Raw genomic sequence first — 121,012 nt, forward strand, 5'->3', positions numbered from 1 at the left:
ACAAGATGCTTATTGAGACACTGGCTATAAAACTCCTGATTTTTGCAGCCCTTATAAACTCTGGGGACTGCTACTATTAGTAAATGCAACTCTACGTGAGCAAAGGCCGCAGAATTAGCCTCTACAATCCCACACTTATAGAGGGGAAGGAATGCAGTGTTGTGGTTAGACAGGAGATATCCATCTGAGCCACCAACTCACTGTGTGAACTTGGGGAAGTCCTAGAACCTTTTTGAGCCTCAGTTTACTCCTCCCCTGCACTGCAGGATTACAAAGGAATTATGATCCTAAAGTATCTTACATGCAATTTCCAGCAGTTTATCAAACAGCCCTGTGCTGGGCAGCATTAGCCCATCATACAGCTCCACAGGTAAATCCCATACCAGACTCTCCAGTGTGTTCTGGCCTCTTTGCACTGGTGGTGGAAGCAGCCCAAAATGGCCAGCCTGGGCAGACTGGGTGTACTCCACTCCTGCACCACCCCACACCCTAGATCCAGATCAAGCTTCACGACAACTATCCCCAGCTGGCATAGCATCCCTTGGCATCACAGGCAGCTGGTGTAGATTAGAACAGCTCCCAAGCTGTCCTAGCCTGGAGGCAGATCCCCCACCCCCACCCGAGGACCAGGGCGCTGTAACAGTTTCATGATGTGCCCCTCCCCACCACTTCTGGCCCAAGTGGAAACTTGGCACCACGGAGAATCTGCGCCCCAGGGACCAACTCTCCTCTTGCTGACACTTGTGTAACTCCATTGACTTCTGCGGAGATGGCCTGATTCAGAGCAGTGCCAGCAGGCCCTGTTTCCTCTGCACAGATCTCTTGTGAGGGGTGGAGTCTCCTTCATCCTGCCCCCTCCTTCTGCAGCACCTCCATCCAACCTGTTACTTCCCTGGTCTGCATATGGGTTGACCCTGAGCAGCGCCGGATGGTGTGGTGACATCTCCCTTCAGTTGCGTGGAGCAAGGGGGGTAATAACCATGGTGCCTCATACGTGTCAGAACAGCTCAGGCATTGTGCGTTATAAATACACACGGTGGACGTCGCTTCCTCTCCTGCTGAGCCTCAGGGAAGAGGGGCAGGGGCAGTGAGACAATATCGAACGAGGAGCTAAGAATAGCACATGGAAATACGTCCCTCCGCAGAACGCTGTCAGAATGCGCCTCTCCTCGTGGCTGAATGAGCAGAGAGGATAAACATGCCCTCCCGCGGACCAGCAGGTGAAAACACGCTGCAGGCCCTAGGGGCTCCTGCCCGTTTGCCAGCCTTTGATTCTCTACCTCAGAACACACCCTTGTCTATGGCCGAGCTTGGAAGAACCAAAGGATGGCAAAGAGAGACTCACAGGCAGAGAATGCCCTCTGGCGAAGCGCTCGATTGGGCCGCTCCCCTGTTGGAGCAGAACAGCCCAGTGCTTTCTGGCTGGGATGCCTTCCTACCAGCCTTCATGGCCATCTTTGATGACCCGCATCGCATTTGCTCTACAGAGGCTCCCTCCGGAGGCTTTGCCAGCACAAGGGCCGGGCCAGCCACCTCCTACAGCACCCACCTCTGACGGCTTGTAGATGATGTTGAGTGGAATGAGGCAGCCCAACTGAACCAATTCCACTGGGTCTCCATGATGAGGTAAAAGACGAGCTAGCCCGCATCAAAAACCTCACCCACCTAGGCACCTTCACCTTGACTATCGGCTGCATGAATGAAAGGAGAAAAGAGGCATGCCCCAAAATCTCCATGCTTGCCCGCCATGCCAAGGCCTGTAGAACCAAGCTCTGAACCCACGCAGGTCAACCTGGGCCGCCAATGTCTGACCCCGGAGGAGACAGAGCGTTGATGACAGTTGAACTACGAGGGACCAGGAAACGCCCTTGTCTCCTGCCCAGCTTGGAAGAACTCAGGAAACAGACCTGACCAGGCCCAGCAGGGGCCCTACCAGAGCTCCATGCTCTGGAACTGCCCCCCCTGCACTGCAGTAGACCCTGACCTGGGAACCATGGTACCTCCCAACATTTCCAGTTGCTTCTGCAGTTGCAGGTCTTGGGGCAGGCACAGCAGATCCTCCCCGCCCAACTAGCAATGATAGACTCTGGGGCTGCTGCCAGCCTTATAGATGCTAAGGCAGCCAAAACCCTGCAGATCCCCCTCAGGCTGAAACCTGCACTGGACCTGTTGGAGACGATTGATGGGTCACCCCTATCATTGGGACTGGTGAATCAGGAGAGCATCCCCTTAGAGGCTGTAGTGAAGGGCACCAAGAAGCAATGTGCTTCCATGTGATCTGCTCCCCGTTCTTCCCAATAATTCTCAGCATTCCTTGGCTGGAACATATCTCCTGGTGACAGAGGAACAGTAGCTTCTCCTCCGAACACTGTCAGAAAGTCTGCCGCCAACAAAGAAACCAACCCCCAAGTGACCCGCATCAGGGGCCCCAGGATGGGAGGACAGAAGCAGAACCCTGGACAGGAGGGACTAGCCAGGTAGGAGCAGCTCCAGGCCAGAATCTCAGTCACCCAGCAAGTATCGCAACTGCCTGGATGTGTTCAAGAAGAAGAATTCAGATTCACTATCCCCACACCGAGACTATGACTTCCCGACAGACCTACAGCCTGGGGCAAAGGTGCCCTATGGATGGATATATTCCATGTCTCAAACAGAACTGGAGGTGCTACATGGATATATCCAGGAAAACCTCACCAAGGGCTTCATTTGGTGATCTACTTTTTCAGTGGGGGCACCAGTCTTCTTTGTGAAGAAGGAAGACAGGTCACTAAGGCTCTGCATAGGTTATTGTGCATTGAAGTAAGTGACTCTATGTAACTGGTACTCCCTCATTCTGGAATTGCTGGACCTCCTGAGGACAGCCAGGATCTTCATGAAATTAGATCTTTCGGGGCATACAATTTAGTACGCATACGGCCTGGGGATGAGGAAGACTGCTTTTTGTACACAATGTGGGCACTCTGAACACCTGGTGATGCCATGTGGCTTGACCAACAACCCTGCAACTTTTCAACATTTTGTAAATGATGCATTCAGAGATATCCTGGATCAATACACGATTATCTACCTTGACAATATACTGATATTTTCTGAGAACCTGGAGCAGCACTACCACCATGTCTGGTACATCCTGGGGAGACTATGGAAGCATGGAAAAATGCACCTTCAACCAGGCCACCATTGAATTTTTGGGGTACATCATCTCCATGGAGGGAATCCAGATGGAGCAGCAGAAGGCAGAAGCCAGCCGTAACTAGACAGCACAACAGACCCTATGGGATCTTCAGTGCTTTGTGAATTGTTATAGGAGATTCATCACTGACTTCTCTCAATTAATAACCCCCCTGACTTCTCTCCTTGGTAAAGCTGTGTGATTGGCTTGGTTGCCCAAAGCACAGCTTGCTTTTGACCAGCTAAAGGCTGCCTTCACCACAGCCCCAATCCTGGCACACCCTGACCTGACTCGTCTTTTTATAGTGGATGCAGATACATCCAATGTGGCCCTAGGGGCGGTACTCTCGCAGCCAGAGCTGACTGGTACCTGTTGATAGTGTGTGTGGGGGGATAATTTAAAGGTTCCCCCCCCCAACAGCTTCAGTCATGCCCATGGGTGGCATGTGAACTGCTTGCTGGGGGAGGCTAGCCCCCTGCCCTGCCCCTTCTGCCCAAGGCCCCACCCCTTCTGCACTCCCCGCTGGAGCCCAGAGCCCCCCTTGCCTCAACTACCACTGCAGTCACCAGCCCCGGACCCACACTAGTGTTCCCAGCCCTGAAGCGCTCTCAACCACTCGCCCAGCCCCAGAGTGACGTGAGGGTGGGTGCAGCCCCCCCAGCCCCGGAGCGCCAGGTGGGTGGGTGGCACTGCCCAAGCTGGGACCACCCCACAGGGAGACTGAAGCCTCAGTGAGCAGGAAGCAGGAGGGGGGGCTGGGGGCGGAGAATGGGCGGGGCCATGCCTGACTGGGGAGGCACAGCCTCCCCCAGCCTATGATACCTGCCACCCATTGTCACGCTCCCCCTCTTACCCTCACTGGCCCTTCCCTGCAGCTCTCAGATGTTTGCTGCTGCCTCTCCCCATGGCTGCAGCTTGCAGTTCACCAGCTCCAGGAGCTGCCGTAAAGGGAGGGGGCCTGGCTGGCAAACCCTGGCAAAAACCTGGTGTGGGGGGCATGCATGCCCCCATGTGTCACCTCTGTTCACAGTGACTAATGCCCCAGTCGGTTCTGCACTCTTGCGCATTCTATTTCCAGAAGCCCATGAAGCTCATGGGCAACCCAAAACCACATGCGCACAAATCATGGCAGATGCAGATACAAATGGAAAACTAAAGACTCTCCATTGTGTGACTGTGATCAGCCAGAACAGACCATGGAACATAACACAACTCACTCCCCGATTCACAGATAGGAAGGAGGCGTGACAGCAATACACTCTGCAATTATCCAGCTTACCCATCTGAATGTAAAATTATAGTAGTTTATATAGACATTTCCATCAGCCACGGGAAGAAGACCCCCCCCCGAAATAAACCACAAAACAGTGGACAAGAAGCTGCTCACCATAAAAATGGCATTTGAAGTACGGAATCAGAACCCTGCAGGGCTCGGCACCCATTAAAGGTCTTCACTGCTCACAAGAACCTTGAGGACCTCGGCAAGGCCTGAGCACTGAACCAGAGGCAGCTAAAGTGCGCCTTGTTCTTTTCTCAATTTGAGTTCACAATTACCTTTCTCCCAGGAAGGTGAAATGGGAAAGCTGATGCTCTATTGTGGAAGAGGGAATACTACCAGGGAAGCAAAGAACTGACATCTGAGCCCCCCTTCTTCTTCAAGCCTGGGAACTTTGTCAATGCCACAATCCAGTGAGACCTGCTTTCCCTCAGCTGGTCCATCTTGAAAGGAGACGCACTAGCCCAAGGGATACAGCCCCTGCCACTGGGGGCTAAGATGTACCGTTCCATGCAGGATGGGGTAATGTACTTTGATGAGCACGTAGCTGTTCCCCCAGGGTGCCCCTGACTGCAGGTGCTACGGCTGTGCCATGCTGCGCCATTGATGGGGCACTTTGGCCACTGGAAGACCTCCTGCATGGTTTTCTGCTTTTTCTGGTGACCCACATGCGGGCTGAGGTCCTAGCATTCCTGTGAGTGCTGTACCAAGATGTACCAAGATGCCCCAAATCAAACCCCTTGGCACCTTAGTACCCCTGGAGACTCTGGCTATGCCTTCGTCCTCCATCATTCTAGACTTTGTCATGGAGCTCCCATCATCAGATGGCCATACTGTAGTCTTGATGGTTGTGGACCGCCTGACCTAAATGGCCCATTTCATCCCCTGCAACCAGCTGTCGTCTGCCAAGAATACTGCCCAACTCCTACTGCACACTGTGGCCCCGCTCCATGGACTCCCAGACCACATAGTTTCTGATTGAAGCCCCAATTCACCTCTCCCTTCTGATGTGAAACATTCAGGCTACTGGACATCTGGATATCCACCTCCATCACATACCACCTGCCAAACGGACAAACAGAACGGGTGAACCAAGTACTGAAACAGCACTTGAGCTGCTTTGTAAATTATCATCAAGACAGCTGGTCCATGCTCCTGCCATGTGCAGTTTTCCTACAATAACACCGACCATGCCTCTACAGATAGGAGCCCCTCCTTCGCTAATTATAGGTTCCACCCCCATTTCCATAGAATCATAGAATCATAGAATATCAGGGTTGGAAGGGACCTCAGGAGGTCATCTAGTCCAACCCCCTGCTCAAAGCAGGACTGATCCCCGACTAAATCATCCCAGCCAGGGCTTTGTCAAGCCTGACCTTAAAAACTTCTAAGGAAGGAGATTCCACCACCTCCCTAGGTAACGCATTCCAGTGTTTCACCACCCTCCTAGTGAAATTTTTTTTCCTAATATCCAACCTAAACCTCCCCCACTGCAACTTGAGACCATTACTCCTTGTTCTGTCATCTGCTACCACTGAGAACAGTCTAGAGCCATCCTCTTTGGAACCCCCTTTCAGGTAGTTGAAAGCAGCTATCAAATCCCCCCTCATTCTTCTCTTCCGTAGACTAAACAATCCCAGTTCCCTCAGCCTCTCCTCATAAGTCATGTGTTCCAGTCCCCTAATAATTTTTGTTGCCCTCCGCTGGACTCTTTCCAATTTTTCCACATCCTTCTTGTAGTGTGGGGCCCAAAACTGGACACAGTACTCCAGATGAGGCCTCACCAATGTCGAACAGAGGGGGACGATCACGTCCCTCAATCTGCTGGCAGTGCCCCTACTTATACATCCCAAAATGCCATTGGCCTTCTTGGTGTTACCAGCAGCCTCCCCAAACCTTGCCACCACCGACTGGGTCCAACAGATGCACCTTACTCAGGAAGAACTCAGGAACCACCTACTAGAGGCAAAGACGCCCTACAATAGGCGACATCGGCGACAAGAAGATCTGCCATTTATGGTAGGCCAGAAAGCATAGCTCCCTGCCAAACACCTCCACACCAAGCAACCTTCCTGCAACTCGGGCCACCAGTTCCTGGGACCTTTTCTGCTATGCTAGCAGATTAACCCAGTTACATTCAAACTTCAGCTTCCTCTGTCTCTCAAAATACACCCATTTCCCCCCCTGTTTCCCTTCTGAAGCCCTACATGGAGAACTCTTTCCCTGACCACACCACACCACTGCCTCCACCAGCTGAAATCCAGGGCCACAAGGAATATGAAATGCATGCCATCCTCCCTTCTGGACATCTGTGCTACCTGGTGGATTGGGAAGGTTATGGCCCTGAAGAGGCCTCCCATGTTCACACCCCTCACGGGGTGGAGGAATTCCACAAGGGTCACCCAGACGGGCACCACCCCAAAGGGGGGCCTGCAGTAAGAGCCTGCAGGGCTAGAACCTGGGACCATAGGGGTTCTGATGACTCCACATCACCACAGAGGCTTAGGTTGGCCTTCTGCTGGAGGACCCTGTGAGGCTGGGTCCAGCAGGACGTACTGCCCAGCAGGACCCGAGTGGCAGCTCCTCGCAGCCTGGCAGTGGTACTTAAGCCAGAAAGCCATGACAGGGAGCCGACTGAGCAACAATACAGACTGCCTGCCTGCATGTGAGAGATCCCAGACTGGCTTCTGACCCTGCCTCCCTCCTGATGCCTGACTCTTGGTTTGCCCTCTGGCCTGTCTTGGACTCTGACCCTCTGGTACCCGACTCCCACTCTGACCACTAGGTCTGACTGCCCATGACATGCTTGTGATAATGAGCGTCAAGAAGGGTTCAATGCTCTGCTGAGCCACAACCTCCTTAGGTGAGTCATGTAAGGTTTGTCTACACTGCGAAGAGAGGCCCACGGCAGCAAGTCTTAGAGCGCAGGTCAGCTGATGAGGGCTAAAAATAGCATGGTATACCTGTTGTCTTATCTATGTGGAGTGCAAGCTCTTGGAGGCAAGGGTTGTTTGTGCCGAGCTGCGCCTGATCTCAGGTGGGTGCTACCTTCATGCAACTAACATCATGCTTCATGGCATAAACTGATCACTGCAAGGCCCAGGAAGGAATTCCGCACCTCTAGGTGCAACACTGTTCTTCCATCTCCACTGACTGGGAACCTAAGCCCACATCTCTTCCTCAGGAGAGTCACCTTTACCCATACAATGGTCCCACTGAAGTCAATGGGCCGATTCTCGCACACAAGGGTTTTCAGGATCTGTGCTTAGATCCTTTGATGTCACTTACATGCATCTGTCCTCTTCATTAGAAGCCTTGTGACATCAGACAGTCCTAGTATGTAGAGGGGCCTCTTCTAGTTTGTGCTCAGCCAACGTAGGACGGTCCCATAAAAAAACCTTTGTATCTCCAGCAATCGGGCTGCCGTTGCATTTTCCTTGGTGGGCTAATCAAAAGCCAATCCACATTATTGTTTGCAAAGATTCCCTGATTGAAAGGCTACATTTTGCTTTGCCCAATTCCCCTCTGGTCACCCTTACATCAGCCACTGTGTGGAGAAACCGTTTAGTGTGACGGGGCAGAGACTCCACTTCATCCCCAGCACATCAGGGGTTAACACCAATTTCCTTCCCCCTCTGCTCGCCTAGGTGTCCAGAGGAAGCAGGGCTGGTGAGACAGAGGGTGGAGAATACCAGGGCTCTCTCGCCTGCCTGGCCCCTGAGTCCAAGCTCGGTGGCTATAACGTCCACACTGCTATTCTCAGCACTCTGGCTCAAGCTGAGCTACTGCAAGTCTATCTCTCCAGGCTGGGACTCACGCCCACCAGCGGCAGTGTAGATTTAACTTTACAGGCTTAGAATGTAAGACTCAGCCCAGGAGTAGACGGCTTAGTGGGCAGAGTGCAGGGGAAACAAAACTTTTCTGGATTGAATCCTGATTCCTGAACAGGCTGTTTGTTCCTTACACACCAAACCAGCCCAGGCCGTGAATGAAGCAGGCTTCCTTAGAAACACAGCTCTGTTCAGTGACCCAAAGAAAGAGACCAGAGCCCGTGATTGCCTGGTGTACCAGGAGTAGGGTGACCACCTTTTCAAAAGGCAGAAGCAGGACACATGCAGGAGCCCCACCCCCCTCCATGGCTCTGCCCCTGCTCCTCTTCTCCTCAAGGCCCTGCCCTCTGGCCAGGCCAGAAGTCAGAGCCGGGCTGTGGCAAGAGCTGCCAGGGAGTCCAGGCTGCAGTGGGGAGTCCGGACCCTCCACCTACCCTGGGTGGGGTGCCTAAGAGCAGCCCCAGCCCATGTCCAGAGCATGCCACCCAAGGCAGGGGGAGTGTCCTGGAGTCTAGGGCTCCCCCAGGGACCCGGGCTCCTTGGGTAGCTCTTAACATGACCCAGCCTGGTTTGGCTAAAGCCCCCCACCAGGAAAAGACTGACGCTACCCCTGAGCCTCGGGCAGGCACGGAGTGGTGCCACTGGGAATCCGGGGCAAATACTGTCCTGGGACTGGCACTTGAACTCTGCATTTCGGGACTGTCCCACCCAGTTTGGGACGGGTGGTCACCCTCAGGAGGAAGGAAGAATTTCCGGTCCAAGGCACAATGCAGAAGAAGCAATTAGCCCAACAGCAACTGCTAACTTCTTCCAGCAGAAAACAGGAATTAGCAGGAAAATTGGTTCTGCATTTTCACCAGTAGGTGGCACTAGCAAGTTCTACACTGCATTAAACTGGAAAGACTGTTGAACAATAAGCAGGGCCTTGTGCCCCAAGCGATGGGTGCGGCGGCTTGTCATGTCCCGCAGCCTCGGGGATAAGGCTGGACCAGCTCAGGCAGCTTCATTTGTGTTTATCATTCATTTCACTTCCTGCATCTCCCCCACTCGCAGCCCCGAAGAGGAAGGTTTCAGATCAATCAGAAGATTGCTGAGATTGGCCTTTTGTAGCCACCTGTCCTGGAGCCCTCTCTACGCATAACACTAGGCGAGGAGACTGGGGCTTGAACCAGGCATCTCCACTCCAAAGAGCAGGAGCTGTTACCACTTGAGCTAAAGGAATAGCTTCTCTAGCTAGTAGCAGTGGTAGACTTGTATGTGGGACAGCCACTAGCAGGGACCACAAAATACACACAGTTGGCTCTTAGGTTTTGTACAATCTTGTTTGGATGAACTGGCGATGTTGGGCGTAGCTGGAGCTAACTTCATGTTCCTTGGGGGGAGTGCCAGGATAAACAATAATTTTAATAAACAACACAGAGACAAGTTCCTCACCCGTGTCACTAATAACCCCATTTGACATTAGAGCTGAATGGTAAAGCTCTCTCACACACACACACACACACACAGCACCAGTTCTCATTTACACCACACACGGCCTGTTCTGCTGGCAAAGTTGAAACAAACTGAAATCTCACAAGTTTAAGAACAATCCTTCCCCTCCTGCACTGGGTGTTCCCTGTCCAGCTTCCAAGCTGGAGGGTCCTGGCTCTCCCTACACAGCTAGCACCATGAAGTAAAAACAGATCAGCAGCATTCTCCCTGCAGCGAGGAAATACCCCCCACTTCCACCCACATTTGTCATGGAAGAGACCATTGTACCCCATCCCTTTCCCAACATACCCGGAGGTGCAGGCCTGCAGAGCCAGGTGGAACCTTAGGACTCCATTTCTCAGGATTCCTTCTGAGAGGCAAAAAAGGGGAGGCTTGTCTTGCCTGAGCTTTGCCCACCCCACTCTGCCTTGCCTCCAGCCTGGGCCCTGGCTGTCGACAGAGTCGGTGGCCTGGGTTCTTCCAGTTCAGTACAATGAGCCGTTATTGGTGTGATAAGAGGATGGACTTCAGGTGAAGGCACTGGACTGGGACTCAGGAGACTTGGATTCAATTGGCTCTGCCACAGCCTCCCTGTGTGACCTTGGGGAAGGCCCTTAAGCTTCCCATGCTCAGCTCACCATCTGTGAGAAGGGATAACAATGCTGCCTGCCACCCTTTCTCTGTCTTGTCTGCTTAGGCCCCAGTTCAACAGACTCTTACACATGTGTGCTTAAATTTCCTCCTGTGAGTCGGTGCAGGATTGGGGCCGTAGACTGTAAATTTCTGGCGGGGCAGGGACTGTCCCGTATGATGTTTGTAAAGTATCTGGTTCAACAAGGCCTTGGTTTCTTTTGGGCCCTCGACATGCAGTTGTGACACAAATCACACATAATAATCGATGTCTAAACAGGAGTTTCATAGATTCATACTGGCCAGAAAGGACCGCTACATTATCTAGCCTGCCCTCCTGTATAACCCAGGCCAGAGAATTTCACCCGCTTACTCCTGTAATGAGCCCAGTAATTGTGTCTGGATAAAGTGTATCTCCCAGAAAGGTGTCCGGTCTTGATGGGGAGATTTCAAGAGCTGGAGAATCCAAGGCTCAGTCGCTCTCCCTGTTAAACAAGTAGGAACCCACTTCTGAACATTTTGGCTTAGTTTTTAATTTTTTTAATTTATTGACGACATCTAAAGTGTGGGCCCAAATGCGCTGCTTTTCAGTCCCGGGAATGTGAATTTCCTGGCTTCCACGGGCTTCAGCCAACAATTTTATTTTCCTGTCACCCCTGCACGCGGGTCACTACCCCTGGAGCCTCGGAATGTCATGGATGCTCGGTGGAATTTCCGTTCCTTTGAGAACCGTTTGGATGGCGGGGGCCCGGGGGCGGGGGGAAATCCCCAGGCTGTAGCAGCAGCAGAAATGGGCGTCTCAATAGAAATGTCAAACAAACAAAAAATTATTTGTTGATGGGGGAAAAAATAAACCCAACAACCCACCACCCAGAGAAAGGCGGCGGCTCCCGTTGCATGCACAGCACTGCCAGAAATGCTAATCCACATCTTTGGCACTGCTCAGCAGCACTGACTGAGGAGGCAGCCAAGGGGGGACTTGGGGGGATTCCTAAGGGGGGCTCAGGGGCTTCTTTACAGGGGACTTGTCTGGAAATAGCGGCCCTGATCTCTGACCCTCAGACAGGCTGGGACAGAGAAGAGGTGCCCCTGTGTTTGGCACAGGGATGGAGAGCAAGGTTAATTGCAGGGACTCTCCCCCTGCAGAATGAATGGTATGTCTCTCAGGCAGGCAGCTGGTACCCCAATGCATTGTGAGTGCAGTTCAGTTAGACAAGGGGATGTCTTAGTGGCTGTGCTGGTCCAGGGACTTTACTTGGGTTTCCTGCAGCTCCCGGCTCCTTGGGCAGTAGCTGGATTCTGCATTTCACCCCCTTATGGTTCAGCAGCAGGATCAGCCCCTCCATTTCTCCCTACTGCATTTGGTAAGTGTTGGGGCTCTGGCTTGCTCTGGCTGGGGAGCTGCTGGGATTAAGGGAGAATGAGGAAGGGGAGGAGTATTGAGGGGTGGGATAGGCATTGTTCCAGGCTGTCATAGGGTGCCCTGGTCAATTTCACACACAGGGGAGGGAGGTCTTTGCCCCATAAAGGGGCTTGTAGGCAGCATGCTGCCTGCTTGGGGGAATAAAGGGCAAAGGAGGATGAAGAAGCAGAGGGAGAGAGATGTCAGGACATGGCTGACTCCAGATGGATGGGGGGTGGGGATGGTAGGACATGAGTTTGAAATGCAGGGAAATCAAACTTTCCAGTAGGTTAAAATCACAGAGTGCTGATGATGCTTCCATCTTTGTGAGTATGTAGGACTGATGCCCAGACACTACGTTCACCCAGGGGTTACAAATACGCTGGACCCAGGGAGAGGTAATTAACAATCGTCAGGGAGTAAGGGGTCGCAAATGCAAAACTTCTCCAGGGACATGGCTGGTATTTCTTGTAATCTCTAATCTAAGTGGTGCCAGCAGCAGTGGTGGGTGTTGGACAGAACCAGGGCATGCCAGCGTCATGACCGGGAGTGTTCTGTTCAGTAGCTGAATAATCCCTGGTGTCTGTGCTGCTGTTTTTGTGATTATTACACCTGGCTTGGAAGGCGGCTCCAGAAGTGTGGTCCCAGCTTGCAGGTCAGGATGTGAGGATGAGTTAAGCTGGGGGATCTGGTGTCATGGAGCTGAGAACAGGCTGAGTTATTCCTTTTGACACACAAATATACTGTGTATGATTAAAAAGTATTACAAATGAGCAACTAAGCCCCCAAACACTAAACATTCACTCCAGATCCCTATCACTCCAACCCCCCATCTCTATCTTCCAAGGTACTTGTAACCCCCACCCATGATCCCTATACTCCAGCTCCCCCCCTGGTCCTAGTTTCTCATTACCCCAGAAATCACACCCTATCTCCCAAGGCCTGCTATTTCCTGCCCATGGACCTCATATCCATCCTATTCTAGTTCCCCATCACCCCTACAACTACACCCCTATCACCCAAGGCCCGATGATTCCCAATCCTGGTCCCCATCAACCCCAAACCCACACCCCTATCACCCAGGCTCCATCCCAAATTCCCATACTCACCCCATCACCTTACCCCCACTGCAGGTCACCATGCCCACCCCCTCCTATCTCCCCATCACCCCCAAACCCATATCTCTATTGCCCTCATGGCCCTCACCCTCAGAGTCTTCACCCCAGGTCCACCCTAGCCTTTCTGTCCCAGGCTTCCAGAAGGAAATCAGATTTCAACAGCTGTGGGAACAGAAATGGCTCCAGCAGTGCTGAGCTGTGTGTTGAGATGAGAGCTTGAATTCAGGGGGCTTGCCGGTCACGCCCAGACCTCCTAGCTAAAAAGCAGCCCAGGGGTCTGTGGTTCCTGAAGCTAAGCCCTGCCTGTTGGTAAATAGCACAAGCATTCCTGGCTTCTTGCCTTTCTTCACAGGCGCTCTGGGAGCTAGGTGTGGAGGATGAGGCTACACAGAAATGATCGTTCCCTTTCCAGACACTCATGGTTTCACCAGGGCAACGGCCCCTGTGCTGCCCTTGCCACTTGATTGCAGCAGGTTTCCCTGGGAATACCCCGTCTCCAAGCCCCTGGCACACAGGCCCAGCCCGTGCCCTCTGGCCACATGGAAATCTTCCAGACAGGAAGGCAAAGCAAAGAGGTCCAGTGTGTGGGGTTCCCCTTCCATCACCCCCTTGGGGGAGGTGGGTGCCTTGCCCTCTCTCATCCCCCCCCCGGAGTGGGCAGGGGGTGTGACCGTGTGAACCTAGTGTGGCTCTTGGGGCACTGAGCTGGGATATTCACGCAGCTGCCCAGAGCCCCTGCATTGCTTTCCAGGAGCTGCTGTTCTCTGCTCGCGCTGCTCCCACGGGCTGCCCCGAACCCTCCAGCGCAGCGGGGGAAGCGCTTGGTGTAATACTGATGGGTCCAGCCTGACCTTACATGTGGACATCCCCGGAGGTTTCCGGGGGTTCGTGTGATCCTAGATGGAGAATGGCGACGCCCCACGGCTCTGCCCCGCACCACCTCCCCCAGCCCCTGAGCTCCAGATGTAAGGAAGGGCCTTTCAGAGAGCTGGGGGTGGGGTGAGAATTGCGCTCAGGCTCAGCCCCTCCCTTCCCTGCCAATCAAAAAGTTCCGTGATTTCCCCATCCCCTGCTGGATTTTCTAAAGGCCACGGTCTGGCCCACGGCTTGGAGCTGAAGGACACAATGATATGCAGGAATCGTTTCCACCAGCTGCTGAAATGCAGCTGTCGCTGGGGTGGAGTGCGGCAGCTGTTGAACAGCAGTTTAGGTCAGGCAGGGGCGATGAAACCCAGCAGGGCTTGATATAAATGGCGGGAGTGATGCAGCAGAGGAAGAGATGGGCTCATCGCCCCACCCAGCAGGAAGACTCACGCATGGCTGGTGCTATTTCTGCCGCCATAAAAGCCCTGTTTCCCGCCCCCGCCACCCGCAACCTCCACCCAGCAAGTCCGTCTGAGAAACCGGGACCCGAAGCTGCCCTTAAATGCAAGTGGCCCAGGCAGACCTACGGTCTTGCTCGGCTGCTAACCGCGCTCTGAGGTCTCGCACTTGCCGATGTCCCTGGAGGCGGATGGCGAAAGGTGGCATGCGGCAGAGGGATAAGGAAGGTGTGGAGAAACCTTGTGCCTGGGACTCTGGGGGCAGGAGCAGGAGATGGGAGGCTGAGGAGGATGTGAGGTGGCAACAGCAGACTGAGCTGTTTTCCTCAAGCCCCTGCCTTTTACTTCACAGCCTCCTGCTATGTGCCAGGGCAGTCACTTAATAAGGGGTGGGCCTCGATGTGCTCTCGTCGCGGTGCTCAGGACTGTTCCTAACTAAGACCCGTCTACTGGGGATGGAATTCAAAGCTCAGCCGTTCAGAGGCACATTTCCTCCTTGGCTGGTAGCTTTCACGAGCCCCGATGGGCCGGATGCTGTTGTTAGTTATTCTGGCTCTATGCCAGCATCACACGGCAGTTTGGCCCTTAATTTCAGGTCTCCCACGAGCATGCAAAACGCTGCTAACTTGGACCCACTTACACTGTCTTGGAATTGGGCCCTGTGACTCTGTCTGGGCTGAGGCTGGGATATTAGCTGGAGGGGGACAGATGGGGTGCCCTGGAAAAGGGCAGCAATGTAATGTATGTGGGAGGGCGGGGTCTCTGATTGCTCCAGGAGAGGAACCCAGAATCTGGACCCACTGTGTGATCAGAGCCAGTATCCCCAGGAAGAGCCATTCGGAACTGAAGAGTTACCTAGTGCCCGGGTCCCACCAGTAAACAGCATGGGCGGGCGTGGGGGAGTGTGGAATAATAGAGAAGAGGATGGGAGGCCATGACGGGACGCACCCAGTTCACTGCCGTACGCTTGACATCCAATTGCTGCTGAAATTCTCCTGCCAGGATTAAACTCGTAAAAAATACTAGCTGCTTCTGAGGAGCCCCAAGCTAGGATCCAAGCGTCCTGATTCCCCTGCTCTGCCCTCTAAAGCTCAGCGCCTCCTGGAGCACCTTGATCTAGTCTGCCTTGCTCCCCTGACAGGTGCTGTGGGCTCCTTCTTTGGGTCCTGGCTTTGTTTAATCAGTGGCTTGGGTCCCAAAATGCTCAAGTGCTGCCTCTGAGCCAGGAAGCTGCAATCATGGGCCCAATCCCATACACACGCCAGGCTTTATTCTCTTCTCTGGGGGGTCTGTTGGGTCGGTGGAGCCTTGTGGAATAGCAGGGAAGGCCCTGTAATATCTGTCTGGAGTGGATGGCTCATGTGTCAGGGAATCCCAGAGATGCTCACAGCCTTTAAGGGGGAGGAAACAGCTGGCGGCTCAGACAGGCCTGGGCAGGCGGGTCATTCCCTCCCGTGGGGAGCGAGACACACGTGTAAGACCTTGGAAAATTTCCACCCTCCTTCCTGGAAGGGAAGCGGTCACATCGGTAACATCGCACAGGAGAAAATCTGCTGAGTGCAAAGGGCCCCAGAGGGGGAGGGATGACAAACAGCAGCACGCTCCACTTCTGATGAGAGACTCCCAGGGGAGTCCCTGAGACACCAGCTGTAGGCATGTGGCCCAGGAAGCCATCCACTGGCTCCGGTCCCCAAAGGAATTAGCTGGGAGTTTGCATATGTTCAGCCACGGCGGCAAATTGAGTCACTTCCCCCCTGACGTCTGGGTTTTTATTTCCTGGAGGGTGTTTGTGACTCTGAACAAAGGCTCTGAGGGGGCCGGCACCAGGCGAGATAGGGGATTGGTTACTGGGTGGGGAGTAGCAGAGGTGGAAGAGGAAGGGATTGGCTGTGAGGGGAGGCCTGGGAAGGAAGTGGTTGCTTATTGGATGGGAAGCAGTTGGTTCTATGTTGGAGGAACAGAGAGTCTGGTTCGTTGGGGGGTGGGGCTGGAGAGGAGTGGGTATTGGGAGGAGGCGTGTCACTGGGAGGTGGAGCCAGAGGTGACAGGTTAAGTGACTTGCCCAAGGTCCCACAGGGAGTCTGTGGTTGAGTCAGGAGCAGACCCTGGTGCCCAGGTCTGTGCACTAACTGCACCTCTCCTGGTGCACCCTGGTCCCGCCTCCCTTGTCTCAGATCACCAGACTCAAGTGCAGGAGACACACGGCTGAGACGAATTCATCAGTGGTGCCTCTCTGCGTCACCCTCACTGCTGCGGCGCAGTAACTGTCCTAGCCAAGGACAGCCAGCCAGAGCCCTCTCCAGAACTCATGGTGCTGCTCCTGAGCCAGCCAGAAGGTGCTCCCGTGAGCTTCCCTGGGCAGCCTGTCTCTTGCAGATGGGTGAGGGGCCTGCTACCTTTGTAAGCAGCGCTCTGCATTTATTGCAAAATCCGTGCACTCAAAGCGGGTCACCGCCTGCCTGAGTTGCAGCCCAAAAGCCAGCTCCCTGCCCTGTAGATCAGTGTTTCTCAACCAGGGGTCCAGGGCCCCCTCGGGGGCAGCGAGCAGGTTTCAGAGGGGCCGCCAAGCAGGACCAGCATTAGATATGCTGGGGCCCAGGGCAGAAAGCTGAAGCCGCACTGCATGGGGCGGAAGCCCAGAGCCTTGCCACCTGGGGCTGAAGCCAAAGCCTGAGCAATGTAGTTTCATGGGAGCCCCTGTGGCGTGGGGCCCCAGGCAACTGCCCGGCTTGCTACCCCCTGACCTAATGCTGGCCCTGGCTTTTATATGCAGAAAACCAGCTGTTGTGGCCCAGGTGGGCCGTGGAGTTTTTATGGCATGTTGGGGGGGCCTCAGAAAGGAAAAGCTTGAGAACCTCGGCTACGGATGACTCCAGCTCCACTGCGGGCCTAGGCAGGGAACCTGCCTCCTTTTGACCTTTGTTCTCTCCGGGAGCAGTGTCTTTCCTAGCCCCCAATAACAGAACACATCCAACCCCTCATCTCTGTCAGCAGCACATTTCCGGCTGATACCTCGGCATAACGGAGCCCCTGCGCAGAAGCCTGGACGGGGGAGGAAGAGTGTGGTAAACCCAGGGTGTGGCTTGTACACACCAGGGTGTGGATCATACACACAGGGCACAGCATGGCATGGGGTTTGGTAGTGTTTGCAGTAGATCAGTCTCCCCCTAATGATGATTAATTAGGACTTCTGGGCCCTGCAGAAATGTGCTAGGTGCTTTACAGGGCAGATCCACAAAGGTATTTAGGCCCCTAACTCCCCTTGGTTTCAAATCCCTAAGGACCTTTGTGGATCTGGGCCGCCCGCCCCGGCCAGCCTCGCTGTGCAGTGCGGACGTGGCAGCTAGCGCAGGGAAGCCTGTCGGTAAATCCAGGTGTTGTGCTGCGGCCTTGGCCAGTAGGAGCCTGGCTTTGAGTCCCAGCTCCCATCTCTCCCTCACAGGGCTGGGAGCCCTGGTGGAGGGGAGCAAGCCCAAATGTACAGTTGCTGCGTTCAGTTCCCGAGCTCCCCTCCTGAGGCTTGGGAGCCGGGTCAGTCCGGGCAGCAGCCCTGAGCTGAGATGGAGAGTGAGGGCCAGGCTGGCGGTGGGGACGCCAGGACATCATGAGCAGACCGCAGCCCTCTCGCAGGAGAGGAGGGCTTGGCTGGAGATGTAATTGTCGGCCGGGCTCTGTATCCGCCACACAGTGCTGTCCCTGACGGGGATGGTGAGGCAGTCGAGCCAGCGGAGTCTCAGGGAGCGGAATCTGTTGAGAATAAAATCAGGCCACAAACCCAGCTCCAAGCATCTGAGCTAAAAGGACTGTGGCAACCAGATCAAGGTTGCCTGTGGCAACCAGATCAAAGAGGCATCAAGATCAAAGCTGGGCATAGTGGCATAGTCCCAAACTGGAGGTGGGGAGTGCGGGCACTATAGCCCTGTGTGACTGGAAGGGAAGGGGGGGTCTCATGACTGAAGCCCTGGCTTCGAATCTTCTCGTGACTCTAACATAGGCTTCCTCTGCAGCCGTGGCCGAGAAGCCCTAAGGGTTGTTGCGCGTGTTAGGAGGTGCCGGCTGGAGGAGTTCGGCACCCAGACGCCATTTTCAGGATTTGTGGAGCCCTTGTGCCAGCGTGGCATTCCCCGCGCAGCACGTCAGGGTGCGCTCCTCAGCACGGAACCGTTGCCCTGCAGACGGCGGCCAGCGGGGGCCTGAACCGCGCTGAGCCTCTGACTGAGGCACCAGATTCTGGGTTTTTCCCCAAACGTTTCCTAGCTCTCCGCTGCTCAGCACAGGCTCCAGGACTGAGCCCTGCAGTCTAGAGGAAAGGGGTGGTCTCCAGCCGCGAGCCACACCCAAGGGCACTCTGCCTTCTCCAGCTGCCACACCCAAGGGCACTCAGCCTTCTCCAGCTGCTGAAGAGCCGCTTTGGCAGGAAAGGAGCCTGCAGCCAGTCAAGACTTAAGCGGATTTAGAACATGAAAATGTGGGTGACACGTGTATTACATAAAAGAATAGTTTGTGCAGTCATCAAAGCAGCTAATAAAGGCTACTATTAGATCAGCTGCCTTGCAACTGAGACACTTCATAGGAGAAGGTTCTATTTACCTTCAGGGGCTATCAGAACAAATCTAGATTTCACCTGTGTGTGTGTCCCACTCTCTGAGTGTGTGGAGGGGCTGACATCTCTGTACGTGTCTATGTGTGTCTGTCTCTCCCCCTCCCCCCACCCCCCATTATCTAGGGAAAGAATCCAAGGGCAGTAACGAAAGTTGACAGCAAACAAAAATCACCCAAGAAGCATGTAATAGTGAAGAATAACTGTGATTTTCAAACCAGACAAGGGGAAAACTCATCCCTGCTGCCAGCCATCAAGGTCAGTGGGAGGTTCAGCTGGTTGAGCCTCAGCTGACTTTGGGCCTTGGGCTTATTACTGTGATTGTGTAGATCTCTTAGGTGATCAGCAAGCAGGAGTGAGAGAGAGGAGAAGAGAGAGGGAGGGAGTGGGAGAGGTTTGGCTGTGAGGGGAGAGAGCAAAGGAGCTGAGTCTGGCATCTCATCTACCCTATGCCAGTGGGAGAACCTGGGACAGGAGTGGGGGACAATGAATCCCTCTGCTGTGTTCAGGGTCACACCCCTACATGGGGCACTGGAGATGGGCAGCCGTGGCTCCCTGGATATATTCATTCTCTACATGTAATGTTATTCTGCACTGTTAAGCAGTCCCTGAGTTCCACCTCGGAAGTGGCTACATTTCAGAGACAGAAGAAGGGATTTTCTGTATCTACTGCATACCGTTTAGAAAGTGCTTTGGGCTCCTTCAGGACTGGAAGGTGCTATAGAAATGTGAGTTTCTGTTCTACAGAAGGGAGAACTTTTATAAAGTCCTCATCTCCTCTCTAACATACATCCATCTCCATCAGCGTCTGTGGGCCAGATACTGCAGAGGCTTTCAGAGTGCATCTAAGGGATGGTGGCACGTGAACAGGACACTTGGAGTCAGCTTGCTCAGCTCTTAAAGGCTGGCCTGTGAGTGCACATCCTATGGGGGAGGGGGACAGATGCTGACGCCTGTTTGGGGACTGTGGCTTAATGGATAAATGCCACCTCTGAGGTACAAACCCTACAGCTACTTCAAAAAAGGGACCATTCTGGAAAGCCTGGACAGGTGGCAAACCTAATGAACACGACAGCTGGAGAGAACACAGGCCATGTGCAGCTATTAGGACACATGGGATTTCCTGGGGCTCCATGATCTTCCTCGGGGCAGTAGAAGGGAAGTGACAGGTGAAAGCACACGTCCCACTGGTTAACTCAGGAAAGGGTTTCTGCCTGGCAGATAGACGTGTTCCACGCCCTGAGGCAGTGCGGGGCCGGGAGGGTGGAAGTCACCCCAGAGATCACAAGTGTTGCTAGGCTGCACAAGCCTTCCGTGCCTCATTATAGCAAGAGCCAGGTTGTGGAGGAGAGATGCTGAGAGGGATTTGGCCCTGGGGGAGCAGGACGAGCTGGCTAGGAGTAGGGGGCTATCTGGGACTGCATGCAAATACAGTTGCTCTAGGTATCCCCCCCCAGCCAAAAATCTCCCAGGGGCCTCCTTTTTCTAGGAACGATGCCTCGGGCAAGGCCTATGTAGCTCAGAAAGGATGAGATTTAACATTTGCTCCCAGTCCCTAAGCCTGTTTCTCTGCGGCTTCCTGACCCAAGAGAGTCAAATCCAGATCCTCAGCTGGTGTAAATCAGTGAAGCTCCTTTGAAGTCAGTAGACCTACCGCAATTTATACCAGCAGAGGAACTGGCCCTAAGGCTGTGGCGTTCAATGATTGGCTCAGGCCCAGTTCCAGTCAGGTTGCAGTGGGGACTGAGGCAGGAACTCCACTGCCCGCCCTTGATCCTTCGTTGCTCAATGATTGCGGTAGTTGCACTGGGCTGGGATTTTTTTAAAGGGCTAAAGGAGGAACCCAACTCTGAAAAATCCCAACCTTAGTCTTTGCTCATCAGCTGAGATCTGGGGGTTAACATCCCAGCAAGAACCAAGGGAGCCATTTTCAAGCCGCGGCTGTCCAGGAAGGATGAGAAGGAGACACCAGTCACCCCGCAGGAATTATTAAACATAAAGCCCCTCCCCCAGCCCATGCACGTCTTGTCATCGGAGCACCGGGAACTATGTAATCTTTTCCGCTATGGAAGAAGAGGAGTTTGGAAAGAGGGCCTGGGTCCTCGAATGGGGAAGGTTATTAGAGATTGCAAAATTTCCTCTAAATTGACACCCCCGTCTTCCGGGTCTCCCTGCCCAACCATCCCCTCAGTGGGTGTAAATCAGCACAGTTCCATTGATTTCAGGGCCAAGACCTGCTGAGGATGTAGCCTGTTGTCTTGTAGGGTATGTCTACAGTGCACTCAGGTGTGACTGCAGCAAGGGCAGACAGACCCTCGCTAGATTTACCTACCATAGTACGGCTGAAATTAGCTGTGCAGATGCAGCAGTGCAGGCTTCAGCGTGGATTGTACAAGCCCCCGGGGACCTACGTGCATTGCTGAAGCCTGCTACTCTGCTATTCTTAGCCATGCTAGCGCGAGTGAAGCAAGCGCAGGTATGGGCTACCTGAGCTCCCATCACACCTTGGATGTAATGTAGCTCTACACGGAGTTTACAGTCTAAGAACATTTGTGCGTGCACATATGCAGTGTGGTATTCATGAGTGTCGGCATGTCCTTGTGGGAGTGCAAGCATACATGGGTGTTTGCCTGTGTGCACAAGTACATGTGTGTGTGCATACCTGTATTGGTGTGTGTGCTCGTTTGTGTGTGTGTGGAGTGCTATGTTGCATTGCGCAAACATGTGTTTGTGTGCATGTGTTTTCATGTGTGCTAGTTTAAACATTGCTTGTGTTTGTACACTTCTTTGTTTTGCATAGGTGTGCATGTGTCACTGTGCAGATACACTTTGCACGTGGACATGCTGAGGTTTGGGGTGTGTATATTTGTGTGTGTGTAAATATAGCTAAGTTTTTGTGCAGTGGGGGTGTATGTATATTAATAGATATGAACATCTGAGTTTTTTAGCTGTGTGTGTATCTTTGTGTGTGTAGGCTGTGAATGCCTCTGTGTGTGTGTGTGTGTGTGTGTGTGTGTGTGTGTGTGTGTGTGTGTATTTGCATGTGTATATGCCTGAGGGGTTAGTAGCTTGTTCTTTGCTCTAAAGACCCGTCCGATGTGTTCAGCACGGGGTGCCCTACATGGAGCGTCCAGGGGACAGCTGCCCAGGCTGCCTTCGCTCAGGAAATGCTCAGGTGTGGCCATTACCTCTCCCTCATCACCCCCATGCAGCACCCCCACGCAATCCGGCAGAGTCATTTTGCCTTGCAGGGCTTAATAATCTCTCATTTCCCCACAATAAACAGCAGTTCCCCGAACACTGCTGGTGACTTCTCTCAGTGCTCCCAGACTGTGATGGCTGTGGTGGGTCCAATTAGCATGCAGGCTGGCAGGCAGGAGTGCTGCTGGAATGGCTAACTTGGAGCAATACAAGCAGCTGGCAATTACAGAGTTGTTCGCTATGGAGCGTTTGCTGGGGCTGCGTCCAGTCCATGTTTGAACGTCCCAAGTGATGGGGCCGTGGGTCCTTTTCTTGAGATGACGTCACACCCACTAAGATCTCACTGCCAGAGTGGTTTTCCTGATATTCAGCCTAGATTGTATCATTCCGAAAAGAATCTTGTCTTCGTGGCAATCCCATCATTTCTGGAAACGCTGTACTTGGTGTGGTCACCTGTGGCACCTACAGTAACAAGAACTGAGAGATGTTAGCAGAAAATCTGTCCCCAATCTAGATTTCCAGTTTATTTCCTTTGGACATTTAGCAATGCTTTGTGGCACTGTTTCTCTAGCATAGTTAGGGCAAGAATCATAGAATCATAGAATATCCGGGTTGGAAGGGACCTCAGGAGGTCATCTAGTCCAACCCCCTGCTCAAAGCAGGACCAATCCCCAAGGGTCATGGTGGGTTCTCCATCAGTGACAATTGTTAAATCAAGACTGGATGTTTTTCTAAAAGATCCGCTCTAGGAATTATTCTGGGGCAGGTCTCTGGCCTGTCATGTACAGGAGTCAGGCTAGAGGATCACAATGGTCCTTCCTGGGCTTGGAATCCCTGAATCTTCCATAATAAGTAAAGTTTCTAGTTTCCTGATTTCCCAAAGCACTGAGCCCTCAGTAATGTCCATGGCAATTACCTGCAGCAGGACAGTTGGGACATCAGTGGGAATGGGCCAGGGCAGTACACCCAGGTTGGTGACATCCATTGACTTCAGTGGGAGTTACTCATCTCTGGAAGGAGAGTCAGGAACAGGCCCCGGACTTTGGTTGTTCCAAAGAGGAGCCTCTGCTCAGGTTTTACTCTGAGCCCAGTACACGCTGGGAGTTTTGTCAGTGCTGGGAGGTTACCCAGGCTGTGCAGACACGACCGATAACGCTCATGCTCGAACCTCCCTGTGAAGTTAGTGCTTTGGTTTGAGGAGCTCCCAATGTCAGGAAACACTGCCCTTGGGCAGCTCACATAAAGCATAGCCTTCAATTTCCCTGTCTGTAAAATTAGAGTAGCATGTATCTGTGCCCCCATTATGATGCCCTGTTTTCAGTTGCTTATAACTTGGCCAAACTTTAAGTATTCAGGCTGAAATTCCCCTCTGCCTCTGGTTGAATTTTGTTGGAAAATTCAGCAAAAATGGCTTAGCAACTTCCGAGAATGAGCGTAAGGAAAAATACGTTGTTTGGTCCATGTTAAAATTCTTCCAGTCACTTTGTTGAAAAGCTCTAGTAGGGGCTTGACATTGGGACGGGGGTGGGGTGGGGGGCAGGTGGAAAAGGTCACCTGATATCAGGGATGTGCCTTTCGCTGTTCCTGTGAAAAACTACCCAAATTTGGCCACATTATAAACCTTTTTAAAAATCAGTGTGCACATGCTCAGTAGAGACTCGTTAGAGTCTGGCTGCTAAATTCTCTGAAAATCCCAGCTGCACCGGGCCAGGGCTGCAGGGGCTACAAGGAATTTTGCTTGCAGTTGCTGCTTCTGGCTGCTCTGGGCCAGGGTGGGGACAGGCACAGAAACTGAGAGCAGGGCGACTGTCTCTCCTGGGCTCGTGATGCCCTCTGTGTTGGCACCCAGGAAGCATGGAGGAGGAAACAGCCTGACATAAACACAGATGGGACAAGAGCTAGACCTAGAGATTGGGGGAGGGAATAGATTGGGACAAGGGTGGAGAGACAGGAGCTGGAGGGGAGACTGGGGAGGGATGTCAGGGTTTCAGGGGAGACTTGGACAAGGAGCTAGGGAAGTGGGGGAGAGACAGGATGGACACAGGGACAGCTTGGAGGGAGTGGGGCAGAAGGTTTCTTGGGGTTTCAGATTGGGAGGAACAGAGGCAAAAGGGTCTGTGACCGCTAGACACATTTCTCTCTTGAGCCTGAAATGGAACCCAAGACTCCCAAGTTTCACCATTCCTCTGCTGTCAGCAAATATCTATGAAGCCCACTGACAAAGCGTGTGTATCATCGCCCTCTAGTGGCTGGTCTGCTTAGAGGATGACAAACTACTACTGGGGTCAGTTACTCCGTTAGCACGGGTGGCACAGGAATAGTTGGTGCTCATAAGGACTGCATGGGGCGAAAGGATGCTGTCATGGTTAAGGCAGTTGAATGCTGCCCTGGATTCTATCTCTGCCTCTGCCACAGAGTTCCCATGGGATGCTGGGGAAGTTACTGCTCCTCATTTTCCAGGTGCCTCACTTGTGAGCCTGGGGTCTGGTTTGCAGCAGTGCTGAGCACTCACAGCTGCAGCTAAGGTCAGTCAGAGCCATGCTTTATCAACAATTATCGAAGGCTAAGGACTGGGAAAAAAATCGGCTTAGCTATCTCAATCTGGGCAACCAAAAGCAGTGGACATTAATCTCTGGGCCTCAGCTCCCCATCTGCAAAATGGGGATAATACCCTGGCTCAGCCCCACAGAAAAGTCCCTGAGGAGCTTAATGATTCTGTATTCAGAGCAGGGTTTGAATAGTGTGCAGTTAATGAGGCCTGGGCCACACACTGACCAATTAGGATAAAACAAAATATTAACTAGCTGCCGTCCTCCCTGTGCACTGAGTGAGAAAATGAGAAAAGCTCTGTGGAAAAACTTGTATGTGCCCATGTAACTAAGGTGTGTATTATATAATGCATATGTAACACCGACAGCCTCCAGTTATTGAAGGGCAGGATTGAACCGGGGATCTCTGGGGCTTAGTGCATGAGCCTCTACCTCATGAGCTAAAAGCCAACTGGCTGCTAGCTAAGGCTGTAGAGCAGACTCATTTTATCTCTCTCTCCAAGTGGTCTCGGTGCCACTAGGTGGGCCAGAGCACCACACCCGGGAGGTGTGGGGGTTACATGTGGGCACAAGGAGGCTTAATTGACTTTGCAGCCGTCATGTTCTTTTAAAGTAGTTTTTTGTTTGTAACTGTTATGAAAATGGAGGGCAGAGCCTTTTCCTCTCAAGGTCACCATCTGATCCCACACAGCAACATGGGAAAGGTTGCCTGTTGCTAGGGTGATGAGCATGGTATCTGTACTTTGGGAGATAGAGAGATTTGCCTCATTAAAGAGCAAATCCAGACTCATTCTAGTACCTTTTCCCTTTGTCCTTGAAATTCTCAGAGAAGCTGAAAGAGTTAGAGGCCAGAGAATGTGTAAGCCAGTGTTGTTGTTACTCTAAAGCAGTGCTTGTCAATCTGTGGTCCGTGGGCCCCCGGGGCTCTGCAGACTGTCGAGGGGTCTGCGAAAGGTTGTTGTTACCATAGAACACTGGTCTTCTTCCTAAAAAGAAAAGGAGGACTTGTGGCACCTTAGAGACTAACAAATTTATTTGAGCATAAGCTTTCATGAGCTACAGCTCACTTCATCGGATGCATTCAGTGGAAAATACAGTGAGGAGATTTATATACACACAGAACATGAAACAATGGGTGTTCCCATACACACTGTAAGGAGAGTGATCACTTAAGGTGAGCTATTAGCAGGAGGAGAGCGGGGGGGGGCGGGGGGGGAGAGGACCTTTTGTAGTCATAATCAAGGTGGGCCATTTCCAGCAGTTGACAAGAACGTCTGAGGAACAGTGGGGGGTTGGAGGGGGGGAATAAACATGGGGTGTCAAATAATAAAATAAAATAAAATAATAATAATAATAATAATAATGTCAAATAAACATTGTTTCATGTTCTCTATGTCTATAAATCTCCCCACTGTATTTTCCACTGAATGCATCCGATGAAGTGAGCTGTAGCTCACAAAAGCTCATGCTCAAATAAATTGGTTAGTCTCTAAGGTGCCACAAGCCCTCCTGTTCTTTTTGTGAATACAGATTAACACGGCTGTTACTCTGAAACCTGTCATTATGCAAGGCACTGAATTTAGCTGTATGGAGTGGAAATCTATCAACTGCATGAAAAAACTCGTACAGATACAGACAGACATCATCTTCCTTTCCAAATGCAAACAGATGGACATCGTACCAAAAGGACTGAAGGTAAAAAATCCATTACAATCTACATACCACACAGACTGTGCTCACAGCTTGTGCCACACGCTCTCAAAGAAACTGCGGAACCACCTGATCAGCATCCTCTACAGCAAACAGGGAAAGATTAAGAATGAGCTCTCAAAACTGGATACTCTCATAAAAAACCAACCTTCCACACAAACTTCCTCGTGGCTGGATTTTACTAAAACGAGACAAGCCATTTACAACACACACGTTGCTTCTCTACAAAAGAAAAAGGACACTAAACTACTACATGCCACAAGGGGCCACAACAGTGGTTCCCTCAACCCACCCAGCAATATTGTTAATCTATCCAACTATACTTGTGAGCAGAGTCAGGATGAGCTCCACCCTGACATCTGGTGGTGAGGTGTGGCAAGTTGTGGAAAAGAACTTCAGGGGCTGATCTCATTTGCATAGGCACACCCACCCCACCTAGAATGAGGCCATAGCTGCCCAAATGGTCACTTTGGCTGCTGTGGGATCCCCAGTGTCTCTGTTATTGGGGCAGGAAGAATAAATTGTTATTACCCTGATTATGGGAACTGTGCTTGGAACTGTACTTGGCCTTTTGTTATGATGGAGGGACTCACCATCAACTAAGTAGCACTCGCTAAGCAAGGGTCATGGGTTCCAAAACTGTGTGAATTGAGAGAGGTTGGGGACAAGTATTAATACTTGGTGGCATGGGCCACTTGGTGAGGGCCTTACATGCTAATTGCACTTCCTCCTCTCTCCACTGTGGAATGTCAGAGCTACTTTTGATTCCATTAGCAGGCTGCTGCGCTCACTTTGGGCTAATACTGCACCAGCACTGAGGCTCCCCTACTACAAGCTGAATTCACCTAAGAGCTGAACTCACTGAGCGTTGTGTTAAGTAGAGGGGGAGCCTGAAGATATATTGTGGAGCAGTTTGTGGGACGGCTGGAGTGCCTTGTGGACAGGCTGGTGGAGCAGTTCATAGGACAGCTGGAGCTGCTCGTCGAGTGGAGCAGTTTGTGGGATGGCAGGAGCTGCTTGTGGGCCGCAGAGCCGAGCAAAGCAGTTTGTGGGGGTGGCTGGTGGAGCGGAGCAAAGGCCTATGGAGCTGTGGGGCGGTCAGCTTCAGATCATGTAAGGTGCTGCTTACCTCTCTCCCCCCCCCCCCCATCTCCACCCAGGGTGGGAGGTAAAGCTCTGCAGATAAACTTTTGAACTCTGGGGCTGCCCTGACCAGGGACAGAGACTTTTGGGTCATTGGACTTTGGGTGATTTGGGGTTGCTGGACTCAAGAACCAAAGGGAAAGAGCATACCCCAATTTGCTTGGGGTGGTTTTTTTGCTCATGGGTTGTGTTACGAATCCTGTTGGTGGTGTTTCCCCAACATAATGCCACATTGTTTCTCTCTGTTATTAAAAGACTTTTTGCTACACTCAGACTATGTGCTTGCGAGAGGGGAAGTATTGCCTCTTGGAGGCGCCCAGCGGGGGTAGTATATATTTGTCCCAGGTCGCTGGGTGGGGGCTCGAGCCGATTTGCATTGTGTTATTAGAATGAATCCCTTAGATATTGAACCCGGCCCTTGTTGCTGCCAACTCTGATGGGCAGAAGGGTTACATACTCTTAGCCCAGCAGAAGAATCTGTCCTATCTCGGGGCCTCTCCTTCTGCCCCTCCACCCCCACGAACAGGATACAGTTCTGTGGTGACCTAGAATCCTATTTTCGATGTCTCCGACTCAAGGAATATTTCCAACACACCTCTGAACAACATACTACCCCACAGAGACCTTCCTCCCAAGACTACAAAAAGAAGGATTCTGGGTGGACTCCTCCTGAAGGTCGAAACAGCAGACTGGACTTCTACATAGAGTGCTTCCACGACGTGCACAGGCTGAAATTGTGGAAAAGCAGCATCACTTGCCCCATAACCTCAGCCGTGCAGAACACAATGCCATCCACAGCCTCAGAAACAACTCTGACCTCATAATCAAAAAGGCTGACAAAGGAGGTGCTGTCGTCATCATGAATAGGTCAGAATATGAACAAGAGGCTGCTCGGCAGCTCTCCAACACCACTTTCTACAAGCCATTACCCTCTGATCCCACTGAGGGTTACCAAAAGAAACTGCAGCATTTGCTCAAGAAACTCCCTGAAAAAGCACAAGAACAAATCTGCACTGACACACCCCTGGAACTCCGACCTGGGGTATTCTATCTGCTACCCAAGATCCATAAACCTGGAAATCCTGGGCGCCCCATCATCTCAGGCATCGGCACCCTGACAGCAGGATTGTCTGGCTATGTAGACTCCCTCCTCAGGCCCTATGCTACCAGCACTCCCAGCTACCTTCAAGACACCACTGACCTCCTGAGGAAACTACAGTCCATCGGTGATCTTCCTGAAAACACCATCCTGGCCACTATGGATGTAGAAGCCCTCTACACCAACATTCCACACAAAGATGGACTACAAGCCATCAGGAACAGTATCCCCGACAATGTCACGGCAAACCTGGTGGCTGAACTTTGTGACTTTGTCCTCACCCATAACTATTTCACATTTGGGGATAATGTATACTTTCAAATCAGCGGCACTGCTATGGGTACCCGCCTGACCCCACAGTATGCCAACATTTTTATGGCTGACTTAGAACAACGCTTCCTCAGCTCTCGTCCCCTAATGCCCCTACTCTACTTGCGCTATATTGATGACATCTTCAGCATCTGGACCCATGGAAAAGAAGCCCTTGAGGAATTCCACCATGATTTCAACAATTTCCATCCCACCATCCACCTCAGCCTGGACCAGTCCACACAAGAGATCCACTTCCTTGACACTATGGTGCTAATAAGCGATGGTCACATATACACCACCCTATATCGGAAACCTACTGACCGCTATTCCTACCTACATGCCTCTAGCTTTCATCCAGACCACACCACACGATCCATTGTCTACAGCCAAGCTCTACGATACAACCGAATTTGCTCCAACCCCTCAGACAGAGACAAACACCTACAAGATCTCTATCAAGCATTCTTACAACTACAATACCCACCTGCTGAAGTGAAGAAACAGATTGACAGAGCCAGAAGAGTACCCAGAAGTCACCTACTACAGGACAGGCCCAACAAAGAAAATAACAGAACGCCACTAGCCGTCACCTTCAGCCCCCAACTAAAACCCCTCCAATGCATCATTAAGGATCTACAACCTATCCTGAAGGTCGACCCATCACTCTCACAGATCTTGGGAGACAGGCCAGTCCTTGCTTATAGACAACCCCCCAACCCGAAGCAAATACTCACCAGCAACCACACACCATACAACAGAACCACTAACCCAGGAACCTATCCTTGCAACAAAGCCCATTGCCAACTGTGCCCACATATCTATTCAGGGGACACCATCATAGGGCCTAATCACATCAGTCACACTATCAGAGGCTTGTTCACCTGCACATCCACCAATGTGATATATGCCATCATGTGCCAGCAATGCCCCTCTGCCATGTACATTGGTCAAACTGGACAGTCTCTACGTAAAAGAATAAATGGACACAAATCAGATGTCAAGAATTATAACACTCAAAAACCAGTCAGAGAACACTTCAATCTCTTTGGTCACTCGATTACAGACCTAAAAGTTGCAATTCTTCAACAAGAAAACTTCAAAAACAGACTCCAACGAGAGACTGCTGAATTGGAATTAATTTACAAACTGGGTACAATTAATTTAGGCTTGAATAGAGACTGGGAGTGGATGGGTCATTACACAAAGTAAACTATTTCCCCATGTTTGTTCCCCCCCTCTCCACCCCCCACTGTTCCTCAGATGTTCTTGTCAACTGCTGGAAATGGCCCACCTTGATTATCACTACAAAAGGTTTCCCCCCTCCCCCCGCCCCCGCTCTCCTGGTGGTAATAGCTCACCTTAAGTGATCACTCTCATTACAGTGTGTATGGTAACACCCATTGTTTCATGTTCTCTATGTATATAAATCTCCTCACTGTATTTTCCACTGAATGCATCCGATGAAGTGAGCTGTGGCTCACGAAAGCTTATGCTCAAATAAATTTGTTAGTTTCTAAGGTGCCTCAAGTACTCCTTTTCTTTACACCTTAGACTGTGTCTACACTTGGAGCTGGGCCTGTGATATGCAGCTCATGTAGATGTACCCATACAGTGTAGCCAGGGGAGCCCGGGCGGTGGCTTGGGCTAGCCGCCCTTGTACATACCCGGGGGTTGGGGCAGGTTACAGGTATGTAGTTGAGCTGTAGCCCAAGCAACCTGTGCTCCCACAGCCAGCCTGTTGTTTTTAGTGGTACATCGACACGAGCTGGGAATCAGACCCCCAGCGCCCAGCACAAACGTGGCCCGAGAGAGGCAGTGAGGAAACAGCGTCTCGCCAGCCAAGCCAGAAAGAACCACTTAGGTCCCCGCTGCGACCTTGTTACCGCAACAGTAACACGATCAGCGAGACGCCTGGTCCGCTGGCCCGGCACCTTTCATCAGGGCTGGATTTGCGGTAAGGAGGAAACACATTTACTCTGGTTGAAACGTTAAATCAAGGCCTGGGGAATGTCAGTCGCTCTGATTGAATGACAGTCAGTTCCCATCAAGTGTTCAAGCCAGTTCTAATGTAAACGAAGCAGACAACTGGAGCAACAGGCTCCGCAGCTGCCCGTCCAGTGCCAGGCTAGAGCCACCCGTGGTGTTTTTTAACACAGCTTTTGTCAAAACCGTGATTGCTCACCAATGGTGTCTCTCTTGGTCACTCTCTCACACCCACGTGCATGCACTGCCCACAGAGTGCAGACCTACAGAGACGTGTACACACACAGGTACACACATGCTGTTCGGACACATGCATTTAGTCCAGGTACTGTGCACATGGAGTACAGGCACGCACATCTGCACAGCTGCATATGTACACCAACAGACCCCAGTCGTTGGCGGGCAGGATTGAGCCAGGGACCTTTGGAGCTTAGTGCATGAGCCTCTACCACATGAGCTAAAAGATAGCTGGCTGTTAGCTAAGGCTATAGAGCAGACTCCTCTCGCTCTGTGTGGTCTTGGTGCCACTGAATGGGACAGAACACCACACCCAGAAGGTGTGTGGGTTACACATACAGTATAGAAGCCTACAGCTCTACCGTCCCCACACATGCTTACAGATCAGACACATGCAAAGTCTGGCACACAGCTATGCACACAGAGCTCACAACTGCATGCACACACCACCACTTATCACATGCAAAACCAGCCTCACAAGCATCTACGGGCGTGCACAAACACATTCACATACACTGAGCCAGCTCCTCAATGGAGCTGTGCTGATTTACACCCGCTGAGGATCTTCCTGCCCAGCCAGACATGGCCACACTCACAGCCGTGTTCCATGCGTGAGGGGGAAGCTCATGCAGGAATTGCTGTAGGGAGTCAAGGGGAGAAGAAACCATTTTGTCCTTGCAGCGCCTGCAGGGGCTTGGAGAAAGGGGCGTTTCTCCCGCACCCCAGGCAGTAAGCCACCCATGCTGGTCACAGCTTCACTGCCGTTGTTACTCTAGCTAGGTTAAAGCTGGCTCTGGATGTCTATGCGTGCTGCCGTCTCACTTCTCAATTGCAGGGTAAACAGACCTTCAGAGAGTTCCTAGCCAGTGGAAGGGGCTGGATTGACAACCCGAGTCAGTGACTCCCTTTAGCTATTCGCAGAACAAGGATGCTCTGGGTAGCTCTAGGATGCACTTCCTACATCCGCACCGCTTGACCTTGGTCAGGAGAGACTGTGCTCAGGGTGGGAGTCACCGTGGCCCTTCCACCCCATGTCCTCTCTGCTCAGATTGACACGTAAGGTGCTGCTAACACTTGTGACCTCCACCAGCTCCTCTCTCACAAGCCACCACGCCTCAGAGAGCAACAGCTTCCAACATCTACTGTTTGGGGCTGGCTTTGAACCAATGACCTACTGGCAACAGCTTCCACAGCATAAGGCCAGTTCCCTAAACTGTGCTGTCCTGTTCCTGGGCTAACGTTCCTTTCAGGGACGATGGACAGGTCTGGTAGGAAGGAACAGGATAGGCCTCCAGGAAACAGTGGGTTTCCCACTATTTCCTCCCTGGTTCCCCCAAAGCTCTCAGGGCTCTAGCATCTCATTGCAGGGTACCAGTGAGTCCTATTGAGGTCAGTAAATGTTGCTTGTACCCTTTGGTGGGAGGATTGGGCCACAGTGGGTATCCAGGATCTGGATCAGGCCCTTCGCTCCTGCTTCACTTAGGGTGAGATTCAGAGAGGCAACACGAGCCCTGCACCAAAACCCGGTGGGCTGAAGTGGGTCTTAGGTGGTGTCTAGGCCTGGTAAATTTCACCCCCAGGGAGTGGTTCCTTTGTATTACTTGTTCAGGTAATGGTAGTACTTTCCAGTCACACTGTTCCCTGAGCCATCCTGCGTCTTCTTTGCATGCACTGTGTTGGTCACTTGTGCACGCATGTGGTGAATTAAATGTATCTGTAGCTGTGCGTGCAAATTAAGTGTGCACTGACATCCCCTAACCTGTCTGGAAAATAAGGATCCAGTTTACTGAAGTGTTAAAGGCAATTAAAGTTTGGCGATGAGCTCAGGTGATGGACACCCATGTGAACATTTTAACCCTTTATTCCCAGTGGCCCTGCCCTCTGAGGTGGGTTCTGAATCAGATGCTTCTTTCTTTGTTTCCCTTTATGAAGATTAATAAAAAAGGGCACCAATCTGAAACCCTAGGACCCCGGATGTAAATGACACCCCCCCCACACACACATACACAGATAACTAGCAGCTTAATCTCTCCCCCAGCTGACAATACGCCACTCCCAGTAAAACTCTCTCCCTCACACTGCCCTGGGTTCCCAGCACCCTCCTCCCCTGCTGCAAAAGCCCAGGGAACCAGCTGAATCTTGCGGAGTGTCATGAAGGTCCACAGAGTGGGGTGGGCAAGGATGGGGCTGCAGCTGAGTTCTGTCCTCCCCAGCATCTCTGCTGATCACTGCTATGGCATCATGGCTAGGGAGAGAGCTCCCCCCCCCATTCCCCTTCCCCCCAGAGAGAAGCATTTGCCTCCTGGTCTTTCCCTGCCTTGGATGTGCTGGCAGCTGGTTTCAGACCAAGCCTGGTTTGCAGGAGGGACTTTCCGACAGCCTGAGCCTGAAGCACAAACCCGGTTAGTTCACATGTTGTCAGTGATCATTTTTCTTACAGCGTTTGCTTGTTCTCCAGTAGATTTGTAGATAAACAAGACGCTTGGCGCTTTCCCCAGCACCACGTCCCTTCCCACACACCCCTGTTGGGAAGTCAGAGAATGCTGAGTTGAGGCAGCATATTTGCTTCCATTTTTTTCTGCTCTGTTTCTAGCAAGCCCCCGGGAAGCTGGTTATTTTCTCTCTCCATCTTCCTGAAAGCACACGCGAGGTTTGCTTCTAGGGGGCTCTTCACAGACACACGTTTGTTCAGAAGAGTTGGTAGGTTGCTTATGCCACAGGACTGCTCATGCTGGCTCGTTATTGTAGGGTAGCTCAGAAGCACTGGACTGCTCATGCTGGCTCGTTATTGTAGGGTAGCTCAGAAGCACTGGACTGCTCATGCTGGCTCGTTATTGTAGGGTAGCTCAGAAGCACTGGACTGCTCATGCTGGCTCGTTATTGTAGGGTAGCTCAGAAGCACTGGACTGCTCATGCTGGCTCGTTATTGTAGGGTAGCTCAGAAGCACTGGACTGCTCATGCTGGCTCGTTATTGTAGGGTAGCTCAGAAGCACTGGACTGCTCATGCTGGCTTGTTATTGTAGGGTAGCTCAGAAGCACTGGACTGTTTGTTACTCATGAGTGCAGGGCTGCTGGCACTGACTATTTGAAAAATAGACCTTCATATCCTTTGTTTTCATGTCACCTAGAAAGAACCAAACAGGCTCTGCAAACAGATGCAAGAGACCAGAAAGGCTGGTCCAGCTCTGGGCTTCCAGACCTTGATCCTTCCAAACCACAGTAAGACATTCAAGAGCATTAGCCCCAGTAATAAACACACCAGGGTCTCTCCCCAAACCTCAGGTGCCTTCTTCTTATGTGCTCACTCAGCTCCTCAGACTCCTGGCTTGTGGTTAATTATCACCATCTGCTCTGTCAGTCCCCAGGGGCTGGCTGGTTTGTTGGGTGGTTGTTTGTCTGGGATTAAATGAACTCCACTGGGTGTTCTTGTTTGTGAGACCTCCCTGCTTTTTTTTCTGGTGTTGACTGCGCTGTGTCTCCATTCTAATATGGAGGCAGCTGTCGCCATCCTATTCGGCAACCCTCATCCTTGTTCGCCTTTGCAGTGACAGCTCTTTAGATAAAATCCTTGAGCCCTTTTATTTTTAATTCTGATTGTTGCCTCTCAGTGATATCAAAAGTTTCACATCTAGTTTTCCTTGTTATGTTGGGGAATTCACTGGAGGGCTCATCTCCTGCGGATGGACCTGGGTGTTGAATTTTTAACAGAGAGAGCCTTTCTCCAAAGAGTTTCTCAGGCATTTGATGGGTGCTGACAAAAAAACCAAACAAGAATCTCAAACAGTCTGAATGAAATTTCCCCTCTTAATTAATCTAGTTTTACTCACTTAAAACTGCAAAGTCCTGGGTAAGTCCCAAAGAGACTTAATGTGTGCTTAAAGTTAAGCATATGCAATCTGCTGTCATAAATCCCCTAGTCCCTGAACATGAACACGCCACGTGCCCTGTAGGGAGAATTCTACTGAATGGCATCGAGTTCCTGGTCAAGAGGGCAGGTGGAACAATAAAGCTCCAGGCAGTGTGGCCTACGCCCATGGTTTTATTGAGACTCTCACAATATTCAGTGATTTTCCTAAAGCCCTGCCTCCTGGAGTGGTGCGATGATGGGAGAATCTCAGCTTTCATTTAAAAAAAAAAAAGTAAATTTCCCATCCTCATGGTTGCAGAGTAAACCTGAAAACGTGACCCGCAAAGGCTATGACACTAGAAGACCAATAAAAAGAACCCCGACGTTACTGGTTTTAAAAGCTGTGTCACCTTTAAGCCAATCGCACAGTTTTGTGGGGACTGAGTTATTGTTTTTTGATCACGGGGGTTGGCAATACAGGCAGTTCTCCTGTCTGCCATAGTGTCTGCTGGGGAAACCAGGCTAGAGAGACCTGCATTTGTAATGTAAAAAAACAAACAGAATTTTTTTTTAAATACGTTTCAAATTTCTTTGGATATAGTGAGGAAATAAAGGGGGCAAGCCTAGTGTTTTCCCTTGCGTCCCAGCTGAGGCGAAGACGGGTTCACTTGATAGTGCTGACTCATCCTTGCTGTGGAGCGTGGCTGTGCTCCACCCCAGAGCTGAGCGACATGATCCAGTATACAGACTACATGCCTTTGGGGTGGAAGATGCTATATTAGGCCTTACCTAAAGAGCTCTTCACACTAGTCTTTGATCAAGCATAACCCCCCCCCACACACACCAGGACTCCTCACAGTGGGTGTGTCTTGTTTTGTCCCCCCCACTTAGCAGGGCTGTACGGCTGTTACTGGGTTCTACACTGGTGCGTAGGGACCCCTGACTGTGGGGGTCCAGCCACACAAGCCATGTCAGAGGTTCCCAAGGAGCTAGTACATTGAGACAGGTCAGAGATGAGAGGGCAGACGAGTCTGTAGGACGCAGGGACACCCAGCCACCCGCACCTTCTCAGTCACAGCTCTGTGAGCCTGATCCTTTGCCCCTTGGAGTTGTGGGGGAGCAGCACTGGTGCGAACTCCAGATAAGACTGAAGTCTCTGTCTCAATTCCCGCATCTCTCATGCCATGCAAGGAATGGGATGGCATTTCGGGGAAGCCGTTTCCTGGTTTCAGGGCACACCCTGCATGAGCAAATGTAGCAGTTCTGCACTGTGTTCCCCATCACAGACGCTTGCAAAGCCCGATGAGAGATCAGCTCATGCCCCCCACAGTGTAGAATTGTTCCCAGCAGGGACGTTCCACTGCTTCGTTCAGAGTTTTAAGTGGCTCCAGCAATAGGGCTGTCATGGTTGCAGGCTGGCTGCCCCTCTCGCCTCTCGCAATGCACGCCTCAGGTGTCAGGCCTTGTGTCTTTATCTCTCCTGGGGGTGGGATCACACAGTTCCCCCACTCTGAGACCAGGCCCTGGGCTACAGCACCTTGCAGATCAATGGTGCTTAGCCAGCAGGTCCGACTGGGTTCAGCACCGGTGGTTCTTCCCTTCGGGAGTGGTGACCAGTGGTGGGCAGTGACCAGTCAGCCTCCTTACACCACCATGCTGTTTACTCTTAATAGAGGGAATAAAGCATAACATGAGAGAGAAAGGATTGAAAACAGCAAACCAGCTGTACGCAGAGCTACCCATAGAGCCCTGCAAATCTGCGGATATCCTAGGGTTGCCAACTTTCTAACTGCACAAAACCGAACACCTTTGCCCCACCCACTTCGCCAAGGCTCTGCCCCTGCCCCATCCCTTCTCTGAGGCCCTCCGTCGCTCGCTGTCCCCCACCCTCACTCACTTTCGCTGGGCTGGGGTAGGGGGTTGGGGTGCAGGAGGGGGTGAGGGCTCCAGCTGGGGGTGCGGGCTCTGGACTGGGGCCAGAAATGAGGGGTTCAGGGTGCAGGAGGGTGCTCTGGGCTGGGGCAGGGGGTTGGGGTGCAGGAGGGGGTGAGTGCTCCAGCTGGGCGTGCGGGGAGCTCACTCAGTGGGTTGGTGTTTATGGGGTGTCACTGCAGAGTTTCTTTCTTGCAGTCCAATAGCCCTAGCTTGTGGGCTTCCTGTTCATAGGGCGGGTGAAATCCCAGCCGTCACAAACCAAGTCTAATGCCTCTTCGCCCCAATTTAAAATCCGTTAGCGAGATTCTGGCATGGCCGCATGCTCTGATTAGAACAGGGGCATCTTGGAGTGAAGTGAGCAGCTTGCTAAGAAAGCCAGATGGGCTCTGCCTGGAATAACCGAGGAAAATGAAATATGAGAGAGTGAGAGAGAGTTAAAATAACATTAGGAAAACCGGGAGTGAGTCTAACACAGTCACCTCCAGCCTTGGCCCATTAAGCCTTGATAACATTGGAGACTCTCAGAATAGGCTGTGGGGTCCCACCATGTAATGCACCAATTCCGGGCCTGATCCTGCCAGCTGCTGAGCCCCTCCTGGGAGCTGCTGTGGGTCTTCAGCTTCCTATGAAGCTGCCAGGAGTCGGAACTGCTTAGGAAGGCTCTTTGCATGTGTAAGGGAATGTCGTTGGTCTTTAGTGGCCATCCCGTGGAAAGTCTATGAGGCCTATATGGCCATAGCTAGCTAAGGGAGCTCTCCCTTGGCTCGCAGGTTGAGAGTGTTTGAAGCTGAAGGCTCAAGGTTCTAGTCCTAGCTCCCCAATAACAGATCTCACCTCACCCATCTTGTCTGTCTAGTATCTTGGGACTTACACAGCTACAACACCACTGCACACAGATCGTCATTGTGTCTTACCTGCAGGAATGGATCTGTACCTCGCTGAGAGGCTCAGCCCTGGCAGATCCTCAGCTGTGACTGTGTTTTCTGGCTTTGGGAGACAGTGAACATACAGGAGGGTTTGGTGGAGGAGGTTTGAATAATAAGAAAAGCTGTGACAGCTTCCACTAGCGAAGCCTTCAGACCTCCTAGGAGTGGGCAGTATTAGGCAAGGGGTTTGGGCTAGGGGCTGGGAAATCAGCTGTAAGGGATATAAAAGGCTGGAGTTGAAATGGATTCTCTACTGGGGCCTTTTCTCACAGGTGCCATGTTTAAACCTTTGCCCAGTTTCCTGGCTGCGACCATGTCTGTTTGGAACCAGGAAACAAAGGCGCTTCTACGCGAGGAATCCTAGGCCAATCCCATCCCGGGGGGTAACTCCAGTGATGTCAGTGAAGTTACAGCTGGGTTGAATTTGGCCCATTGAGACTAGAGAGCCAGAAATGAGTATCAGCTGGGAATACACTGCCAACCTAAGGGGAGCAGGACAGCAAAGATTGGTTACCTATTGTCATCATAATACCAGCACTTCCTGCTTTATTTGATTGGATTGTAACTACTCTGCACTAAGAGGAGCCCAGCCAGTCCCTGGGTGTCCTGATCAGTCTTTTACAAGCCCTAATGCTGAGCTGGAAGAACAGACTGTCTGGGGGATAGCAGCTTGGCTGACCGGACAGCTAAAGAGCAGGTAATGTTTCAGAAAAGCAGGACCTCGAACAAATGGGAAACAATTTGGTCTAGCTTTTTAGAAAACTTTGCTTAATCCCTTAGGGCTGGAAACTGAGATGTCGTTCTCCTTTCTCCTCCCCGTCCCCCTCCCTTCCCTAGCTGGCACAGCGGGCGGTGAGTTAGAATTCAGGTGCCACTTACACTCAGGCTGATAACCGGCCCACTCTGCAGTGAGGACACAGCCTAAACAACTTGAGTGCTGATAGTCCTCCAGTGCCTTCCCACAGTTCCCCCGTGTGCCCAGAAGGACAGACAAGATTTCTCACAGTTCACTGGGAGAGATTCAGAGCGGCTCAGCGTAATGCAGTGGTAAGCACCATGGGATGTGTCCCCTCAACGCTAGCCACACACACAGGGAAACGCAGCACAGAGGACACAGTCGCACAAGGCAGAGTTTTGCAACATGGCTGCTCACACTCAGCCTGTCTAACCGAAGCAGTGAGACCCGGGTGCTGATCACCTGGGCTAACTCTGCAGTGAAGAGATTTTAACTGAATGAAATGTGCCAATGACTAATACAATCAGTGTAGTGACCCTTGTGCTATTTATTTTCATATTAAATTCCATTTATTTTACTCTCAGTTTTCAACGGACCACAGATTTCTGGCGGCCCCTGGATAACTGCCTTGTAAAAGCTGTCCGGGGTTAAAGCTGGAGGTTTTGGCAGCCGTGTAGGGGAGAGTTGAGACATTTGGCCATTGTGAAGAAGTGGGAGGGATTTGGGGTAATCACATCCACTGGATGTTTCCGCTAAAACAAGCAACAGTGAAATAGTTAATGGTGTTGACGTTTCAGTTGTTGGTAGGTTTCACAGTTAACAACCTATTGTTATGAACAAAGAGGTTCACACCTCTCTTTGAGCTATTGTTTGAGGCTGTGTGCAGACCAGGAGCACATCATGGCATTTGTGCACTCTTGTTTAGTGGATGGAAGGTTTCCTTCACAACCAAAACGGTTAGAAGCCTTTTATTTATAAGTGAAAGCTGGGAATCTGCAGGAGTTTCTCTGCTGTGGACTCGCAGAGCAGCCAGGCAGCCTGGACGGAGCACCAACGCTCTCCCATGCTGTGACATTACCCAGCATACCATCTGGACTATTTAACAGCTATGTCATCTTAATTCTCTGCCCTTGGGCTATGTCTACACTACACAGCTTTTAATAACATGGCTGTGCCATGCTGCTAAAAGGCACACAGTGTAGCTGCCGTTTGTCGTCAGGAGACAGCTCTCCTGCCAACAAAAAACTTCCACCCCCAACGAGCGGCGTTAGCATTGATGGCATGAAAGTGCTCCCGCCAACAGTGCAGGAGGCACCGGTGGGGGAGGAGCGGGAGCAGGAAGAGGCGGGGGAGGGGCAGAACAGGGCAGGAAGGGGTGGCGGGGCCTGGGGTAGAGCAGGAGTCAAGCACACCCCAGGAACTGGGGAAGTCGGTGCCTCTGTTACAAGCTCATAGAAAGTCAGTCATTTCATCAAAAGAAATTGTTATCCCAAATGGAGATTCCCCACACACTTTCATCCAAGCACACTGGTTAAGATAAAACAATAAGATATCTTTAACTACAGAAAGATAGATTTTAAGTGATTACAAGTAACGACACATAGAAGTTAGGATTCAATGTCTTTCAAGCATTGTAGCTGCCATGAGTAGAGATTGTGAGGGAGAGACAGGTGAGATGGAGGCCACTGTCTCTCATTTTTATACCCCTCTCCCCTCTTTGAGGACAACCCCCCTGCTGTCTCTTGTGGACGTGAGGTCTGAACCGTCCCTGTGATGGCTGCTTAAGCAGGTGATAATTTTTTAACACCTGACTGGGTGTTGGTCTGTCCTTTATCTCTGAAAATTAGTTTAGGCCTACTTTTCTTAACCTTGGAGCATGTTATAACAATGTTATACACTATCATCTTGTAACTTTACATAAAATACTGATTCACCTATTTTATCTGGACAATAATGTTCAGCCGATTACAAGTTTTCAAATGATACCTCACAAGGCATACTTTGTACAAAATTTATCATAGGCTTGTAAAAGTGGTGAACATAATAGCAGAGACTGTCACAAATGCACTCCCATGCAAATCCAGTCACGGCCCAGAAGTACAGCCAATCAGTCTAGTTGTGTTATATGAGCTGAGTGACTGACAGGGCTGCCAATCAAATACTTTTCACTCCTCTAAATTTTCAAATAAAAGCAGGCACTGCTGGAAGTAATGCTGCATGAATTGCCTCCCCCTGCAGGGGATGCTGTGGAATACATGGCAAACCACAGATAGGGTCCTTCTCTCAGTCTCAGTGTGAGCTAACATTGACTTCAGTGAGCTTACTCTTCATTGACCCCAGAATCAGGCTCCATGGCAGCAAACAGGATTCTCTCTAGACTTGCTTTTCTGCCCTGCCCAGCACAGATGGGCCAGGGGGAGCAGCAGGCAGCGTCCAGCCCCACCCCTCGGCTGGTGCTAGGCTAGTCATTTAATTATTTGCAATTGTGTATTAATGAAACCAAACTCCGGCAAGCCAGACTCTGTGGTGCAAGGGTCACAGTGCCAGGTGTTCCTGTGACATCATTAGATTTACTGCCTTGTGTTTATGGTGCGCAGGGATCTGCAAGTGATTGTTTATGGCCCCGAGGATGAGGGAAGTGTGACTGTTGTTTCCCATTTCATGGTGTTTGAGACACAGCAGGTTTTCAGAAGTGACCTGTTTGGGGTACATTAGGTTTCGGGAGCCTGGTCTCAGCCAGCTTGGGCCTGATTCCCAGAGGTGCTGAGCAGCTGCAGCTCCCATTGGCTTCAGCACTTCTGAAAATCCAACCCAGAGGATCTGAGCTTAGGTCCCCAGAACTAGAGACCACATTGGGAATGTTTTAGTCTAAGCAACTTGACCATGACAGCACATCAGTGGCAGAGCCAGGGAAAGAACCACAGAGTCCTCAGTTCTGGTCTATACAGAGAGCTTCTGATTTCATGTTTTAACTAATCAAAGATCCCTGGTACATCCCCGGTCACAGAGTCACCGGGCGATGCTCTGGAACTACTCCATATGAAGCCAGTCAGGACTCTGGGGGAGCCTCCTCTCTCTGAGCAGACTGTCTCCAGGGCAAGAAGCTTACACAACTTCGACCTTCCTGGGTCTGACTTCAGAACATTCAGCATCCCCTTCCTCCCTGTGTGCTTCCTGCAGGGAGTCCACCCGGTGGTGCTCCTAGGGAAGCCAGAGGGCCCTGCACCCCAACTCCGCAGTCAAACGTGACTCTCAGCCAGCCAGTAAAACAGAAGGTTTATTATTCAACAGGAACACAGTGTAGAACAGAGCTTGTTAGCACAGAAATCAGTGACTTTCAGCCAAGTCCATCTTGGGGAGTCCTGGGCCAGATGCCTGGACTCCCCCTCTTCCAGTCCCCCACAGCAGACTGCCAGCTTCCATTGACCTGACCTCAGACACCCCCCTTGCTCCTCCTCCTTGTCCTTGTCTCTTCTCCCTTCTGGGGCAAAAAGTCACCTGGGTCTCAGGTTACGAAGGGCACTGGTCATAGCATACGTGCAGGCAGCCTCACCTGCCCCAGAGGCCTCAGCCAAAGTCACACACCCCTATTCCCACCACCGAGGTATTGGTGCGGCACACAGGGAAACTGAGGCACATACAGTATTCATGCAAAACAGTAAAACTCACATAGGCTCAACAGGAAGACTCACATACAACATAACAAGGGAATATCCCCACTTCGTCACTCCCTCCCCAAAATAAACAGCGTTTCTCCAGTAAACATTAGAAAAACACTGGAGGGAGTGACTCAGTTTGTGCTGACTTCACCCCTTTCCCAGAGCAGTTTGTTTATGCAGGCGATGCCTCTGCTCCTTGGCTCATATCAAAGGGCTTGGCTACACAGAGCAGTGATCAGGCTACGGGGGTGTGGTTTCTAAAGTGCACTGAAGTATTGCACATTTATTGGTCCATGTAGACCCTGCTGGGGTGCTTTAACGTTAGGGTGGTTTGAAACAACATTGTGTTAAAGCTCACGAACACTAAACCAGCGGTTCAGTAACAAGGATACAAAGCTTCAGCTAACATGTACACCATTCTTATACATATAATAATTAAAGTACTTCCTATTTAGACAAGAATTTGGGGAAGTACCTGATAAAAATCTTCTCATACAGGATCAAAGAGAAAGCCCCAGAAAACCCTGATATTCGGACATCTACATAGAACTTTAAAATTACTAAAAATAATCCCTCGAAATGAAATTAATAAACCCTGAAAACCAGAAGCTCTTTGTGTGTATTACACTGCGGCGGAAGTTAGGGCAGGTGAGAGCTGAGGGGTTCCTGGCCCCCACGGCCATGCCTCATGTACTAGACAACTTTGTCCCTCTCATACAGACTCCATGCACTCCAGTGCATTTCACTAGCTCTATTTTTACCACACCCTCAAATATCCTCATTAGAGGGATTTTCTCAAGAAACACTTCCTTGTGACCCTGGAAGCCTGGTGAAGCAGAGGCTGCACTAAGCCTACAGGAAATCAACCCTGCTTACAAAGCCCAGAAATGAACCCGCTGCCTTGTAGGAGTGGAAGCCCACTTGGCTGGCCCCAATCCCAGGGGCTCCAGCAGCCACCCAGTGCATTGGCTTTGCTGCAGGCTGTATTTATTCAGATTTATGCAACACAATTAGCTCTCATTAAGCAGCCCCTGTCTCCTTGACCTGTTCTGGATTAGACTGCAAACTGTGGGGATCCACCAGGCGCTTTCTTAGTCCAGGGATTAACCTCCGCAAAGGAAGTGCAGCACCTGGGAGCTGGGAGTGTTTGTGTGTCAGGGACAGGGCATGCTGCACAGGGAGAGCGGACAGAGGGGATGGTGACGCTGCAGCCACAGGTGTCGTGGCAGCATGTCTCGACCTACCCAAGTTGGCTCTGAACTAGCTCAGCTAACAAGAGTGGTGAACCCGCGGCAACATGGGCAGCATCCCAGACTGCCGGTGCTGCTGTGGCTTCCCTGCTGTTGTTACTTGAGCCAGCAAATGAAAAGAGTTGCTTGTATAAGTCTTGTGCTTGACCCACAGCCTGAAGGAGGCAACGGTCCTGCTCTATTGACATGGTGATTAAAGAAGAATCTTCTGCCCCCAGGGACTGAGCTTTATTAGCTCTGCTTATAGAGTGAGCAGGCTTTGTGTGTCATCCGAATAATATACCCCACCAGGCACCAAGACAATAAGGGAATTTACTTGGAAGCAACTGATGAACAGGCATTCTGGGGATACACTAGTTGGGAAAGCCCAGGGCTTTGCGAGCACACAGCACAGGCCCTATGGGCGAGGTTTGGATCTCTAATTCTAGTATAAAGAAAGGAGTACTTGTGGCACCTTAGAGACTAACCAATTTATTTGAGCATAAGCTTTCGTGAGCTACAGCTCACTTCATCGGATGATCCAATGAAGTGAGCTGTAGCTCATGAAAGCTTATGCTCAAATAAATTGGTTAGTCTCTAAGGTGCCACAAGTACTCCTTTTCTGTTTGCGAACACAGACTAACACGGCTGCTACTCTGAAACCTGTCTAATTCAGGTATGACTCCACATTACCCAGTGACTGGGCAGGGACTGGACTTTCCATTCTACAGGAAATTCTGATATTTCAGAATTTGTTTTCATTACAGATTGGAGCAAAAAGCAAAAACTTTGAAAGTTCCTGTGGAACAAAAATTCTGAAATCTTTTTATTTGGAACCATCCAAACATTTAGGTTCAATCAAGTTAAAACATTGCTGTTTTAGTGTTGAAACATAATATAATCTATTTAAATTAATATTTACTATACTATGAATCAAAATGTCTTGAAATGAGAGTCAAAAGAAAATGCTGTTTTTACCTTATCGAAATGAAACATTTTGACATCAATTCAGTTTTTCCTATTGAAAATTTTGTTGAAATTAGACACATTCCTACAAAATGTTTCCATTCTGATGAAACTGCTTTTCCAATGCAAAACTATTCTGTCAAGAAAATTTTGACCAGCTCTGCGCAGTGCGATTTCCCCACCAGACAGTATGAGAACAATAGGAGCACTCAGTTTGAAAAGACAGCACATTTTAAACAGACAAACAAGAAATCAAGGTAGTACACAAACTGGTGGAACTCCCTGCTGCAGAGGGAGGAAGACAACAGCAGGGACCCGATGATTGTCTGACCCTCTGTGCTAAGATTATGAGAGGTGAGGGTGACTTCCTGCTTCAAGGTACCAGCTGTTGCCTTCCAGGGGTCAGGAAAGGAACTAACCTTCCATTTGCTACTTTCACTTGACTGGGATGTGGGCAGTCATGCCTCATAGCTGGAGCAGGAGTCAGTAGCCAGGAGTCAGAGGCCAGAACCAAAATCAGAACTGGGTTACATGGAAAAAGGCGAGGCAAGGCAAGGCAGTGCTGGAACGAGGAGGCACAGAAGCTATCTCAGGGAAGCTGGGGGGCAAATGCTTTGAGTAACCACTGAACTACTGCTGGTGCTGACTTTAAGAGCTGGTCTGCTGACTTTTCCAACTAGTCAGGGGGTGTAACTAATTAGGCAGCCTACTACAGGCCAGCCATGCTTGTTAGGTTGCTTGGAGACTGACTCTCCTGCAAGCCCTGCTTCCTGACAGCTGCCCTGTATAATTGGTCAAGTCCACTACTAAGGGTTTTCAGCTTCCACCACACCTCCAGGCATTGGTCGCTGCTGGAGGCAAGGTCCAGACTGGATGGCCCTGGGCCATGGACCAATGTACTGTCTGTTGGCAAAGATCTCTCAAGTACAGATTAGGCTCCAAATATGACTAACCTTGAAACTATTCTCATCTGTTGGGAAATGACTTCTTTAGTCAAGTTGTTAAACAGAAATAAAATCTTTTCCACCCATCAGTGTAGAAATTTAAAGGAAACAAAACAAGCACAGTTTATGTAGGACCTATGCAAACATATTGTTTTGGCTCCCCCTGCTGGTTTGTTTAGCAACAGTCAGCTAGCCAACATTAAGCCTGGGTCTCCCTTGTCCTGCACCTGGTGTCATGGCTGACCGCTGTGCTGGGGGGGTGAGCCTGTTGCCAGTGCTGAGCGGAGGCAATTGGCGATGCAAGGCAGTAAACAGAAAATCCAGGAATGAATGATCACATTTCTGCTGCTTCACTTCCCCTTTAATATGCTTCAGCATCTTTGGAAAGGAAAAGTAGCCCCCCCCTCCTGCCCTGCTGCCCTGAGACAGCGCACAGGCCCTTGCTGTGATTCACCGAAGGGTTTCATGGCCAGAAGGTACAAAATAGCCCCCAGCAGAGGAGCCAGAGGCACTTGCCAAAGTGCAGGTGAATCCAGACGACCTTTCAGCTCATTTATCAAAGCTCCTGCTGTCATCCCTTGCAGTCTGCGAGACAGCAATCGATCGCCGGGAGAGGCCAGGCGGCAGGAGCCAGAGCAGGGTCTGGGCCAGTCCTGCTCCTCCCAAATGGTGTGGAGCCAATCTTGCGTCGGATGGAGGAGAAGCACTAACTAAAGCCAAGAGCAGTGCGGCAGGTTCCCCAGCCACAGCTCTGCAGCACGTCTGCACTCCTGGGCCCTCACCAGCTCCCCCTCCGTCCTGACGCTAGGGTTGCCGACTTCCTAATTCCAAAAAACCGAACACCCTTGCCCCGCCCACTGCCCCACCCCTTCCCTGAGGCCTCGCCCCTGTCCTGCCCCTTCCCGAGGCCCCGTACCCCGCTCACTCCATCCCGCCTCCCTCCGTCGCTTGCTCTCCCCCACCCATGCTCACGTGCTCATTGGCCCAAGCAGGCGTATTTATTGTTTTGACAGATGTATTATGCTCAGTTCAGGTTTTATTTGTTACAGGATGCTAGAGCTGGCAGCAAAATAGTCAAAAAGGGTAATTTTTAAAAAAATGAAATTTCACCAAGGTTTTCATGATTCTTTCCCTCCCCTCTTCCCATTTTTCATAACCAGCTCCATATTTTTTTGTTCACTAAAGTTATTGTAATTTTATGTGTGGAATTAGGACCACACCTTATCACAGCTGCAATGGGTCAATTAAAGGCCCACTCCTGAAGCCCAAATACAAATCCATAGAGCACAACCACAGAAATGCACCTGTCCAGATACCTATATAATTAAATCTGTAGAAACTGACTCCCACACCTACATGCGAATACACGCGTGTATTCATGTGTACACATCTATCGTGCACTAACACATATACGTCCACATTATTTATTATTACAATTGTTGTTTAGTGCCTAGAGACCCCAACTAAGATCAGGGCTCCAGGGTGGTCGGTGCTGGACATACACATAAAAAGAGAGAGTCTGCAACAAAGAGTTTATAATGTAGCTAGACAAAGGTGGAGAGAAATGTATGATACATCGGCTCTTATGCAATTACTAGTCAAAAACATTCACTTTTTAAGAAATAATGCATTTCTCTTAGAGTTCCCTTCTCTTTTAAAAACTTGTTATGAAATGAATACACACATTTTATGTCATCAATTTTTTGGTGCACGAGCCAGCAAAAGAAATAGAAGTCAAAGCGTTAGGCTGCAAATTTTATTCACACAGGTATACACACATGCGGCAATACACACACCTCCCTACACAAAGACACACAGTCTCTTACACACATACAATGCCTGCATGCACACACTTGCCCACGCAGAAACACTTTTTTATACACTTTTCCAGGGGCTGCCTGTTTTTTTATATTTGTTTTGTTTGGCTTTGCTTAGTTTTAGGCAGTTTGACTCTGCAACATACTGGAAAAAAAAAAGGGGTGGTACTCTCTCAAGCTCCACCCACAACCCAGGCTCTACCAACATCTCAAGCTCTGCTAACTTGTCGCTCCAGAATGGGACGCCGCTCAGTAGATTGCACGGATTGCCATAATACTAGGTTCATCTCTCCCCTTCTTTGTATGCTTTGATCAGCAGCGAAACATTTAAATTTGCATAATTAGGCTTCACAGTCACTGCCCCGCTGAGATGAATGGAGGAAGTTCACACTTTCGTTGGAGGTATTGGTTCAGGCTGTCTGCAAACTCAGGCAAGCACCACTGAATTGCATTATACAAAGTTCCAATTCTGCAGAATTTATGTGCAGCTGGAAGCAAACAGAGACTTAATATTTGTAATGAAGGTTTAAACTGCAGAGCACAAGCTGTCTGCTCCCAGAGGAAAGCACTGGCTCACCGAGACACTGCAAACCAGCCCGGTCCAACTCTGGCCTGCCCCAGCCAGCCAACATGTATCAGAACAAGCATGGTGAAAGCCAACTTTGAACCTCTTTTTAACAGGTTCTCAAACACCCCTCCCTTTAAACAGGGAACTGGGCCTTTCCTAGCTATATCTGCATCTGCAGGTAGGGACAGAGAATGGAATGAGAGGCAGCCTAGGAGATTCTTGCAAGATAAGTTTGAGTCCTGGCTGGTGCCCCTCAAGCTGTGACACCAGCCCGATTTTTTATTTATTTATTTATTTATTTATTTTACTGAAAGGCTTCCCTGGGCACAGAGCAGCCTCCAGGCAACTGAACCAGCCCAAGAAAGGCCGACAAAGGTGGAGTGTGCATTGTACCCTGGATTAGCCGTCCATTGCTTTAACCACCAACCACCTTGCCACACAAAAGGGGCCATTTGGCTACTAAGCAGGGACTCTGTGTGGCCGTGCAGTGGGGAGGGTGGGGGGACACATCTGTGTGCAAAGCCAAGTGCGTGAGGACCAGATTGAGACCTCGCAGCCGCCAGGCCCTGCTCCTGGACGGTTGCTATGGAAACACACTGGGGGTTTCCTAGGGCCCCAAGATCTGTGCTGAACTCTCCATTGTGCTGTCACGCCGGGAGGTTTGAGCGTCAGGGCGATTGGACCTGGCTGGGCGACTCCTAGGACAGGATTATACAGGCCAATGGCACAGGAGGAGCCTCTTTCCTGGGCTGGCATTTGTTGATTGTGGCTGGGTTTATTGTCTAGGCCATAAAACAGATACTTCCCCAAGGTCGTGCAGTGGTTTAGTGCAAGGTAAAACCTAGGCTTTGTCTACACTGGCACTTTTGTCACTCCACCTTTTGTCACTCAGGAATGTGAACCCCCCCCCCCCCGAATGACAAAAGTTTTAGCGACGAAAAGCGCAGTATGTTCAGCACTTCATTGGCGAGAGCCGTTAGAGGTGGTTTAATTTTGCCGCAGGGAGAGAGCGGCCAAACAGCGCTCCTTACAATGGCGCGGCTGCAGCAACGCCCTTGTAAGGTGCGCAGTGTAGACATAGCCTAAGGAACTTAAAGAGCCACTGTGGAGCCCAGCCGGTGACCAGAGCAATACACCAGCTGCTAGTGTAAAGAGAGCTGGCACCTGGCAGGCAAGCACCAATGTGAACAGCGGGCACACACATGCACTTAGATGCACATCAGCGCACCTCCATACACTCACACACAAGCACCATGGACACATGTGTACTGCACATACATGCACACGCACATATGTAAGCAATATGCCCCTGGGCACGCATACACTGTGCCCTCTCCAGTTTGACTGTGCACACTGGCACAGTTCTGCTTTCATAGACTCATAGGGCCAGAAGGGACCACAAGGGTCATGTAGTGTAACCGCCGAGTGCTTTAGTTTATCCCAGGCTCCTGGATTTATTCCTGTCCACATTGGGGTGAGTCACTGAGGACCTGATCCTGTACTCCTTGCACACACAAGATTCCCACCGAGGGGCCTTTGCCTTGCTGTGTCTCAGTTTCCCCATCAATAAAGGGCCCACTGACACCATCTGGAAAGCAGAAAAACATTCAGATCCAGGTCTGGCACATCTGCTTTCCTCCCTGCTAGAGGTTGCTTGTCAGACAATTTCTTCCATTAGGGTTGGACCAGATGACCTCCTGAGGTCTCTTCCAACCCTAATTTTCTATGCCCTGGTCTACACTAGGACTTTAGGTCGAATTTAGCAGCATTAAATCAATGTAAACCTGCACCCGTCCACACGATGAAGCCCTTATTTCGACTTAAAGGGCTCTTAAAATCGATTTCCGTACACCACCCCTGACAAGTGGATTAGCGCTTAAATTGGCCTTGCCGGGTCGAATTTGGGGTACTGTGGACACAATTCAACGGTATTGGCCTCCGGGAGCTATCACAGAGTGCTCCATTGTGACCGCTCTGGACAGCACTCTCAACTCAGATGCACTGGCCAAGTAGACAGGAAAAGAACCGCGAACTTTTGAATCTCATTTCCTGTTTGGCCAGCGTGGCAAGCTGCAGGTGCCCATGCAGAGCTCATCAGCAGAGGTGACCATGATGGAGTCCCAGAATCGCAAAAGAGCTCCAGCATGGACTGAACGGGAGGTACGGGATCTGATCGCTGTATGGGGAGAGGAATCCGTGCTATCAGAACTCCGTTCCAGTTTTCGAAATGCCAAAACCTTTGTCAAAATCTCCCAGGGCATGAAGGACAGAGGCCATAACAGGGACCCGAAGCAGTGCCACTTGAAACTTAAGGAGCTGAGGCAAGCCTACCAGAAAACCAGAGGGGCGAATGGCCGCTCCGGGTCAGAGCCCCAAACATGCCACTTCTGTGATGAGCTGCATGCCATTTTAGGGCGTTCAGCCACCATTACCCCAGCCATGTTGTTTGACTCCTTCAATGGAGATGGAGGCAACACGGAAGCAGGTTTTGGGGACGAAGAAGATGATGATGATGAGGAGGAGGTTGTAGATAGCTCACAGCAAGCAAGCGGAGAAATCGGTTTTCTCGACAGCCAGGAACTGTTTCTCACCCTGGACCTGGAGCCAGTACCCCCCGAACCCACCCAAGGCTGCCTCCTGGACCTGGCAGGCGGAGAAGGGACCTCCGGTGAGTGTACCTTTTAAAATACTATACATGGTTTAAAAGCAAGCATGTGAAAGGATTAATTTGCTCTGGCATTCGCGGCTCTCCTGGATGTACTCCCAAAGCCTTTGCAAAAGGTTTCTGGGGAGGGCAGACTTATTGCGTCCTTCATGGTAGGACACTTTACCACTCCAGGCCCGTAACACGTACTCGGGAATCATCGTACAACAAAGCATTGCAGTGTATGTTTGCTGACGTTCAAACAACATCGGTTCTTTATATCTCTGTGTTATCCTCAGGAGAGTGAGATATCATTCATGGTCTCCTGGTTGAAATACAATCATAGAATCATAGAATCATAGAATATCAGGGTTGGAAGGGACCCCAGAAGGTCATCTAGTCCAACCCCCTGCTCGAAGCAGGACCAATTCCCAGTTAAATCATCCCAGCCAGGGCTTTGTCAAGCCTGACCTTAAAAACCTCTAAGGAAGGAGATTCTACCACCTCCCTAGGTAACGCATTCCAGTGTTTCACCACCCTCTTAGTGAAAAAGTTTTTCCTAATATCCAATCTAAACCTCCCCCATTGCAACTTGAGACCATTACTCCTCGTTCTGTCATCTGCTACCATTGAGAACAGTCTAGAGCCATCCTCTTTGGAACCCCCTTTCAGGTAGTTGAAAGCAGCTATCAAATCCCCCCTCATTCTTCTCTTCTGAAGACTAAACAATCCCAGCTCCCTCAGCCTCTCTTCATAAGTCATGTGCTCTAGACCCCTAATCATTTTTGTTGCCCTTCGCTGGACTCTCTCCAATTTATCCACATCCTTCTTGTAGTGTGGGGCCCAAAACTGGACACAGTACTCCAGATGAGGCCTCACCAGTGTCGAATAGAGGGGAACGATCACGTCCCTCGATCTGCTCGCTATGCCCCTACTTATACATCCCAAAATGCCATTGGCCTTCTTGGCAACAAGGGCACACTGTTGACTCATATCCAGCTTCTCGTCCACTGTCACCCCTAGGTCCTTTTCCGCAGAACTGCTGCCTAGCCATTCGGTCCCTAGTCTGTAGAGGTGCATTGGATTCTTCCATCCTAAGTGCAGGACCCTGCACTTATCCTTATTGAACCTCATCAGATTTCTTTTGGCCCAATCCTCCAATTTGTCTAGGTCCTTCTGTATCCTATCCCTCCCCTCCAGCATATCTACCACTCCTCCCAGTTTAGTATCATCTGCAAATTTGCTGAGAGTGCAATCCACACCATCCTCCAGATCATTTATGAAGATATTGAACAAAACCGGCCCCAGGACCGACCCCTGGGGCACTCCACTTGACACCGGCTGCCAACTAGACATGGAGCCATTGATCACTACCCGTTGAGCCCGACAATCTAGCCAGCTTTCTACCCACCTTATAGTGCATTCATCCAGCCCATACTTCCTTAACTTGCTGACAAGAATACTGTGGGAGACCGTGTCAAAAGCTTTGCTAAAGTCAAGAAACAATACATCCACTGCTTTCCCTTCATCCACAGAACCAGTAATCTCATCATAAAAGGGTGCTTTTCTTCAGGGAACATTCAGAGGAGCCCGTTCCTGCTGAGCTGTTTGCCTGTGGCTGAACAGAAATGTTCCCCGCTGTTAGCCACGGGGAGGGGGGAGGGTTGAGGGGGTAGCCACGCGGTGGGGGGAGGCAAAATGCGACCTTGTAACGAAAGCACATGTGCTATGTATGTAATGTTAACAGCAAGGTTTACCCTGAAAGACTGTAGCCACTGTTTTATAAAATGTGTCTTTTTAAATACCGCTGTCCCTTTTTTTTTCTCCACCAGCTGCATGTGTTTCAATAATCACAGGATCTTCTCCTTCCCAGAGGCTAGTGAAGATTAGAAAGAAAAAAAAACACACTCGTGATGAAATGTTCTCTGAGCTCATGCTGTCCTCCCACACTGACAGAGCACAGACGAATGCGTGGAGGCAAATAATGTCAGAGTGCAGGAAAGCACAAAATGACCGGGAGGAGAGGTGGCGGGCTGAAGAGAGTAAGTGGCGGGCTGAAGAGAGGGCTGAAGCTCAAATATGGCGGCAACATGATGAGAGGAGGCAGGATTCAATGCTGAGGCTGCTGGAGGACCAAACCAGTATGCTCCAGTGTATGGTTAAGCTGCAGCAAAGGCAGCTGGAGCACAGACTGCCACTACAGCCCCTGCGTAACCAACTGCCCTCCTCCCCAAGTTCCATAGCCTCCACACCCAGACGCCCAAGAACGCGGTGGGGGGGCCACCGGCCAACCAGCCACTCCACCACAGAGGATTGCCCAAAAAAAAGAAGGCTGGCATTCAATAAATTTTAAAGTTGTAAACTTTTAAAGTGCTGTGTGGCATTTTCCTTCCCTCCTCCACCACCCCTCCTGGGCTACCTTGGTAGTCGTCCCCCTATTTGTGTGATGAATGAATAAAGAATGCATGAATGTGAAGCAACAATGACTTTATTGCCTCTGCAAGCAATGATTAAAGGGAGGAGGGGAGGGTGGTTAGCTTGCAGGGAAGTAGAGTGAACCAAAGGGCGGGGGGTTTCATCAAGGAGAAACAAAGAGAACTTTCACACCGTAGCCTGGCCAGTCATGAAACTGGTTTTCAAAGCTACTCTGATGCGTACCACGCCCTCCTGTGCTCTTCTAACCGCCCTGGTGTCTGGCTGCGCGTAACCAGCAGCCAGGCGATTTGTCTCAACCTCCCACCCCGCCATAAACGTCTCCCCCTTACTCTCACAGATATTGTGGAGCACACAGCAAGCAGTAATAACAGTGGGAATATTGGTTTCGCTGTGGTCTAAGCGAGTCAGTAAACTGCGCCAGCGCGCCTTTAAACGTCCAAATGCACATTCTACCACCATTCTGCACTTGCTCAGCCTATGGTTGAACAGCTCCTGACTACTATCCAGGCTGCCTGTGTATGGCTTCATGAGCCATGGCATTAAGGGGTAGGCTGGGTCCCCAAGGATACATATAGGCATTTCAACGTCCCCAACAGTTATTTTCTGGTCTGGGAATAAAGGCCCTTCCTGCAGCTTTTGAAACAGACCAGAGTTCCTGAAGATGCGAGCGTCATGTACCTTTCCCGGCCATCCCACGTTGATGTTGGTGAAACGTCCCTTGTGATCCACCAGAGCTTGCAGCACTATTGAAAAGTACCCCTTGCGGTTTATGTACTCGCCGGCTTGGTGCTCCGTTGCCAAGATAGGGATATGGGTTCTGTCTATGGCCTCACCACAGTTAGGGAATCCCATTGCAGCAAAGCCATCCACTATGACCTGCACATTTCCCAGGGTCACTACCCTTGATATCAGCAGATCTTTGATTGCGTGGGCTACTTGCATCACAGCAGCCCCAACAGTAGATTTGCCCACTCCAAATTGATTCCCAACTGACCGGTAGCGGTCTGGCGTTGCAAGCTTCCACAGGGCTATCGCCACTCGCATCTCAACTGTGAGGGCTGCTCTCATCTTGGTATTCATGTGCTTCAGGGCAGGGGAAAGCAAGTCACAAAGTTCCATGAAAGTGCCCTTACGCATGCGAAAGTTTCGCAGCCACTGGGAATCGTCCCAGACCTGCAACACTATGCGGTCCCACCCGTCTGTGCTTGTTTCCCGAGCCCAGAATCGGCGTTCCACAGCATGAACCTGCCCCATTAGCACCATGATGCATGCATTGGCAGGGCCCATGCTTTCAGAGAAATCTGTGTCCATGTCCTGATCACTCACGTGACCGCGCTGACATCGCCTTCTCGCCCGGTATTGCTCTGCCAGGTTCCGGTGCTGCATATACTGCTGGATAATGCGTGTGGTGTTTAATGTGCTCCTAATTGCCAAAGTGAGCTGAGCGGCCTCCATGCTTGCCTTGGGATGGCGTCCACACAGAAAAAAGGCGCGGAACGATTGTCTGCCGTTGCTCTGACGCAGGGAGGGGCGACTGACGACATGGCTTACAGGCTTGGCTTCAGGGAGCTAAAATCAACAAAGGGGGTGGCTTTACATCAAGGAGTATTTCAGGCAGGACTTCACGGAGGGTTCCAATAAGAAATGGTGCACCTAAGTTATTGTTTTTATTGGAACAAGAAGGTTAGTCTGGCCTCTGATTGATACATGGCTAGATTTACCTCACTGCACCTTCTCTGTGAGTGACTGCAGTGTGACCTAGAGGAATGAGTCCCCTAGACGGGGGAGGGGGGGAAGCAAATGAGTACAAAACAAATCTGGTCTATTTCTTGTTTTGATCCACTCCATCTATCTTTTACATCTTTGGCTAGCAGCAGACAGTGCAGAAGGACTGCAAGCCATCCACATCTCATGACTGCCCGGCAGAAGATGATGCAATAGGACTGCTAGCAATCCGTATCGCCTGCCTGCTCACCATAAGACGGTTCAATAGGACTAGTTTCAGAGTAACAGCCGTGTTAGTCTGTATTCGCAAAAAGAAAAGGAGTACTTGTGGCACCTTAGAGACTAACAAATTTATTTGAGCATGAGCTTTCGTGAGCTACAGCTCACTTCATTGGATGCATACTGTGGAAATTGCAGAAGACATTATTATATACACAGACACCATGAACCAATACCTCCTCCCACCCCACTCTCCTGCTGGTAATAGCTTATCTAAAGTGATCATCAAGATGGGCCATTTCCAGCACAAATCCAGGTTTTCTCACCCTCCGCCCCCCGACAGACAAACTCACTCTCTTGCTGGTAATAGCCCATCCAAAGTGACCACTCTCTTCACAATGTGTATGATAATCAAGGTGGGCCATTTCCTGCAGAAATCCAGGTTCTCTCACCCCCTCACCCCCCTCCAAAAGCCACACACACAAACTCACTCTCCTGCTGGTAATAGCCTATCCAAAGTGACCACTCTCCTTACAACGTGCATGAAAATCAAGGTGGGCCATTTCCAGCACAAATACAGGTTTTCTCACCCCCCAACCCCCATACACACACAAACTCACTCTCCTGCTGGTAATAGCCTATCCAAAGTGACCACTCTCTCCTTACAACGTGCATGAAAATCAAGGCTATTACCAGCAGGAGAGTGAGTTTGTGTGTGTGGCTTTTGGAGGGGGGTGAGGGGGTGAGAGAACCTGGATTTCTGCAGGAAATGGCCCACCTTGATTATCATACACATTGTGAAGAGAGTGGTCACTTTGGATGGGCTATTACCAGCAAGAGAGTGAGTTTGTCTGTGGGGGGGCGGAGGGTGAGAAAACGTGGATTTGTGCTGGAAATGGCCCATCTTGATGATCACTTTAGATAAGCTATTACCAGCAGGAGAGTGGGGTGGGAGGAGGTATTGGTTCATGGTGTCTGTGTATATAATAATGTCTTCTGCAATTTCCACAGTATGCATCCGATGAAGTGAGCTGTAGCTCACGAAAGCTCATGCTCAAATAAATTGGTTAGTCTCTAAGGTGCCACAAGTACTCCTTTTCTTTTTTCAATAGGACTGACTGCAGGACTAAAGAGAATGACCTGGTCAAGTCACTCCAAATTTAGTCCCTGCGTCCATGTGTGGCCAGGAGCACCTCGGACATGACAATGACGGCTACCAGTCGTACTGTACCGTCTGCTGCCACAAGGCAAGGGGTTGATGCTGCTGTGTAGCAATGCAGTACCACGTCTGCCAGCACCCAGGAGACATAGGGTGACGGTTACCTGAGCGGGCTCCATGTTTGCCGTGGTATGGCGTCTGCACTGGTAACTCAGGAAAAAAGGCGCAAAACGATTGTCTGCCCTTGCTTTCACGGAGGGAGGGAGGGAACGGGGGCCTGACGATATGTACCCAGAACCACCCGCAACAATGTTTTAGCCCCATCAGGCACTGGGATCTCAACCCAGAATTCCAATGGGCAGCGGAGACTGTGGGAACTGTGGGATAGCTACCCACAGTGCAACACTCCGGAAGTCGACCCTTGCCTCGGTACTGTGGAAGCACTCCGCCGAGTTAATCCACTTAATGCACTTAGAGCATTTTCTGTGGGGACACACACACTCGAATATATAAAACCGATTTCTAAAAAACCGACTTCTATAAATTCGACCTAATTCCGTAGTGTAGACATACCCTATGATTTTTGGTTGGTGGTTGCTCGATATTGCACTTGCTGAAAGGCCAAGGCAGAGAGTGGTTTTAGTTCCTCCAAGGGAGGTGTGACACTGACATGCTGCTCCAGGCAGGGATTCAGCCCCTGGGTTAATCATTGACTCCTCCCTTCTCTCTTCTCCCTCTCACGCCTGAGCTCACTTTTATTCCTGCCAGGACAGAGCCTCTGCTCGCTTCCCACGGGTTTATTTCCGTCTGACCAGATGGCAGATGCAGCATTCAAGGACTTCAGAACCTTTGATTTCATTGCTTAAAAAGTAACATCAAAGCACATGGGCAGCTCTGCCTGAAAGCGGGAAATTCTGGGTGAGTTGGTAATTTTTGTCTGCTCGGCCCAGGGCTGTGTTTTGGGAGAGTTACACTAGCACAGGACAGGGAAGGGTGCCAGCACTGTATTCAGTCACCTTGACCCGGGGGACATGCTTGCTGCTCATATGCCTGGCCTAAATTTCTCTCTGTACCTCCCACTCTAGCCCTAATCCCCCCAAGACTGGCTGGAGCTCATTGTTTCCAGCCCAAGTAGCAGTGGCTGTTTATTTTCTTGCTGTTTGTTAATTGCAGGGTGTCAGGCATGTGCCAGGCTGAACAGGCAGGGAGGGGCCTTTTGTTTCATGGAGTTCCCCTTCCTCTCGGATCTCTGTCCTGGGCAAGGTTTGGAGTCCTTCTGGTGCCAGCCCAGGGGCTCTGTATTCGACAACTTTGCTCAGTGCTAACAAATTCTGGGAAATTTCATTTCACTCCCCCTGCCAGAATTCCCCCGAGAGGGGATACTTCCCCACTCTCCCTCCTAGAGCCTGGGGTGCCGAGCTCCATGGCAGTGGAGAGGACTCAGCACCTCACAGGATTGGGCCCCGACCTGATGTGTGGCGTAGCTGCCGGATGTTAAACAGCTGCTGCCACGTTCACCAGCCGGAAGGAGCTGGAGGTAGCATGCCCTGTAGGGCTGCCAGGGATGGGGGGGGTCATTGTCCAGAGAGGGATCGGGCCACACCAAAAGCCAAGCAACTGGGATTAAACATTCTCTGTCACATCAGTGGCACCTCCATCCGTCCCATCCGCCTGCACCCCTGCCCGGACAGCTGGCTCTGTGTGGCTGAGACCCTACCTGGGAAGTGCCACCTGGCGCTTATATCTGCAAAGCAAGAAGGGGGGAGAGATTTCTCCTGAAACCCCGTGGCACCTCCCCCAGGCAGCTGGGTGTGCCTGGCATAAAGAGCAGGAAGAGTTCCTGCCCACTTCCAGGCACTGTCTGTCTCTTGCTATGTAAAACCTGTGAGCAGAGGTAGGACAAAAGGTCTCACAGCAATAGCTTTAAAGGCCCCGCACTCACCAAGGAATAGCAGCAGCCAGTTCCTCTTCCTGCTCTTCCTTTGTTTTGTGACTAGAAAATCGCCACTCTCTTTGCCATATTTGAATATTAATGGATTCATTATGTGATTGTTGGAGCTAGCTGAGCAGCAGCAGCCCAGTAGCTCTCTGGCCAAGTAAAGTAAGTTTCTAGCCAAAGTAGGCTAGTGATTAAACAAGAGGCTGTGAGCCAGGACTCCTGGGTTCTACTCCTAGTTCTACCACTAACTGCCTGTATAACGTTTGGCAAATCGAATCCCCCTCTCTGGGTCTCAAATTTCCTTCTTTTGGGGTCATTCACTTACCAGCCTCTAAGGGAAGTTCAAGGCTTAATCCACTGCTGTTTGCAAGTTACTTTGAGATCTCTGCAGCCAAGTATTGTTATTTTAATGGGATCACTGGTTACTGACCTTCTCTTTTTTCCTCTATGAGTAACTCGGGCTCAGCCAGCCGGTCTCTCTCCCTCCCTGGCGACCTGCTCTGTGTACGCTGTTCATAGTGAAAGCAATTCCCACTTTGCTTCTGATTTGATCCCAAGTGACTGTTTCCCCAGCCCAGGCTCCAGCAGCTGACGCAGAGGGATTTGCAGGGTAAGGGATGGAAAATCACCTTCAAATAATATTTGCTAAACTCTGAGTAGACAGGGAGGGAAAGGACTGACTTGGGTCACCTCGGGCTGCATGATGCAGTTTCACTGCAAAACTGACCTCACAACCCCTATAAGGTTCCCTCTGCCAAATTTAGAATCTGCCAACCAAAGAGGGCCAGATTTTGCGCTCAGGTACACCCGTTTAGATCAGGACTATCTGCACTAAGACAATTAGCAACACTGCCGTAAAACTGGTGTGAGAGCAGCAGTATTACCAACTTCAAGAGATCAAAAATCAGGAGGCAGACCCCCCAAAATTATGAGACTGGCCCAAAAAACCATGAGGGTTTTTTTTTAATCAAATCTTTTTTTTTTTCAGTCTGTCCTTTGACTTTATCAATTCCCTCTTTATGCCTGTGCCAATGTTCGGGAGAGAAGTTCAGGTTGAAAGGGCAACCTTTAAAGCGCACAGAAATGCACGTCTCTCCCTGGCTGGTGTGGTGGAGACTCCACGTACCTTGTCTTCAGCCCCGAGATAGGGGAACTGCCAGCTATTCCTTCACTTCTTGCCTTCTCCCTGCCCTGGGACATAATGACACCACTTCCCTAACTCCCCATTCCTCTGCCCGGGTCCCACAGCACCACTTCCTCAACTCCCCTCCCCCACCTTCTGCTGCCCCAGACCCTCTCTCTGCTCTGGGGCCACATGTGAAGGCATGGTCCAGTGGCAGGCCCAGAGGCTCTTACGCAGAGCTCTGCCCAGCCCTGAAAAGCACCAGATCAGAGGAGATCACGACAGCTCCTCCTGCAGTCGTCAAAATCCTGTGACTTGAGATCAGCTCGAAAGATGACTTGAGATGTGACTTGAGATGCTCGGACACTGCCTTTTCCCCTATCCCTTCCCCACCAGCACCCAAGCTGGGGGAGCTGCCATCTGATCCCTCCATCGCCCACTCATCACAGTCATTTGCACCCCCTCAGCCTTCCCTTTCCCCTTATCCCCCCACATCCTCAGCCTTCTGCTATACCCCCACATATCTCTGCACCCCCTTGGCCTTCCCTCTGTCCCACAGACAAACTCCTGGCCTCATCGGCACAACCTCCCACCCCCCTCAGCTCTCCCCTTGCCCAAGACCGGCTCCAGGCACCAGCAAAGCAGGCACGTGTTTGGGGCAGCGCAGCTCCGGGGGCGGCTTTCCGGCCACCCTTGGGCACTTGCGCTCTCGGAGCTTGGGGCGGCAAAAAACCTAGAGCCTCCCCATGCCCCTTACACCCCTATCTGCCTCCCTCCTGCTCCCATGCACCCCTTCATACCCCAAGCCTCCCCTTGTCCCCCCACATCCCCTAAGCCTTCCCCTTGCCCCATCCCTCTGCCCCCCCATCCCTCTGCACCCGCCTCAGCCTCCTCCTTGCCCCCGCATCCCTTGCACACCTCTTGGCCTCTCCCCGTTCCCCTCCCCCTATTGCCTGTACCCCCTAAATCTACCTCCTGCTCCCCCTCACTCTCCCCATCCCCTTTTCACAGGGTCTCTCCTGCTCCCCACAGTCCATGGATCCCACCAGCCCCTGACTCATTGAGTGGCAGCTATTTGGTCTCTGGGTATGGTGTCAATCTCACTGAAACCAGCAGGAGGCAGCAGCCATCTTTGCTAAGGGCAGGCGCATTCCCGATGGATCTAGACTGTGGGGAAATGGCAGCCGTCGTGCTGGTAATGGGAGATGGTGGCCATTTTGAATAAGGGAAGAATTGTGAGTTGGGGCCTTTCATTATGTTTTCATGAGACAGGTTAACTCTCCCTGCTCCAAATCACTAGAGTTGTGGTCAGATTGCAGGAGACGGCCAGACTGGATCAGAATCTGGTCCCGGGGTTCCGGGACAGACCTTGGATCCTTGGGGCCCGATTCTCCATTGCCCCGCTCCTTGCAGGGTGAATTGCACCAGCTGGCGCAGCGTGTGAAATGCTGCCCTCAGCGGAAGGGTGGCAGCCTTTTGCACTGGTGTAATGGCAACAGGAGGTGTGGAGCGACAGAGGGTTGGGCAGCAGCAGGCCTCAGCGTGATGTTTATTTTATTCCCTGCGTCCTAGAAGCAGAGCATGAAGGCCTCCCAAGCAAGGACTGTTATTCTTCCTATAGTGCAGCCCTGCCGGGCGGTTGGAGATACATGCTATAGAGGCTGTTGTTGTCTTTAATGTAATTTCCTTTGGAAAACAAGGGTGTAAATTAAAGGGGAAATCTGAGGCTGTGTCATCTCCCCAGTGATAAGGAAAAGGGAACAGAGGTTGCCAGCTGGCAGGGAGGCAGATGCAGCCTGCAGCCACTTGCTGAAATATTGTCATGCTAAGACAGCAGCTGCTTATCTCTGCTGCATTTAAAGGGACAGCTACAAGAAAGAAAAAATAAAGCAAGCTGAGAAAGGGTGCTACACAAGGGTGATGCTGCAGGGACAAGGGTCGGTAGGGAGTGACCAGGCTGTATGGAGGGAACTGTATGGAGGTGGCTGTATGCAGGGGACTGGCTTCCTGCCTTTGGAAGGGCAAGAGATGTCGCTGGGAAGACGAGCTCAGGTTTTCAAGGTCGGGTGTTTGAAACGGCTGTGGCTTTTCGTTGACACTGTTTCTCTGCAATAAAAACAGGCGGTTTTGTCATCACCTGCTTTGGGCATGCAGAACCCAGACCTTGCCCCCAGTAGCAGAGAAGATGTCTTGGGAAACTGAGAAACATTTCACAAAGGGCCATACTTTGAGTTAGCAAGTTACAGAGGCTGCATCAAAGCCAACTGCCACTTCCAGTAATTACTTTCACCACACTAACAGTGAGAGGACCCACTGCATTAGGTGCTGTACATACACCAAGTGAATGACAATCCCTGCCCCACAGAGCTTACAGTCTAAATAGACAAGGCAGAAGTTTTATCCCCATAGGGAACTGTGGCAGAGATTAAGTGACTTGGCCAAGGTCACACAGGGGTGAGGAAGAAGTCAGTGGCAGCACCAGGACCTGAATCCAGCATTGTTGAGTCCCAGTTCAGTACCTTAACCACAGGATCGTCCCTGTCTGCACACTGAGTTACCTGACTCTGCAAGTACAGCTGGTAGTAATGGAGAAGAATGGCTATACAAGTGTCTCCTGGCTATTGTGTCCTGTGAGTGTCCTGTTGTGCCAGTCTTCAGTTAGGATCAAGTCATTTTATACCAGAAACGGAGCAATAACCAGTTCTGAGCAGATTCTATGTAGAGAAAAAGCGATATTTGGGTGTATATTGTAATCAGGAGTTCAATCCGTGACTGCCCAGGCCAGGGAGACCCCGGACAGAGACATTAGGCAGCACAGGCCGGGTCAGTCAATATGGAGTCGAGAGCACCACAGGGTCTCTCTGTGGCCAGCAGCCTCAATAATGAATCCCCTTGAGAGATGTTATAGCCGAGTGCTGGTTCTTCTCTGCCTCTGGACGGAAATTATGTCCGTCTTGTAAAGCAGAAGGTTTTGTTCCCCAAATGTTGTGGCCTGGGGAGTTTCTTGAGCCGTGTTGACTCTGTAAAGGCAGTTCTGGAAGGAGACTGAGGGTATGTCTACACTCCAAGTGCTCCGCTGAGGCTACTCCGCTGTAGTGTAGACACTTACTACAGTGACAGAAGGGGTTTTCCCTGTCGATGCAGTAAATCCATCCCCTCCAGAGGCAGTAGCCAGGTCGATAGAAGAATTCTTCTGCCAGCCCAACTGTGTCTCCAGTTTGAGGAACCTGGACGGGATGGGGCTGTGCGTTGGGGTTCAGGGCTGGTCTACATTTTTCACAGCTCTGAGCAATGTAGCTAGGTCGACCTATGTTTTAGGTGTAGACCAGGCCTGAGCCCCAACGCACAGCCCCATCCAGTCCGGGTGCCTTTCATGAGTGAGTCCATGGCTCTGCTCCTTCTCCGCTCCACTCCTCATCTGACAGCACAGTGACAGCAGACTGTCAGGGCGCTTTGGGAGCACTGCGGGCAGCCTGTCTGGAGTGAGCAATGGGTCCTGGGGGGCCCAACCTGCCTGCCCTGCCCTGCCCTGCCCTTAGGACTCTGAAAATTGTGGGGGGCCTGAGTGATGCCCTTGAATTCCTATAGTACCGAAGAGCCCCTACCAGAAGAAGGTCCCCTTTGTGCTGGGCACACACACACAGTCATAGCAGTGCAGGGCAGGAAGGGACCTTGAGAGGTCATCCCTGCACAGAGGCAGGACCAGGTAAACCTAGACCATCTGTGACAGGACTTTGTCCAACCTGTTCTTAAAACCCTCCAAGGATGGGTTAGTTCAGCCTCCCTGGGGAACCTGCTCCTGTGCTGAACTAGCCTCAAAGTTAGACCATTTTTCCTAACCTCCAAATGGAATCTCCCTTGGTACAATTCCTTCTTGTCCTAGAAGAATGTAAGGCACCCAGTGACAGACAGCAAACAGGCCATTGTCAGAGCTGCTTATTCGCAGCTCTGCCAGCCTCCCCTCAGATAACAGCCCTGCCCCCTCCTATGCCCTAAGTCCAACTACCAATGCCCCTGGTCAGCCAGTGCTCATCCACTTCCCATCCCACCTCCCCAGGCCCCACAGTAGAGGAGTGAGCCTGGCTCTCGGTGGGGACTGCTTCATTCCACAATTTCAGCTCAGCATTAGTGGCACAAAGCTGCTGAGCAACCCAGCCAGCCAGTGTGCTGAGCCCAGGGCCCAAGGACAGCTCTGCGGTCACAAAGCAGCTTGCCAGCCCATTGCCCGCATAGCAAAGCCCTGTGCCCAGGGCAGCTCTCACAAGGAACCTGACAATAGCAAAGCAGGGGCTGCATCAGTCTGACTGCCCATGTAAGTGTGGAGCTAGGTTCACCCTGACTGCAGGTGATCGATCAAACCTTCAGCGTGACGAGCGTCTGCGTTGCTGGGCATCCCGGTGCCAGCAGCAGCTGGGGCAGCAGGGCTGGGGATGGTAAATTAATGAATCTGCCACCTTTATCTATTTCACTATATGTTCTGCTCTAAGAGGGCTCATTTTCTTTCATGCTACCACTGGGTAATTACCAGCATGGCGCTGATGGTGCCCCTTATCCTAATGAAGTGAGCATCCTCTCCAGACACTCTACATGGGGCCGGTTCCAGCTCGCTACCCCCACAGGCTCATTTCATGGGCACTAGAGAAGGAGACAGCCTCGGGGCTGGATGCGGGGCCGGCAGGGTATTGCATGAATCTTTGTTCCTCAAACACTCATGCATGCCGAGATGTCCTTGTGCTCTTCAGGACAGAGCGGTTATCACTTAATGCCACTGACAATGAGGATGGAGGGATGGAGTTGGCCATGTTCCCCTGGAGACACCTAGGTACATTGAGGGAAATGCCACAAGGGCCCTGCAGAGACTGGGGAATTAAAGACAGTCCTTTTATATGAGGCTGTTGTGCAGTGTCCCATAAGTTCCGCTAGGGCACAGGAAGGCAGTGTTGCCAATTCACCTGATGCTATCACAAGTCTTGTGATATCTGGTTTATTTCTTAAAGCCCCAGCTCCTGGAGTCATGTGATTACACGAGACGCTCAGCTTTCATTTTTTTAAAAAGGAAGTTTCTAGCCCCCATGTTGGTGGAGAAAACCTTGAAAACATGACACGAGTGTGTCCACAAAGCTCCAAAACCAGATGGCAAAGAATTACTATGTAATCCAATTTCATGTTTGTGATTTGGGAACTTGTGGGGCTTGATGGTACCAGGAAGACCATTTTCCAACAGTCTCTTGGACACGCCCCAAACAAACCACCTCTCTGAAATGGTTTTTAAAGACAATGGAGAAGGAGCAGTGAGCTGCCCTGGAAGCTCGAGAGACTGACTGTCCTGCTTGGAGAATGGCCTCTTCTCACTCAGCAGAGCTGCCCCCCATGCATGTCCAGAGGCAGCACTTCAGGGACCAATGTTGGTGTTCACAGTTGGTGTCTGGGGGACGGAGCTGGATTGGGGGTGAGACTCGCCTGCTCTCAGCAGCGTTGTGTCCCAAGGCCCGGTAGCAGGACCTGTGGGGAAGGTTCTGCAGTTGCACAGGCAGCTGCGAGCTCTGCGAGTACGAAGCTGCCTGCACCCCAGGGGTATGTGCGTGGGGCGACTAGTCCATGCCGCTGCTGCTGTTGCCTGTCCACTATTTTTAGCCTGCCTGCTCACGAGCTGGGAGTCACACTCCGAGCTTGTCGTGTCCACCGAGCCTTAGAGAAACCTTTGGCCCCATGTGAGTCAAGTGGCAGGTCTAAATGTAGCACTTCATAGCACAGGAGATGGAAAGTTTGGAGCATTAAAGCCTGGTGCATGGTTAGCAGTCAGCCTCATCGTCTGCCCTGTCGCAATCTCCCTGATGCTACAGGGGGCTGCTAAGAAGAGGGATTTAAAGGAGGAAAGCAAAGGTACTTGGCATGAGGTGGTTGCAGACTCCCCTCCATTATCAGGGTCCAGCACCCAATACCTGATCAGAGCCAGCTTCCAAGCAGCAACCACACAAAGGATCCGATGCTGTGAAACTGACAGTGGGTTTGGACCACGTGGGCTGCTGCTATCCCATAGAGGCCTTGTGCTGTGTTATTTCCTACAGATGCCCTTTAGTACCTGGCAATGTACGTGAGTGGATCTTGCCCTCAGTCCCTGCAGCTGTAACATGGGGAGAGGAGCACTGCCTCACCTTATGTTGGTACTGGGACACTCTAATTCAGGAATGTTTATGTGGTGCTTTGAGATCCTCAGATTGGAGGGAACTGGATACTTTCTTATGCACCAGCAGCTCTGACTGGTCCAGGTCACATTGAGAAATCTCCCCCCATCCTCCAAGTAGTCGTTTGTGCTCAAGAGCCTCTGACTTTACAATTTGGGGTCTGGGTGAAGACTGGCTCCCTGCACTCTCTCTGGTAGCCACCACGCAACATGGCCCTGCGACACTGTCCCCTTTCAGCATGCCCACTGGCTGGGTCATGACCTGCGTTCCAGGAGGGAGCCAGACAGCAGCATCGCCTGCAGTCAGAACAGGAGAGGAAAGGAACACCCCCTCCTGTGGGCTGTGGCCCTTTGGTCTGGTTTCAGTGTTGGGTGTCATGTGCGGGGGCTGGAGGGGGTGGTGGCCGGTGAGATACAGGAGGTACGACCGGATGATCTGGTGCCTTTCGGGCATTAAACTGTGTGACTCTCTGGGTACATCTACACTGAGATTAGACACTCGCGGCTGGCCCAGGCCAGCTGACGGGGGCTAAGGGGCTGGTTAATTGCGGTGTAGACGGGCTTGGGCTGGAGCCCAGGCTCTAGGAGCCTGAGAGAGGGGAGGGCCCCAGAGCTTGAACTGCAGCCTGAGCCTGAAGAGCAACACCACAGTAAAACAGAGCCTTAGCCTGAGCCCCGTTAGCCTGAATCAGCTGGCAGGGGCCAGCCACGGGTATCTAATCGCAATGTAGGCGTTCCCTCAGACTCCTTACCTGGAGAATGGGAAGGGGAACAGCCGGCAGCCCAGTGAGTCTGGCTGGCTCTGATTAGCACTGTCACTGTTATTGGTGCGGGAAGCCAGAATAACACAGACCCCGTCTCGTCTTTCCCTCGACATTGGGCATGTGACATAAAGGCCTGTCCTACTGCGCCGTATTGCTCGGGGTGCTTGCCTTTGGGAAGATTAACGCCGTTGGGCAGAAAGGCCGTTGCCGATATTTCCATTCCTGGCCCGGGGAGCAGAGGCCAGCACCCGCTGCCCAGAAAGCACGCAGTGCACAGGGCCGGCTCTAGGTTTTTTGCCGCCCCATGCTCAGGTGGGGCTGGGGCTCGCGGGTGGCACTGGAAGCGGCGGGAGTGAGGTCCCCTTCTCCCAGCGCCTGCAGGGGCTTTCCCACTCCCCCGCCCGGCCACGCAGAGAAGCCCCGAGTTAAGGGGTGGCACAAGGCCGCACAGCAGCCGGTGCGCAGATGAGGCGGCGCAGCCCTGGCTCCCCGGCAGGACTCGCCCTCTCCTCCCTAGGGAGCGGCTGGGCCCTGGCAGCTCAGCATCCCGGGGCTGGGGCTTCCCCGTCCTGCTACAGCCGGGGGCGCGGCGCCCTCGCCCCGTCTAAGTGGCACAGCTCCGAGAGCGCAACTGCCCCGAAAAAAAAGGTGGCCAGAACGCCGCCCCTGGAAACGTGCCGGCCCCAGCACGTGCCCGCTTTGCTGGTGCCTAGAGCCGGTCCTGGCAGTGAATTAGCAGCCTGATGCTCTTCAACAGGGGGGCCGTGAAGGCAGTGAGCTGGGAGTGCATCTCCCTGTGATTAGCTTTGGCTAGAGGAGTTTTGAGCCCCATGTTGTTATTTGTCTGGTAGGGTGTCTAGATACCCCCATTAGCAATCAGGGCCCCTTTGTGCTAGACACCACACACACGTAAGGAAACAATGCGCCGGGCCTCCCTCTGGATTTCATTTAACACCCAGGATGCTGGGGCACTGTGAGTTCGGGGCTTGCTGACCCAGCCTGTGCCCATGCATGAGGCTGTCATGGTAAGACTGTGCCGTGGTCATTTTCAGGGGTGCTGCGGTTATCTGAATAGATTTAGGGGACGAGGAACCAGGGCGGTGTCAGACTGTTCCCAGTGGTGGGGCTGTGGTGGGCTAGAGAGAAAATTGGGGACAGAGACTGCACTATACATCTCGTGGGCACACATACAGGAACACTGAGGCTCGCTTGTCCCCCACACAGGGCCCGGGAGGAGCAGGAGGGCTCTGACCCCTCACTGCCTCTTTGTGGGAATGGCCCTGGAGCCACCCTGGGCTTGAGGTCAGCCCCGCACCCCTCACATTGCCCACCGCCCCGCGTCATAGCTCTGCTCAGCGCCTGGCGAGCCCGCCACTAGCAGCCCGCGGACAGCCACAGCGGCAGGACCAGACCCTTTGCAGGGTCCGCTGGTGCCTGCCTGCCCTGCTCACAGCAGCAGCATCCCCTGCACTCCCAATTTGGCTGCGGACCCCTGTCCCTGTGCCACCCCCATGGCGTGCAGTGCCCTGCGCCAGGCTGCACATTTCGCTCCACCGTGTGTCAGTCCCCTCCTTGCATGGTCCGGGACTTCTCCCCCACCCACACTTCCTCTGTTCGGGGCTCTTTGCCCCTCATCCATGCCCCCCTTCCTCTAACCATGCCCCCCTTACCCTGTTGGTGATCCCCCCCTCCCCAATGCAGCCTCCCCCCTCTGTGATCCCTTCCACGTGCAAGTTCCTCTTCCCTTGTTCTATGACCCCCTCCCCTAACCAAGCCCCACCTTCCCCTCTGTGATCTTCCTCCCCCAGGCATGCTCCCCCATCAGTGATCCCCCCTCCCCTATTGATGCTCCCCTTCCCCTGTCTGTGATCCCCCTCCCCCATCTGTGATCCCCTTCCTTAGGCACCCCCGTCTCTCTCCCTGCATGCTTCCTCCCTTGTTTGTTGTTATTTCCATGTCCCCACCCCTTTGCATGCTCCCCAGGCCACCCTTGTTTCTGTGCTGCTGCTGGCGGCAGCGCTGCCTTCAGGGCTGGGAACCCGGCCAGAGTCACCGCCCTCCGGCCCCCCGGCTCTGAAGGCAGCGCCAGCTACAGCACAGAAGCAAGGGTGGTGATGCCGTACCATGCCACCCTTGCGAACGCGTAACGTTTGAACTTTGCGCTAGGAGGGGTGGCTACAGGGTCCCCCCCAGTGCCGCCCCTGCGGGGAACAGAAATTGACCCACTGTGACTAGCACCCAGTGCCCATTTGGGTGGAGCCCACTTCATGCTTGCCAAAGGGCTGGGGGTGCAGAGTTATACTGCAGGAACAGTTCTAGGATCTTCGATAGCATGTGAAGCCTCTAGGAAATGGTCACTTCTTGCCCCTTGAATGTGGGCATGGTAGAGAGAGACCAGGCTGCGGGAGCTGGGGGAGTTAATCGTGGAGGACATTGGGGCAGCTCTGTCTGGGAGCTGCCGCTGGGTTGCCCGTGGGCATCCCCAGGACGGCTCTGAGGGTTTCACTCTCTCTTTGCACAGGCTGTGCTGCATCGCTCTGTGGGCAAAGGCCAGTCACGCTGGGACCGAGCCCCGGTCTGAGCCCCAGATTCTCTTGGTGAAATCGCTCCCCAGGCTGGAGGACGTCTGGAGGGGGAGACCCCACCCCAGGGAGCCTACCCCAGGCAAGCAGGGTCCCTGGGAACTCGGAGAGCCAGAGCCAGTCCCTTTTGGAAGGCTGCAGGTAAGGCTGCGCCTCTGCTCCTGTTCCCTCTGGGCTTGGCTGAGTGTCATCCACGTACCATGCACCAGGACAGAGACAGGGCTGCTGGCAATGGCGGGTCGCTGGAGATGGTCAACTGGAGGCTGTGATTCCCCCCAAGGGAAACCTGCAGGGTGCAGAACCAGAGGGGAGATGAAGCCTGGTTCAGTGGGTGCCCTATTCCCATTGCCCTTTCCAACAGTGCAGAGAGGGTTGCCCTGAAGCTGACTGCTTGCACACAAGGTGCCCAGGAGCCCTGGTCCACCCTGACCCATCCACTCCCCTCCTGGAGGCTCTGCACACCCCACGAGAACCTTCAGCCCAACCAAACCCAAAGAGAAAAGTCCCAGGCCAAGCTGGGCTGGCCCAGTTCCTTGTGGGCAGGAGGCCCCATCAGAGAAACCACCCCCCACTGGCACTCGCTGGGCCATTTGTCGGGCGTCTGAGCAGAGAGGCCGAGGAGTGGCTGGGCCAAGGAGGCTGACCTGCCCTCTTCCCCTACCAGGGATGAGGCACTTTGGCAGAGCACGTGGGGAAAGCTTGGACTGCTCTCCTGCTGTCCCTGCCCCCAGAGCACCTGCACCACACCCTGAGTCCTAGGGCTGTCACCTCCAAGGCACAGAAAAACCGGCTGGTCTGTGGGCGGGGCCAATTCCGGGGGAGGCAGGGTTGGTCTGTGGGTGGGGCCAGGACCCAGGACTGGGGGGAACCATAGGGAGGGCCTACTTGAGGCTTGGAGGGATTCGAGGCAGGATTAGGGCTAGGCTTCCCCAACAGCTGGTGGCTGCTGCAGGCGTGCAGAGCAGGACCTGGGCGCCAGCGGTCCCAGCCATGCAGCTGGCACAGTGTGTACAGTGGGGGGGCTGAGAGCCATTGAACCAAACTGAACCCTGCATAGGATGGAAACCACTTCAAGCCAGGGGGTGCGACAGCCCCCCCAGCACCCCGAGTTCCAGCCCCTATGGCCATGTGTGGCCGGTAGCTAAGATCAGCCAGCAAAAACACTGGCATATTTTACTTCTGACCAGAAAGCAGCAAGACACTAGAAACACCAGCCAGGTGGCAGCTCTGCTATCACCAAAGTTCCATAAAGCGACTGAAGACAGGAAATGGGGTAGGGAGGAAACCCAGGTCAGTATCCCACCAGGAAAGATCAGAAGCCCAGGTTACCCACTGTCCAGTCCTGTCCCCCTCCTGTACCGAGTCACAGAGGAGGTAAATGTGTTGTAGCCCCAGCTACAGAGCCAGGCTCTTTAGTTCAAGCTATGGATCCCCTGGCTCCTGCCTCTGGAGCTCCCCAGCACAATCCCTGATGCCAGCCCCAATGGCTGCTGTCACTGCCCCCCAGTGCCCCTGCCAGGCAGGGCTCTGCACTCCAGCTCCCGTGTCCCGGAGTCATTCCCAGGGCCAGCGAGTGAGTGTCACAGACAAACGGCCTGGATGGGCCAAGGTCTGGTGCTGGGGGTACTGCCAACTCAAGGACGCCCCGTACCGTCCCCTCCCAGGAGCCCCTGCCTCCCCAACCCTGCTCCTCCCCCTGTCGCAGCAGCCCCAAGAGGACCTGGGTGTTTAAAAAACCCACTGCCAATGCAAAGTATTTCTACAGAATCCTAGACGTTGGTGGTGCAGATTAAAGTAAAAGTATGATCCCTGCCCCCAAGAGGCTTACAGTCCAGGTTAAATGTAGCACAGAATGGGGCCAGTAGATGCTGGGTATAGCACGGCCCCACTCGCAGACGTGACGTGTGTGGTAGTTACAAAATGGCGTGTGCACATCTGACTGGGAGGGCTGGTCCCAGCCAAGGGGAAAAAGCCAGCACATTATATCTTTTCCCCAGCATCCAGCAAGGCAGCACCAAACCCAGCCAGGTGGCCAGCCTAGGCATGGGGGTGTGGGGAAGACAGGATTTCTCTGCCTCCATTAGAGTGACCAGATGTCCCGATTTTATAGGGACAGTCCCGATTTTGGGGTCTTTTTCTTATATAGGCTCCTATTACCCCCCACCCCCATCCCGATTTTTCACACTTGCTGTCTGGTCACCCTAGCCTCCATCCTGGTTTCAGTCCCTCTCCCCGCCATGTGCTCTGCTCCAAAGGCTCTGAGCTCCCCAGTCAGGCCCCTGGGGTGGGATGGGGAAGCAGGAGATTCTACCCTGACCTGGGTGTGCCTTCTAGGAGAAGCATGACTGAGGTGGAGCCTGTGCTGGACTTTGCATCCTCCGGGAGGACTGGTCGCAGGAACGCCCTCCCTGACATTCTGGGCTCGCCGGCCGGCGTCAGCCCCTCCGACCTGCCTCTGAAACTAGCTGAAATGTCTCTGAGCTCAGGTATGTACCAGACAGCAGGTCTGGCCCTGCCTGATGGGCCCTGCTCTGCCCTGTGTCCCCCAGAGAATCTGGTCCTGTGGCCACTGGGCCACTGGAGACAGAGGGCAAGTGTGCCCTGCAGAAGGGTCACACTGCCTAGAAGCATGGGCTAGTGGTTACAGCAGGGAACTGAGAGACTCTCGTCACTTCCTCTCTGCGCCTCTAATTCCCCATCTGGAACAATGGGGATTGTTATGTGTTATTACTCTGATAGGCATGTCTCTAGTGTGAGTATCGTTATTTATCAGTTGTGTTACCACAGCGCTTGGGAGCCCTAGTCACAGACCAGGCTGCATGGTGCTAGGCGCTGTACAGACGCAGAACGGACAGATGGTCCCTGCCCCAAAGAGCTGACACCGAGCAGCGCCATGGCCACGGCATGCGGGTGTCCTGCCAGAGCACACAGACAGCCTTTGCCTAGCGCTTTTCGCCCTGTTCCAGCACGAGGGGGGTCTTGCCTGATGGCTAGTTCCTGGGAGGTCACTGCCTTGAACAATACGTTTGGCACCCTTGGCAGTCTCTGAATAAGCCAAGGATATGGTCCCTTCAAGGTCTGAGGGTTGGGCCATTCGGGGGCTGGGAGAAGTGGGGCTGGCCCGGGACAAGGGTACTGGGGGAGTGGGCTGGACTGCTGGGGCTGCCTATGAGCTGGAGGGCAGGGGCAGTGCGGCCACCCAAGGACAGGGGATCTGGAGGGAATGGGGCTGTCTGTGGGCAAAAGTGCTGGGGGAGTGGCTCTGGCTGTGAGCAGTGGGGCTGGCTGGGGGCTGGGAAGCTGGAGGGAATGGGTCTTGCTGAGGCTGGGAGTGGGGCCGCCAGGGGGCTACAGGGAGCGGGGGTTGGTTGATGGAAAGGAGAGTGGGGAGGACTGTGCTGTACCCGTTTGTGGACAGAGAATTGTGCTTTCCAGGGCTTTTCACTGCACTTGCCTCCATTGCTCTCTCCACAGACAGATCCCAGGAAATGCAGTCCCCCTCCACAGAGGTGCCCCCGCAGCAGCCCCAAAGCCCAGAACTGAAGGACACGTCTTAACACCGTTAAGACCATTTCTGACCAGCAGGGAAAGGAGAGACTGTCGAGCATCAACACAGCTTGACTGGTGGGGCCTGGAGTTTGCTGGGTTTTCCTTGGTGCTATGCAGCAAGAACATCTTGTGTTCCTTGGAGCGGGGGAGTAGAGGAACCTCCGAGGGCGAATAAGCAACCACGTGTCTGGCAAAGCTGGGGAAAACCCCTGCGGGGAAATGTTTCTTTGGTGGCATCTAAGGACACAGACTTAGGAACCAAGGGCGTTTGTTTGGGGGTATTTTCTCGTCTTCACACCCAAACAGCTGAGCGGTGCTGACACCCGCGATGTCTCTGTGCTAGGAGCGTGACGAGCAACCAAGGGTTGTTCTTAGCTGAGTACGTTCGTTCACTGTGATGTTCTGGGGCACAATTTCCTTGTCTTTTCTTTTGTAATAGATGATCCAGTATCCTTATTCAGGCCTTCTGAGAAGCCTGGGGCAGATGGCGCAGTGGGGGTCCATAGGACATTCTCCTCTCTGGCACCCAAAGATGAAGTCCTTGTCTGGCAAACAGAAGCGAGTCCCTTCCCAGGCTGGGTCCTGCTTATGCCGGGACCCAGTGTGACCCCTGCAACTTGTGAGATAAAGCTCCCTTGAGCCCTGGCTCCCTTTAAGAGCTTGCCAACCAAACGGGATGAAGTTTGGCAGTTTCACCAAAGTCTCAAAGCAGCCAGCAGGCCACACCGGGGCGTCAGTGACGCCAGTCCACGGAGCTTATTGTCACTGGTGAGCCGGGCTCAGCCCAGGCCCCCGGGCTTGCCTGGATCCCCGCCCCCCATGCAGCACCCCCTGCCCCGGGTTGTGGTTAGGGTCCAGGGCACTGGACATACTGTGCACACTACCTCCCCCGAGGACTGGCCTTCAGGGGCAGCGCTGGCTCTGCCCCCAAGCCATGGCTGCCGCCTGCACTGATCAGCAGTATCCACCCTCTGTACGAGGGCTCTGCAGGGAGAGAAGCAGGGTCAGTGGGTTTCACAGCAAACCCCAGAGGGGGCTGCCCCCCACCCAACAGCAGAGAACCCGAGGCCGAGGATTTTGCGGCCTAAACACAGGCTCTGTCTAACCGGCAGCACTCGGTCCTCTGCAGGGAGACCGGTGCGTTACGCAGGGTGAGCTGTAGCCCCAAGTTCCCATCCTTTACCGGCCGGGATGGCAGGGAACCAGCCGCAGGTGGTACCAGGCGCTACTCAGGTTTTTGGGGGCATTTAATGTTTGCTTTTCACTACGGGTGTAGAGGGACACCCCCACCCCCACCCATCGTGCCTGGATCCTCCCTGCCTCCGCGAGGAGGAAAATATAAAGGAAACCTAGTGGTTTGGCTCAGATATACTGTGGCACTTTAGCGAATGCTGCCATGGCCACACGGGGCAGGGTTCTGGATTGATAGAGGGGTCCCTCCTGCCCTCCTGCAATGGTCCCCCTAGAGGGGAGCTCTGGGACAGAGAACCCTGGTGTTCTGTTCGACATGCCTCTCTCTTACTGTTCCTGTTGTTTGAATTGCAGCAGTGCCTAGGAGCCCCCGTCACAGACCCAGGCCCCACTGGGCTGGGCGCTGTGCAGACACAACGGAGACACTCCGAGCCCTGAAGATCAGATGTGCAATGTGCCATGCCCCAGGCTGCATGAGAGCTCATGCTAGGTTTCCCCCCAGCACTCACTGTGGCCACCTGGCTCGCGGGAGACGAGCACTATGAATCCAACAGGACTCACTGCCACTGGCCTCGCATCCAGCCTTGGGCACACAGGAGCCAGGAGAATAGCCATAGGCATGGGAGGACTCTGCAATGATTCCCTCTGGGGAGGGAATTAGTTTAGATTCAGGCCTCCCCCTCCCACTTGTGTCCCTGGGTTCCCTAACTCCTCGTTAAAGTGGGCACTCTGTGCTGCCAGCCCCTCCACGGTGCCTCCAGCCATGGTCTCTGGTTTGGGTGCTCAGGGAACTACAGAGGCCCATGTGGATTTTGTTGTCCTTTCCCTGGGGGCTCGGCGCATCACTTTTGCTGGCCTTTCACCTTCTGCCAGTGCAAAGACGCAGGAGTCTAAGGCTGCCCCCAGTCTCTGAGAATGCAGAACTGCTGCCCAGGTTTCTTATTGACCCTCCTGGGCTCCCAGACCCAGCAAACTGATGTGAAGAGCACTCCTTCCCCAGCTGTCACTCTAAGGTCAGGTCTCCAACGTGGTGTTTCTGGAGCGGTAGCTCCTGCCTTGGCACTGGGAAGTTCCTTCTGGGAGAGGACTGAGCCATGCAGGGGCTCTGGTCTCCCAGCTGTGGAATCAGGGTAGATCTCAGTGTCCAGGCAGGACTGGGGTCATCATAATACAGCTGCAATGCAGAAACACATCGGTTTCGCAAGGAACAAGATGCTTCTAATAAACCTGGAAGGACTTTGTGCTGCACAGTAATACCAGCCCTTTGCCATTCTCCAGCACCTTCCATCTGAGGACCTCAAAGTCCTATCCAAAAAGATCACATGTACCCAAGATACAACCCAACCCTGGTTATTGACGGGAATGAATATATCGCTGGTCCAAGGTACTTGCTACACCCTGTGTTGGGCATTTAAAAAAAAACCCTACAGCTCCATTGATACACATAACTCCTAAAGGCTTGACATAGACTTAAGAAATTCATTTCTCACAAACTACCTAGGGGACAAACTTCCTGCCATTAAAAAAGCTGGTATTCTCAGCTTTCCAGGGGTATAAAGCACTAATTTATAATCATCAAAGGTCATTTTATCAGATCTTTTAAAATCACACCACGCCGATTACCATCTTGCTCCCCCCACGCTTGCATTCCAGTGTGTTTTGGTAGCTGCCATCTCAAGAACTACTTGAGACAGAAACTGATGCTGCCTGTCCTCTTGAGTGGAAGATTGGGAATCTCAGATTTCAAAGGGGATAAAACATCAACCTCTAACTTGAAATACCAGCTGCTAAAATCACCCTGGAATGACCGTCACAAACGTGCTTTGTGGATGGGACCAATATAAATGGTTTCAGGACCAATCTGATTTTTCTAAGCACTGATCCTGTGCTGAATTTGCAAAACATCCGTCTGCCCATTTATTTCTGGAAGGCTCAGGCCTAGATTCTGATCTCAGTGACTACCAGGATAAATCTGTAGTAAATCCATTTCAGTGAATGGAGTTATTCCAATTTTACACCAGTGGAAATGAGACCAGACTCTGACCCCCCACGGCTAAATAATGCTTGTACAAGGATACTGGATTTAGCATCATTCCTAACATGTAAACAAGAGGTATCCTGGATTTAATGTCTGTGTAATGTGTCTGTGTGGGTGTGTGCTGGATGTGTATAGTGTGTACATGCTGCTTCCTGGAGCATCTGAGCACAGCTGGGAACAGAGCGAATGTGGAGACTGGTTTGTGGTGGACACTTGGGACCAGGGATTGGGGCTGGGAGGAAGGTCTGAGGACTGGGACTTCCAAAGGAAAATTTCAGATGGGCACATGCCCCCAGCGCCCAAACTGTCAGATCGCCTTGGTTTTGACTTGGTGGCTGTCAGGAATTGAGATGGGGCTGGGAGTGCAGTGAACACGGGGGTTCTTTTTTTAAGGGAGCAGTGTGCATCTCTGGGAGAGTCCTGAGCTGCTCCCACTGGGGACTTGTTTGGGTAATAAATTGTGAGTATTTTCCTGTGCATCCCTATGCAGCGTGTGGCTCTTTGGTTGCAGGGGTGTAGCCACGGGGGGAGGGCTGTCCAGGAGAGAGCGGGACTTTCCAAACTAAATCCCTCTCTCTGGTTTGCAAAGGGGCCTGTGAGGTGCATAGGGAGCTAAACTGCCTGCAGGGTGTGTACGTTTGTGTAGGGGGAGGTGTTGCAAGGTGGGAGGATTCTGGGGTGAAGATCTCCAGGGCTGCAACACATCTGTGCTCACTGTCGGAAAGAGCTAGCAGACGATCAGCAGGGGAGGGGATAAGGATGTGATATTAGCGAGAGAAGCAGGTAGCTCATTTGGGGAGAGCCATTCAAAAAGGGATTGGACATTTATATGGCAATCAAGAATAGCCAGAGTTCACACAACTGGCCATGTAGAGCGTGGGGTGAGGACATAAACTCAACTCAACGGCATTTCTCCGCAGTTTGGTGACAATCTGAAACCCCAAAAAGCCTTGTTTCCACTAGAACCAGGCCCACCGAGTGCCAATTTCGTCAAGATACAGGGGTGAGACAGTGACCTCACAGAGGCTTGGGGGAGGGGCAGCCTTTTCTGGTTTTCACCTGAATCAATGGGGTACTGACCAGAGTACGGAGCAAAGGGCCTGGCCATCATATGGGTGAGGGCCCAGCTGGGTGTACAGCGTGGCCTACATAAGTAAAGACGTCTGCAACCCTCTGGTAAAGTTGCGCGTGTAATATGAGATTCCTCTGGGTCTCCTGTTGGGCTCTGTTAAACTGAGGTGGGTGCTATAACGTAGTGCACCCGTAGCCGTGTCACCAAAAGCAGCAACGAGATCTGTCTGTCAGCTCAGAGTGTATCGCAGACAACAAGCATGCCTAGATTTAAAGGAAGTGATTAATGGGGTGCGGGGAGGCCAAGGGAGGTTGGGCTGATGTCAACTGCAATGGTGGCCACACAAGGCATGGCACAGGATACACGATGATGGATGAGTGTTTAGATGATGCTGACTTCAGTTCTGGGTTTGTTCTTATCGCTTCTCACGTGGGAAGCGAGTCCGATCTGGGGTCTTGCAAGTGTAGTCGTTGCTGGGGGGAGGATGGAGCACTGACCTTATGACATGCTCTCTTCCCGCAGAGACTTCACATGCAGCTCCTCAAAAGTGGGCACAGACCTCTCCTTCTGGGTCTGTCCAGGGCAACAAGTTCCCAGGTTTTAATGTCTATCGTGCATGCTTTGAGTTGGATTTCAAGGTGTCTTTATATCTGAGGATGGGTCGACCCTTAGAGCGGGCTCCTGTGCTCAGCTGGCTGGAGAGCCCTGCTTTTGGCATACAGGAAACCTCCAGGTGGACCATGTGTCCGACCCAGCGAAGTTGAGCCCTGATGAGCATGCTGTCGACACTTAGGGTTACAGTACAGTCTAAAGACTTTAAAGATGTGTACAACACCAACTCTTTGAGAGGCGCCAAATGCTGGTCAGACCATCGGGTAGTGAGATGTATCATGTTACTACACTTTGCACCAAAGCGCCCCAGATATCATTTCAAACCCCCAAAGATGATCAATGTGGTTTCCATGAAAGACCCCAGCAAACAAAGTTGGAACAGACACTGGAGACTGCGTTAGCTGAGGTCCCAAAGAACCCCACAGATATTGAGGCAACCTGGTAGAAGCTCAGAGATGTCACATATAATACAGCATCCAAGGTTCTTGGCTTTGTAAGGTGGCAACACCAAGACTGGTTCGATGAGAATGACCATAAGATAGACTGGCTACTGAAGACCATGCACACCAAACACAAGTTCTACATCTTGGACAAGAAATCAGCAATGAAGAAGGCCAGGTACCATCAGGCCAAACATACACTACAAACCAGATTAAGGCTAATGAAGAAACACTGGTGGGAGCAGAAGGCTGAAAAACTGCAGGGAGCAGCTGACAAGCACGACATGAAGGCCTTTAAGAAGGTCTCCATGCTGTGTATGGCCCAAAATCCAGTGGTACAGCCCCTGTCCTCACAGCGGACAGTAACGGGCTGCTCACAGAGGATGGTGATATTCTCTCTCACTGGGCAGAGCACTTTGATAGTCTTCTGAACTGTCAATGCCTATGTCCAATGAAGCTATTGACTCACTTCCTGCAGCATCCTGTCCTGGAGGAGCTGTCCCTCACTTCTTCTTTAGACGAGATTACTAGAGGCCATCAAGCAGCTGTCCATGGGCAAGTCTCCAGGCCCTGACAGCATTCCATCTGAACTGCACAAGTGTGGAGGTGCCCACCTGGTCAGGAAACTCACCAGCCTTTTCAAGACTATCCGGGAACAGGGCACTGTGCCCCAGGACTATAGGTATGCTTTCATAGCTCATCTATACAAAAGGCATACGTTATGCTATGCATCGTGAACTCCAGGTGGTGTGCAGAATTTGGTTGGAGTACAAATGGCTGTAGATGGCTCTCGTGCGGACTCCCTTGGCCACGTGTCGTTAGCAGTGGGGCTGTGCAGGGCTCTGGTAGGGGCTGTGCTTTGCATTGTTTTAACATCCAGAGGGTTCAGACATTTGTTCTCATGGCAGTCTACCGAGGGCGGAGTGAATTGTGTCTTGAATTGTGAATTGTGATGAGGTTTACAAAGGGTGGACGTCCCAGATCTGGTTCTGGGGTGAAGGCACAGCACTGGGGCTCAGGAGATTGGGGTTCAGGTCCCAGCTCAGTGTGTGACCTTGGGCCAGTCACTTCGGATCAGATTTGACACTGGCAGGGGAGTTTAAAATGACAAGTAGCAGATGCGCATTTGGTTGGTTTTCTAGCTTGTCTTCCACACCCTGCTGCTGCCCAAATGACATCCTGTCCCTGCTGTTCCCTGAGACCTTCCACCCAGCCACCCCTCCCCATGGATCACAATGGGCGCAGTTCTCCAGCTAAGCCCAGTGAATTGGTGAGAGCCGCCTGCTGCTGGAGCGGGCTCCCTGTGCTTGTGGGGAGACAGACTGTGGGCAGGGAGGTGGAGGCCCCCCGCATTTGGGGGAATAGGAGCAAGTTTCTGCCATGAGGAGGCATGAGCAGGTGAGTAGAGTCGTGCATGGGGCGGGTGCAGAGGAGGTGGATGGTCCATTCCCATCTCCCCCTCCCCTTGTGGCTGATTTGGTGGAAGCAGGTGAGCTAATGAAAAGACTTAAAGTGGAGAGAGCCATATGGCGAGGAGCCAGGACGGTTATCACAGGTGCAGCATTCCAAATGTACTGGAGTGGGGGAGGCCAGAGAACTGGGGCTCAGCAGGCCTACCCCCCGTTACCTGGCACAACAGCACAGGAGGGAAACCAGCACTGTTGGTGCAATTCTTACCAGGCCTCAGCCCCACAGCATGGCCTGTGAGCGGGCTTCCCAGCCCCATTCCTGCCTCTTCTGTTCCCTTGAGTCTCATTTCGGTGCCTAAAGGGGAGCTGAGCATGTCTGAAAAGCTGCAAGTCTGTAACCCCCTGGGGAGCATGTCAAGCCCACCCACAGTGGGCGCGTGCACTCTGAGAGTGACTGCATACTGCAGCACAGCGCTGGGGGGACAGGCCCCCGCCCGACTGCTCGGTGTCACATAGAGCAACGGGGAAAAGGGAGTGAGCCCGCGGCTGCTGAGCCAGTTCATTTAGCTGGGAAAAAATAAGAGGAAATGCTACGAAATAAATCATCCGGGGTAAATTGGCATCAGCTCCTGGAAGCTATTGCTGGGAAATGCCTCTCAGAGCCTCCAGCCTGTCTCCCAGTGCCATTGCAGGCCTGCAATGCCCCCCTCAGGATCCATCCCTGAGGGGGGCATTTCCAAGGGCTCTTTCCAGGCCAATTTTAAATGTCCTAAGTGATGGGGCTTCTGCAGCTTCCCTTGGGTACACAGTTCCACATCCTCAGAGATCTCACCCTTTGGGAAGGCTTGTCTCATATTCACCCTAAGCGCCCCTCCCTTTCAATCCATCCTGGGCATCTAGTTACCTTCTAAATAATTCCTCTCCCTCTCTGCTGCTTACACTTTGCAGAGTTGTAAGCCCCAGGCCTCCCTAGCAGTTGCTTAGGTGAGCAATGGATCTTTAGCTTGTCTAAGATTTCCTCTTAAATCCATCTCTCCAACTCCTGCATCGTTTGTTTGGTTTTTTTGCTCTTCACTGAATTGCCTCCAGCTTGTTAACGTCTTTCTGGAGTGAGATTCCCAGAACCAAATGCCAGCACAGAACCACTCGAAAGATGACAAAGTCCCAAGAACCTCGCAGGGACATGGAGCGGGCCTCAAAACTGCTGAGCATAAGGGCTTGAGCCTTCAAGGCCTAGATCCACAAAGGGACGCCATATAGTCATGTGGTTTGGGCACCCAGCTGGGAGGTCAGAGCCCCTGGGTCCACTCCCCCTGCACTAGCTTCAACAGGAGAAACTATCAGAGCCCCACATCAGACTATCCCAGAGCCCTGTTCAAATCCTTTATTTCCCCTCAGGTGGAAAGGGGACAGAACCTGGGTCTCCCACATCCCAGGTGAGGGCCCTCACCACTGGGCTACCAGTGACCACCTGGGCACGGCCTCCCGCAGCAGGGCTCAGATTCTGAAGGGACCCTGTGATGGGGGACACAGCCCTTGTGAGCACCTCCTGTCAGGTGGGTATGAACCTGCGCTCTCTCTGCTCCTTTTTAACTGAGCCTGCTGGGCTCTGATTGGCTGCTTCCCTGCAGCCTTTCTAGGCAGGCCTGGAGGACCCACCTTTACTGCTCCTTTTCTGGGATGGTCTGTGGTAGGACCATGAGGACTCCAGCAGGGGACCTCAAAGGGCCCAGTACACCCCATCACAGACCCAATCTGGTAGGTGGCCTCCGAGCACCCCTCCTGGGTCAGGCCCTGCACGTGACTTATAGGGTTGCCAACTTTCTATTTGCACAAAAGCAAACACCCTTTCCCCGCCCCCCACCCCACCTCTTCTCCGAGGCCCCGCCCCTGCTCACTCCATCCCCCCTCCCTCCATCGGTTGCTCTCCCCACCCTCACTTACTTGCTCATTTTCACCAGGCTGGGGAGGGGGTTGGGGAGTGGGGGAGAGCAGGGGGTGAGGGCTCTGACTGGGGGTGCAGGCTCTGGTATGGGGCCAGGGATGAGGGATTTGGGGTGCAGGAGGGGGCTCTGGGCTGGGGCCTAGGGGTTCAGAGTGTGGGAGGGGGCTCTGGGTTGGGGCAGGGAGTTGCGGTGCGGGGGGCAGGTGAGGGCTGTGGCTGGGTTGTAGACTCTGGGGTGGGGCTGGGGATGAGGGGTTTGGGGTTGTAGGAGGGTGCTCAGGGCTGGGACTCAGGGGTTTGGAGAGCAGGAGGGGCATCAGGGCTGGGGCAGGGGGTGGGGCTCAGGAGGGGGTCAGGAGTGTAGGCTCTGGGCAGTGCTTACCTCAGGCATCTCCTGGAAGCAGCGACATGTCCTCCATCTGGCTCCTATGCGGAGGCATGGCCAGGTGGCTCTGCGTGCTGCCCTGTCGGCAGGCACCACCCCCATAGCTCCCGTTGGCCATGGTTCCCAGCCAATGGGAACTGCAGAGCTGGCGCTTAGGGTGGGGACAGTGTGCAGAGCCCCCTGGCTGCCCCTATGCATAGGAGCCGGAGGTAGAACATGCCACTGTTTCTGGGAGCTGCACGATGCCATGGCAGGCGGGGAGCCTGCCTTAGTCCCGCTGCGCCACCAACTGGACTTTTAACGGCGCTGCCAGGGTCCCTTTTCGACCGGGCATTCTGGTAAAAAACCGGACACCTGGCAACCCTACTTAGGTGGGTGAGCCCTGATCTTCCCCCCAGTTCATGGATTGCTCTGGGGCTCAGGTGGGCATCCAGATGCCTGGAGGGAGGGAGCCATGCACATGGCCAGAGGCAAAAACATAGATGCCGTGGGAACTTTTACCCTGAAAACTTAGGGGACCAAGTGAGTTTAGGAGCCTGCAGGGTTCAGTGGCAATGTTGTGGATCACAGTGGGCCCCAAACTGGGTCTGAGGCACCTATGTACCTTTAAGGACTGGGGCCTAAGGGCTTCAAATCCTAATGAGATGAATGGGAATAGAGAGTGCTCAGTATTGGGCCCTTATTTCCTGTTCTGGGTGCTCTGGGTGGGGGTGGGGCAATGCAAGGTGCTGCCAGGAGTCATTAGGGCTGGGAAGATGAGAGCCCAGCAAACCTCCCCCTGGAACAGCATGAATGAACCCAGCTACCGTCCATCATTCCTCATTGCTTGGGGCCGGCAGTGCTGAGGCACCCAAGGGACGTGGTCCCAGCCCAGTTTTACAGAGTCTGGCCACTTCTCCAGAACCAAACCCGGCGTTGTATCCTCGGTTACTGATTCAGAGAGCACCCTGGCCAGGCGCTGTGCAGATCCCTCGGATTGTTCTTTGTCGATGGCATGCACGGTGCTTGTAGGACAGGCCCGACAACGTGTGCCCTGCAGACAGGAGAAGACAGACAGACCTAGCACTCCGAGAAATGAATCCCGACACCTGAGCCAGCCTGTTGAGTAACGACAAGGCAGCCCCCTGGGGAAGGCTGCTGATGCACCCATCAGCGTTCCAGACGTGTCTTTAGGAAGCACACGGCACAGCCCCAGCCCTTTTTATGGCCGGGGGTGGGGATGGGGCTATCATTTAAATTTTATAATGAATTTAGGTCCAATGAAAACTATGCCATGAAAGCATGACAGCCTTGGAGGGCAGCTGTCTCGCCCTAGGGAAGGGGTACTGCATGGGCAGCGGCAGGGCCAGCTTCGCCCACCGCCCCTGCCAACACATGTTGACCTTGCTCTACGGGAGACCCCTTTCAAGGTGAGAGAGATGTTCGGTCTCCATGGCCCATCTGGCCCTCGGCACCTCAGCTGAAGGGGCCAGTTAGTGCCAGTCGTGGTGAGACTATTTTGTGACATGGTCACCGGCCTGTTAGGAACTGGGCTGAGCACCTGCCCACCACTCATCCCACAATTGACCTGGAAGGAAACACTAGTAGGTGAAACACTGAGGTGTCCTTCTTCCTGCCCATGAACACACGGGTCACTGGGGGACTTGCCTGCTTTGCGATCTGCCGCTGTCACATAGGGACGGTCAGAGGGTTTTGGACAAAGGAGCTGGGGAAGCTGGAGCCCATCACATTTCCTCCAGAATAGCAACTTAGAACAAACTGCACCTGGATCTTTAAATGTGGGTGATTTATTGTGATTTTAAAGGACCTACCCACAGGTTTAAATTTTTTAAGGATGTCTCCTGCTCTTATAAAACAAACTAGGGCTGCAGTGATATCTTTTGCCCAACAGGTGGTGCTCTGGCGTTAAACCTAGGAAGCCGTCCCCTTGTGCTGAAGGAGTCTGATCAGATGGTTATTGTTCAGATCCATATTTCACGCTCCAGGATTTGTCAGAGCCCAGTGTTCCTCTATGTGCTGATTTGCCCTGGGCTAATGCTGAGGTCTGACAGAGCTTCTGGGTCCAGTGCAAATCTGCTCATTTGCTCTACACTGCAGTTGCCCCATTGGTGAGGTCAGATCTGATTGCAGGACGGGGCCTTAGCTTGGCTCTATGCTTGTAATGCCCGTGGGCAGTGGGCTCAGGTTGTATGAGCAGGCATTGTTTCCTGCCCTTCACTCACATGCCACAGGTGAAGATGCAGCCACGCAGCCCCGTGCTAGGAGCCTGTTAGTCCTTGCAAGTGACGTAGTGTTTGGCTGGGGCAGTAGCTGAAAGAGCTGCAAGGAACAGCTGGGCTGTAATGCTGGCTGTCTTTCGTCCCGTGTCAGTCCTGGGCCAACGCTGCTGTTGGAAGGTGCAGAGGGGAGCTAAACCCCAGTCCTAGCTATCTATGGTAATTAATGATTCGTGTAAAGCCACTGCTGGAGGAGTCACCCAGGAGGGCTGAACGTGGGGCCTCTGGGTCAAACACGTGCTTCTGCTAAAACATCAGGCAGCAGACCCACAAACCTCTATACATGATCTAGCCACTAGACGGGGTATTAAGTTCTGCTTATCTCACTACCTAAGGGTTTTCTATAGTGCCCATCACTGCAGTATGCTTATTATTTATTATTTGTAGTGTGGTAGCCCCTAAGAGCCATGGGCCAGAACCCCATTGTTCTGTGTTTGTACAGTCCCTTTTTGACTGGGCGTTCTGGTTGAAAACCGGACACCTGGCAATCCTAGCCCCTCTGCCAAGCCATGTGAAGTGACAGAAGCTGGCTACGCCGTGCGCTTGACTACAGGCAAGGGCGGGAGGGTCACTGTTCTATCCTTAGATGCCAAACTCTGCTTCTAGCCTGACGGCTCCATGGGCTTCATAAGCTGGGCTGGTCTCGGGGGGGCAAGGAGCATTAGATGGGGCTGTGGGCAGCTGGGGCCTCATGGCAATTACACTGGCAGTGGTTTCCAGCACCCCCTGGTGGAATAAATCAGGAGTCCCTGGAGTCCTCCAGGTGTCCATAGGGGAGAATCAGGCCCCATGTGTCTGACACTTTTATCCAAACCTTCTGGCTGAGCATGCGGTGGCAACGAGTAGGGTACTGCTCTGCTCCTGGTGTGGGGGTCACACTGGCACCAGGGCAGCTCCAAGGGGCAGCACTGGGACCTGCAGCTGAAGTCTCTCAGGCCTGGCTCTGGGCAGCACGACCTGGATCCCAGAGACCTGCAGGCTGGGTGCAGACAAAAGGGACGTGCTTGGCCTCCTGGAATCTCTCCCAGCTCTGCACCGGGATCGGGCTGGCTGCATGCCTCCTGCCCTTATCTCTTGGCACTGGGTGCAATTCTCCCAGCTGCTTGCAACACAGTGAGAGGTTAATGTGCCCTGGGGTCAGAGCGCAAATGAGAGTGAGACTGGGCAGCATCACGGGGTAGCACCCTCCACCTGGCCACCACAGTACCCAGCTGGCCAAGGCTTTCCCCAGGAGGCCACCCCACCCCCCTAGACATGAATGCCGTGCCCGAGCCAGCAGCTCATCTAGCACGTGAGAGCAGGTATCCTGCCCACCGCTATTAGTGCAAATGTTATAACCATGGGGTGCGTCTGCCCTGCAATCAGAGGTGCGCCCAGCAGGTCCAGACATCCCCGAGCTGGCTCTGCTCTCGCTAGCAGTAGTAAGGCAGGCGTGGCAGTAGGGGCAGGGCGAGCCATTCAAGTCCCAGGCAGGCGTGAACAGTCCGTGCTGCCGCAGTGTCACTGCTCTCTGGTTCTGGAGTTAGACCAAAGCCAGCTTGGGTGTGTCCAGACGTGCTGCAGCCGCACCCCTGACTGCAGGGCAGACCTAGTCCACAGCCCCACTCCCACTCCTAGCTCAGACCCACCCGTGGATCTGTGTGGGGCGGTTCAGGCTCCCTCTGGCCCCGCTCGATCATCTGATCCCGCTGGAAAAGAGCCCAGTGGAGAGGAGAGGTTGGGGACGGATTTTCCTATGCGCTGGTGACACATGTGAGCTGATATTTTAAACAGCTCCTACTCCGCCATCCCCAAGTGCTGGGCCCCGCTGGCCGGCTCCTGGGGGGATGGATGGGTCAGTTTCCTAACAGTACCGGCTGCAGCAGCTCTGCCACGCCCGGAGGCCGATCAGTTAATCAGTGGAGCAGCTCTGCGACCTGAGCAAAGCCGGCAGGTTAAAGGCTTCATGGCTGCATCCCAGAGTGCTCACCGTGGGCCCCGCCTGTCCCAAGCCTTGGCGCTACCCCATGGCAGTGAGCCCAGCCCTTTCAAACATGTGGCCCTGCTGCTAGCCCCCGGGAAATCGGGAGCCTGAGCGCCCACAGCTCCCATTGGCTCATAGGGTCTGAGATGCACGATTCGGAAGGATGCCGCTAGGTCCTGCGTGCACGGAGGTTGGGGGCCAAGACTCCCAGACCCCTCTGGGCCTGCAACACCCACAGGGCCTGCTACAGCCACCAGCCAGCTCCTGCCTGAGGAAACACCCCAGCGGGCATCAGCAGCCCAGGACTGTGGATCCTGGACAGCGGCAACCCACCAGGATGCTCAGCAGAGACATTCAGCGCCCAGCCCCACCAAATGGAGAGGGCAGAGCCGGGAGAGACGGGGGAGAGCGGCAGGCTCCAGGCTCCTCTCCCATGCTCCCAGGGCAGGCTGCCATGGTCCTGTGCTGTTCCTCCGGCCCCCAGGCCTGTGGCTGGGTGGGCTGCAGGACGTCCTGGCGCTGCTGGGCTGAGCAGAGAGGATTGGCGCCCAGGAGGCCTTGGCCCAGTGATCTGTGGGTTCCTTAAGTTCCCTGGTCAGCCGCTGGCCGCGCCTCACCAGAGGGCTGAGGTGGGACAAAGGCGCTTTAATTGCTGCTCAAGCTGCTGTTCTGCCTAATCAGCTTGTTCCAGCCACAGGCACAAATGTTAAACAGTAACTCTGCTGGGGGGAACAGGGGGGAGCCATTCCCTCCCCAGGCCTGTGCACGGAAGTTGCCTCAGCGGGGAGCAGTCTCCCCCACCCGGCCAGGGCCTGTGAGGAGCTGGAGCCATGTCCGGCCCCCTCCTCCCCCCCCCGGGTCTGAGAACGGAGGCTGCCTCAGCAGGGAGCTGTCCCCCCCACCCCGCCAGGGCCTGTGAGCAGCTGGAGCCATGTCCGGCCCCCTCCCCCCCCGGGTCTGAGAACGGAGGCTGCCTCAGCAGGGAGCCATCCCTCTCCAGGTCCTGTGAGCAACTTCCACCAGCTCCTTCCCACCCTCCCTAGGTCCCTATCTACCTCTGGTCCATCAGTGCATTGGTCGCTGACCCGCGACCTTCATGCCCACACACAGCAACTCCTCCCTGCTCTTCCAGTATCCTCTGCTCAGGGCCCCCCACTGAGGGCCAAGGAGTCGTCCTGCTGCTCCGTCAGGTGGTGTCTCCCTGCCTCTGGGGTCCTGGCTCTGCCCCCAGGAGCTGAGTGCACAGGGCAGCCCTGACCCATAGGCTTCAGCGCCTCCTCCAACCTTCTGCCCGTCCTCTATGACCAACAGCTCCCCATTCGGTTCAGATTTCCCACGTCCCTCACAGCAAACTCTCCCCTCCTCCGGCCCAGCCTGGCTTCGGGACACTTGGGAATGTCTGGGTTATGCTTTTGTGCACAGAGTAATTTTCTAGAGGTCCCATCACATTATCCCAAAGCCTGGGGGCTGACCCAGTGGGTGATATGTGCTGTGTGGAGGGGTGGGTAGAGCACGGGACAGGCAGTCAGGACTCCTGGGCTTTATTTCCAGATTTCCCACTGGCTTATTGGGTGACCTGCAGCAAGTCACTTTGCTTTGGTGCCTCAGTTTCCCCATCTGTGAAGAGATCATTGAGTTTCCTGGCTGATATGTTGTTATCAGCGTCCATGGTGTGTCTTGCCAGGTAGGAGAGCTGGGCTGGCCGGAGGGGGAAGAGTACTGCAGAGCACTTAATCTCTGGAGACAGGGTGTGGATCCCGCAGTGACACCCACGGTCTCTGAAAGAAGTTCTATCCAGATCTCCCTGCCCAAAAATCTGGTGCAGTTAAGATGGTGTCTCAGGCTCTGACAAGGGGTGTGGAGTGCAGAATCAGCAGCCAGACAAAATGGGGCAGGGAATAAGGTCTCTCTGTACCCCATTCCCACAGCCCACCAGTTCCAGACAGGAAAGCAGTGTCCTGGGATAACTGGAGACCATGGTGCTCACATTTTGGGGTGCAGTCCAGGCCAGTGAGAGGTTGTGTCACAGCTTGTCCTGTAACCCGGAGAGCCTTAAAATGCTCTGCTGCTGTAGCTCCCTGTCTGGACACTCCCAGCCAGTGGACAAGCGTGCCCCGAGAGTCTGTGTGCTGAGCTGCCCTGGTTCAGCGGCTGTGACTCCAGCAGCCTGCTTGTTACACCTCAGCCAGACTCTGGTCTTCACCAGCCTCGGTTACTACTAGCCAGGTGACCCAAACACACCCCCAGTCCTGCATTTCCCCCAAACCGTCTGCCCGGAAATGTCCAGCCCTGTCATGGAACATTCAGAGGAGTGATAAAAGCCCATTGCGCCTTTAAAGAGACAAAAGCACACAGCTTATTTCTTTGACTGGAGCTAATAAACACTTCATAGCAAACACAGCACTGGGTTGATTTAGAATAGAAGTAAAACTGGTGTATTTAACCAAAAAGAGAGAGGTCTGACGTGAGTTCAGGGGTCAGGGATAAAGACAGAAAGGGTTGCCAACAAATAAAAGTGAAAAACATGTTCCAGTGACTAAGACTTAACAAAACCACAGACTTGGTTCCAGGTAAGAGCCTTACCACACATCCCTCCAGCCAGATGGCTGACCACCCCAGGTCAGAGTCTCCCACAAAGTCCAAACTGCTCGGTTCCTTTGTAATCTTAGAGGAGAGATCACTTGGGGTTCTTTACCCCTGTCTTGTATAGTCCAGTGGACATTGGAAATGTCTCCTCAAAGGCCAGTGTTCCCGCTATAAGGAAAGGTGCCAGGAAGCCTGATGGAGAAGGTTCCATGCAAGTTTCTTCCCCGCTGGTGTTTTCTACAATGGAAACTGATCTGTCCCTGCAGCAGCTGATAGGCCAATGACTGGCCACTTGACTGTGATTGCCAATTGTCTGATTGCAGCTGGAGGGAGGCACTGGCCTTTCCTTTGTCTGGAAACACCTGTTTCCCCACTCCCCAGCCCTGTTTTGGTCCCATTTTTCCTTCCCACTTGCTCAGTCCTTTGGTGTTTACCGTACACGCACCACGCAGGAATATTAACGATCAGGGTGTTATTGGTTTTCCAGGGATACCTCACATGACACCCATTCGACACAGATCATGACTTACGTGAATTGGGACGCACTGAACAGGTCAGGCCAGCGGAAACTCCCTGCCTGATACAGTGAGCCCCCTGCCTTCTGGCACTGGGGTTCTCTTAGGATCACAATAGGCTCTGCAGAAATCAATAGGGGCTGGCCTACGACCACCTGGCTGCTACAGGTACCAGCAGCTCCATCCCGCAGTGGCCAGGCGCAAGCATTTGACAGCTGCTTCCTAAACCCATCAGGTCAGCACAGTGCGGCTGGCTGGGGAAAGGAATGTGGCCACTAACAAACTGCCCTGTGTCAGGCCACGCATGGGAGAGACTCTGGCTAAAGGCCCCTCTTCCTTGCCCCAATTCACAGAGCTAGACTTTCCAAGGCACAGACCAGCAGTAAGGTGACTGCTGCAGAACATGCATTTGCTAGCGATCAGGACTATTTGGCCCTATCTATCATACATGGCCCACAGCACCTCACAATCACAAAGGGATTTTGGCCACACACCCCTGGGAGGTGGGAAGTATCATCCTCATTTCACAGACAGGGATCTGAGGCACAGCGTAGACTAAGTGACTTGGCCAAGGGTACCCAGGGAGTCTGTGCCAGAACCAGGATTTGAACCCAGTTCTCCTGAGGCCCAGTTCAGCACTTGATTAGTTAGAGCCCCCTTTATTTCCATGGCCCGGATTCCGTGGCCATAGACCAGGTAGTGTCTCTGGGTGAGGTTCTGATCTCTGTCACGGTGGTGTAGACCCGGAATAACTCCACTTCTGGCAAGGTAGTTACTCCCAGCATAAGGGAGAGCAGGCCCCTGCCTTCTGGGCCTCAGTCACCCGCAATAGGAGGCCACTGTAGCACCAGCATGAACCAATTGTGGGACTCCCTTGGGATCGTCAGCAAGCAGTCATGGCTCCAAAACAGGGCCTCTGGCGGAGACCATTTAAATATGAACAGAGGTCTCTCTGGACCAAAAACTAGCATCACAACATGGGCATTCCCTCCGGACCTCAGCTAATGAAATTAATGCACAGTCTTTAGCAGCAACAGCTGCAAGATAGCTCTACCCTGCAAAGCCCCCAGGGTGCTGGTCTGGCCGGTGAAGCAGTGCCTGTCTAGGAGATGGTACACACCGCGCCCCTGTGGAGAAGGGCCGCGCTAGTATTTTCCTAGCACAGACAGGGACCTGAGGCACACACAGGCTAACGCCAAGACCCTCACAAGTATTTAGGTGCCTAAATTCCACAGACTTCAGTGGAACTTCGGACCCTAAATACCTTGGAGGATCTGGGCCCAAGTAACTCGTCTAAGCTCACAGAGGAACCCTATGGCAGAGCAAGTCCTAATCACTGGTGTTATCACCATAACACAGGGCAGTGGAGAGAAGGCGGAGCTGAAGCTAAGGGTCTACATAGAACTGCAAAAAACAAAAAAAAATCCCATGAATATTAGAAGAGATTGGAGGAGCCAATTTTTCACACCCCTTTTGCGCTCGCTCTGGAGGAATGCACCAGAGATGTGATTGGTAGCAGGAGAGTTAACCGAATCAGCACACGCTAAGTAACTATTTGGAGCATATTGACGGAAAGCAATATTCGCCACTTTAAACATAAGTGTTTGTACCGGAAACCTGATACTGATAATCACCCTCATCCAATACGGGAACACAGACCTTCTATGAGATCTTTGCATCCCATCCAAACAAAGCAAAGTTGTTCTGATTGCAGATCTCAGATATTAAGAAACTGAAATACAGAGCAAGAGATAGGTTTCAGAGTAGCAGCCGTGTTAGTCTGTATTCGCAAAAAGAAAAGGAGGACTTGTGGCACCTTAGAGAGGTTTCTAACCATCAGAGTAGTGAAGTTTTGGAATAGCCTTCCAAGGGAAGCAGTGGGGGCAAAAGATCTATCTGGCTTTAAGATTAAACTTGATAAGTTTATGGAGGAGATGGTATGATGGGATAATATGGTTTTGGTAATTAAATATTCATGGTAAATAGACCCAATAGCCTGTGATGGGATATTAGATGGGGTGGGATCTGAGTTACCCAGGAAAAAATTTGCTGTAGTATCTGGCTGATGAATCTTGCCCATATGCTCAGGGTTTAGCTGATCACCATATTTGGGGTCGGGAAGGAATTTTCCTCCAGGGCAGATTGGAAGAGGCCCTGGAGGTTTTTCGCCTTCCTCTGTAGCATGGGGCACGGGTCACTTGCTGGAGGATTCTCTGCTCCTTGAAGTCTTTAAACTACGATTTGAGGACTTCAATAGCACAGATATAGGTGTGAGGTTTTTTGCAGGAGTGGTGCATGAAATTCTGTGGCCTGCATTGTGCAGGAGGTCAGACTAGATGATCATAATGGTTCCTTCTGACCTAAATATCTATGAATCTATCTATGAAAAAAACAAATTTATTTGAGCATAAGCTTTCGTGAGCTATAACTCACCTCATCGGATGCATTCAATGGAAAAGTGTAGCTCGCGAAAGCTTATGCTCAAATAAGTTTGTTAGTCTCTAAGGTGCCACAAGTCCTCCTGTTCTTTTTGCGAATACAGACTAACACGGCTGCTACTCTGAAACCTGAGATTAGCTGGCAAATCATTTCCTGTAAGAAACAGATTCAGAAAAATCATGTGCTGCCTATGAACACTTTGGAAAAGGAAACAAGTGACGTTTGTCAAGTAATGTGTGTGCTCAGTGAAGGGAAAGTGTGGTCAAGGCAAGAATTCTTCCATCAGCCTAGTGCTGGCTACACCTGGGGCTAGGATGGTGTAGCTACATCTCTCAAGGGGGTGTGCATTTTTCACACCCCTGAGAGATGTAGCCATGCCAATGTAAGTTCCCAGTGTAGATCAGCCCTTAGGAGTAGTGAGTTTGTCAGGTCTGGGACAGCAGTTGGTTTGTGAGGTCTGAGACAGGAGTTGCTTGTAAAGAACAGTGAACCCTTTGCTTGTTGGCACCAATGGGCCTCTGTGCCACGAATAACTGATTTTAATTTTTTTGGTTCATGGGCAAATCTGAAACAAAACAAAAAAACTGGGATCAAAGCAAAATGACAATTGTCAAAATTTTGGTGAATTGAAAAGTATAAACATTTTTTTCTGAATTAAACATTTTGTTCGGACAAAATCGATGTTTTATTTTACTTTTTACCTTTTTCAGATGGTTTTGATTTATTTTTTAAAAATGAAATGAAAGGCTATTGTGAAATGAAAAGTCCTTTGGAACCAAACTATTGAAACACATTGATTTACTTCCGTGGATTTGGGAGGGTCTCTCCAGCCAAAACAATCCAGTGAAAAAAACACGCTGTCATGAACTGTTTCAATGTCACTGTTGCTGCATTTTTTTCACTGAAAACTGCCTAGCTCAGCTCACCAGCCTCCCTGGCAGGGCTGTTGCAAGGGTCATTCGTTAATATCCGGGTGATGCTTTGACATGAAAAGTGCTACAAAAATGTTAAGGATTGTTGAAGTGCTTTGAAGAAAGAAGCACTTAGAAACCCAGGGAATGTTTGCTGCAGGGCCTGCAAAATGTTCTTGAAAAATGACCCATTGTGCTCTTCGTAAAGTCCAGAGGTGAACGAGATCCATGGAGCAAAGTCTGTGGGGTGAAAGTCAGGCCCTGGTCCCGTCAATGGGAGTTTCGTCATGGATGTCTGTATGATAGTCATTTACTATTTATATTCCCACAGCAGCTAGGAGCCCTAGTCAGAGACCAGAACGCCATGGTGCTAGGCGCTGTACAAACTGCGGGCCAGGATTTCAGCCCTGGTCCATAGAGTCTGTGGCTCAGGGCAGGAGGAGAAGGTGGCTGCTGCTTGTCACAGACGTGGCTACCTTACACAAAGGGTGCAAGGAGGGTGGGGGGCATGGAGGCAAAACTGAGACTGTGCCTCCCCCGTTTTCCCTCTGCAAGCGCTGGGTGGAGCTCCTAAAATCCACAACCCCCCTGTGTCAGGCTACACACACTCTTTATACCATGCAGCAGCCATGCCTACTCATCTTTTCAGTGTGCACTACCCTGGGTGAGGGGGAGGGGGCTGCACAAAGCCCTGGTGACCATGAGATGAGGCCATGGACCGATAGCTCACCTGCAAGCGAGACGTCCAGCTCCTTACCCCGGGCGACAGAACCACGCTCGCAGAGTCCCAGGCCAAGCTGCTGCAGAGCTCTGCCCTTCCCCAGGGTGGGGAGAAGGAATTTGTTGGGAAATGAGAACAACGCTGTCATCTTCCTACCCCGCCCCCCAGCGAGAAACACTAGGGCTGAAGCCTGGCCAGAATCACAATCCCAGCAGAGGACCACCCCGGAGACGTCCCAGCCAGCTTCGGGTTGCTGCTCTTGGGGGCAGGGGGCTGATCAGGCTCAAACCCCACATGGGACCACAGTGTCACCAGTCATAGCAGCGGTCCCCTGAGCCCCACCTCGAGCCATGGAGACAGCAGCTGTTACCACTGCAATCGGGGCACGCTGGCTCTCAAGGCATCTCCTGCACATATACACGCCTGCTACCCTCGGCCCCAGGGGTCAGCCTTGCTGGCATGCTGCTGCTGTGACTTCAGGTAGAATAGTGCAAAATGAAGCCAGCAGCCAGGACCTGCCACCGACTCACTCCATGGCGTTGGGTAAGCCACTTCAGCCCCGATCCTCAAAGATTATTTAGATGCCTAAATGTCTTTGAGGACCGGGGACTGCCTCGCTCTGTGCCTCAGTTTCCCCAGCTGCAATGATAATTATGTCTTTGAGGTGTATGGAAGAAAACCACCATGTGAATGCTAAGGACTATTAGCATCTGCATTACACCCTGGTTTACGGATACGAGATCTGGATGCCTGAATTCTTTTCCTGCCACTGCTGTGCATCTCCGGGGTGGGGGGGAAAAGGAGGAGAGGCAATTCTCTGTGCCTCACTTTACCTATCTACAGAGTGAGAATAACTCTACAGTGCTGGCTCTGGAGCTGCCTAGAACTGATGACCAGGCTGCAGTGCTGTTTAGTGGACTTATAGCCTGAGTTAATTGACGAGCAGGAAATGCACCCAGGCAGGGGAGGCGAATCCTGATTGCCCTTCTTCCCCAGACACGCCAATGCAGATCAGTGCCCTCTGAACACTGGGCTCCATGCCCCTGCTGGGCTAGATTCACCAGGAGGGGAAAGTCCCGGGGGTGGGGGGATCAAAAGCCTCATGGGGGGTTAGACACTTTCACTAGGAGGGGCAGAAACTGACCCTCGTCCCCTGAGTTTAAGGGTGCCCTGAGGCAGCTGAGCCTTTCCAGGTCTCCACTTTGGGATGTCAGACCCCGGGCAAAGCAGACAGGCCTGCTGGCCATTGGGTGGTTTAAATGCCTCTTCTCCTGCTAGGCTCCTGTTCAGATGAAGCTGTCGGGGGTCACTGCCCCCACACGGGCCACAAACTCCCGACCTGCTGCAGCCTGTGCGCGGGGGACTACAGCCCAGCACCCGCTCCGAGAGCGGGACAATCGGAGGATGCCAGCCCCCAGGAGGTAAAAGCCCGAGACCTGATGCCTGCACTCGGAGAGGCGGCCAGCCCCACACCGTGACCCCTACTCGTCTTGCCCCTGGGGTGCGCGGCTGCACTGGTGAGTGCTGATCGATGGCACTGAGGCCTTGGGTGAATGGCAGCAGAGATGGGCAAAACCATGTTACAAATAAAAAGCGAGACCATGCCCTCTCCAGCCCCTGAGCTAAGAAGGTGGGTGTGAGCAGGGGCAGGGCTTAGCCCAGCGAAAGAAGCGGGAAGAAGTGGATTTATACCATGTGCCCTGAGGTCTGACAGGAGAGAGTGGGAACTCCCCTGACTCTTACTGGCCCTGGGGGACTGTCCGCCAAATACCACTAGGGACTGAGCAACTGCCCTGCTTCAGAGGGGCAGTGGGGTCGGTCAGGTGGAAATCAGGATCAGAATTCTGCTCTGAGCTCTGCCATTCATTATGTGATCTAGGGCAAGACGCCTCCCCCGCCTGAGTCTCGCTTTCCCATCTGTAACATGGGCATAATTATACTGGCTTTTCCTTCATGTCTGGTCTCTTGGACTGTGAGCTCCTCGGGGCAGGGGGTGGCTCTCCTTGCGTGTCCACACCCCGCCCTACAACAGCAGGACCCAGATCTCCGCTGGGCACAATCTGAGCACAGCTAGAATACAAATAATCATTCGTACGTCGCTGCCAAACCTTAGGGCTGCATAAGCCACTGAACCCCCCCAGAAGATACTAGGAGGAAAGCCAAGGTCTGATTCCTGACCCGCATCTGCACACTGGGGTGTCACTCTGCAGAGGTCAATTCATGCCCGAGATTGCGCTGCACAGGCTGGGATCTCATCCGAGCAGTGGGGAGCGGCGGGCCCGGGAGATGGGGGAGGATGCCGGTGCCTTGCTTGCAAGAAGAGCGCACAGCGCGCAGAGCTGGAGCGCTCCCCGCGCAGTCCGCGCGCTCGCGGAGCGCTGCCCCCTGCCCCCCCAGCGAGCGGCCCCGGGCTGTCCGCTTCTCCGGCGGGCTGGGGAGCCAGTGCGCCGCTCGCTCCCTCTCCGAGCACGTGATCAGAAGAGCTATTTAAAGAGGCAGCATGCGGGCAGGTCGGAGAGCAGGCTCGCCTTCCCTCAGCGCCGAGCCGCAGCTTGCACGGCCCCGGGCTCGCCATGGCTGAAGCTTTCGTCGGCACCTGGAAGCTGATGAGCAGCTGTCATTTCGATTCATACATGAAAGCGCTTGGTGAGCGAGTGGCAGCGTGGAAGAGGGCTGGGAACTGGGGGGTGCGGGGGACGAGCCTTTATTCCCAAGGGCCAGTGATGGCGAGGGGGTTAGAGACACAAGGAGAGCGGCAGGCTGGCCAGGAGAAAAGGCAAAGAACAGAGAGTGAAATCCCGAGATTGGCGCATTCCCGTCGCGGCGCTAAATTCCGCGCACTGTGCGCAGGCAGGTGTCGCCGCGCATCCTGGGCCGGGTGTGGCCTCACTCGGCGGGGTACGGCGGGTAACATTTTAAACAATGGTGGCTGTTTTCTCTGTCCATTTGACATTGAATTTCCAGCACACGTAGGGCTGGAGCAATGCTTTGGAAATGGAAAATACGGGACAAGTGGTATTGGCAAGCAGTGGGCAGAATGGTCTTTCTTTCCTTTTTAAAAAATGTTAAATAGCAGTTTTTAAACCTAAAATCAAAGGCAAACAGGCTGCTGTGCTGTAGTTAAAATGCGCGCACACACACACGTGCCCCCTTCCGACCTTGATGGGGGGCATGGAAGTGGCAGGGTTAATTGCTCTGTCAGCTGATGTCTCTGGGAGCAGCTTGGCCTGGCAGGAGGGTGTTCTGCACGTCTGACAGATGGGGGGGAGGGGGTGTCCAACTGCAAGAGCTGGCGAGCAAGGTCAGTGTAACGGATCCAAGCCAGGCCCGGTACTGATATATCTACAATCAGACACAAAAGGGGAAGCCTGGGTTTTGCAGCGTCAGCCCCCAGTTGGGCAAGCGAGGCGTGGCAACTGGCCAGGCTCATCACTCTCGGCCACAGTGACTTGCTGCCAGCATCAGGGAGCTCGAAGGCATCAGCTACACCCATGCAGCCCCTTCTGCAGGGGCGAGGAGGGGGGTGTTAGAGGCCCTTTGTGTTTGATGTAAGATCCTTCCTACCCTTTGACTTGCCATGCCCTGGCAGCGGGAGCTTGGCTTCACTCGGTGTCTCTCCTCTCCGCCATGCGCCGACTGTTCCGTGCCAGGCAGCGTTTGCAGATGGATGTGGATTCATCGCTGGGCGTCGGCAAGGCTCAGACAAGTGAGCTGGGCCCAGCAGCAAGCAGGGGGTAGGGTGACCCTGGTCCAGCACCATCACAGTGAAGCTGCAGGGGTGGAACTCAGGGCAGGATTGGACCCCAGGTCTCCTTCTTGTGGCATCGGAGGAAAGGGTTTGACCTGCCCAGTGCCACACTGGACACCCCAGCCACCTCCAACTCACCGGGGCTGAGCAGTGCTCTGCTTTGCATGTGAGTGACTGTTGGAGCATGGGGCAGACACTGCTCCAGAGCAGTGCAACCTCTAGCATCAACAAAGCATCCAAGAGGGGCTGCCTGACTCCTCAGGGGACCCCTGCCCTGGCCAGCCTGCTTGAGCTACCCTGAGGGAGGGGATCTGTCAAAGATGGCGAGTGGCTGCTCCAGCCTTCTCCCTAGCAGATTGTGGGGCCTGCTGTGTAAAATGGCTGCTCCCTCAAACTCGGCTCCCAGAAGCTGCTGCCATTGAATAAACAGGGTGGGAACATTTTCCAGTCGTGCGGGTTGGACAGGGTCCACGGTTCCCCCCGTCCGTGACACTGAAATATCAGGGGTGCAACATGGCCTGGAATAAATGAATGAAACATTCTGTACATGTTTTCTTGTGCATACATGCGCACACACACACACACACACAGGCATGTGTACACACACACACGGAGAAGTCACCCAGTTTCATCCCAATCTGATTATTCAGGGCCAGCTCTGGCCTTCGATTACTTTGGCTGGGAAGGTTTGGCTTCCTGGAAGCAGAGGCCCAGCTGACACTCAGTGCAGAGCCAGCTTTGGGCTGCTACGGGGGAAGCCAGACAAATGTAGATCAAGATTTTGCAGAAGGGCCTAGTGATTCTGGGTGGTCATCTGAGCACACCTTAAAGGAGAGGGTTTGCAGAGGACGGGTGCTTAGCAACCCTTTAGGTGTCTCAGCATGGGCCCCCTAAATCACTAGTGAAAACCATGCTGTAGTGGGTTTGCGGTGGTCCCTTGCCCTCTGGCTCAGTGGGAAGCCACTCCACCTCACTGTGACTCTGGGATGCCACTCTATTGGGGATTAAAGCTGCCGCCTTTAGGCAAGGTAGAGCAAACAAGCAGGGTTAAGGCTCAGGCCCTTAGGTGGGGCAGAGCAATACAACAGTCTGGCATCCCAGCTCTGGCAGACGGCAGACAAATGCAGGCCTCTTGTCCTAAGGTGAGGAGGCTGCCACCCCAGGGGGGAGGTTGGCAGCAGGGGGTAGGGGGACCCTGGTCAGAGCCCAGTGGTGGAGTGTTCTGCCACTTGATCAATGGGGATCTGCCCAAAACACATTGACCGGGGTTCAGGCAACAACAGAAATCAAACTACTGTCTGGTGTCCCTGGGCTACTTCCTACTATCCCACTATAATGTATCTGCGGCTTGGGGTCATCTCCTGTCTCATTGGGGTATATGGCGAGCGGCAGTCTTGGCAGCTCTTCACCTGGTTCAGTCTCCTCCAGGAGCAGGGCAGGGCATGGCGCAGCGCGGGTTCAGGTCCGGGGATCTGCAGCAGCTTGGAGACATCTGCTTCATTCCCTGGCTCAGCCTCAACTTAGTTAGAGGCATTGCCTTTTATACTTCCTGTCTTACCCCTTAGCTTCCGGCGGGAGGTGTGAGCCTAGCCTGGCTGCACCATCCAGGGATCACAGAGTGACTCTGTGACATTCCCCTGGTGTTATCTGGACTGGTGATCTGCTAGGTCACTCCAATCCTTGACTCTGGGAGCCAGCCTTACCCTGCTCTGCTGTGAGAACCCCCACTCCTGGGCTGCTCACGCACAGCCTCTGGCATGTAACCTGCTCCTTGGATTGTGCAACCAAATGACACTAGCCAATATCTCCAGTCCCAGACACAACCCTAGGAACCTCTGTCTTGCAGTGTCCAGTTATGCCTGCTAGACGCTGCAAGTTTATATGAGTTCGTCAATTTAACAAAGAAATTGATATGTACCCGGCTTGTCATCCCAAGGAGAGTTTCTGACATGCTTCAAACCAAACGCATTGCTTCAGGTAGAATAAACAAACAAATTTATTAACTGCAAAGATAGATTTTAAGTGATGATAAATCAAAGCACAACAAGTCAGATTTGGTCAAATGAAATAAAAGCTAAATGCATTCTAAGCGGATCTTAACACTTTCAATGCCCTTACAAACTTAGATGCTTCTCACCACAGGCTGGTTGCTCTTCAGCCAGGCTCTCCCCTTTGATTAGCGCTTCAGTTACTTGGTGGTGATGTCTGTAGATCAGGGGTCTCAAACACACGGCCTGCGGAGCTATTTGCTGCAGCCTACCAAGCTCCCTGCGCACTCCCCCCACCCCCCGTTATTTCCTACAGCCACCAAACTCCCCTCCCCCACCGCCCCCCCCTCAGCACACCTCATCCCCGCTCCTCTACCTACCTCCAGGCACTTCCTGCCACCAAACAGGAAGTGTTTGGCGGCACTTAGCGGTTTCCAGGAGGGAAGGGGGAGGAGTGGGGAGCTGCATGCTTAGGGGAGGAGGCGGAGAAGAGGTGGGGCAGGGGTGGGGACTTTGGGGAAGGGGTTGGAATGGGGGCGGGGAAGGGGTGGGCGGGGGCGGGGAGGTGTCAGTGATGTGGCCCTTGGGCCAATGTATTAGTCTTCATGCGGCCCTCCGGGTAATTTGAGTTTGAGATCCCTGCTGTAGATGGAGGTGGAAGAGAGAGGAAGAGCATGGCAAACATCTCTCCCTTTTATCGTGTTCTTTCTTCCTTCTTGGCTTTGCCCTGCGCCCACTTCAGAGTCAGGTGAGCATTACCTCATCATAGTCCCAAACTGACCAAAGGAAGGGGGGTGACTCACTCGAGAGTTCAACAGATCCTTTGTTGCTGCCTAGGCCAGTGTCCTTTGTTCCTGTGAGGCTGGGCTGGGTTTGTCCCACACATGCCCTGATGAGGTGTGAACTGCCCCTCTGCTCTTGGAGAGTTTTTGTCTGGGTTTGTTTTAAACCATGAGGATATATTATATTCTCAGCCTCATAACTATACACACGAAATTACAACCTATAACATAACTATAACAGCAATGCTCAGTGAATCATGAGCCTTCCAAAGACACCCGACATGACAAACTTTGCACTGGATACCACACAATCATATTATAAGGATGAACATTTATGGGGGTACAGGGTGGTCCCACAAGGTACAGAATGTCACAGACTCCTTCCCCTCTACCTCGGTGGGTGGCCACTCCACCTCACTACACATGCCCACTTGCTGAGAAGCTCTGTTCCCCTCCAGCGGTGGCTAGGCCAAACAGATTGATTGAGCCTGCTCCGGCCTTGCCAAGGAGAGCTGGCCCTTTTAGCTCTGGCAGTAGAGGCTGATGCATTAGGATCCAGGCTCCCAGATTTGATCCCTGTTGCTGCCAGCCTACCTCCCCAGGAGTGTCAGTGTTACACAAGTCATTCTTGGCCACGGTTTCCTGCATTCCCCAGCTGTGACGTGGTCTCTGCACCACACAGCTCAGCCCCAAGCAGAGAGGGTGCCGCTTAGACTGTCTCTAACTGGTGGTGGTGATTTCACGGTGAGGGCTGTGGCTAACCCGCTCCTGTGCCTGCAGCAGTTACTGCTACATGTCCCGAAAGAAGGAAAACAGGCGCCGAGTTGCATGAAGCCAAGCCCTGTTGTGCCTTAAGTGCACGTTTGCTCAGGTGGTCCTCCCAGCTGAGCCAACATTTGCTAACTGCTGGCCTATCGCAGGATCACTTGCTGCTTGCCATTGACACCCTGGCCTTCCCAGCAGCAGGTACGCAGCACTTTAATCCCCTCCCAGGTGTTGCGCTGGACGTCAGCCCTTGTGCCTCAGCCATAGGGGCCTTCCACATGATCCTGCTGAACGCCACTAGCATCAACGTCGGAAATGAGTCTGACGCGTGCTTGGGAACAGTGCAGCTGCCATGTAGACGAGTGCAGAGACAGTGGACACTGGGCCAAAATCTGTCCTGTTGCACCTTTGCAGCCCCAAGAAAATCAGCGGGTGAGCAAGGGTGTCCCAGAGACAGCAGCTAGGAGCTTGCAGGTGGGAACGCAGCCATGCACGTGGATGCTGGGGAAGGGTCAGCGCTCAGCACAGCAGCCCTCATGGAGCAAAGCACTTGAGCACGGGTGTGGGGGGCTTTTGTCCCTGAATGAACCTGAGCCCAGCCTTGTGTAGGACAGACCTTCCCTAAGGGCGCTCTCCAGAAAGAAGGCCTGCCGGCAGCATGGATCCCACAGACAAACCAAGCTGCAGCTGTGCTGGGAGCTCAGGTGCACCTTGGAATCACACATTCAGAGGAAGTGTTTGCTTAGCGTGTGAAGCCCTCTGTCTCATTCCTCACTGCCCCCTCCTCAGTGCCTGCCGTATATCTCCCCTACCCACTGTATCTGAGCCTCTTCCAGCATCTGACTCCCTCCACGGCAGCTGCTCACATTCCTCTGGGCACATCTGTAACCACAAACCCATCGCTCAGACTACCACTGGCCAGATGAGGGCTAGGGAGGCTGAGGGCCAGCGCTCAGTGGGTGGAAAGGGAGTGGAGTTGGGCCACTGAACAGCTGCCAAAGACCGAGTCCCGAGGGCATCTCCCACTCTGACGAGTGTCCTGAGGGTTGTAAAATACTGACTCGTGGATTCGGGCTATGCAGGGAGCCCAGTACAAATGCCAGTACATTTCAGAGCACGGCTCCTCTCCGGGCTCCATTCAGCTGCTCGCTGGCAGTGATTTGGGGTCAGTGGGCCACATTCTCTCTCTCTCTCTCTCTCTGTTAGCCAGGAGGAATGCCCCTTGAAGGCTGTGATGAGAGAGGCGCTCACAGAGCCAAAAGCCCAACTGAGATAAGTGAAGACAAGAGGCACCAACGCTCAGGAAATGATCCAGTGCTATCTGGAGAGCGATGGAAATTATTTGTCAGTTGTCAGTCAGTCAGTACAGCTGAAGAGAGAACTGATTTGGGAAGGGGACTTACAGCACACAACCCCACTAAAGCTACTGAGATGCTGGAGGGCAGGCTCCCAAGCTCTTGGTTGTAGGAGTCAGAAATGATCACGGGTGTGTTGTCGCACACCTGCCCGTGCCAAGTGCAAGTGCCTAGCGTGAACCTGCCCCCTCTGGTTCTTGTGTCGCACAAGAAATAGAAAGGTGGTAATAGGCCTGAATGCAGCCCCCAGGAGTGCATGGGGAGTCACCCCTTAGCAGCGATGGGTGGGAGCGAGGGCAGAATCAGGCCTGATGTGTCCTGTGGGCTCCCGCTGGTCGGTGATCTCTCGTCGGGAGCTGTGGGGAAAGGCAGCAAGGCTGAGCTGGGCAGTGAAGTGCTGGAGGGAGAGGCCATGTGGTGGCAGCCGTGACGGCCCTGTTTGGAGCTGCATTGCCCGAGGAGGAACCAAGGCAGGGCAGTCCAACGCAGAAGGCTGGTGTCAAATGACACGGCTCTATTGGAGTTCGTTCACACCAGCTGAGGATCTGTTCCGCCCGCTCCCCCGCAGGTAGGCCTTGAGCCCACTGCCCTGTGAGCAGGCCCTGAGCCCACCGCCTGCAGCTCCCACTCAGTGCTGTCTGGTCTTGTTTGTCCCACAGGCGTGGGCTTTGCCACGAGACAGATGGGAAACGTGATCTGGCCCACCACCATCATCGAGCTGGAGGGCGACAAAGTCACCTTGAAGACCCAGAGCACCTTCAAGAACACAGAGGTCAGCTTCAAACTGGGGGAGGAGTTCGATGAGACAACTGCAGATGCCAGACATGTCAAGGTAGGAGGAACAGTTGGCATGGAGGACAAACAGGACACACACAGGGCAGCCCTAGCCACCAGATGGGGATTCTGCTAGATAGCCAAGGGCTAGTTTACATGGGGCCACTCCGGAAAATGAATCTGAATTAAAGGTGTGAATCAGTGAAAACACATTAAATCCCAGTGTGCATGCTCTTATTCAGCATTCACTTTGGAAGTGAATTAAGGTAACTTTAATCCCCTGTGGGAGCACTCTTATTCAGAGTTAATGCAGTTAACTAAACCACCAAACTAATTCAGATTAATTTTTCTGAGTGTCCCCACATAGATAAGCCCTAGTTCAGATCTGTGTCCTGCCACCAGCATAGCAAATGTAATGCAGGGCTGTGAATCAAGGACATGGGTTTCCAAATGGCCAAGGGGTAATAGATATTACTAGAGATTGGCCTGAGTCAAACATCCCAAACTCTCAGGTATATTTAGAATCTAGACACCGATCTAGATCCAACTTTGCAGTTGGCCTGATCTCTACAATGGGCCAAGGACCCCCTGGCCCTCTCTGCAATCTAGATATGTGGTACCTTAGCACCTACACCCTTCAGTCTGCCTCTTCAACCCATTCCTTCTCACCTACAATCCCTCCCTCTCTGCCTTGCCTTGGGTTTGCCTGTCCTGTCTCATTGAGCCTGAAAGCTCTCCAGCTCAGGGGACATGTCTCAAGGGAAAGTGACACAGTATTTTGTAATAACTGTCCTTTCAACCAGGAGATTTGTATCTGAGCTTTGTGCCCATGGCCCCTTGTTCCGGGGGGTGTGGAGACAACGGCTCATAGCCATAAACAGCCAGTGCAAATCAGAAGGGCTTTTGAATCAGAGAGAGGGAGGGCAGAGTAGAAGTTTCAAACCTGGACAGCAACAGGTGGCTAAGGAACCTCCACGTGCCCCGAGGATCAGAGAAGGGACAGCAGCCAAGGCTGTATTAATTCCCTCCAGTCCATTGACTAAGGTGAGCGTTCAGATAGGCACCTTTCCTGCAGCTGCTGTACGAAGCAGGCTGTGAGGCTGCCAGGGCCCCACTGCTGAGCCACAGGGCACTCTTGGGAGTCCTTTGGTAAAACTCCACCCCAACCTGAGCAGGGGGCGTCTCCCTACCTGTCCTAGAGTCCCAGCTTCCCTGGACACTGCCTCACCAGAGAGAGCCCAGAGTGAACAGCCCTGCTTGGCAGAGCAACCAGAAAGCACCCAAGAGTTTGGTGTGGGTAACCCTCAGTCTGCTGCAGGGTCATCATCCCACCTCCTGCAAACACCACCCCGGTGACTGTGGGCTGTTGTATTCCCTACTGAGTTTAAGTGAAGCCTGGCTGCTGGGCTTAGGTCCTGTCCTCTCCCATCCCCGTCCGAAAAGCCCTGCCCTCTCCTGGGACTGCTGAGATCCTCTGAGCTTGGGGCCCCTCTCTCAAGTCCTTTGCTCTTGACATGCTGCAGAAGAGCTGCTGCAGGATTTCAGTGTTGCAAAATCAGGTTCTTTTGGGAGATAAAATCAAGGGGAAGTTATCCACGCCTGGCTGCCAGATGCACTGGAAGCTTGTAATGTGAAGGCAAGTTGTGCACAATAAATACACCCAGCCCTCACTTTCCCCAGGGTAAAAGAACAGAGGTTTGCATCCCCCTTTTTGCTTCTTTGTGGCCTACCAGGAATGCCTGGAAGGGGCTTTCCAAAAACATTTGTTGCATTTTTATATTTTTACATTAGAAATGTAGGTTTGCAGCCCCTGTCTTCCGTCAGCGACTGGAGAATTGGTAGGGTTCTGCCACCACAGGTCTGAAGAATGGAGCATGATCAACTGGTGCTTTGGATGGGATGTTTAAAAACGCTGGTTTTGGTAACCCCTCCTTAATTCCAACGCCTGGTAAACAGTGACGCGAGAACCTCTCTTTGGGAAAGATTCAAACACTTCCACCCCTCTATGCCGAATTACCCCACACCAGATCTCTCCTCTTCCAGGAGTCCTCCAAAGAAACGGGGACGGCAAGTTGGGATACCCCTGGGGGAGGGAACCCACAACCAGGAAAAACCCTTTTTGAGAGGAGGAAACCTGCCTTTTCTAGCGTCTCTATCCATCAGAGTCCCCCCAAAAGGGAGCACACCCTGGATTTCCCCGTCTTCAGGTTACTGTTAGCAAAGAACGCTCCCCTCCCTGGAGCAAAGTGAGATCTGGTTGCACGGACAGTAAGCTGGCACAGGCATGAGGCTCCCAGGCTCCATTAAATACACTTCAAAGACCTCAAACATGGCAGTTTGTGCCCTTTCATTAACGATGGGGATATCATCAAGGTTGTTGTGTTATAAAAATAAACTCCAGCCTGCCTTGGGGCTTGCCAAACTGCTGACATGCCCAGCACGCTGGGGCTTCTGCATGGGCTGCTTGTTGTTAAACTGATTTATCTCTCGTCAGTGTTATTTAGTATCTAAAAGGATCCGGGCATGCGCTGGGTGGGTGCGTGTGCGTATGGCGGGGGCAGGTCCATATACAAAGTCTGCCCCCTGCTGGAGCGATGCAGTCATTCTCTTGGGGTACAGGTCTCAGGCTGGCCCTTGATGCAGGGGTGAATTTCAGCCTCTGTACATATAACCAACCTTGCTTAATTTCTTAGAGCGAGATGGGGCTCCCCCCCCCCCCCGCCATGAAAGTGCTGGGATGGAGGCCTGGGGAGACCCAGGCAACTGCACTGATGCTTCCTGTAGCGCTGAAGGAAGGAAGACAGCAAGGAATGGGGCCAGCCCCCATGGGTGCTGGAACTTGGGGTGCTGGAGGGGCTGCAGCACCCCCTGGCTTGACTTGGTTTCCATCCTATACAGGGTTTACAGTTTGGTTCAATGGCTCTCAGCCCTCCCACTACAGAAATTGTTCCAGCCCCCCAAAGAGAGCGTGGCCAGGCCCAGGACAATCACGCTGAGCCCTACTGAGGGACATAGCACATGCTATTTCTGAACGGTCTCCACTGGCGCCGCCTGGTGCTTTCTGTCCATCCCTGCCTAGCGCCTCCACCACGTGCGCACCAGGACTGCCCTTTTGCTCACACCTGCCACCCAGCCAAACACCAAGACCTGCCCAGAGTCCGAATGGCAAAGCTAAGTGGGACAATTGGTCACACGCCTGCGTTGGCTCTGTCATATTCACAGCAGGGGTGTAGCCACGGGTGGGCCTGAGTGGGCTGTGGCCCACCCACTTAGCCTCCCGGCCCACCCAAACTGGGGCTGGAGCCACCCAAACCCACAGGCTGGGACTCCTGCCCCCAGCTCGGTGTCCGTCCCGCTGGCCATGTCCCTGTCCTGCTGGCGCCGAGTGCAGCTGCCCTGTCTCTGGCCCCAGCGCTTGCCCCGCCCACACCCATCCTCACGAGGCACCCCCACACCTGGCAGGGGGCAAGTCGTAGGGGTGGGTCTGGGTGGGGCTAGCACTGGGGCTGGAGACTGGGAGAAGTGTGTGGTGCCGACAGGAGTGAGACGCAGACGGACACCGAGCCGGGGTTGGGAGGGGTCGGCAAAGCTTGAGCCCCAGTGGGGCCCCGTCTCCTCCATGGCCACACCCCCAGCCTATGTGCCCTGGGCAGCCTCATCTTTGGGTGCCTGCTGCTGAGCAGTAAGGGCCAGTTTGAGGGGCTGCAGGGAGGCGGGTCCCCCTCCTTTCTGGCCCCCTCCCTCCCACATCCCGTCATTGCCCGCCCACCCAAAGGCCGGGGCCCACCCAGTTTTCCTGTCCTCGCTATGCCACTGAGTTACAGTGGGTCCCCCACCCCGAGGCTCTGGCCTTGCAGGGACAGTGCTTAGTGCAGCATGGGATTTTTAAGGGGAGTGTTTGAGAGAGTCCTATAATGTATGGTACAAGCTGGAAAATCTATATAAATGGCTAAAGATACTTAGCACTTTACATAAGAGGCTTTTTACCACTTCACAAAGCTGGGCAAGAATCATCTCTCCTGCACCTCCTTTTTGCAGATGGGGAAATAGAGGCACAGAGCAGGGATGTGACAGTAGGAGGCATTGAGGGTCACTGGCAGAGTGGAGAGTAAATTCAGGTCCTGTCCATAGAAGCACACGGCCATGCCTGACTCCCTGTCACAGCAGGTTGTAACTTACAGTGAAAGAACAGGAATGTACACTGCTATGGGGCTCTGTAAGATCCTGGGCCTATATTCACTAGCCAAAATGTTCAGCTGATTCTACTGTGTGTGTGTAGGTGGGGTGGGGGGTCGACTCTCTCTTAGCTCAGGCTGCCCAGGGGATCTCGTGATGGAACTGGAGAGCTTGAGAAAAACATACAGGGTGACTAGGTCTGATGGAATCTACATTAAACCCACCTGGGCTTCCCATATGGAGCAAGCAGGCGTGAAGTGCTGAGGACTATTCTTTGTACGCTGAGCATGTGCCCTTCAGGTGCCCCTGGGCAGCTGGCCAAAGGGTACAGAATAGCAGGAAGAGCAGGATGGCAGCACAGTAGCCTCCAGCCCGAGGCAGCCGCTGCAGAGCTGCACTGATCTCAGCACCGCACGCAGCTGCAGGTCGCCCCGCTGAGCCCAGCCAGCCCAAAGCTGTGCGGTTTGGGGAGAGCACCCGCCAACCTTTAACCAGGGGATGGGGCTACTCAGGAAGACCAGGGCTTTACAGAGCCCGCTCCTAAGCGACCAGGAGCGGCTAGCAGGGGAGCTTCGCGAGGGAGTTTGGGGGATACATGTAACATTCCTTAAATTTCTTTAAACTTAAGCTAAAACACATCCCCTGATTAAAAACAAAATAACACAGGAACCAGCTGCAGGAGTAAAAGGAGAATGCAGGCTGAAGTCCAGCACCAGAGTGGGGTCTACCCAGTTTATTTTACTCAATGCCGCATGTATGATTACCTGCCCTATGAGCAGGTGGCATACGTGTGCATTCGGTGCAAGGAGCTCCTGGCCCTCAGAGACCGTGTATGGGCTTTGGAGGCCAGGGTGGCTGAGCTGGAGGAGCTAAGGGAGACAGAGAGGTACACAGATGAGACTTTCTGGGACACAATAGAATGGTTCCACCCAGTACTGGTTTACCATGGCGCCAGTGGCTGCATGGGGCTGGGCCCACGCTCAGAAGGGCCCATAACGCTCGCTTCCTCCTCTCTCAGTGCGTGCAGCAGCACACTAGTTACCGCGGCACCCAGCCTCCAGCCCCAGAGAACAGCTTACCCCCCACCCCGCAGGCTCGGCCAGCCCCTGGGGGGAGCAGACAGCCAGCCCTGCCCCCCCCCCCCGGGGGATGATACACTGTGTCAGGGCCCTGATACATTGTATCCCCCCCGCCACGACCAGAGACAGGCAACAACATTCCACACCAGCTCTCACCCTCTGCCTGCAGGGATCCAGCCTGGCAGCTGAGAGCCCAAGGTACATGGTGTGGGGGTGTAGTTCCTTGACCAGCTCCCTGCCTGGAAAGCTGGGCCTGGAGCAGGAAAGGAACTACATCTCCCAGCATTCCCTTGGCTGCTGTCAACCAGAAAGGGAGGGGAAGCTGCCAGGGCTGTTGAGACCCCATACACGGACCTTGCTGTGGGTGGGGAGCTGGCTGCTAGAAAGGGGTGGTGCTGTGAATGGGGAACATATAGGCACAAGGAGTAAAAGACTGCCCCAGATTGGATTAGGGATGCTAGTGGCCTCGGCTGGCAGTCCCCGAATTGTGTGGAATGAATGGACAATGTGCCTCTATCTGAAGCCTAGCAAGGGTCAGAGGTCTGTGGACCCTGCCAGGAGAAGTTAAAATGATAAGTAAGGAAGGGAAGGCTCTACTAGAGGACCTGGGTAGCTTTAGATACCAAGCCCGCAGGAGTATGTGACTCAGTTTCCACTTCTGAGCCATGGAAGCAGAAATTGGCTTTTCCTTTCCAGATTTATCTAACATTCAGAAAGGGAATCTAGCACCTGCCTTCCAGATTTACACCCTCAAAGTTCAGAAATGCTCAAGTTCAATTTGGGCCACTCTCTGTTACTTCATTTCTCCCAAGTCAAATACTGATCCACTGTAATTTTCTGTAGAAAAAGTAGGATAAAATTGAACAACAAATGTTGGCATCTTCCCAATGCTAACGAGAACCAGAATTGCTATTTTCAACAACCATTACCCTTTTTTTTACTTTTGTTTCCTGTAAAAACATAAAAAGAAGATGACAAGTTCTCCACAGAAACTAAGATTGCAACAGACAGCAAAGGCACCTCAACTTTTCCTCATTATGTGGGTCAGTCTTACAATATGGATCCAGATATCCTCTAATCCCACAAACTGAAAATTGTTCCACTTTACTGCAGTTCTGTAACCATGCAGGAACCAATCCTGTGTCCTGCGCACATCCAAAATTCCTACTGAATTCAGAAGTGCCTGGCTTTTGTAACCATACCACCTGATATTTTCAGACCCTGTAAGCTAAGCAGGTTTACGTTCAGTAGTGGAGTGGGAGACCTCTCAGAAAAAGTTACGTGTTGCAGAAGGTGTTGATTATTCCACACCCAATCTGACAGCCTCTGTGCTGTTGAGGAGGATGAAAGTCTCAGGGAAGGAGAACATCCAATTGGAGCACAGGGAAACAATCCCATAGTTACAGGTTTCAGAGTAGCAGCCGTGTTAGTCTGTATTCGCAAAAAGAAAAGGAGTACTTGTGGCACCTTAGAGACTAACCAATTTATTTGAGCATAAGCTTTCGTGAGCTACAGCTCAGTTCATGCATCCAATGAAGTGAGCTGTAGCTCACGAAAGCTTATGCTCAAATAAATTGGTTAGTCTCTAAGGTGCCACAAGTACTCCTTTTCTTTTTGCGAATCCTATAGTTGGAACCCTCCTTCCAGATGATGTTGTGGTATCCTCTTGCACTGAGGATACTTCTCTGGGGGAGGGAACTGCAGCTATTAAGAAGAGACAGGCATTAGTAATGAGTGATTCGATCATTAGAAACATAGATTGCTGGGTTTGCAATGACCAGAACCGCACGGTGACTTGCCTGCCTGATGCAAAGGTTGCAAATCTCTCGAGACATCTAGATAGGCTTATGTGTAGTGCTGGAGAGGAGCTGGTGGTCGTGGTATATGTCGGTACCAATGACATAGGGAAGGATAGGAGAGAAGTCCTGGAGGCCAAATTTAGGCTGCAAGGTAAGAGATTGAAGTCCAGGACCTCCATGGTAGCGTTCTCTGAAATGCTTCCAGTTCCAGGTGCAGGGCCAGTTAGACAGGCAGCACGACGGAGTCTCAATGCGTGGATGAGACGATGGTGTAGGGAGGAGGCTTATTAGGAACTGGGGAAACTTTTGGGATAGGGGGAGCCTATGCAGGAGGGATGGGCTCCACCTAAACCAAAGTGGAACCCAATTGCTGGTGCTTAAAATTAAAAAGGTCATAGAGCAGTTTTTAAATTAAGGGCTGGGGGAAAGCCGACAGGTGCGGAAGAACACGTGGTTTGGACATCCCTTAGAGGAGGATCTATAAAGGGAGATTCCCTATGTCCTAATAAGGAGGAGAGGATGAAACATGATAAAATACAGGTAGGATCTGATGAGAAACAGTCAAATGACATTCAATTACATCATACAATGGCAGGCAGCTAAAAAGTGACAATTTTTTAAAGTACTTATATACCAATGCTAGAAGTCTAAATAATAAGATGGGTGAACTAGAGGGCCTCGTATTAAATGTGGATATTGATATAATAGGCATCACAGAAACTTGGTGGAATGAAGATAATCAATGGGACACAGTAATACCAGGGTACAAAATACATCAGAACGACAGAACAGGTCATGGTGGTGGGGTTGCGGCACTATATGTGAAAGAAAGTGCAGAATCAAATGAAGTAAAAATCTTAAATGAAGCAAACTGTAGCACAGAATCGCTATGGATAGTAATTCCATGCTTGAATAATAAGAATATAGCAGTAGAGATATGTTACAGACCACCTGACCAGGATGGTGATAGTGACTGTGAAATGCTCAGGGAGATTAGAATAAAAAACTCAATAATAATGGGGGATTTTAACTATCCCCGTATTGACTGGGTCCATATCACCTCAGGACAGGATGCAGAGATAAAGTTTCTTGACACCTTAAATGACTGCTTCTTGGAGCAGCTAGTCCTGGAACCCACAAGAGGAGAGGCAATTGTTGATTTAGTCTTAAAGGGAGAACAGGATCTGGTCCAAGAGGTGAATATAGCTGGACCGCTAGATAATAGTGACCATAATATAATTAAATTTAAAACCCTGTGGTGGGGGAAATGGCCCAACACTGTAGCATTTAATTTCAGAAAGGGGAACTACACAAAAATGAGGAGGTTAGTTAAACAGAAATTAAAAGGCTCAGCACCAAAAGTAAAATCCCTGCAAGCTGCATGGAAACTTTTTAAAGACACCGTAATAGAAGCTCAACTTAAATGTATACCCCAATTTAAAAAACAAAGTAAGAGAACCAAAAAAGCCACCGTGGCTAAACAACAAAGTAAAAGAAGCAGTGAGAGGCAAAAAAGCATCCTTTAAAAAGTGGAAGTTAAATCCTAATGAGGAAAATAGAAAGTAGCATAAACTCTGGCAAATGAAGTGTAAAAATATAATTAGGAAGGCCAAAAAAGAATTTGAGGAACCACTAGCCAAAGACTCAAAAAGTAATAGCAAAAAAATTTTAAGTACATGAGAAGCAGGAAGCCTGCTAAACAGCCAGTGGGGCCCCTAGAGGATTGAGATGCCAAAGGAGCACTCAAGGACGATAAGGCCATTGTGGAGAAACTAAATTAATTCTTTGCATCAGTCTTCACAGCTGAGGATGTGAGGGAGATTCCAAAACCTGAGCTATTCTTTTTACGTGACAAATCTGAGGAACTGTCCCAGATTGAGGTGTCATTAGAGGAGGTTTTGGAACAAATTGATAAACTAAATAGTAATAAGTCACCAGGATCCGATGGTATTCACCTAAGAGTTCTGATGTAAAATTGCAGGACTACTAACTGTTGTCTGTAACCTATCATTTAAATCAGCTTCTGTACCAAATGACTGGAGGAGAGCTCATGCGATGCTGTGACTGGGGTCCTAGTGTGGAGCCAGCTACAGTCACTCAATTAGAGTGAACTGCAAAGAATGGGGCAGCCAAACCCCAAAAGCTAGCAGATACTCCAATACTTAGATTCACCAAGACAGCATAAAACAGCTTCTTTATTACCGTACTGGTTACTCAGGAGTCCAAACAACACAGTTCCCTTAAAATGATCCAGCCTCAGGCCTCCATCCAGGTACCTATGTCAAATATGATGAAAATTTCTGTAAATCTTATTTCATCACATAAAAGAAAAGGTTATACCAATCCCAGAGGATCGGGCACATCACCTCCCAGGTTAATGAATGTTTCAGATCTTACCCAATACACGCTACAGCCAATTCTTATTAACGAAACTTAAATTTATTAAAAAACAAAAGAGAGAGAGAGAGAGAGAGTATGGTTAAAAGATCAATATACATACAGACATGAATTCAATCCATTGAGGTTCAGATTCATAGCAGAGATGGTGAGCTTCGTAGTTGCAAAGAGTTCCTTTAGAATTCAGTTCATAGGTTATAGTCCAATGTCCAAATACCATATTCAGGGTGTACCAGCATAACTGGGACCTCAGTCTTGCGACTCAAACTTCCCCTGATGAAGCCTAAGCAGATCTGAGATGACAGAATCAGGACCCAAGGATCTTTTATACAATTTCATGTCCTCTTTGACAGGTTGAGAGTTCCTCGGGGAACAATTAGGATGACTTTGAAGGATGTCCATCATCGGTACTTAGCTATACGAATTAACATAAAGCCATTTGCTTGTTCCTCCACCATTCACAGATTATTTGCTATACATTTCAAAGAGAGATGAATACTGAGATATCCTGTGTTTACAATTCATTTAAATGCTAGGATCTTCTTTTGACCTCTGAATTATCAGAGTACAGCATAGAGAGGGACTGTTGATTACATTGTTGACCCTACTCATACATATGTAAATACACAAAAACACAAACATTATCTCCCCTCATGTCTTCTGTGGGTTATTCATTTTGCAGGATGTTTAACCCTTTCCAGCCATGCATCTGAGATTCCACTTTTTAAAAAGGGCTCCAGAGGAGACCCTGGCAATTATAGGCCGGTAAGCCTGACTTCAGTACTGGGCAAACTGGTTGAAACTATAGTAAAGAACAAAATTGTCAGACACATAGATGAACTTAATTTGTTGAAGAAGAGTCAACATGGTTTTCGTAAAGGGAAATCATGCCTCACCAATCTACTAGAATTCTTAAAGGGGGTCAACAATCATGTGGACAAAGGGGATCCAGTGGATATAGTGTATTTAGATTTTCAGAAAGCCTTTGACAAGGTCCCTCACCAAAGGCTCTTAAGCAAAATAAGCAGTGATGGGATAAGAGGGAAGGTCCTCTTATGGATTGGTAACTGGTTAAAGATAGGAAGCAAAGGGTAGGAATAAATGGTCAGTTTTCAGAATGGAGAAAGGTAAATAGTGGTGTTCCCCAGGGGTTTGTACTGGGCCCAGTCCTATTTAACATATTCATAAATGATCTGGAAAAAGGGGTAAACAGTGAGTTGGCAAAATTTGCAGAAGATACAAAACTACTCAAGATAGTTAAGTCCTAGGCAGACTGCGAAGAGCTATAAAAGGATCTCAGAACTGGGTGACTGGGCAACAAAACGGCAGATTAAATTCAATATTGATAAATGCAACGTAATGCATATTGGAAAATATAATCCCAACTATACATATAAAATGATGGGGTCTAAATTAGCTGTTACCACTCAAGAAAGAGATCTTGGAGTCATTGTGGATAGTTCTCTGAAAACATCCACTCAATGTGCAGCGGCAGTCAAAAAAGTGAACAGAATGTTGGGAATCATTAAGAAAGGGAAAGATAATAAGATAGAAAATATCATATTGCCGCTATATAAATCCATGGTACGCCCTCACCTTGAATACTGCGTGTAGATGTGGTTGCCTCATCTCAAAAAAGATATATTGGACTTGGAAAAGGTTCAGAAAAGGGCAACAAAAATTATTAGAGGTATGGAATGGCTGCCGTATGAGGAGAGATTAATAAGACTGGAATTTTTCAGCTTGGAAAACAGATGACTAAGGGGGGGATATGATAGAGGTCTAGAAAATCATGACTGGTGTGGAGAAAGTGAATAAGGAAGTGTTATTTACTCCTTTTCATAACTCAAGAGCTAAGGGTCATCAAATGAAATGAATAGGCATCAGGTTTAAAACAAACAAAAGGAAGTATTTTTTCACACAACACACAGTCAACCTGTGGAACTCCTTGCCAGAGGATGTTGTGAAGGCCACAACTATAACAGGGTTCAAAAAAAGAACTAGATAAGTTCATGGAGGATAGGGCCATCAATGGCTATTAGCCAGGATGGGCAGGAATGGGTCCCTAGCCTCTATTTTCCAGAAGCTGGAAATGGGTGACAGGGGCTGGATCACTTGATGATTACCTGTTCTGTTCATTCCTTCTGGGACACCTGGCATTGGCCACTGTCAGAAGACAGGATAGATGGACCTTTGGCTGACCCAGTATGGCCATTCTTATGTTCTTATGACAGAGGATCTCTGCTAAGCGGGGGTGAGAAGCTCAGGGCTCGGAAGGGGAGAAGCGGCTAGGAATGGAATTGATTCAGGGACAAGTGTTTAGGGGACTTAGGAGAGCAATTAATGAAAGCCCCAGTTCTGGGTGGGTGCTGCTGTCTGGAAGGGTTTGCACCAATGGGAGATGGGGATTGGGTGGGACAGTCCAAGGGGCAGCCAGCGGATGGCATTTGGGGAAGGGATTTCCCTAATGGTGAGATCTGCAAGGCTGGGGACTCGTTTCCTGGAGGTTGGGAAGTCCTGTTCCTTGGGACACTCAAAGCTACCCTACATAGATCTCCCAGATATACAGCAGGGAACAACCCTGCTGTGGTCCCCACCCCCTGGACAGGGATGGCAGGGGTCTGATGCTGCTCTCACTGTGAACAGGAGTGGGCTGGCCAGATCTCTGCCATCTCTAGGTCCTAGGATCTGTTTAAGCTTCCCCCAAAAGTGCTGTGAAACATCACACGGAGGCCCCCCTGTCCCACCCAGCTGCTGCACCATTCCTCTCTCTTGCCTTTATGGAGCCTTCTGCCCCCTGCCCCATGCTCCCACTTTGGGAGAAAGCAAGTCGTGTATCCCCCCAGGTGCCTGGAGCACCAAAAGGCTAGGAGGCCACCTTCTCTAGTGGGAACATGCGTGCAGCCGGTGGGTGGCCCAGACCAGGGAAGAGAGCAGTGGGGCAGGATCACCAGCGAGAAGGGGCTTGGTGGGGGTCTCACATTTAAGCAGGATTAGCAGCCGGGAGCCATGGAACAATCTGGGGAGTTCAGCAAGGAGTTTAGAGAGCCCTAGAGGTGCCTCCCAGAATGTTCCAGGAGGGTGGCTGGGGGTAACTGCATCCTACAGATATGGGTACTCCCCAGGCATTGGGGTGCTAGAAAGCAGCAGCTGAGTCCTGCAGCCCAAGCCCATCCCTGCGGGCATGGAAGAGGAAAGTTTTTATTGCAAACACATGCAGAAGGGGCACACTGGGACAGCAGCAGGAGGGGGATTGGGGAATGCAGCCCATCTCCAGAGGGCAGGAGGCTGTCTGGCCTGAGAGGGACCAGGATTGGCCTCACAGCACCTGATTGCACGGGGATTCTCTGGCTCTTTAGACAAGAGAATTGTCACGCTGACCTTAGCCAGGGCCAGGCCTGGCTGTTAGGCCAGTGTCAACACAAGACGCAGTGTAAACAAAGCCTTGCCAAGGCCGGGGCAGGTGGAGGGAACCATCAAGCTTTAATTACACTGCTCAGAAACCCATTTGTGACACTGTGACCTGAGTCCCCCACCCCGTCAATAAGCAGCTCGTGGGGAGATGAAATTCAGCCTCTACAGCTCTCATTTCCAAGGGAAAACTGGCTCATCTGAGCAACCAGCTAGGCAGTTATTAAATAAAGAGGCCTTCGTGATTCAGTCCTCTCTGAACAGCCCAAGCAGCTCTGAGGAGGGGTGAAGCAAGCGGTGGGGGGAAAGCAGAGGTAATGAAGCCATGGCCACTCACGCACCATGCCACAGCGATCACCAGGACCATCAGTCCTTGGGGCCTGAGCGAAGGGTGACCGTTATTAGCACGCTGTTCTAGATGCTGAGCGTAAAGAATAGTGACACCTTTGCTCACTGGCCTCAGTGGACCTCTGAGTCATCCACCTGCCCTCCCTCCCTCACACTCCCCCACCCCCCCACAGGCAGGTGCAGAGCTGCCTGTCTGATTCATCCTGGGAGTCAGAGCAGGGTGGGGGTCACTCAAGCAGCACCAACTCTATTATAAGAGACAGAGTGGCTCCCTGAGGGAGGGCTAGGAACCAAGGCTGAAAAGCCCTGGGATTAGGTGTCTCAGGACAGGGTTTGCATTTGTAATTGAAGCCTTGGGGCTTTGTCAGGTTGGAGTGAAGGCCACGCCAGGAGAGAGCAGGTTTGGACAATCCCCTCCTCGCTGTGGGAGAGACACTAGAACTACCCCTGTTCTCATCAGCCACAATGAACAGACACACCTCAGTATTCCAAACCCGACCCAACTTCTGCTCTGGTCTGTAGCAGCTTGGGCTGCCCTTTCCTTATCCAAACCAATGTGGCCACCCCCAAACTCTCACATAACAACAGCAACCTCCCCCGCCCCATCTTCCCAGTGGATCTCCTGAGCGTTTATTTCCCCTGGACATTAATCAGCCCCTTCAATTTAAGGTTGAGGCAAGAGCAGCCTCAGGTGGGACCAAAGGGTAGGAAAAACTCCCTCCTCCTCCTCCCTTTTTTGACATTAACTCACCAAGGAAATTCATGTCAAGATGCACCATTAAACTCAGGGTCAGTTCTAGGGTCCCATGATTTACGGGGGGGAATGGTATTTTGAGGCCCCTGGATGTCGCTATTTAAAAAACAACCCATCTTCCAGAAGTCCAGGGGCTGGTGAAACTCCTGGAAAATCTTGGATTTTAAGAGTTTACAAATAAAACGTAGCTCTGGTGTCAATATTTTGCTGTGATTTAGAATGTATGTCAAGGATGAAGACTCTCCCATCTGCCGCTGTTCATGGCTTTACGTTGGACAACCTGGTTCATATTTTAGCCTCTCTCACAATTTAGGACCCTTTGATGATCTTATGGGAAGGGGAGATAGAATGTCCCCTTTGCTCCCCGGTAGCTCCGGGCCTGATTAAAATCTCTCTCTTTGCCACCATGACTGTCCCTGTAAACTAATTCTAGCAGCTGGGAGGCACCATTCTCTCTGCAGCCACCAAGAAACTTCATTTGTACAAGCCACCAAAATACAGCCACTGTATTTAAGGCTGGGCGAATGCTCTGCCCTACTCTAGCTGCAGCAGTGAACAACCAAGCATCAGTGAGATCTAAAAATCCCCCCCTCCAGCCCTGAGCTAATTCTGATGGCTCTTTCTGCAGTGACACCACTCTGCCTGCACCCCTTCCTTGGTTTCACAGTTCCCAGGCATTCACCCCTTTGATAGACATGAAAGGTCTTGCTGACCTGGATTCAAGGGCAAATCCTTGGGGATGCGCGAGCAGAGACGCTGCGTGTGCCCGAACCTTTAGCCCACGCAGGATCTATTTTATTGCCCCGTTTTAAACCACTTGTGCTGCTCCTGTGCTATGCGCTTTGATCTCTCTCTTCCCCTGCAGTCTCTTGTGACACTAGATGGAGGAAAACTTATCCATGTGCAGAAATGGGATGGAAAGGAGACGACATTAGTCCGAGAACTACAGGATGGGAAGTTAATTCTGGTAAGAGGGCAAAAGCACTCCTAGGATCTGCTAACAGCACCTGCCTTTCCATTCACTCAAGATATTGCCAATCAGTGGGTGGCATCAGATAAGCTTAGAGGCTGTCTACAGCAGTAAGTTGTAACTGCTTTAACTAGCCCCGTTAAAGCAGTACAAAGCCCCTTGTGTGGAAGAAGATACATCAGCATAAAGGTGCATATTCCCTTACCAGAAAGAGAAATAGCTATCCTGGTAATAAGGTACATTTATACCAACATATACCAGGGAGGTACCGGTATAAAGATACACTCTCAACCCACAGTTAAACCAGTCCAACAAGTGTAGATCAGGCCTTGGACGGGTTAGAAGAACCAAAACAGCTGGCTGAATATCTATCCTACAGGGATAGGTTAAAAGCGGAGAGAGAAGCTAGGGGGCAGATCCCAAGATCTGTTAATTCCCTGAAATGCAGCCTAAGTTGCCGTGCCCCGCGGTGAATGCCTGACAGAACCTGCGGGGGGAAAAGTCAGCTGTGAAGCTCCTGACGAGGGACTGACCCCAAATCCTCCTCTAACCTCCCTTGTTTTGTTTCTGATTCCAGACTCTCACCATGGACAATGTTATCTGCACTCGCACGTATGAAAAGGCAACATAGACGCCAGCTCTCTGCTGATCACCCGGTGCTGAACTCACTGAATTGCCTATTCCCCCTCCCCCCCAATTTGTATTCAACTGAATATTTGAGCATGGAGCCAGTGCTGGTGAGCCCTCCCCTTCTGCCCGTGACTCTGCTTTCTGTGGTACTGTGTTTTTGTTTAATCTTGTAAAACCCCATGCGGAAAATAATAAACCAAAGTTGTTACAGATTGGTGTCTGGCTTGCTCTGGGAAAGGCTCACAAGCCATCTCCATACCAGGACTAATTTTCAGCAGCTCTAGCTATGGGCCTCACTCTCTGCTCTGGGCCGGGGGTGGGTTCTGCTTCGGTAATACTGTAGGCTTTGGACTTGCAGAGACCAACAAACCCTAGCAAGGAAGGCAGAGCAGCTTAATACAGCCTTCGCTTCCAGGTTCACTGGGCAGCCAGGGCGGAACAAATATTCTTTTAAAAAATTCTAGATTTTTCCAGGGAGGGAAAGGCTGTTTTCTAGCCAGCTACAGTCGTAGCCCTGCTCAGAGCAGGTCAAAGCAGCCTGGTGTTTAAAACATCAGTGGTCTCTGCTGGCCTCTCTACTAGTGCTCCCGCCAGTGGAAAAACAACAGGATACCCATAAAGCTTAAGCTCAAATAAATTTGTTAGTCTCTAAGAACTCCTGTTCTTTTTGAGGATACGCAGTGTGGCCAGAGACATAAAGCCTCAATACACCTACTCCACAACGCTCTAGTCATTGATTGATCAAACACTGTTTAATCTTGGATCAGTCCCTCCACCATCTTCTTTCAATCCCCCTCCAGTTTGCCAATAAGCTGAGCAGCCGTTGGGTCTTTTAGGATCACATGCTAGCTGCTAGATTCAAGGGTCCTGAAAAACAGAGGAATGCTGCTGCTCACCTGGATACAGCTCCACAAGTCTCTCCAATTCCCTCTCCATTCCAGCTCCATGAGTTCTCTTTGTTCACATTTTGCATTACACTCCCTCTAGGGGCCTTGGCCCCAGGTAGAATTGCAGCTAAGGAAGGAGAAAAACATTTTCCCAGGGCTGATTTACCTTTAAGGAGCCTGTTCAGGCAACACAGATGTCTACTACTCTGGGGAAAGTTGGATCTAAATGCAGACATAATAGGCACTGTTCCCGTTTGTTTTGTAACCAGGCAGCTAAGAGGGTGCCACGGTGGTTTAAAAAGACAGTGTTCCACTACGATTACTACAGAGAAAAGCAAGCTGAAATTGCAATTCCAGCCTGCCCCCAAGTTTAGTATGAAGACCCCACAATGACACAGCCTTCAAACATGTCTCTTTACTCCAACCACACAGGACTCACTTCAAGATTTCATTGTTAGGGGTCCCCCTGCAATGGATTAGTATCTGCCATGAAAGCACGAGTCACAGTCTAGCCTGGTTTTCTCCGGGCTGTTATATTTTTCGCACCAGCAATTTTACTAGGAGTAGTTGTTCAGAGTATAATTTATATATACACACACACACACACACCCCATTCCACATAACCAAATTCTTACACCACAACTTCAGCAGAGAATGCTGCTGTGTAGCATAAGCATGATACTGCGCATATGAGCAGAGGGAAAGATGGGAAATCAAAGTTAGGAGAAAGGGATGCTCAGCTAGATCTGTCACACTGAGGTTTGGGAAATGAGTTTTCGATAACCAAGGAGTCCTGCTTTGGGACTTTTCAAAGAAGAGTCTGATTTTGAACTGAAAATTCAAGTGAAGCATATCACACCACGCCACCAGTGCTTGAAGACCTTATAAGTGGCAGAAATGTTTGGTCTTCCCTGACTTCGCTGAAGAACACATGTGGAATGAGAGCTCTCTCGATAGCCTGCCCTTTCAATCTAGGGCTGAATTCTTAATCCTTGTCTACCTTGAGGAAATTCAATCTGGTGCTGCAAGTACACTAAAATGTATCTTGTAGTAGTGGCTAGGGGCCTGGTCAGTGATCAGGGCCCCCATTGTACTCTGCAGCGTACAAACAAAAGGTTTTGCAGGGTTTCCACTCATGTAGCTTACTTCAGTATGTTACTGGTTTAGCTGTATTGATGGAAGCCCTACTTTGCATCAGTTCAGTGCAGTCACATTAGAGTTGGCATATCCTTTTACACTGCAGTGAATTTCCTCAGTGCACCCAGGGCTTTCCCCGAGAGATTTTCTCCCTAGTGAGTTAAATAGGTGTATCAGAGTCTTAAATGAGAGTAAGAATCACTTATCTTCTCAATTAGGAACCACCCTTGTTGTCAGGGATGTCATTCTCTGGCCCACGTCATGCAGGAGGCTAGACTAGATGATCATAATATTTTCTGACTTGAATCCTTCTAATTCTTCAGTTGTCAAGAGAGACTTTCAGACTTGCTCTCTCTCTGTACATCAGACTAGCAAGACAGTACAAAGCCACCTTTTTTCCTTGTCAGGTCAGTTGACCAGTCTGGGGCAGATTTATATGAGAAAGCTGCAGCATTTTAACTAAAGGTGGTATTTGAAACTGATGCAAACCCCCTATGGGGACAACCCTTAGTTCAGCTTAACGGTGGTCTATAGAGGTTTATCTTACATGGATTTGAAACAGGTTTCAACTACTCTGAAACACACCCGTAAACCATTGCAACTTGTGTGTTTAGACAAGGCCTTTGTTTTGCTGCCCCAGACAAACGACTATAGCTACCCCAGGAACACTTTACTGGTATAGGAACAGTGTTACACTAGATCAGCAAAGAGCTCCTAGTGTGGACACAGCTCTACTGACAAAGCTGAGCTTTTGCTGGTATGGTAAGGCCACCCCCTACAGGGGACACAAGCTATAGCGGTAAAAGTGAGGTTTTGCAGGTATAACTGTGGCACAGCTCTATCAGACAAAAATCACCCCCAACTGACATAGGTATGCCAGCAGAGTCTGGAGTGTAGATACAACCAAAAAAAAATCAAAACAGCATCAGAAGAATGTAATTGAGCATTTCAGAGGTTTATTTTTCATAATTTACACAGCTAGCAATACTGACCAAGCTAATGTTCACCGTGAGTGTCTCCATAACATAATTTAGCTGATTTGTTGCCAACCCTCTGCCACCGCTAGCAGGCAGAATGGACAAGACTGAGGGGTTGTCTACACAAAAGTTTTTCTGCTTTTATTATCCCAGTGTAGTTAAAGCAATACAATCCCCCTACTGTGGATGTACTTTCTTATAAAGATGCCTTATACTGGTACAGCCATTCCTGCATGGCAGGGGATTAAGCTGTATCAGTATAAGGACCAGAGGCGCCAACTTTGTGATTTCCCCAGGAGTGCTGGACCCCCACTCTGCCCTCACCCCACTTGCCTCTTCCTGCCCCGTTCCACCCCCTCACCCCTAGCACCTCCTACACACCACTGAACAGCCGATCGCGGCGGCCGGGAGGCGCTGAGAGGGAGGGGAAGGAGCTGATCTGTGGGACTGCCGGTGGGTGCTCAGCACCCACTATTATTTTTTCCCCCTGGCTGCTCCAGCCCCAGAGCACCCATGCAGTCAG

The 121,012-nt window shown here is 52.0% G+C and overlaps 2 protein-coding genes and 1 long non-coding RNA gene across 4 annotated transcripts; all 3 read left to right on the forward strand.

Annotated features, from left to right (window-relative positions):
• The first annotated feature begins 11,456 nt into the window (after window positions 1-11,456).
• Window positions 11,457-52,682, forward strand: LOC141974760 (uncharacterized). The gene is made up of 3 exons (XM_074934735.1): window positions 11,457-11,745; window positions 49,747-50,353; window positions 52,162-52,682. Exons 1-3 carry the CDS (start codon window positions 11,698-11,700, stop codon window positions 52,680-52,682), a joined length of 1,176 nt encoding a protein of 391 aa, XP_074790836.1. The 5' UTR covers window positions 11,457-11,697.
• Window positions 52,683-56,627: 3,945 nt separating this feature from the next.
• Window positions 56,628-75,698, forward strand: LOC141974564 (uncharacterized). 2 transcript variants are annotated; one of them, XR_012635773.1, is made up of 5 exons: window positions 56,628-56,786; window positions 58,260-58,417; window positions 68,400-68,601; window positions 70,795-70,946; window positions 71,935-75,698. It is a non-coding gene; the product is annotated as an uncharacterized LOC141974564 (long non-coding RNA). The 2 variants fall into 2 exon arrangements; XR_012635772.1 differs by lacking the exon at window positions 58,260-58,417 and having other exon boundaries at window positions 56,633-56,786.
• Window positions 75,699-94,967: 19,269 nt separating this feature from the next.
• FABP3 (fatty acid binding protein 3) lies at window positions 94,968-117,693 on the forward strand. Its single transcript, XM_074934272.1, has 4 exons — window positions 94,968-95,158; window positions 101,810-101,982; window positions 116,754-116,855; window positions 117,436-117,693. The coding sequence occupies exons 1-4, from the start codon at window positions 95,086-95,088 to the stop codon at window positions 117,487-117,489; spliced, it is 402 nt and encodes a 133-aa protein (XP_074790373.1). The 5' UTR covers window positions 94,968-95,085; the 3' UTR covers window positions 117,490-117,693.
• The last annotated feature ends 3,319 nt before the right edge of the window (window positions 117,694-121,012 follow it).

This window comes from Natator depressus, chromosome 19 (genome assembly GCF_965152275.1).
Source record: "Natator depressus isolate rNatDep1 chromosome 19, rNatDep2.hap1, whole genome shotgun sequence".
Lineage (NCBI taxonomy): Eukaryota > Metazoa > Chordata > Testudines > Cheloniidae > Natator > Natator depressus.

Bases quoted from the DNA above. Each gene is read 5' to 3' on its own strand.
- LOC141974760 (XM_074934735.1), top strand. From the start codon at position 11,698: ATGGTTCAGCAGCAGGATCAGCCCCTCCATTTCTCCCTACTGCATTTG. The intron at 11,746-49,746 runs GTAAGTGTTGGG...CTGTTTGGCCAG, and splicing joins ATTTCTCCCTACTGCATTTG to CGTGGCAAGCTGCAGGTGCC. The intron at 50,354-52,161 runs GTGAGTGTACCT...TTTCTCCACCAG, and splicing joins AGGCGGAGAAGGGACCTCCG to CTGCATGTGTTTCAATAATC.
- FABP3 (XM_074934272.1), top strand. From the start codon at position 95,086: ATGGCTGAAGCTTTCGTCGGCACCTGGAAGCTGATGAGCAGCTGTCAT. The intron at 95,159-101,809 runs GTGAGCGAGTGG...TTTGTCCCACAG, and splicing joins TTCATACATGAAAGCGCTTG to GCGTGGGCTTTGCCACGAGA. The intron at 116,856-117,435 runs GTAAGAGGGCAA...TTCTGATTCCAG, and splicing joins AGGATGGGAAGTTAATTCTG to ACTCTCACCATGGACAATGT.